Source organism: Ochotona princeps, chromosome 21 (genome assembly GCF_030435755.1).
Source record: "Ochotona princeps isolate mOchPri1 chromosome 21, mOchPri1.hap1, whole genome shotgun sequence".
In the NCBI taxonomy this organism is placed as follows: domain Eukaryota; kingdom Metazoa; phylum Chordata; class Mammalia; order Lagomorpha; family Ochotonidae; genus Ochotona; species Ochotona princeps.
In genome coordinates, this window is record NC_080852.1 from 5,073,436 (window position 1) to 5,215,401 (window position 141,966).

Sequence of the window (141,966 nt, forward strand, 5' to 3'; positions counted from 1 at the left end):
ACTTTCTGATAAAAAAAAAATTGTCCAAAGGATCCTGAAGAGCAGTCGCTTCAAGGTAACTAAGGGTCACGTTGTCAAGGAAACAGGGACTTTGTCACTCAGTCTCCTGCCAGTGCCTTTTCAGAATGAGTTCTCAGTGAAGTCACAGCAAGAGACTGGTCTCCCGTGGTATTGATAGCCCCAGAGGCTGTGGTACCTCAGCTTGCAGGTGTCAGTTTTGGAGGCAAAGAACCTGGAAACCAGCTGGTTCATTTGCATATCAGCACGCAGTCCAGCTGATTGACAAACTTTGGCTCACTTTCAGCTTCAGTTACAAGAGAAGGTTGAAAATGCAGTTAGTGGGCCTGGTGCTGTAGCCTAGTGGCTTAAAGTCCTCGCCTTGAATACGCTGGGATCCCATATGAGCGCTGGTTTGTATCTCCACAGCCCCGCTTCCCATCCAGCTCCCTGCCTGTGGCCTGGGAAAGCAGTCCAGGGACCCTGCACCTGCGTGGGAGACCTGGAGGAAGTTCCTGGCTCCTGGCTTGGGATTGGCGCAGCACTGGCCTTTGCGGTCACTTGAGGAGTGAATTAACAGACGGAAGATCTTCCTCTCTGTCCTCCTCTCTGTGTATCTGATTTTGCAATAAAAATAAATAAATCTTAAAAGAATAAACAAAGAGAAATATTTAAAAAGCAATGCTCAGTTTGTATAAATCTTTTCACAGTTACAAGTTTAACGTTTTGGTATTTAATTTAACATTATTTAACATTTAAATTTAACAACTTTAACATTCATGGCATAGTATGTATAGAACAATTTGTATACAAACCTGACAGATTAAATTCCCCTCAGATTATAGTATTTCCAAAATTGACCAGATTACGGGCTTTAAGCTACAATCGTGAGGGTGAATCTAATTCTGTCAAGCACTTCACACACATGACAAAACATTTTCACACACAAAATTCTCCGGAGTATCTAAGTGCCTCTTATGCATTTAGTAAGTCACACTTTAAATCCTCCATGTTGCCACTGAGCCGTAGTGTTAAAACCACCTTCAGCAACGCAAGTCGCTGTCCCGCAGCGATGGACTTGGTGCGCGGAGTCAATAATAATGTGAGAGGAGTTAGACTGGGTAGTAGGCAGTTAGGGTCATCTGGGTCTCCAAGTCATTTTTTTTTTTTAAAGATTTATTTTATTTTTATTACAAAGTCAGATATACTGAGAGGAGGAGAGACAGAGAGGAAGTGGAGCTGCTGGGATTAGAACCAGCGGCCATATGGGATCAAGGCGAGGACCTTAGCCACTAGGCCACACCGCCAAGCCCTCCAAGTCATTTTTTTCTCAAATATAAAGGGACATTTTCCCCACCACGTCTTGTATTCACCAGAGCACCTCTCTCCCAAGACAAGTGCATATGTTATCAGGAACATACTTCCCCAAGAGGCAAGGGCGACATTAACATTTCTATTCCCACCTGAAGCCTCAGCCCGATTCAGTCTCCAGCCATTGCCAAAGGGGAGGGCTTCTGACTGGCCTCTTTATCATTAGAAAGGGACCAAGAAAGTTGGCTTGAGACACCTTTCTGGCCTTTTGACCCAAGGCCAGGTACCATGGAAACCAGGAATTTTCTTTGTTTATGGAGAAACATCTTCGAGGGGAATGTTTGTAAGCTGCTTTCCCCACCATTAATACGGGTTTTTTCTTACTTTTCCTCCTGCCACGATGCCAGAGGATCTCAAGGCCCCCTCCCATCACTAGGATGGGAGTCTCCTTTCTCAACTTTTTCTAATAAATCTTGCTTTAAAACTAAACTGTGTCCGCAAGAAAATTCTTCTTTCCTGCCAGACAAGAATTGAGGTTGCTGCCGTGTTCGGGTTCAAAAAAACCCTACAACAATAACACGCGTGGACTCTGGCTGATGGTCAAAAGTCGAAGTTTATTAGTGGCATCAGATTTTAGACACTGAGGGTCATATGGGATAAGGGAGGAGGTATTGAGCTTTTCAACAAAACCCATCAACTGTTTCTATACTTTTGTTTGGAACTCCTTTTGTCTTGTGTATTCCACCTAGTGCGCTCATTCACATACCGTCCACTCAACTGTTCTTATACAAATGATATCCAGTCAGGTATACAAGAGCTAGCCATTCAGTTTTTTTCATGCAAATAGTATCCAATCAACTGTAATCCTGTGCTTGTTCACCTTCTAGGGTCACAATGTCCTTCTGCAAACACAGATATACCATATGCATGTTGGTTCAAGTCCCAGCTGTATCACCTTATTTTGAGAAGATTTATTTATTTATTTATTTACTTGAAAAACAGAGTTACAGAGAGGAAGATGCAGGGCCAAGTCTCCCAAGGGTTAACTCTACAGCTTAGCTTGTTTCTCAAGAGATGTAGCAGGGCGTACAATCCTGGCATGACACATTTAGCCCCTGCTTAACAGCAAGTTCCTGCTTCCTATTTGTCGAGTTATGTCTCCGAGGGATTTTAGGGCGGCCACTTGAGGATTGGATAAACACTGGGAGGAGCTAGGCAGAGTATAAAAGGCAGCCTGGAGCTTCAACAATCGGCATTCAGCATTTTCCTAGTGCGAGTTGTCTTAACCTTAGTCCCTCCGCTCGGCTTGGGTACACGGTGACGTCCGCATTGCTGACATCAGGAGTTCCTGCCGAAACCAGGAGAGGTCATCCGGGGAGGCTGGTCAGCTGATTAAGGTAAGTGGGGCGTATTGTAAGCCTTTCCTTGACAGTTAGGAGACGGAGATTTTTTTTTTTTATAAAATATAGTTAGGTCTTGGCGATTAATTTATCCTGCGAAAAGGACGATAAAATGGGTTCAGCCGTCTCCCAGAATAAATTAGTCACGGAGCTTAAAGAACTTCTACATCAACAGGGGACGCCAGTTAAAATTACGACAATTAGAAAATTTGTCAAAGCCATTCAGTCTAGTAGCCCTTGGTTTATTGTTTCAGGCAGTTTGAGTATCGCTGATTGGGAACAGGTTAAGGCCGATTTACGTTTCTGCCGACGAAAAGACCCAGATAATTTCTCCATTGCCACCTTTTCTTTATGGCGCTTAGTCCGTGATTCATTATTTACCGATAAAGCGAAAGTTAAGAAACAATTTGGAGAAGTGCAGACTACTTTTGAAGAAATCCAGGGAAGGGAGGTTCTACGGTCCCTGGAAGCCTCGGCCGCCCCGAGTGAGGCCTCTTCCTCGGATGAGAGTGAGGAAGGAGATGAGGAGGTTTCCTTAAACCAGGATGTTAGGGACATTACAAGGAAATTAAAGAAGGCAGAAATAGGTGAAAGTTCCTCTGCCAAATCGTCCAGTTCATGGCCGCGGCCACCATATGTCCCTGATTATGTAATCCTCACCATTGTTCCTGAGCAGGAAGCAGGTCCTCCGCCCAACAATTACCCCCACGAGACCGCGGAGTGACGGCCCAATGATCAGCCGGTGGGGTGGGCGGGGTTTGATGCTTCCCCGCAATTGAGGTCCCCCTTGCCGGCAGCATCAGCCGCTTCAATTTAAAGACCTCAAAAATGTAAAGCAGGCCGTTAAAGATTGTGGCACTCAGGCGCCCTTTACTCTTGCACTCCTAGAATCCTTTTTGAGTTTGAATCTTACTCCTAGTGATTCCTAGTGATTGGTTCAATGGTGGTGACTTTCTCTTATGGAGAGGGGACTTTCAAGATAGGTGTAGATTTTTTGCTAAGCAGAACGCGGCCGGGGACATGCAGATCAAAACCTTGAAATGCTTACTTGGACCTTTTGAGGGCATCCGACAACAAATTAATTATGATCTAGGAGTTTATACACAGATAGCAAATGCAGCCCTTGGAGCCTGGAAGACCTTACCTAATGCTAATACAGGAGACCAGCTTTCCAAGCTCTTGCAAGGACCTACAGAACCTTTTAAAGAATTTGTGGAGTGTCTTATGCAGGTTGCTACCAAGATCTTTGGAGCCGGCTATGCCAGTAATTATACATATAGCCTTTGAGAACACTAATAAATATTGCCAGGATACCCTCCGGTCCCACAGAGATAAGTCCCTACATGATTATCTTAAAATTTTCAGACATAGATTCCACCCATACCCTCGAGCAAGTGATAGCAGCCGCTTTTCAACACTCGGCCCCACCCTAGGGCGCATCCTTAAGCCTGTTTCGGTGGGGACAGCCTGGACGTTTTTTTTTTTAAGACATTGCCTTTTTTTTTTTTTAAGATTTTCTTTTATTACAAAGTCAGATATACAGAGAGGAGGAGAGACAGACAGGAAGATCTTCCGTCTGATGATTCACTCCCCAAGTGAGCCACAATGGGCCGGTGCTGCGCCGATCCAAAGCCGGGAACCTGGAACCTCCTCCAGGTCTCCCACGTGGGTGCAGGGTCCCAAATCCTTGGGTCATCCTCGACTGCTTTCCCAGGCCACAAGCAGGGAGCTGGATGGGAAGTGGAGCTGCTGGGATTAGAACTGGGGCTTTCAAGGTGAGGACTTTAGCCGCTTTAGCCGGCGGGCCCAGCCTGGACATTTTAAACTAGTGTCCCAATATCCCCCGACTGGGAAGGCCACCCCTACAATCCTTGCCGACCCCAGATATTTGTCCAAGATGCCGTAAAGGCTATCATTGGAGCAGTGACTGTAGTTCCAGATATGATGCCCAGGGCAATCCCTTGTCGAGAAAAGGGGCCAGGGAGCCACTCCACACCCCACCCCACCCCCCACCTCAGGTGTATGGAGCTCAGCAGACACCTGTAGCTTCTGGAACATTGCTTATACTCCTTTCAGAGTCCCTCTGCCATGGCAAGGAACACCGACATTTCAACCCTCCTCAGAGTAACACCAGGTAGCGCAGGACTGGACCTCTGTGCTGCCTCTGGAGAGGTATTGATCCTGCTCCTGGGGCCCCAACGGATAAAAACAGGGGTCAGGGGTCCCTTGCCTAAGGCCCCTTACCTTGAGCTTAATCCTAAGAAGAAGCGGTGCTTTTATGCATGGAATCAGAGTACTCCCAGGAACTAGATTTACCAGCTGATCTTGATCCCCAAGGTTCCAACCGGCAACCCCATTTATAAAAGAGATAGACAAGGAGGGTTTGGCGATTCCGGCTCCTTGGCATGTTGGGTCTCTGACATGCAAACCCAACCCACCTTGCAGTTAGAGATAGAAGGGAGAAAATTCACAGGATTACTTGATACCGGGGCCGATAGTACAGTTATATCCCAGGCACTGTGGCCAAGCTCCTGGCTGTTAGAGGCCACCCCAACCGTTCTCCAAGGGATGGGAACTTCTCAGCCACAGAAAAGCGCCAGGTTGTTAAGGTGGAAGCATCAGAAAGGGCTTTCAGGAGTTTTCCAGCCATATGTTTTACCACATTCTTATCAACCTGTGGGGATGAGATTTGTTGAATGCCATGAATGTTGTATTGACCTCAGCCTGTGCCAAATAATGCTTAATAGAAAAGGATATTTTTCTGGAAAAGGTTTGGGCAGATATCTTCAAGGTGACCGCCAACCGGTCTGTGATAAAAAGATTGAAGTTCGTGTCCCAGGGGATAGAATAGGGTTAGGACATTTTTTTTAACAGCAGCCAATGTAGAGCAGCCTCGTTAGTTAGTGGAACCCATTAAAATAACACGGAAACAGATGAACTGGGTTGAACAATGGCCCCTTTCAAGCAAAAAAAATTAAGAGGCTTCAATTGAATTAGTAAAGGAGCAGCTTGAGGCTGGACATATTGTTCCGTCTACCTCTCCCTGGAACACCCCAATTTTTGTTATTAAAAAGAAAAATAATAACTGGAGGCTTTTGCAAGATCTACGCGCAGTAAATGCCGTCGTGGCCCCTATGGGGGCCACACAACCTGGTTTGCCATCTCCTGTGGGAATATCTAAAGATTGGCATAAGCTTGTGTTAGATTTAAAAGACTGCTTTTTCTCCATTCCCTTGCAACCGGAAGATGCTCTGCGTTTTGCCCTTACCTTACCGTCCATCAGTCATTGGGTCGTGCTCCCTCAGGGAATGAACAGCCCTACCATTTGTCAGCTCTATGTGGATAAGGCCTTAAAAAGAATTAGATCCTAATTTCCAAATATTTAATTAATCCACTATATGGATGATGTTTTGATCATGGCTGAAACCCGTTCCATTCTATCCTCGGCAATGCAATGCATTTATCAAGCTTTAGCCACAGCCGGGTTGATTGTTGTCCCGGATAAAATTCAGATGGATTTTCCTTATAAGTATTTGGGCTATCAACTTTTGCCAACTGGCATCACCCCTCAAAATTTGACCATCAGATTAAGTGATGTGAAGAGCTTGAATGATCTGCAGAGTTTGTTGGGTGATATTAATTGGATCTGACCGATTTTGCATATTTCCACTGGGCAACTCAAGCCCCTTTTTGATATTTTTAAAGGTGATCCAGAGTCTTCCTCACCCAGTCAGTTGCCCAAAGAAGTCAGGGAAAGTCTACAGTTAGTCCAGCAGGCCATTCGTGCTCATGTTAGCTATGTGGATTATAAGGCACCAATATGGTTGTTGGTCTTTCCTTCCAATCACGCACCTATAGCAGTGTTTTGGCAGACTGGACCTATATATTGGATCCACTCTGCAGCATCCACTGGGCAAATTATTCAATCCTATCCCACTGTTTTAGCTCTGCTGTATAAGGCATGTAAGATCAGCCTGCAGATTCTTGGAAAATATCTTGATTTCATCTCCGTTCCCTATGATTCCCAACAGGTGGTATAGCTGCAGAATAATATTGATGATTGGTCTGTCTTTTGTGCCACAGTTTTTTCTCAGTTAATTAATCATTATCCTTCCCATTCCTTGGTACAGTTTTTCAAAAGATGTCTGGTTGTTTTTCCCAAAATAATTAGACAACAACCCGTATTAAGGAGGCCTTGTGGTTTTTACCGATGGATCAGCTAGAGGCTAGGCTGCTATAGTTTCTGGACATGAAGAACAGGCTGTTTCCATCTCCCACGAATCAACTCAAGCCGCCGAAATAGCTGCTGTTCTTTTGGCCCTTCAAATTTATCATAATGAACCCCTGAATCTATACACAGACAGCTGTTACATGGCTCATGTCATTTTACCTTTAGAAACCGCAGCCTGTGTAGCCCCGGCCTCCTCAGTTTATTTGCTTCAGGGGGATGTGGCCGAGCATTGCAGCTCGCCCCGTTCCCTACTGGCATCCTCCATCTACGTGTTCAGTTTTTCGACTGTCACTAATGATGTAGCTCCTGCAGAGCGCCATTGGCTACGCTCTGCTAATGAGAATAAAGGCCAAGTAAAATGGAAAGATCCGGCCACAAACAAATGGCGGGGACCAGATCCAGTACTAACATGGGGGCGAGGCTCCGTTTGTGTTTTTCCTCAGGATGAGAGAGGACTCACACGACAAATCCCCTTGGATCCAACTCTGCATGATCCCACTCCTAATGAATGTTCTTGCAGGATAAAAGCCGTTGGGAGGAGGAGACCCTGGCAGCAGTGGTGTGACTTCCTGGCACCGTGTCGGTGGGAAAGGCAGATCTCCAGCTGCTCCCTGATTTACCATCATATATGTGTTACCCCCATGAAATGGCATTAACTTGGCAACATGGATGTAAAAGGAATGGAGCGGAGTCTTGGCCTTGGGGCTGGTGGTCATAGCCATGATTGGAGTACTGTTTCCTCTTCTGCAGCCTACGCAGGCAACAAGCCCGGGAGCAGGTCATCATTTGACAAGCCATGATGGCCTTGGCCGTGGAAAACCCTAGCGCTCAAGTCTGGTTGAGCATGATGCGTGATGGGCAGCCAGAGACGGGTAAGATCTGGCAGAGTTGATGACAAACCTAAGACAGGGATCCCGTGTGCCTCGGGCGGGGCTCCCCATGACGGGTAAGGCGTCAACTGACTGCTGGACAACCTAAGACAGGCGTCCATTAAAAAAACCAAAAGGGGACATGCAGGGCCAAGTCTCCCAAGGGTTAACTCTACAGCTTAGCTTGCTTCTCAAGAGGTGTAACAGGACGGCAATCTTGGCATGACACATTTAGCCCCTGGCTTAACCGCAAGTTCCTGCTTCCTATTTGCCAAGTTATGTCCCCAAGGGATTTTAGGGTGGCCACTTGAGGATTGGATAAATACTGGGAGGAACTAGGCAGAGTATAAAAGGCAGCCTGGAGTTTCAATAAACGGCATTCAGCATTTTCCTTACACGAATGACCTAGTGTGTGTTGTCTTCTTTTTAACCCTAGTCCCTCTGCTCGGGTTGGGGTGCACGGTGACGTGGGTGTTGCCAACAAGAACAGATTTTTTTTTTTTTAATTGGAAAGTTAGATCTACAGAGAGGAGGAGAGACAGAAGATCTTCCATCTGATGATCCATTCCCCAAGCGGCCGCAATGGCTGGAGCTGAGACAATCCAAAGCCAGGAGCGGGAGCTTCTTTTGGGTCTCCCAGGCAGGTGCAGGGTCCCAAGGCTTTGTGCCATCCTCTATTGTCTTCCCAGGCCAGAAGCAAGGAGCTGGATGGGAAGTGAGGCTGCTGGGATTATAATCGGTGCCCATATGGGATCCCGGGGCATGGCAAGGTGAGAACTTTAGCCACTAGGCCACTGCACCGGGCCCATACACTTCAGCAGCTGGAGTTAGGCCAGTCAGAAACTTCATCCTGTCTCCCATATGAGTACAGGAGCCCATGTACTTGGATAATCTTCCTCTGCTTTTCCAGGCACATTACCAGAGAGTTGGATTGCGACTGGTGCCCATATGGGATGCTATAGGCAGCAGCTCTGTGCTATGTCATAGTGGTGGCTCTCCACTATACCCCCATGGCATCGTTCTACTTCTGATCTAGTTCCCTGCTAATGGTCTGAGAAAAGCAGCAAAGGATGGGCCAAGTGCGTGGTGTCCTGACACCCATGTGGGAGACCTGGAAGAAGGTTCTGGCTCCTGGCTTTGGCCTGGCTCAGCCCTGGTCATTTCAGTCACCTGGCGAGTGAATTAGCAGATGGAAGCTACTCTCCCATTCTAATTTTCAAATAAAATAAGTTTTTTAAATCATAGTAAATCAGGACTGTTTACCAGATGAAACATCTTGCTGCCAGTTGAAGTATAGGCCAAACAGCACATCATTTCTAGAACTTCCTATATAGACATAATTCACAAGTTCTCTGCTATGCTTTGAATGTGATTTGGCCCCTGAATTCATACATGCATTTAAGTGCTGTAGCTTTTCATTAATGGTATCAAAAATGTAGAAGCCTATAATTGAATTATGGTGTTTTATTAAGGGCTTTTGGAAGGTGATTGAATTAGGTTGTTAGCAGGGAGGCCCCATGATGGATTCCTGGTGGCTTCATAACCATAAACAGATTTAGACCTGTGTGCTCCCTGTGTCTGGCTCTGGGATACCCCGCAGCACTGCCTGACTCTGCTAGCAAGAAGGCTGTTAGCAGCGGCGGAACCCATGAGGATGGCCTGATCTTGTACTGTGGGCCTCCAGGATACACAGCTTTCCTTTAATAACACAGGCTACCTTGTGTATTTCATTATAACAATAAAAGAAAGCTGACTGGTACCAGTACATTCCCCTACAACATGGGCTTACTGTATTTCCAAGTCTGCCAAGGGAGCAGACTTCACATCTCAAGCCCTTCCGGTTGGAGTCCAATAGAGGTGATGGGCTTGGCTTGGGTTTTGGATCTTGGTTGGAGAAAAGCTAGCTGGCCAACACTTCTCCGTCTTGGCTGGTTTTTCACTCTCACTGGGTTTGTTTCAGCCACTGCCCTGCCTCTGCCCCTTGTTCCTGGTGTTACCCCCAGCCCAGGAGGAGCACAGAGCATCAGGTAAGCATCTGCTGGGACATGCAAATAGTCTCTCAATTGCCTGATTTGCACTGCCTGACTTTTGTTGTCAAAGAAAACATGAATGCAGTATAAAGCCACATGGCTATTTTCTGAACTTGTTGCTTTTCTGCAGCACACCTCATTTTGTTTGCTCCTTTTTCTCTTATGTTTTGAGAGGTAGAGAGAGCTCCTGTCTGCTGATTCACTCCCCTAAAGGCATACAAATTCACAATGTTCAGAACTTTTCTGGCCTAAAGCCAAGAGCCAGGAACCCAATCCAAGACTCCAATGTGAGTGACTGGAGCTGAAATTACTTGCAGCATACCTGCTGCCTCTAAAGGTCTACCTTTTCTTTCTTTTTTTTAATTAAGATACATTTTTTAAAGATTTATTTATTTTATTGGAAAGGCAGATGTACAGAGGAGGAGAGACAGAGAGGAAGATCTTCTGTCTCATGATTCACTCCCCAAGTGGCTGCAATGGCTGGAGCTGTGCCAATCCGAAGCCAGGAGCCAGGAACTTCCTCCAGCTCTCCCATGCGGGTGCAGGGTCTCAAGGCTTTGGATTGTCCTTGACTTCCTTCTCAGGTCACGGGCAGGGAGCTGGATGGGAGGTGGGGCCACTGGGATTAGAACCAGCGCCCATATGGGATCCTGGTGCGTGTGAGGGGAGGACTTTAACTACTATGCTATCGCGCCAGGCCCATGGGTCTACCTTTTCAAGAACTAGAGTCTAGAGCCAGAGGGGGATATTGAACCTAGGTACTCTGTCTTGACGTATAAGCATCTTGTTTTAGACAAGCAGAGAAAACACACACACACACACACACACACACACACACAGATCTTTCATTCATTGCTTCACTCCCCAAATGGCCAAAATATCCAAAACTGTGCTGATATAAAGATAGGAGCCAGGAGCTTTTCCGGGGTCTCCTTTTTCTGGGTGCAGAGGCCCAAGGACTTGGCCCATCCTTTGCTGCTTTCCCAGCCCGTAATCAGGGAGCTGGAGTAGCTGGAATTAGAACTAGCGCCTGTAGGGGTTGCTGGCACTGCAGGTGGAGAATCAGCTTGCAAGCCACTGTGCTGGCCTTCCACTGAGTATTATTTCTTGTGGAACACAATAGTGAGCTAAAGCAAGAGTTGTGACTACATTTCCTCTTTTTTAAATCCTCTTGCCAACATTAATATGCATACTGCATATTTCCCCAATTTTTTAAGTCACATTGTACAGCCTTTCTGATACAGAAATGTGCATGCACTTAGTTGCTGGAACCCCTCTCCTTTTTGCAATTGCATTATCTTTCTAAATTAAAACCCTTGCATGTGTCCATTGGCTGTTGTTCTGGGTTTATTCAATAATCACCACACTACTGGGATCCAGGGTTGATGGGGTTGGAGCCAGAAAACTATAAAGCAGATATTGCTGGGCCCTGCGGCGTGGCCTAGCGGCTAAAGTCCTCGCCTTGAACGCACCAGGATCCCATATGGGCGCCGGTTCTAATCCCGGCAGCTCCACTTCCCATCCAGCTCCCTGCTTGTGGCCTGGGAAAGCAGCTGAGGACGGCCCAATGCATTGGGACCCTGCACCCGCGTGGGAGACCCAGAAGAGGTTCCAGGTTCCCAGCTTCGGATCGGCGCGCACTGGCCCGTTGCAGCTCACAGAAGATCTTACTCTCTGTCTCTCCTCCTCTGTATATCTGGCTGTAATAAAATGAATAAATCTTAAAAAAAAGCAGATATTGCTTATTACCTCTTACAACATCCAAGTTCAATGTAATGCTTCATACATGAGGCCTAAATATAGTCCATTATCAATGCAGATCGTTCGTGTTACTTTACAGACCCAATTGCACTTTGAACTTTGTCTCTGCATGTCTAATGTTCTGGCGCTCTGGGGTGGCAGCGAGAGGACAGTCCAGATCCCCCTCACTGTCACCTCGGCTCATGGACAGCATTGCTCTGACAAGCACGTGTGTTCTCACTCATGGGCTCTGTTCTAGACCCTGGGATCACCACCAGTGTGGGCATTCAGCTCCAGAGCCATTGACATAACACAGAGCGCTCTCACCCAAGTTAGGTCTACAGTGTCCTTGCTGTGCTGTGTGTTCCACCGTGTTAGGGGTCTTTGAGAGTCCAAGTAAGATGGCATGTTATGGTGAATAATGACCTGTGCCGACAGTACTAACTGGGCTAAGCAGTGTGCTAAATCTGTACTGGTGAAGTGATGTGTAGGCACTGTCAGGTCGAAGATGATTTCAAGTACATGGGATAGGGGTGGGCTGTGGGTGAGATGCTCACACTCTGTATTGGAGTACCAATTTGAGTCTCAGCTATTCCACTTCTAACCCAGCTTCCTGCTAATGAATCCTAATGATGGCTGAAGTCTTTGGGTCCCTCTACTCCTGGGAGGCCTACAAAGAGCTCTAGGATCCCGACCTCTTTGGATGGTCCAGCGTTGCCTGTTGTGGCCATTTGGGAAGTGAAACAGTATAAATGATTCTATCTCAGTGTGTCTGTGTCACTTTGCTTACACACACACACACACACACACACTCGCACCATTTTAGAAAAGATTTGCTCTTAAAAGAAAGGTATCCCAACTGTAGGCAATTGCCTAGGTTGTCTTGTACCCAAGGCAAATGTTCACTGCTAGGAGAAAAGCAACCATGAACTGATGGATATTCTGGGCCTGTGTAGTGACAATATGTGTGAACTATACCAATGTGCAATCATAGTTGCATATCCTATTCTATTTTTTTTTAAGATTTATTTATTTTATTACAAAGTCAGATATACAGAGAGGAGAAGAGACAGAGAGGAAGATCTTCTGTCCGATGATTCACTCCCCAAGTGAGCTGCAACGGGCCAGTACGCACCGATCCAAAGCCGGGAACCTGGAACCTCTTCCAGGTCTCCCACGCGGGTGCAGTGTCCCAATGCATTGGGTCATCCTCAACTGCTTTCCCAGGCCACAAGCAAGGAGCTGGATGGGAAGTGGAGCTGCCGGGATTAGAACCTGCACCCATATGGGATCCCGGGGTGTTCAAGGCGAGGACTTTAGCCACTAGGCCACACCGCCGGGCCCTCTATTTTTCTTTTTTAAACACTATGTGGGAAAGGCAGGGAATGCCTGGCTGGATACCCCACCCTGGCACCCCAGGTGGGAAGGGAGTCTGAGGACCTACAGCAGTGGGAGCAGTTGAGGGCATGTTGGATAGGGGAGAAATGGCTTCTGGGATATTCCATGAATTGGACCACTGTACTCACAGGCAGACAGGCAGCTGAGGTTTAATGGGCATGTCTGGGTCAGGCCAAGGCACCTGCCCACAGAGCAGTCCTGGGCTGAACTAAATAGCATTGCCCACCACCCACTGCTGCATGCAAAAGCTAGGGCTGGAGGTATGCCAGGCTGGGCTGGGCCGCAGTACCCACCCACAAATGTCAGAGCAGGATATGGGACATTTCAGGCTGGGACACAGTACTTACCAGAATGCATGAGAGCTAGATCTGGGGGGAGATTGTAGGGAACTGCTGGGCTTGCCTCTGTGGGACTACAGCAGTCATGTATTTGCATGGAGAGCAGGGGATGGTGATGGGCCAAGCCAGATTGAACTACAGAATGCACCTGACAAGAATCCACCTGAGGGCCCAGCGTGGCAGCCTAGTGGTTAAAGTCCTTGCCATGCATGTGCCAGGATCCCATATGGGCACCGGTTCTAATCCCAGCAGCCCCACTTTCCATCCAGCTCCCTGCTTGTGGCCTGAGAAGACAGTAGAGGACGGCCCAAAGCCTTGGGACCCTGCACCCGCATGGGAGACCCAGAAGAGGCTTCTGGCTCCTGGTTTTGGATTGGCTAAGCTCCAGCCATTGAGGAAACGTGGGGAGTCAATCAGAGGACAGAAGATCTTCCTCTGTCTCTCCTCCTCTCTGTATATCTGACTTTCAATAAAAATAAATCTTAAAAAAAACCCCACCTGACCGTCATGGGAGCTGGGTTGGGATGAGGCTGGATGGGACCAAGCTGTAGGAACCCACCACGTTCTGCACAGGCCAGAACCAAGAAAAGGCCATGCCAAGGAGAATCACTGTCCCCATCAGTTAACGTGGGAGCCAGGCTGAAAACAGACCTGCTGGGGAAACTTGAACTCCACTACCGGGCCACAGCTCCTCCTGGGGAGTACAAGAGACTGGGCTGGGGGCTGGGCAAGGTTGAGCAAGACTGCAATACTCATCAGCATTTGCGTGGGTTGCATGTGGGGCCCGGCAAGCTGGGCCAGGCCACAGCACCCACCGACAAGCATGAGAAACAGGACAGGACTTGGGCCACATCTGGCTGGGCTAGGCTACAACACCTGCAAAAAGTAACCGGGTTGTAGTACCTACTGCTGAATGCCACGACTGTGGACAGGCCATCTCCGACTGGGCCGCAGCACCTGCTGGCACGTATAACACCCAGGGCTGGGAGTGAGCCTACTAGGGGAACTCAGGACTCCCCTATTGGGTTGCAGCTTTTACAAATGAGCTTGAAAGCTGGGTCTGAGTGCAGGCCAGACTGGGTTAGGTTGCCACATCCACTGATCTGAAAGCCAGAATGAATGCGGGCCAGTTGGGTTAGATTGCAGCACCAGCAGGCAAACGCCAGGACTGGGTGCAAGTCATGTCAGGCAATACCCTTGGCAGATCCAAATTCCAGGCTGGGAGCATGCCTTGCAGGGAAATTGTGGGTCCTCTGCTGCTAGGCTGCACTTCCTGCTGGTGAGCATGACAGCTAGGGCTAGGGGCAGGCCAGGCTGTACAAAGCTGCAGCACTTCAGCATATCTGGGAGCCAGGTCTGGGGTGGGTTGGGCTACCACATACCGGTGGATGCAGCTTGGTCAGTTCCACCCCTGCCCTGTATCTCATGTGAACTGATGGGTGCTGTAGGCCACTCCAGTCCAGCCACCCAACAGACCCACTCCTCACCAATGCCCGCAGTACTACAGCCTAGTTGGAACAATGCCCAATAATCCCAGACCAGGTCTACTCCAAGCCTGTTTTTGCATGTGCCAGCCTCTACTGCAGCCTAGCCTGGCCCACATACCATCCTACTCTCATGCAAACCCATGGGCACAGCTCCTGTACTCCGCAATCTGATGCTGAGACCTACTCCATTTCCCTCTTGCCAGCTGATTCCTAATTAGGATAGGGCAAATAGGAGTGTTGGGAAGACAGGGAGGCTAGAAGAGGAATGGAGCTACTGACTTGCTATCCTTGTTAGCATCCTGGGCCCCACCCCAGCGGCAACCCCACTATGCCTTGTAGAGGTTGCAGCTCCTTCCTTAGAGGTCGTCCTTCTGAGCCTGCTGGGACACAGCACTGCCCTTGACATCTGGTTCCCACTTTGGTAACACTTTTCCTTTGGCTTTGGGGGTTCGGATATCTCAATTTCCTCATTTTCTCAATCCTAATCCTGGTAGCTGCTTCTACTTTCTCTTTTTGCCTGCTTGTCCAACTTCTTTTATTCAAATGTTGAGAATTGTTTTCTTGAATGAACCATGGTCGATGTTATACTGGCATGGATAGACAAAAAAAACCAAAACCAAACCAAAACAAAAACCAAGACCCTGAAACATTATATTACAGGATTGCTACAGGTGTCTTTGGCCTTGATCACAATGTTGGTAGGAAAATGCATGTATGGGCCCGGCGGCATAGCCTAGCGGCTAAAAGTCCTCGCCTTGAGAGCTCCCCTTGATCCCATATGGGCGCCGGTTCTGATTCCCGGCAGCCCCACTTCCCATCCAGCTCCCTGCTTGTGGCCTGGGAAAGCAGTTGAGGACGGCCCAATGCCTTGGGACCCTGCACCCGCGTGGGAGACCTGGAAGAGGTTCCTGGTTCCCGGCATCGGATTGGCGCGTACCGGCACGCTGCGGCTCACTTGGGGAGTGAATCATCGGACGGAAGATCTTCCTCTCTGTCTCTCCTCTCTGTATATCCGGCTTTCCAATAACAATAAAATCTTTAAAAAAAAAAAAAAAGAAAAAGAAAACGAATATAGGTTGAGCAAGTCACATCTGAAAACCTAAAACCCAAGTGTTCCAAATTACACAATTTTTGAGCACAATATGACGCAAGTGTGGAAAATTCCACATCACAAAACTTTGCCCATAAAATTATTAGAAATATCACATATGCTATCTTAACACAATATGAAGATGTATACAAATACCTATTCTCAAACTATCTAATTATGCATATGTAAGCTGGTTTCCAAAACTGAAAAAAATAAAATCTGAATGGTTTTTCTGTGTGTGTACGTGTAATCTTTAGTCTATATTTTCTGACATTTCCTTAAATTAGAGTGACAGAAAAACAAACACTGGAGCATAAAGGAGAATCAGAAAATGTTCGAATGGCACAATAAAATAAGCAGTATTTTACAGAAAACAAAACTTTAATTACAGGTCTTAACATTAACTTTTAATACAAAAATACTTTCAACTGATAGTAAAGAACATTAGTGACTTAAAGACAAAAACTTATTGCTACACAAAATAGTTCTATATACAACTTACAGGTTTTATTATTTTTAAAAGGAGTTACTTATTAATTTGAAAAGACAGAATTAACTAGGGAGAGCCAGCAAGACAGATGTTACGTCTGCTGTTTCACACCCCAGGGCTGGGGCAGGCCAAAGGCAGAGGAGCCAAGAGTCTCAGCCAAGTCTCCCACACGGCCAGCAGCGGACCAAGGACTTGGGCCATCTTTTGCTGTTTTCCCAGGCCATTAGCATGGAACTGATTCAGAAGTGGAGCAATTAGGATATGACAATTTTAAAGCTCTTTGGCACTTAATTTTATAGTTAAAGGGCATAATAACTATTTGCCTCAGTAAGGTACTATTTTTACCATATACATAGTTTCAAAACCATCACAACTTTCTTTATCCTGATAAACAGCAAAACTGTGCAAATATTCTGAAATGTTATGCAATACAAAGATAATATAAGGATACAGATAAAATTTTGCACACAATGTTTAGTACAAACATTCCTGATTAAATGAAGCATGTATCAGGTTCACACAAAAAAGCCCCACAAAATTAGTTACTTAAAAAAATATATAGATTGGTGACAGAATAGAATTTTTTGGATTAAAATTGGTAATTTTGCAAATTCACATTTTATAGTCTAAATTTAAAATGAAGTTTTAAAATAAACTTGGTTTTGGGGCCTGGCGGCGTGGCCTAGCGGCTAAAGTCCTCGCCTTGAAAGCCCCGGGATCCCATATGGGCGCCGGTTCTAATCCCGGCAGCTCCACTTCCCATCCAGCTCCCTGCTTGTGGCCTGGGAAAGCAGTCGAGGACGGCCCAATGCCTTGGGACCCTGCACCCGTGTGGGAGACCCGGAAGAGGTTCCAGGTTCCCGGCTTCGGATCGGCGCGCATCGGCCCGTTGCGGCTCACTTGGGGAGTGAATCATCGGACGGAAGATCTTCCTCTCTGTCTCTCCTCCTCTGTGTATATCTGGCTGTAATAAAATGAATAAATCTTTAAAAAAAATAAAATAAAATAAAATAAACTTGGTTTTGCCATTGTTTTTACTTTTAGTGAGCTTACAGTTATTGTGTAGATTAACAAATAAAATCAACAGCCCTATTTATAATATGTACTTATTCTTCTTCACTGTTGAGAAAACTAAAATCTGACAGACTATATTTCAGTCAGAACACACTTTGAAAAAACCCACTATATGTTTTGATTTCTCTGGGTGCTAAAACTTCCTAAAATTACATTAGTACTTCACAAGCAGGAGCCTGTTCTGAACCAAACCTGCAGTTAATTAACTCCTCCCTTGCCTGTAAGAAAGGTTTTCATTTCCAGATGGTTTCTATACCAATAAAACAAAAACAAAAACAAAAAACTTGGTGATTCAATTTGTTATAACAAACCCTGCTAAGCTTGTGCTTTTCAATGACCCTACAGATTTTCATCAGACATGGAACTTGAGCTGCTTAGCTCAGAGCCCAGCTCACTGAATTCACCTGAGTCCCACTCAGTACTAGACTCACTTGGTATATCATCCTCTTCAGTGAGGAAACCATGACCAGGTTCAAGGCAGCAAGGATAGACACGAGCTGACAGGCAAAAAAAGTACGAGTCAAACTGTAAGAGCCCTAACGGAGTGTTTATATTGATCCAACAGTCCTCCCTAGGATCATATTCATATACTGTCACTCGGTTCTTTTTCCATTTTAGGTTGTGTGAGGTGATAAGCAACAATTTTTGGCCATGGTTGACAATCCTATAGTTGTTGGTCTCTGCCACTAAGGGAATATTACTTATCTGCCTCCACTGGGCTCTGAATGGGTTGTAGACCTTCATGACTGGTATGTCACAGATACAATAGATCTCATCATTGAAGACACACGCCTCATGAAAGTTGTTGCACTTAAGAGAAAGACACTTAAGCCACACGTTGTGGCTAGGATCATAAGAGTACATGCGTCTATTGTTGAGGGCATAGAGACAGTTCTGAATTACTACTAGATCGAATGACATAAAAGAATGAGGCGTGGCAGCCACCAATACCCACTGGTTCTTCCGAACACTGTAGCACTCCACTTTCTTCAACTTAACACCAGTAATAGGGTCTCGCCCACCCAAAACGTAAAGATAGCCATCGAGATATGCTATATTCATGCCCTCACGACACAGCAAGCGGTCTGGAAGTTGCTGCCAACTATTCTGGGCTGGTTTGTACACCCAGAGGTCTTTCCAGGACTGGGTAGCTAGATAGATATCATGGTCTGGAGAGACACAAACAGCAAAGGTGCTGACAGCCCCATTGCGTACCAGGCAAGTTAAAGGGGAGGACACTTTGTAAATATCCCCAGTGTATGGGTCACAGCAGATAAAGGGGTCTTTGGGACGGCCAAAGAAGAGCACCATCTCCCTCACACACATACCCAGCCTCTGGGGGTTATTTTCTCCTGCAAACATCACAGAACTGCTGGCAAAGTCTGGCACTGGCAGCAAAGACCTGCACAACATGTTACTCTGGCGTGTCTGCAGGACCCCTTCTATAATGTCCTGGCAATACTTCTTCACTATAGGCTCGGTCAGCAGCCCTTCCAGGTAATCCTGCTCATCTTCGGTGAACAGTGTCCAGCGGACACACCTGAAGATTTCGGGAGCATGGGGACCCCGTTCTTCAGGGACAGCCTCCATCCACTGCAGGGCCACCTGGCTCACCATCTGCTCACTCTCTATATTCAGACTATCGAGGCACAGGATGGCTAGGAGCTGGGCCAGGGTCAGATCGGCTAGAGACTCCTCCCGAACAGAACCCATCTGGCTGAGCTGCTTAAAGTGATGTGCTATGAAGGCCTGGGCCTGACAGCGCAGCTGGACATGGCCAAAAGCATCAGCAAATTTAAAGATGGCTGTGCAGTTGGCCAAGTTGAGACGGCGGGCTAAGAAAGAGGCACAGGCTTCCCGCACATACTCCAGCTGCAGCATGTCAGAGGCAGCGTACAGGGGCTGCACGTTGGCCTCATTCAGGGACACACGCCCCGTGTAACAGTAATTGAGCAGCACCTCGAAGGAATCGGGGTCCAAGTCATGGATGGTCACACTGGTCTGCTTGCTCTCATGCATGGCACCCGTGAACATGCTCCGGAAATAGGGGCAGGTGGCTGCCAGCACATTGCGGTTGCACAGGAACTGGCGCCCCAGGCCGGGCCCGCTGCCAGGTGTCAGCACCTCGATGGTCACATCACACAGCAGCTGTGAGTCCTGGAACGACTTGAGCTGTGCCAGCATGGCGGCAGAATGGCCCGAGTCCTTCAACTCTTCGGGGCCCCTGAAAAAGGCGGAAACTGTGCACCTGCGAAGCTTCCTGTGCCGTTTCCCGCTGTGCGAGCGGGTGGGGAGGCCGGCACGCGCAGCGTTCTCCTCAGACTGCATGGTGGAGACGGAGTGCTGAGGAGGGAGAGAGTGAAGGAAGGGGAGAGAGAGGTGGGCCGGGAGGGGAGGAGAGGGTAGAAAAGGGGAGAGAGTGAGTTTGCATGGACGCCACGTGGACTTCTCCTTACTCTTCCTCCCTTGCTGATGCCAGAGACTAAGGGTCTCCCCAAGAGACTGAGGCACAGGGTCCCCCCACAATTCCGCCCCTTGCTGGCGTCCACAGAGCCCGACTCACCCCCGGGCCTCTTTTCCGGCCTCTGCTTTCCCTCACAGGGGCGGCTGACTGGAGTCCCAGACCACGAAGGCCTAGCCGCTGCACACACTCACACACGCAGGCGCCCACTCCCGCCCCCAGCAGGCTCTGCGTGCCATGAGGCGGCAGGGCACCCCTCGCCCCAGGCGCGCACTGGGTCCCTGCAAGGATGGATCACCAGCGGCTCCTAGTGGACTGAGTGTCCGCAGAGGAGCTTGCGGGGACCGTGAGGGCGCTCTTGACTGTTAGGGCGGCAGTTTCGGTTTCGGTGCACGGTAGTGGGACTACTTCTCACAGTACTAAAACAATTAAAGAATAGGGAAACACCACTTCTGGGGTATTTGGGAGCAAGGAATCCAGTGTCCAAGAGCATGCTTAGGGGAAGGGGTAATTGAATAAATCAAATACATTTTAAAAATGTCAAGCCTGGCGCCATGGCTGAAAGGCTAAAAAGGCTAAATCTTCCCCTTGCAAGCACTGGGATCCCATATGGGCACGTTTGTGTCTGGCCGCTCCACTTCCCATCCAGCTTCCAGCTTGCGGCTTGGGAAAGCAGTCGAGGACGGCCCAAAGCTTTGGGACCCTGCACCCGCGTGGGAGACCCGGAAGAGGTTCCTGGTTCCCGGCTTCGGATCGGCGCGCACCGGCCCGTTGCGGCTCACTTGGGGAGTGAAACATCGGATGGAAGATCTTCCTCTCTGTCTCTCCTCCTCTCTGTATATCCGGCTTTCCAATAATAAATCTTCAAAAAAATTAAAAAAAAAAAATTTAAAAATTTTTATTGGAAAGGCGTATCAGATTTGTGGAGAGAATAAGAGAAAGAGTATCTGCCATCTGCTAGTTCACTGTCCAAATGGCCACAGCCGCTGGGATTGAGCCTATCCAAAGCCAGAAGTCAGGAGCTTCTTCCGGGTCTGCCATGCAGGTGCAGAGTCCCAAGGCTCTGGGCCGTCCTTGACTGCTTTCCCAAGCCGCAAGCTGGAAGCTGGATGGGAAGTGGAGCTGCCAGGACCAGAACTGGCGCCCATATGGGATCCCAGGGCATTCAAGGCCAGGACTTTTGCCGCTAGGCCACACCGCCGGGCCCAAAATTTTTAAATCTTAAAAATAAAATTGGGGGAGGGAGCAAGATGGGCTTAGTGGCTAAAATCCTTGCCTTGCACACGCCGGAATCTCATATGGGCACTGGTTATAGTGTCCCAGTTGCTCCACTTCCCATATGTCTCCCTGCTGGTGAGACAGAGAGGAAGATCTGTTCGCTGGTTTACTCCCCAAGTGGCCACAACACTCAGAGCTGAGCTGATTCGAAGCCAGGAGTCAGGAACTTCTTCCAGGTCTCCCATGTGGGTGCAGGGTCCCAATGCTTTGGACCATCCTCAACTGCTTTCGCAGGCCACAAGCAGGGAACTGGATGGGAAGCAGTGTTGTGGGCTGAGTTAATTAGCGCTCGTTAAGTTGAGCAATAACAGGAAATGGGCTTGCAGCTAAAACACCTGGCCTAATTGGACTCATTGGCATCCTATTGTTTGGCTGAAGGACTTGGGAAAAAGAGTATTAAAGAAGTAATGAAGGGAGGCTTGAGAGAGACTTCCACCATCACTGGTCTCCTGCCGGTGCTTCATCCCCAGACCCTCTCCCTGTCCACCTTACTGGCTCTGCTGACTGGAGCAAAGCAGTGCTGCTGGGATTAGAACCAGCACCCATATGGGATCCTGGCACATGCAAGCCGAGGACTTTAGCCACTAGGCCACCGCACTGGGTTCTAAAATTTCTTTCAGTCATTTGAAAGGCAGAAGGTGGCAGAAAAAGCATAGATAGACCTAGAGACCATCTTCCTTCTGATTTATTCCCCAGATGGCTGCAAGGGCCAAGCAGAGCCAGAGGGCCAAGCAGAGCCAGAGGGCTGGAGCTGCACCCAGGTCTCTCCTATCTGCTGGTGACGACCCGAGCAAGCCTCCCAAGAAGGCGACTTAACTGCTGTGTCAGACACCTGTCCTAACTTTTTTTTTTTTTTTTTTTTTTTTAACTATTTGCGAGGTGGCAGGGTCGGGGTGGGAGATAAAGGAATGCACAAGCTCCCATCCATGCTTGACTTGCCAGATGCCTGCAATACATGAGGAGATGAGTCCTGGCAGGCCTGAAGCCAAGAGCTGGTGACACAACCCAGATCTCCCATATAGGAGGCAATAAGTAATGCAACCATTGGAGTCATTGCCACTCAGCACTGCCTCCCAGGGTCTGCAATAGCAGGAAGCTGGAGTCAGGAGCCAAAGCTGGGAAGCAAACCCAGGCATCTGAGTGGGCTCTGAGTGTCCTAACTGAAGTCTGAGCCACTAGACAAAATATCCCCTATCCCCAAGAGTAATAGATTAGAAACTTATTGCAAATTAAACAGCTTCCTACTTGTTTGACAAAAGCCATTATGAAATATGGAAAACAGCTGAATGTACAATATTTCTTCATTGTACTAGAGCAGCTTAGACCTGCTAACAAACGTGCCTGGACTTAGGACGCCAGCTCTCAGAATAGCTAGAGCATAGCTTCTGTTGGCCTCTGCTTGAAGGCTGCCCGCGCAGGCTCGCCGGCCTTTAGTGGCTCACCCCACCTTAAACAGCACTGCCTGGGAGAATTTCCAGATCTTGAGCAGAAAGTTCTGCCTCACTGTACTTTTCTATTTTTAATCCTAAGGAGTCAGGTAGACTAATTCTGGCTCAAGGGTAGATTTGGAACTAATGAGAAGTGCTTGCCTTACTCAGTTGGAGGGGCCCTCCTTTGGAAAGAAAGAGAACTAGTATGAACGGAAAATGAGTGGAGGGCTTGGGAAGGGGAAGGGAGAAGCATGGAAGCTTCTACTCCATGGGAATCATAGCGAAGACCCCTCTGTTCTGCCCCCTTTTCTAAGCACAGGTCATGTCATGCTGCTCTTCACCACTGCTAGATCTTTCCTTGTCCGAGAGCCTAACGCACTCAGTCACTCCCCTGGACGTGCTCTTGCCCGTCAGCACGTCTCCCAAAGAATGGTGCCAATGACAGCAACCTCTGTGAGGGAAAGCAAAAAGCTGACTGAGGGGACCCCAGAGTTTAAATCCATGCTCTCCTGAATTTTGCAGGATTTTTTTTGGCTGAATGCAGGACCGTAACTACAAAAAAAAAAAAAAAAAAAAAAAAAAAAATTATGTATTTGAAGCCAGAGACATAGATACAGAGAGAGAGAGAGAAAGAACCGTATCCACTGATTCACTCCCTAAATCTGGGTCGCCCATGTGGATGCAGGGGCCCAAGCACTTGGGTATCCTCTACTGCTTTCCCAGGTGTATTAGCAGGGAGCTGGATGGGAAGAGGAACAGCTGGAACTTGAACTGGCACTCATATAGGATGCTGACACCACAGGAAGTGACTTGACCTGCTGTGTCACAACACTGACCCCTCGACTACATATTTAAATACATTCAATCACATATCATACGAATGTGTCTGGAACTGAACATGAACTTGCTGCGATGACAATCAGACATTATGCCACATGTTTCTAAACATCAGAGGTGATATGCTGCTTCCTAGACTGGCTCACCAGTCCCGCACACCTCATTCCACACTTCCACTGTTCCTGCATTACACCTAAATGCAGAGGTTAACCATTACCCCAATTACAACTGCCATATTTATTGCCAACCATTAATGACCTCCCTCAGGTTTGTCATCTGGAGCAGGGAGATGTGCTTTCATTCATTCAATTATTAAACTGTGAAGGACCTACTGGATTCAAAGACAAAAAAGCGCAAATATTTGCATAATGTGACTAGGTCTGGAACTGAGTGGGAGTGAGCTGGGCTGCCAGGACCTGAGGGCCAGGAGGAAGGGAAGGGTAGGAGTGGAAAAGTACTGAGCACTGAGTCAGAGACAAAGTGTCTGTCATCCTCCCCAGGTAAGTTGGTTCTCACCTGAGGCAACTCCCAGGTGAGCTCCCAGCCTGGAGGTGCCTCGGCTAGGTTAGCACCTGTGCTGAGGAGCCGCTCGAGTGGGAGGGGTGGAGAATCTGAGCCTTAGCCTGCAACTCCCTCTGCATACTGCGGTGTGTCTGCTGTGAGATGGGTAAGAAATTCAGGACCCATCTCCCCTTGCTTAACAGCATGCTTCCCTTAGCTGCCTGTCACACTAACAGTCTACTGGAGTCATTCATCTACCCGTTGCATAGTAACTTGGTATCCCACAAAAGTTGTCTTCACTAAAAATCTAAGTCCTCTTTTATCTTTCCAAGAGAAGAATGTAAGAAAGGAGACAGGGACGGGGGTGATGAGAGACCTTCGATGTAGTCACTCCTCATATGGTTATGACAGAAAGGGCTGGGCCAGGCAAAAGCCAGGAGCCAAAAACACCATCTGCTCCATCTGGGCCTCCCTCATAAGTGCCTGGAGCCCAAGCACTTTGCCCGTCTTCTGCTGCTTTCTCAGGCACACCAGGATGCTGGATCGGAAGCAGAGCAGCTGGGACTGGACTGTGAGATCAACACGCTTACTCGGAATTCAACTTTTGCTTACGGTGCCGGCCCCTGCTGAGATGTCTTTTTAGGTTCCCTGATAAAACCAGACAGAACCGGGTGTTGCCAAGATTATGACTGGAATTTGTGCAGATGATTTCAGAGTCACCCTACGGTTCACTGTTATTTCAAACAACACCCCCTCAATGATGGTTCAGCTACCACTTTGGAACATGTAACTGTAAACATGTAGAAGCATGATCTGCTAAAGTGCGTATTTCAAAGACTCTTCACTTTTTCTCTTCATCCCATATAGCACCTAGTGTCACCCACTTACCCAAACTCCATACACTACCAAACCTTTTTGAACAGAGATTGATTTGGAATTTTCTCCCACTCCCTTGGCATCCTGTCAAAAATTTTTCTCTTTCTCAGACGATACAGTTCCTGGTATTTGGGTTTTGGGGTGAACCCACTGATAGCTGTGCTATAGGTCCAAAATGGGAGGGGGACTCGCCTCAGCCAATCCTTGTGAGACCTGCTGGACTGTCTGATCCAATTTCAAAAACCACACATGGAACTGTGGCCTGGAGCCAGACTCCGCAGATCAGGGTTAAAATAGAGCAGGAGAGGTAGGCATTCGGCCCAGTGGAGTTGATGCCCGCATCTCAGTGTGTCTGGGCTTGGTTCCTGCTTCCAGAGCCTGACTTCAGTTTCCTAATTCAGGCCCTGGCAGGCGGAGGCCATGGCTCAAGTAGCTGGGCTCCTGCCACCTGTGTGGGAGACCTGAACTGATTTCCTGGTTCCTGGCACCATTCAGGGCTGTTGTGGGTATTTGAGGAGTGAACCAGCTGTTGATACTTTTTTTTCCTGCTTCTCAAATCAGTAACTTTTTGTAAGTTATACACACACATACGGCTTCTCAACCTCAGCATTTTCACATTCTAGATGGGATGATTTCGTTAGAGGAAGCTGTCCTGTGCATTGTGGGTTGGTTAGCAATACCCCCCAGGTTCTACACTCTAGATAACACCACACCCCACAAACTGTGACAACCAAAGTTGTCTCCAGACATTTCCAAGTCCTCCTGGGGTGGGGGCAAATTCCCCAGTTGAGAACTATACAAACAAGAGCACAGGGGTCCTCTGAAGCACCCTCTTACAATGCTGCCATCCTGCAGACTGGAGCTCTGGCCCAAGCCCCGGCTACTCTGCTTCCAATCCACGCTCCTACTACCGTGCTGGGAAAGCAGTAGATGGCCCGAGTACGTGGGCCCCTGCACGACAGCATGGGCGATCCAGATAGGGCTGCAGGCTTTTGACTGCAGCCTGACTCAGCCTTGGCTCTTGTGGGTATCTGGGAAGTCCAGGGGATGGAAGATTTCTGTTCTCCCTCTTTCTCTCTAGAACCCTGCCTTTCAAATAAAATAAGGCTTTTTAAAAATGGGCCACAAGCCAAGCATTGTCTCAAGACACAGGAAAAGACTAGCCAGAATTGTGCAGGGAACACACCAGCAGAGACTGACAGCCTGAAGCAGTCGAGAGAATGTCCAGGGGAGCTCGCAGGGAAACACGACTGAGGATGCAGGTAGGAGAGTGAGGAGCCTGGTGACCTTTGTGCCTGGTGACCTCTGCAGAGCAGCCCACGCAGGAGGCTGCAGGGAGCTGAGGAATGACACGGTGACGAGGAGCACGACCTTGCAAGGAGACTGGACAAGGTGGCCACGAGAAGGGCTGCCAGGTCAACACACAATTATGAGAGAAGGTGCGTATTTATGGATTGAGCTAGGGGAACGCATGGTCAGTAGAGACGGACGGAGGGTAGACACACTCTAAGGCAAGTACTGATGAGTGAGGACCAGGGGAGCTCTGTCAGCGAGGAGTGCAGGACACAAAAGGGAGAACACAGTTTCAGAACAGGTGTCTCAGTGCACCAGACAGACAGCTGATAATGCCTCAGGTCCCTGGGTTTCTGCCACCTCTTGGGGATACCTGGAAGGAGTTTCTGGTTCCTGGCTCCAGCCTGGCTCAGCCCCAGCTATTTGCAGACATTTACGAAGTGGAAAAGCAGATGGAAAATCTCTTTCTATTTCTCTCTCTCCATCTTTCAAATACTAAAAAAAACAACAGAGCAGAGAAGATGAGCATTTGGCTCAGCAATCAGGCTGCTGTTTCGCATGGAGGTGCCTGAGTGAAGTGTCCCCATTCCAATCTCCTTCTCGGGGCACAGTGGAGGTGGGGGAGGAAGGTGTAGGGTGTAGGTCTCTGTCACCTATCTGGGAGACCCAGATTGAGTTTCTGGCTTGTGATTTCAGCCTGGCACATCACTGGCACAATCCAGTGGGTGGGAGATGTCTCTGCTTCGCTGCCTTTCCAACAGACAAAATAATGACATAGAGGAAGAAAAATAAGCACAGGGGAAGGTGTTACATGTGACCACAGTGTATGTTCTAGTATTGGCCAAATGGAAGGCAATGAGGACAGGGAGCATTTGGAAAACCGATAACAGAGAGGAAAGGGGTAAGCAGCGCTAAGTCAAAACGCTGCTGGGCAGCACTGCAGTCGAGACAAGGGGAAGCAGCAATCAGCTGAAGAGCACCTACTGTGCACAAGTCCTTTACACAGTCCTTCTCGAAATTACTTTGGGAAGTTGGTGTTATGGCTGCTACTTCCCAGAAAAGCAAGGAAGACAGGTTAAAAATAAAATAAAAACAAAAAAAAGGATGTCCCAGCAGGTGGCATCCTCGTACCTGGGGCCCAAGTTGGTGTGACTCCTAATGTCTTGAATGTCTGGTCCGAGGCAGGTTTCTGCTGCTGCAACTTCTGCAAGAATTAAGGTGGGGAACAGGTGTGTATCAGTATACCTTGCGTTATGATAATGAAATACCTGAGGCTGGGTAGCTTATAAAAAAAAAATAAGCTGACTGTGCTCACAGTGCTGGAGGCTAAGTGACCAGACGGCGTGGTGCCTGGCTCTGGCAAGGACCCCACCTACCCACCCACATCGCATCTTGCTGGATGGTAGCAGAATGTGTGTGCGCGCAGGGAGAGATCACCTGGAGACACAGGATGACAACACAGGGTGAGACCAGAACGCAGAGCAACTGGGGAGTGGCTAGGTTTGCTAACTGGAGAGAAAAGCGGGGTGTAGGGAGGGAGGGAGCTCTCCCATTCAAGGAGAGTCCTTACACATCCACATGGCCAGACCTGAGCCAGGCTGAAGGTGGGAGCCAGAGGCTAGCACCATGGAACAGAGAGCTTAGCTGCCGCCACAACTCTGCCACCCTATGTGGGTGCTGGTTCCAATCCTAGCTGCCCCAGTTCCTACCCAGCTCCAAGCTAATGAGCCTGCAAAAGCAGCAAAAAAAAAAAAAAAAAAAAAAAAAAAAAAGGAGTGTTTCTGCCCCAGCCACCCTTGCGGAGCATGGAGTTCAGCCTGGCCAAAACCTGGCTATTTTGTGAATCAGCAGTTGATGATCTCTATCTTTCTCTGTAACTGCCTTTCAAATAAATTCGAAAAAATTAAAAATAAATAAATGAAATATTTTAAGAAATTGGGAGCCAGGAGCCCAGCCCAGGTCTTCCACATGGGTGGCAGAGACCCGACTACCTGTGCCATGCCCAGCTGCCTCCCAGGGTCTGCATGACCTGAACCCTGACACTACTGATCAGGTCAGCACGCTAACCTCCAGGCCTAACACGAAACCCCACTTGTTCTCCTGAGAATGAAGCAGGGATCCCACCAGAACAACCTCAATCTCGTCCAAGGCAAGTGCCCTCAACGACCAAACCAACTCCCAGCAGGTCCTACCGCTTTTTCCACATCTATTTTTTTAATGAATATAGTATTTGTACTTACTTATGGGTATGTCTTTATAAACATGCATATAAGGCGCAGTGATGTAATCAGGCTAATTAGCATTTCCATGTTCTCACGTGCACATCATTTCTATGTGTCAAGAACTTTCACACTCTTTGATCCCAGGCCAAATGCTATCATAGGCATTTCGGGAGCCAATAAGCAAACAGGAGCCCTCTATTTGTCTTTCAAAATATAAATATATATATTTTAAAGATTTGCTTTTATTTTTATTGGAAAGTCAGATAGACAGAGAGGAGGAGGAGGAGACATAGAAGATCTTCCATCCGATGATTGACTCCCCAAGCTGCCGCAATGGCCAGAGCTGAACTTATCTGAAGCCAGGAGCCAGGAACTTCCTCCAAGTCTCCCACCTGGGTGCAGGGTCCCAAGGCTTTAGGCCGTCCTTGACTGCTTTCCCAGGCCACAAGGAGGGAGCTGGATGGGAAGTGGAGCTGCTGAGATCCCAGCAAAGTAAGGAAATTTGCCACTAGGCTACTGCACCGGGCCTGAATATATATATATATAAAGATTTATTTCGGGCCCGGCGGCATGGCCGAGCGGCTAAAGTCCTCGCGTTGAACGCCCCGGATATAAAGATTTATTTCGGGCCCAGCGGCATGGCCGAGCGGCTAAAGTCCTCGCATTGAATGCCCCGGGATCCCATATGGGGCACCGGTTCTAATCCCAGCAGCTCCACTTTCCATCCAGCTCCTTGCTTGTGGCCTGGGGAAGCAGTAGAGAACGGCCCAAATCCTTAGGATCCTACACCTGTTTGAAAGCCATGGAAGAAGCTCCTGGCTTAGAATCAGCTCAGCTCTGGCCATTGCAGCCATGTGGGGAATGAACCAGTGGATGGAAGATCTTTCTTTCAGTCTCTCTTCTCTATAAATGTGATCTGCCTTTCCAATAAAAGTAAATAAATTTTAAAACAACAAAAAAAAGTAAAGCAAGAAACAGGTGTCTGCTTAAGCTGTCCCCTGTGACACCACAATCCTTAAACGCTGTTTAGAATTCTGGCTGCTCTGCTTCCTGTCCAGCTCCCTGCATCTGGGAACAGTGGAAGATGGTTCATGCTGCTGGGACCCCGCCACGTAGCTGGGAGAGCCTGGTGGAGTTCTAGGCTCATGGCTTTAGCCTGGCCCAGTATGGATGCTAAGATCATTTAGGAAATGAAAACAAGAGACAGAAGATCTCTGTTTCTTCTTTCTGTAGCTCTGTCTTTCAAACAAATCTTTTTTTTTTTTTTAAAGATTTATTCATTTTATTACAGCCAGATATACAGAGGAGGAGAGACAGAGAGGAAGATCCTCCGTCCGATGATTCACTCCCCAAGTGAGCCGCAACAGGCCGGTGTGCGCCGATCCGAAGCCGGGAACCTGGAGCCTCTTCTGGGTCCTCCCACGCGGGTGCAGTGTCCCAATGCATTGGGCCGTCCTCGACTGCTTTCCCAGGCCACAAGCAGGGAGCTGGATGGGAAGTGGAGCTGCCGGGATTAGAACCGGCGCCCATTTGGGATCCCGGGGTGTTCAAGGCGAGGACTTTAGCCGCTAGGCCTCGCCGCCGGGCCCTCAAATAAATCTTTTTTAAAAAAGAAAAATCTTAGAAAAAAAAGAGAGAAGTAAAAAAATCCCAGTGAATTCAAAATTCAGGTGAATCAGTATTTTGAAGTTCAGTTTTCTTCCACATCCTGAGCTATTCTGGGGCAATTGTGTTCAGTAGGTGTCACAGGGGTCTCTCAGCCCTCTCCCTGCTCCCAAGGTCAACGGGTACTTATTTACTCAGAGAGGTCTGTGCTGTGGCTCCGGATATTCAGTACACCTTCCTGTCCCTGTGGCTGCCTTGGCAGTGGCGACGACTTGACAGCTGTGGAGGAAGGAAAGAGGAGGTCAGTGAAGTTACAGGGTCATCAGCCACCAGATCCCTCAGGCCGTAGGGCGTGGGAAGGCAGGACTTCAGGGCCTGGAAGGTTCAGGCAGGTCTCAGGCCCCACTCTGTTGTCCCTTCCCCATGGTCCCCAGCCCCACCTCTTTCTGCACCAAGCACCCAGAGCAAGTTCCATTAACCTTGGAACAAAACTTAGATTGTTTTTGGAAAAATCTGGTCTTATTCTAGATCTTTATTTTGTACAGGATACTTTAAAAAAAATCCATGGAAAATGGTATTAAAACATTAAGTTCAGGGACAGGAATGTGGTGCAGCATTGAAGTCACTGCCTGGGACATCTACATCCCGTAACTGAATACCAGACTAGAGTTCTGGCTGCACTGCTTTGGGTCAGCTTTCCGTTAACATGCACCTAGGAGGGAGCAGAGGATGGCTCCTGCAACATACGTGGAAAATAAGAATACAGTTCCCAGGGTCCAGTGCAGGAGCCTAGTGGCTAAATCCTTGCCTGACACACGCCGGGTCGGGATCCCATATGGGCGCCGGTTCTAATCCCTGTGGTCCTGCTTCCCATCCAGCTCCCTGCTTGTAGCCTGGGAAAGCAGTCGAGGACAGCCCAAAGCCTTGGGACACTGCACCCGTGTGGGAGACCCGGAAGAGCTCCTGGCTCCAGATTGGCTGAGCTCCACCTGTTGTGGCCACTTGGGGAGTGAATCAGCAGACACAAGATCTTCCCCTCTGTCTCTCCTTCTCTCTGTATATCTGACTTTCCAATAAAAATAAATAAATCTTAAAAAATAAATAGTAGTTCCCAGATCCTGGCTTCGTCACAGCTTGGTCCTGGTCATCTGGAACACTTTCTCTATCTCTGCTTTTCAAATAAGTAAAGCAATTTTTAAAAGATAAGTTTATTTTAATGAAAAACACTTTTGTAGTCCATGTGTGGTCTTTTTCATAATACATATTTTTCATGAACTTTGAACATTTCATATATATAGATATACACTTTAAAAGTTTCTGCACTAAATTTATCTTAGATTCCATTTTCCACAAACTTTAAAAATATGTATATATTTGAAAGGCAGTTAGAGAAGGAGAGGCAGAGAGATCTTCTGTACTTCTGGTTATTTTCCCCGATGGCCATTAACAGCCAGAGATGGACCAGGCTAAAGTCAGGAGCTTAAAACTCTACCCTGGTCTCTCACTTGAGCAGCAGGGGCCCAAACACTTGGACCATCTTCTGCTGGTGTTCCAGACGCATTAGCAGGGAGCTGGATCCGAAGTTTGAGAAGACATAAGCCAGGGCTCACACGAGATGCAGTGGCTTCAACGCTGTCCCCTGCCAGAACTTTGTGAAATCCCCTTACTGGCCCCCTTCCCCGGCAACATTTTTTTTTTTCCTGGTGGTAGACCACATAGTCCCAAATAATTTGAGAAGGTTTTACCCCAAAATAAGACTGGCTAAACCACAAATCATTGCTGAACAAATCCATCCTTTATTATTTTTCTTTTGCACTTCAATCACCATTGTTCTTAGATAAGCAGACGACAGAGAGAGCTTTCTTTCAGCCATTGATTCACTCCCCACAAGCCCGCTACATACGGCCAGGCCTGGGTCAGGCCAAAGGCCAAAGCCGGAAGCAGAAAGGCCAGGTACAAGGAAGAACTACAATGACTGGAGCTATCACTGCAGCCGGGAGGCTTGGAAGCTGGAGTCAGGTATCAGAGGCTGAACCCAGGCACTCCAATGTGGGACAAGGGTATCTCAATTAGCATCTCAACCACTAGGCTAAATGCCTACTTAAAGCCCTTTTTATCCCTTTAAATAAAATTAAGAACACCCTGTAGCTGGCAACGTCTTTACTAATCATTTGCAAATCCATTTAAAAATCAGTTTCTTCAATTACCTGCTAACATTTGCATACTTTTTACATTTGGTAGGAAGATATTAAACTCAGGTTTAAAGCTATCACAGCACAATACAAAGATTTATGGAATAACGGAATTAAAAGGTAAGTTTATGTTGGTACAAACAATTCTTTGCTTTTAAAGATTAATTCTTTTGGGCCCGGCGGCGTGGCGTAGCGGCTAAGGTCCTCGCCTTGAACGCCCCGGGATCCCATATGGGCGCCGGTTCTATTCCCGGCAGCTCCACTTCCCATCCAGCTCCCTGCTTGTGGCCTGGGAAAGCAGTCGAGGACAGCCCAGTGCATTGGGACACTGCACCCACGTGGGAGACCCGGAAGAGGTTCCTGGTTCCCGGCTTCGGATCTGCGCACACCGGCCCCTTGCGGCTCACTTGGGGAGTGAATCATCGGACGGAAGATCTTCCTCTCTGTCTCTCCTCCTCTGTGTATATCTGACTTTGTAATAAAATAAATCTTTAAAAAAAAAATTAATTCTTTTTTTTTTCAAAAAAAGCAGATTTTACAGAAAGAAAAGGAGAGACAGAGTTCTTTCATCTGCTGGTTTACTCCCCAAATGGTCACAATTGCCAGAGCTGAGCTCATCTGAAGCGGGGAGCCAGGAGCTTCTTATGGGCTTCCCACATGGGTACAGGGTCCCAAGGCCCAGGGCATCCTCTACTGATTTCCCTGGCCATAAGCAGACAGCTGGATTGGAAGTGCAGCAGCGAGGACAAGAACCAGTGCCCATATGGGACGCTGGCACTTTGGTACACTGGCACTTTGGTCCACTGTCACGGCACCAGCCCCGGTATAAACAATTCTGAAATCCATGCAGCTTTTTCACAGAGCATATTTTTTATACACTTGGCCCAGGAAATTTAAGCATAAGTAAATATACTCTGGCCCAGCTGGATTTTATGTCCAAGGGTTCCCAACATCCTGGTATGGGAGCTTGAGACTCCTTCCAGGTTACTTTCACATCACAAAAATAAGGAAAGTGTTCTCTTTTGACCTCTGCTTTGGTTTGAACTTGTTTCCCCACAATTTCATGCATTGGAAACCTAATCCTTTAATTCGTATGTTAATTGAATTAGTCTGGAAGGAGCAGGTTCTGGAAGGAGTAGGGGTTTGGGGGAAGAGAAATTAGGCAATGGGAAAATGAAGAGAGTTGAATATACAACTGACTCCATAGATTGCAGAATATCACTGCTAGGTTAATACTCAGCTGAACCAAAGTCATTACGAGTTTCAGGCTCACAGAAATGTTGGGGATCTATTATACAGAACTGAGGCCTTGCAGCTTACAGTTTAATAGGATGGAGGTGGCACCAATCATACATGTATGATTTCATTGTCTCCAGGAAATGTGTGAGAAACATGGACTGGTCCCTGGATGGCAGAAGCTTCTAAAGCCTGTACTCCAAGGGCATCTCAGGGAGAGACTGGTGTAAGGTTACACTCAGCCCAGGACCATCAATCATATTAACCCTTTCCTCAGTGCCAAGTAATGGCCTGGGAGATTTTTCTAGAGTAGGGGAAAAAAAAATCTGTACTTTCATAGTGGAAAGAAATGGGAAATAGAAATAACCCTGTGTGGATGACTGTTCCCACTGAAACAAAGGATTTTTTTTTAATTTAAAAAATATATTCATTTCAAAGACAGAGATAGAGACAAGGTGAGAACTTCCCATCCGATGAATTATTCCCCAAATACCTGCAACAGCCCAGGCTAGGTGAAGCCAAGGCCAGAAGCCTGGAACTCGAGCTGGGTCTCCCACACGGGTGGCAGGGTCCCAGGCAGGACCATCACTGCTGCCTCTGAGGTGACAATTAAGCTGGAATCGGGAGTCTGCATGGGACCCAGGCCCACACAGGATGCATCACCAGCACCTTAACCACTATGCTGAACACCTGGTTTTGCAAGGGCTCCTGGAATAGACTGTGGCTGTGGGGCCAGGCTGTTTGTTGACACTGAAATGCAGAGCATTTGTTGGGACCCACATGCCTGACTTAGTGAAAAGCTGCGGCACTAAGCTGACTTCAGTTACTACATAAGTGACCCTGGCAGCTCCGGCCAGCTGGTGGACAGGAGGGTTGGATCTGATATTCCCCCTAACTCTGTAAGGCCTCTTAGCTGAGAAATAAGTGCTCATTATTATGTATAAATGTTAAAGAAGTATTGCAATGCAACAAAGCTCCTGTCCTTGATTTTGAACTGTTTGCTCAGGTTGCCTTAGCAAAGTTTCACAGACTGGGCGCTTCAGCAAGACATGCAACTTCTTATGGTGCTGGGGGCCAAATCCAAGACCATGCGGACAGGGTCATCTGTTCTCCCGGTACCTCCTGCCTGGGTCCCCACAGGATCTCCTCTCTCACTACACTCCTTCTTGGATTGGAGTACACCCATTATTTTCCACATGTACTTAAGAATGGGCATGCTTCTATGATTTACAGGAGTTCACAGTCAGTATGTCTTGACCTTAGAGAATGCGATTAGATTTCAAAATAACTCGGGAAGCCAGAGAGAGCAAGAAAATGGTCCAGCAATTTTGCTCGGTTAGATCTTAATTTATTCCAGAGGGGGCCGAGGAGAGGAGACTCCCAGGTTACTAAGCACACAAACTCTATCCTGAGTATCCTCTGAGTGCCACCACTGGCTTCTCTGGCATCTGCCAGCCCTGCTTGTGGCCTCCTGGGGATGGGGGAGTGGGGGATGGGCTGTCAGAAAAGTTTCGTGAGCTAGAGTCAGAGAACCCGTAGGGGATTACCAAAATTCCTGTGGTTTCTGGGGTCTCTCAAGCAGACTGGTGTGCTGACATGCTTGTGAAGAGCTTTCTTCCAGAGAACTGTCATCAATCCATGAGAGTTGCATTACCCATTGCAAACAGCCGATTTCAGCACTCAACAATAGATGGATATTTTGTAAGCACTTAATTATGTGCAGTATGCTTGCTGGTCACTTGAGACTACGCTAGTGTGCAAGTGACCAGCGACTGTTTTAAGATTTGTTTTTTCTTTTTAATTGGAAAGGCAGATATACAGAAAGGAGGAGAGACAGAAAGTTCTTCCATCCAATGATTCACTCTCCAAGCAGCCGCGATGGACAGAGCTGCACCAATCCAAAGCCAGGAGCCCAGAGCCTCTTCTGGGTCTCCCACACAGATGCAGGGTCCCTAGGCTTTGGGCCATCCTCGACCGCTTTCCCAGGCCACGGGAAGGGAGCTGGATGGGAAGCAGGGCTGCCGGGATTAGAACTAGTGCCTACATGGGATCCCAGTGCATGCAAGGCGAGGACTTTTGCCACTAGGCTACCACGCCTGGCCCTGGATCACCCATTTTTTTCCATTCACATTCATTTTACTTGAAAGGCAGAAAGACAAGAGACAGTGACAGAGAAAGGGCTTTTTATTAGCTGGTTCATCCAACCCCAGCCAAGGCTGCACCAGGCCCCAGCTGGGAGCCTGAAATTCAACTTGGGTCTCTCAGGGCGCATGCTAGCAGGAAACTGGAATCAGGAGGTTAACCCAGATTCCATCTCAGGGCCGTGATGTGGGACCAGGCAGTCACCGTGCTCATTTGTGGCAACCTCCTGTCAAAACCAAGACCATTTTACAACTGAGGAAACTGGCCAAAAAACCAAACCAAAACAAAAAACGGCTGTCTGTGAGTTTCAACTCCAAACAGCAAAAAACAAGGCCAATAATTTAACCTGGGACTATCTGGCAGGCTCCAAGTTTCACCCTGGTATTAGCCACACTGCTCTGCCTTAAGTTATTTGTCTGATGAAGTCAAGTCCTCGGCCCAGCGTGGTAGCCTAGCAGCTAAAGCCCTTGCCTTGCACGTGCCAAGATCCTATACGGGCACCAATTCTAATCCCGGCAGCCCTGCTTCCCATCCAACTCCCTGCTTGTGGCCTGGGAAAGCAGTCGAGGACGGCCCAATGCATTGGGACCCTGCACCCGCGTGGGAGACCCGGAAGAAGCTCTGGGCTCCTGCCTTCAGATCGGCACAGCTCCAGCCGTTGCAGCTGCTTGGGGAGTGAACCACTGGACGGAAGAACTTTCTCTCTCTCTTCCTCTCTGTATATCTTTCCAATAAAAAATAAATAAATCTTAAAAGCGTGTTTTGCTGCAAACACAGTGGGCTGGTCCAACTTTAAATCTTTGTCCACTGGGTAGGATTCATTCACCTGCTACTATAGTTCTAATGACTTCATGACTACTTGAAAATTTACCTGCCTCAAGATAAACGTCTTTTCGTTGAGCTGTTTACCTGGCATCTATTTGCGGAGTGAACCAGCGGATGGAAGAGCTTTGTGTCTCTCCTTCACTCTGTAAATCTGACTTGCCAAGAAAAAATACACAAACTTCTTTTAAAAAAGAAAAGACCTAAGGAAGTTTCCAGATGGGGGTCACAGGCCGGAGACAGACCACTCCTCAGTTTCCTGGGTGTTGGAAGGGCTCTGCAGGGAATGCTCAACGACCGAATGAATGAACCTCAGTGTTCTCCGAAGCACCATGGCACCACGACCAGGAATGGAGGGACGGCAGCAGGCCACTGGCCCCAGTGGCCACCAGGGACACGCAGGTGCCACTTTCTGGTCCCTGGAGCGAGACAACGAGCGCCTCCCGTCGGACCTGCCTTCCTCCTTGCCCCTGCGTGGCTTTCTCGGCCCCGGTACCCCACGCTCGAGGTTCCTCCACAAAAGCCAAGTGCTCAGGGAAGCCCAGGTGGCCAGAGGAGGGTCCCACGACCACTGGCCTCCGTCCGCGTCCATCCGACGCCGGGGCCCGAGTGGCGCGGGCGGCTGGACTGAGCCGCTCAGGGAGCCGGCGTCTGGCTCAGGCAGGGCCTCGTGCTTGTTTGTGCCACGGGCCTCGGGGGTCCACAGGGGCATTCATTAGTCACTGGTGGGGTTCGACGCACCGCCACTACAGCGTCGGGTTTTGGGATGAGAGAGAGAGAGGGCTCGGTGCAGCCGCACTCGCCCTCGTGCTCCGCCGGCCGCCGCCGCGTGCGCCCCGGGGCTGCAGAGGGGGCCGTTCCCGCCCGTCCGTCCATCCGCCCGCCCGCGGCCCTCACGGCGAGGACGCCTCGCTCCACGTGCCGGCGGCTCCGAGGCGTCACCTCAGCCCCGCGTGTCCGCCCGCTGCCCCGAGCGCCAGCCACCACCGTGCCCACCTGCCTCTCACGTCCACGCCGTCCTCGCTCCTTTCCTCAGCCCCGGTCCAGCACCGAGCGTGACCGCGGCGCGAGGAGCTGAGGGCGGGACGCGGCCAGAGCGCGGCGAGGCGCACGAGGCTGAGCGGCGTTCGCGGCCGGCCTGGGGGCGGGGCCGGGCTCGGCTCGCCAAAGGGGCGGAGCTCCAGGTGGGGCCGGGCTCGGCTCGCTGAGGGGGCGGAGTTCCTGACAGGCCGGGCTCGGCTCGCTGAGGGAACGGAGCTCCGGACGGGGCGGGCTCGGCTCGCCAAAGGGGCGGTGCTACGGAGTGGCCGGGCTCGGCTCGCTGAGGGAACGGAGCTCCTGACAGGCCGGGCTCGGCTCGCTGAGGGGGCGGGCGGGGGCGGAGCTCCAGATGGGGCGGGCTCGGCTCGCTGAGGGGGCGGAGTTCCTGACAGGCCTGGCTCGGCTCGCTGAGGGGGCTGGCGGGGGCGGAGCTCCAGATGGGGCGGGCTCGGCTCGCTGAAGGGGCGGACTCGGCTCTGCGGGCTGCGGTGGAGCTAGCCTCTCAGTCTGCAGCCAGGAGGCGGGGCCGAGGGCAGGGCCAGGCTCTGAGCCCCGTCACGGGGCGGGGCTCAGCAGAGCTCTCCCCTGATTGGCCTTCAGGGCGCGCCCACCTCGGGCCGATTTTGGCGCGCGCGGGGAGAGGGTCGGGGCGGGGCCCGGCACAGGGGTGGGGCGGGGCCTGGCGGGGCGCGAGGAGAGGGCCGGGGCGGGGCCTGGCCTGGCGGGGCGGGGCCGCGCCGTGACGCTGCCCCCTCCGGCTGCGGCCGGCTGTGGTGGCTCTTCTTGGCCAGCGGCGGCCGCGGAGCGGGGGGCGGCGGGAGCGCGCGGAGCGCGTGCCGAACCTGGTGTCCGGTGCGAGGGGTCCCCGTTCCCGGGCCCGCGGAGGAGGAGGGCTGGAGGTGGCGGGGCCCGAGGAGGCCGCGATGAGGCGCGGCAGTGAGGACGAGGCGGCACCCGCGGGGGACCCCTGGGCGGAGTGCTTCGAGGCGGCCGTGCAGCTGGCCCTGCGCGCGGGACAGGTGAGCGGCCGGCCGGGCGGCAGGCCACGCCCCCGCGGGGTGCTTGGTCCCGGGGTGACGGAGCCCTGGGCTCGGGCCGAGCCGCTGGGGCGTGACCGGGGGCGGCAGCCCTGGCTAGTTCTAGTTCTAGTAAAGCCTTCCCTTTCCCGCGCGCCCCGGGCGCCGCGTGCCCGCCGTGATCCTGCCCCCCCTAAGGACCCCCGGGTGGGACTCGGGGAGCTGCTCTGGAGCCGACCTCGAAGCCGTGCGTGCCTCAGGCTCTCCAGTGGGTGCAGCGGATCTGCCGGGGAGGTGGGAGGACGGTGGTTCTCTCCCCCCGCGCGCCCCGTGTGCCCGCTGTGACCCTTCCCCCCAGGACCCCCGGGTGGGACTCTTGGTCCGACCCCGAAGCCGTGCGTGCCTCAGGCTGTCCAGTGGGTGCAGTGGATCTGCCGGGGAGAGGTGGGAAGACGGTCGTGGCCATGGTGGTCTCCCCCCCCCCCCGTGCGTTCCGGGGCCCCAAACGTGGCCCCGAGTGGCGCTGGTCTCAGTGTTAGGGAGGATCTTGTTGCACTGCCCCGGAAGTGTGGAAAACCGAGCCAGAGGGGCTTAGGAGCGGAGTGAGCCTCTCCTCTTCTGATGTCTTGACTGGGCGCCCCGCGTGGAGTTTCGGTTCTTTAAGATCTTTAGTTGTGTTCTGGAGACGGAGGTGCAGAGCCAGTGGCATGGGTCCGGTGGGCCTTTTGCTGCCAGCCGCGTGGTGCTCGCCTTGCCCACGCAGCAGGACGCACGCCGTGGAGAGTGGTGCCGCTGGAACCCCCCTGGTGGCACCGCCTTTCCCGCCGGCTGGACACAGGACCCAGCCCTCCTGGCAGCTCTGCAGGCCCGCTCGCCCTTCCCCCTGCCTCCCCTCCTCGCTTCCCCTCCCCGGCCAGCATCATCCGGATGTTCACCAACTTTGACGTCCCACCATAAAACTGTTGCTGCTGCTGCTGTTTCCCCTTAAGGCTTTGCCGAGAAGCCAGCTTAGGATTCAGATACTGCTGGGTAAACCCGGCTGATTCAGCCTAGATCCTTGAAAAGTTTTTTTTTTTTTTTAAGAACTCTACAAAAGAGTTAGTGTTCAGACAGAACTTGTGACGAGGCACAGTTCTAAGGGGCTTCTGTGTCTTCACCTATTAACAAGATAATTTCTGTTTTTGCAATTGCCCAACATGGGGAAAGTGCTTTTTTTTTTTTTTTTAAGGCGAAGGGGAGGGGCGAAGTAAAGATTCAGCCTGGAGGAGCTGGGACAGGAAGCCCTGGGCAGTGGGCCGCCCTCTGGGTCCTTTGGTGAGGCAGTGGCTAGAATAGACAACAACCACACAAGGGCAGCATTGCAACCTGTGCTTCACCCGGTGCTGACAGCTGGAGGGGGACAACTAATTGGTGTGACTCCCCCACCCCTTTTTGTTCTCTTGTCGTTTTTGGCTTAGCTTCAGCACAGGTATGGAACAGCCCCCCTCCTCCTGGTCCCCCATGCTCTGCTGTTTTATCATCAGCCACCCTCAGCTGCTCCTGGGTCTGTTCTACAGCAAGTTGGGGGAGCAGAGGCGGGGGGGCCTCCCAAGAGATCCGGGTCTGCTCCCCATATCTCAGAGCCTGGCTGCAGGCCAGACAGTCCAACACAATCTGCCAGCACCCACCTGGGGTGCCGCCCTCCCCACAGGGCCTCCTGTTCCTGCAGCTGCTGCCCTTCCAGTCCCAGCCAGGCTCCCCAGTGCAGGAGCCTCCTCTCTGATTGGTTAGTCTGGGGGGAACCAGAGCTCCAAAGCTGCCCTAATCACCATTGCTGCAAACAGCAGTGTTGGCTGAACTGTGTGTTTGTCATGTTGTGTGTGTGTTTACGCTGGAGAGGCAGATTTACAGAGGAGACAGATCTTCTATCTGCTGGTTTACTCCCCCAAGTGACAGGGGCAGTCAGAGCTGAGCCAGTCTGGAACCAGGAGCCAGAAGCCTCTTCCAGGTGTCCCATATGGATACAGGGTCCCAAGGCTTTGGGCCGACCTCTACTGGAGCTGGAAGGGAAGTGGAGCAGCCTGGACATGAAGCTGAGCCCGTTTGGAGTGCCAGTGTTTGCAAGGAGAGGATTAACCAATTGAGCCACTGTTCCAGACCCTGCAGGATGGTCTCTTATAAGGCCTCGCTTTTTTTTTTAAAGATTTATTTTATTTTTATTACAAAGTCAGATATACAGAGAGGAGAAAAGACAGAAAGGAAGATCTTCCGTCCGATGATTCACTCCCCAAGTGAGCACAATGGCCAGTGCTGTGCTGATCAGGAGCCAGGAACCAGAAACCTCCTCCAGGTCTCCCACGCGGGTGCAGGGTCCCAAGGCTTTGGGCCATCCTCGACTGCCTTCCCAGGCCACAAGCAGGGAGCTGGATGGGAAGTGCAGCTGCCAGGATTAGAACTGGCGCCCATATGGGATCCCGGCGCGTTCAAGGCGAGGACTTTAGCTGCTAGGCCACGCTGCTGGGCCCAAGGGCTCGCTTTTTTAACTTGCTTGTGGGCAGGGTTCCAGCTTATACTGGGCCTGAAGATTATTACTTAACGCCAATTTAGAGGTCCCTGTTTGAGAAAATTGAAGTTCAGAGTTAGATACCGAAGTTATTTATGCAGAAAGAGAGCAATAACAACTGTAAACTATTTTTTTCACCTTTATTTTATTTTTTTAAAATTCTTTTTAAAAGATTCATTCATTTTATTACAGCCAGATATACACAGAGGAGGAGAGACAGAGAGGAAGATCTTCCGTCCGATGATTCACTAAGTGAGCCGCAACGGGCCAGTGCACGCCGATCCGAAGCCGGGAACCTGGAACCTCTTCTGGGTCTCCCACGTGGGTGCAGGGTCCCAAGGCTTTGGGCCGTCCTCAACTGCTTTCCCAGGCCACAAGCAGGGAGCTGGATGGGAAGTGGAGCTGCTGGGATTAGAACCGGCGCCCATATGGGATCCCGGGGCTTTCAAGGCGAGGACTTTAGCCGCTAGGCCACGCCGCCAGGCCCTCACCTTTATTTTAAAGGCAGACAGAGATCTCCTATCTGTTGGTTCACCCCTAAATGCCTGTAACAGCTGGGACTAGGCCACGCTGACAGGAGCCTAGAACTCAGTAACTGCGCCATCACTGTTGCCTCCCTGTGTGTGCCTTCGCAGGAAGCTGCAATCAGAAGTGGAGCCAGGATTAGAATCCTAGCACTCTAGTACTGGATGCCGGCATCTTAACGGCTATACCAGATGACCATCCTTCAGTTTTCGTTTATGTATAAAGGTATCTCAAAAAACTCATGGGAAAGGTAAAGCATTGTTTTGGGGACTGACACGATGGCTCAATTTGTTAAATCTCCACCTGCAAGCGCCAGCTCCCGTGGGCACCGGTTCAGGTCCCAGCCGCTCCACTTCCCATCCAGCTCCCTGCTTAGGGCCTGGGAAGGCAGTAGAGAATGGACCTTGTGCCCACTTCTAGGCCCAGAGGAGGCTTCTGGCTTCAGACCAGCTAAGCTCGGGCCATTGTGGCCATTTGAGGGAATGGACCAGCAGAGGGAGGATCTTCCTGTCTGTCTCTACATCCATCTGCCTTTTTAGTTGAAAGGAAGGAAGGAAGAAATAAATTATTATGATGCAGAAATATTTTGAAACTCATATATACATGTGGTCTTTAAATGTTGGTAGAAAATGGATATTATTAAGAACCACATGAATTTCAAGTCCAAAAATAAAGTTATCTTTCAAAAATGATTTATTAAAGAGATCTCCCAGCCATTGATTTACAGCCTCCCTCCCTTAATACCTACAATAGCTGGGTCAGCAGTGGACCAGGACTGAATTCTGGGGTCGAGAACTCAAATTGTTCTCCAACATGGAAGGAATACAGTGACTGGAGCCCACACGTCTTGCCTTCCAGGGTCTTTGTTAGCAGGAAGCTGGGATCAGGGGCTGCCGACACCCAACAGAGGTCACAGAAGGACCCAGGGTCAGACCTACAGTCCCAGGAGCTGGCTTTTGGAGTTGCAACCCGAGGGCACTTTGTTAGAGCTCTTTGCAGGGAGTGGGAGCTGGAGCATTTAGGCCTGAGCCTCATCGGGTATTCATCTGGGTTTACTTGCAGCACCATGTCAGGACAGAGCAGAAAAACAAAAACCCACTCCCTGCTCCTCCAAGTGGGTTTGTTGTCCTATTAGTGCTGACGGGCGAGCCCTTTGTCCACCCAGACCTGGCTGTTCTGCATTTGCCTGCGCTTTCCCTGGCCTGTGTTTGCCAAAACCCCCTTTCCAGGGCCCAGCCCCAGCCCCTTCCTTCATACACTTGCAGCCGGAGGGGCCCCGTTCCCAGGTGTCTTGCCGCATCTTTCACTCACCCTACTGTGGGCTCTCAATGTTTGCTCTCCTCTGCGAGCCTCCGACTTCCTAGAGCAGAAGCTGCCTTGACCCCATGCGATCTACTTCTTTGTCCTGCTTCCCAAAGCCACCTCTCTCTCTCTCTCTGTGTGTTTTTAAAAAAGATATAGTTTATGTATTTGAAAGGCACAGTTAGAAAGGGAGAGAAAGATCTCTGATCTGCTGGCTCATTCCTCAAATGGCTGTCATAGCCAGGGTTAGGCCAATGAAGTCTGGAGCTTTTTTGTGATCTGCCGTGTGGTTGCAGGGGTCCAAACATGTGAATCATCCTCCACTGCTTTCCAGTTAGCAGAGAGCTGGGATTGGGAGTAGAGCAGCCGGAGTGGGCGCCTCCTGCTGGTGCCCATGTGGGAGCAGTGGGGTGGCTCTGCCTCAGCGGTGTTTCTGATTTATGATTTTCATTGCATTCACCCAGGAACTAAGCAAGTGAAGTCTTGTAAGAGGACTGTGGTGAGGCACAGCTCCACCCTGTCTGGTACTCCCCACCCCCTCGTCTGTCCCTAAGGGCTCCATTTTCAGCTTCCCAGTTACACCCACTTTACCAAGTTTATTCCCTTGGTCTTCCTGTCTACAGTGGGATGGTGGTGGAATTGCTGGTTGAGCTAGGCAGTAATGTTGGGCAACATGCTGTTATCTTTGCGCAATTTGAATTTTCCTGGAATTTTTTTTTTTTTAAAGGTTTGATTTTGCTTTGACATGCAGAGATGGTGGAGAGAAACAAGTGCTAGCGGTATCTGGGTGTGGGTCAAGTGAAGCTGGGAGCTAGGACTATCATGTGGGAGGAATACTGTTGGTTGGACCATCGTGCGCTGCCTTTCTGGGTCCGCAGTCGCAGGAAGCTGGAGTTGGGAGCCGGAGCCAGGCATCAAATCAAGCCTTCATTTTTTTTTTTAAAGATTTATTTATTTTTATTGCAAAGTCAGATATATAGAGAGAAGGAAAAAACAGAAAGAAAGATCTTCTGTCCAATGATTCACTCCCCAAGTGACCGCAACGGCCGGTGTTGCGCTGATCCTAAGCCAGGAGCCTGGAGCCTCTTCCGGGTCTCCCACGTGGGTGCAGGGTCCCAAAGCTTTGGGCCGTCCTCGACTGCTTTCCCAGGCCACAAGCAGGGAGCTGAATGGGAAACAGGGCCGCTGGGACTAGAACCAGGAGCCCATATGGGATCCCGGCACGTTCAATGCGAGGACGTTAGCCGCTAGGCCAACGCACCGGGCCCTAAATCAAGCCTTCTAATGTAGGTATTTTAACCACCAGGCCAATTACCCAGCCTTCATTTACTTCTTTTTTTTTTTTTTTTTTTTTTTTTTTTGTAATTGGAAAGGCAGATATATAGAAAGGAGGAGAGACAGAGAGGAAGATTTCCCGTCCAATGATTCACTCCCCAAGTGGCTGCTGTGGCCAGAGCAGAGCTGATCTGAAGCCAGGAGCCCAGAGCCTCTTCCGGGTCTCCCACACGGGTACAGGGTCCCAAGGCTTTGGGTCATTCTCAACTGCTTTCTCAGACCACAGGCAGGAAGCTGAATGGGAAGCGGAGCTTCCGGGACACAAACTGGTGCACAAGTGGGATCCCGGCGTGTGCAAGGCGAGGACTTTAGCCACTAGGCTACTGCACCAGGACCCATTTACTTATTTCATCTGCCTTATGTTTTATATGTCTGTTTGTCAGAACTTGTAACTGTCTCAGTATATCGATGTCCTCGTGTTGGCCACAGCAAGGATGTTCCTCCCTGGTTAGTTGGCATCAGAAAGGCTGGCTAGGCGAGGGGTTGTGGAAGCCAGTCCACAAGATCCATAGCCGTACTGGCTGTGCACAAACTGCTGCAGTGTAATGTGTTGTGTGAATATGTCGCTGTCCGTTCAACTCTTGAGGAAGCTGTGACGTCCAGTTCCGGGAAGTTCACAGGCAAACTTCATCAGTGCTGAGTGGGGTTTTTTTTTTTTGCCCTTTTTGGCTTTGTGTGCATACGTGTTGGGGGATGCATGATATATTAGGATGGAATTGGAGATTGTTTTCTGAAATGGAGTGTCAGTTCTGCCTCAGCCTCACCCACCCCCTAGCGGCTGTCTGAGGGTCCCCCTCACTTCACATCCTCCCTACACCTGCTGTGGCCTGTCTCCCAGTTTAGCTCTTCTGATGGGTTCATCATGATGGTGTTCCATTGTGGTCTGGAGCTGTGTGTCCCAGGTGACTAGTGGACATGGCTTTTTTGCATGTGCGTTGGCCTCTTTGGTATTTTCTGTTTGCTTTTGAAGTGGTGACACTAAAACCTTGATTAGAAATGTATTCATTTGCTCCTTGAGTCCGCGCTGAACGGCCCTGGGGAAACATTTGCCTTGGGTGTGAGGCCCTGTGGGACCAACAGGTGGCCACACTGGTTGCCCTCGCACCCTGCAGAGTACAGAAGTGGATAGGATAGGACTCTGATAGTGAACTTGGGGTGCGGTGAAGACAGTGGTTACAGAGATCTTTCCAGGAAGGCTGGGCTGACAGGATTGCTGTTGGATTGGCTGCAGGGTGTGAGAGAAGGGAGCTGGGCATGACTGCGAGGATTTGAGCCTGAAAAACTGGTTGCATGGATTTGCCTTTTGGGAGGACAGGTTTGGAGGTGGGAGCCAAGTGTTTTGTCCTGGGCATGTTAAGCTTAAAGTCCTGGTAGCTTTCTGAGTTGGAAATGTTGTCTTTGGATCCAGAGTGGAGGGCGGGGATGCAAATGAAGGAGTCGCCGGCATTGGGTGACCCTGTGCAGGAGAGCGGGCAGGTTCCTACACTGGTGGACTTCTCTGAGGCTGGTCCCAGTGCGGACCCTGGGCTTGCTGGTTGAGACTCCATAAGGCTGTGAGGTGGGAGTGTGCCCTTGGCAGGGAAGGACTTTCAGCTAGCTACACCCCTGCCTGGGCTTAGTGCACCTGCCTCTGGAGGAAACGAACAGGTGGGCGGTGGCTGCCCTTTCTCCACACGTTCCCGAAGTCCACTATCTACCCAGACCTTCCCTGGCCCCCACCCTCAGTCAGCCTCAGTTCAGCTCCTTAGAGTAGGGTCAGCCTGCGCAGACTCTTCCACCAACTTTTTTTTTTTCTAAAGATTCATTTTATTTTTGTTGTAAAGTGAGGTATACAGAGAGGAGAGAAAGGAAGATCTTCCGTCCATTGATTCACTCCCCAAGCAACAGGAGCTATGCTGATCCGCAGCCAGGAGCCTAGAGCCTCTTCCGGGTCTCCCACACTGGTGTAGGGTCCCAAGGCTTTGGGTTGTCCTCGACTGCTTTCTCAGGCCACAAGCAGGGAGCTGGATGGAAAGTGGAGCCGCCGGGATAGAACCGGCGTCCATATGGGATCCCAGTGTGTGCAAGGCGAGGATGTTAGCCGTTAAACTACCGCACCAGGCCCTAACCAACTTTAAAAATGCTAGCAAACACAGAATAGGAGTAGGAACAGCTGGCAGGCTCAGGCAGCTGCTCCTCCTGGGGGTGTGGTCCCCAGATGTCTGGGGACCCGTGCTCCTGACCCTGCTTGAGGTGCCAGCTGTCCTTTTTGTTATGAAACACTGTGAGAACAGCTATGTGTTTCTTAACACCCACATTGCTAACAAAAGCTACTCCAGAAAAATGCCTGTTTCCCAGAGGTGATTGAACCTGCAGCCCAGCCCTTGGCACAATAGGAGGTCAGTGAAGTGGCTTCCACCTGCCACCTCCCTGCAGTGAAGTGTTTTCATCTCCCCACCCCACCCCCCACTAACCCACCTTTTGAAAAAGATTTTATTTATAGTTTTATTAGAAAGGCAGCATTACAGAGAGAAGGAAAGACAATCCCCCATGCACTGGTTCACTTCCCAAATGGCCAGGCTGGTTCAAAGCCAGGAACCTGGAGCTTCCTCTGTGTCTCTCAGAGGGATGCAGGGGCTCAAGCACTTGGAGTATCTTCCGCTACTTTCCCAGGCTCATTAGCAGGGAGCTGCATTGGAAGTGAAACAACCAGGATATGAGCTGACGCTCATTTGGGATGCCGGCTCCATGGGAAGGGCTTAGCCCTGGCATCATCTCCCTAGTGCCTTGGTTAATGAGAGGCTGTGGTTACATTCTCCTAACCCGCTGGGGAGACAAAGTTAACCTGTGTGACCCTTCACTTGTCAACCAGAAGGGTGTGTGGGCTGGTTGATGCCAGGGACCAGAGGCAGGCAAAAACACTTAGCCAGAAGATGGAAATGGTGCTAGTGCCTTCCAGGGCTCCTTTTCCCCCAGGGCTGCAGGGCTGGGTGGGGAAGCTGAAAGACTTGGAGAAGGAAAGCTTTGGGAGTTCCCGATTCCAGGTCCCCTCCCCTCTCTCTTCTGGCTTCACTGGGCTGGAACCCAAGGCTGGCCTGGGCAGGAGCTTCTTTCCCCTGTGGGAGTTGAGGGAGGAATTCAGCTGAGGGAAGGCGTTGCGTCTCTGAAACTCAGGATCTGCAGTCCCAGCCGCCACCCTCTCCTGCGGTGTGCGTGGCAGGACCCCAACGTGGGCCACCCTGCACCAGGGGCTCGCCTGCTGGTGCAGAGATGGAAACCCCGCAGTATGTCAGGGAGGAGGGTGAGGTGTTACCCCAGGGCTGGGGGGGTGGGCCAGTGCCCTTCAGAGCAAGCAGGCACTGCTGTCTTTTAAAAGGAAAGGGCCAGAGAGGCAGTCCCATGGAATGAGGCACATGACGAGCCTAATGAGTGGGGAAGAGAAGAGAAATGTATGTATCACCCAAGGGACTGGATCTTAAGCTGGAAGAGAGGATCAGGCTGCTGAGCAGGAGTTGGGGCACACAAAGGCCCCCCCAAGTTGAGACTGACCGAGGAGATGGATTTGAGGCGGGCTCAGGAAGTCAAAGGAGAGCTTGGAATGAAGAATGCAGCTTGTGGCTTGGGACTGGCGGTAGCTTTATTAGCTGCAGAGAGAACTGTGGACCTCAGAGAGGCAGGGTTAAAAATCCTCCACTTAGGGCTCAGGCAGCAGAACACTGGCGGATAGCCCTTTCCCAGTACTCGGCTGTGGCAGGGCCTCGGGCAGCTTTTTTTAAAAAAAAAAATTTTTTTTAAGATTTATTTTTGTTATTGGAAAGTCAGATATACAGAGAGGAAGATCTTCTGTTCAATGATTCACTCCCCAAGTGGCCGCAATGCCTGAAGCTGTCCCAATCCAAAGCCAGGTGCCTGGAGCATCTTCCGGGTCCTCCATGTGGGTGCAGGACCCCAAGGCTTTAAGCCATCCTTGACTGACCTCCCAGGCCACAAGCAGGGAGCTAGATGGGAAGTGGAGCAGCCAGGACACGAACTGGCACCCACATGGGATCCCAGCATGTGCAAGGCGAGCATTTAGCCACTGAGCCATGGCACCAGGCCCTCGGGTGACTCTTGAAACTTTTTTTTTTTTTAAAGATTTATTTTATTTTTATTACAAAGTCAGATATACTGAGAGGAGGAGATAGAGAGGAAGTGGAGCTGCCGGGATTAGAACCAGCGGCCATATGGGATCAAGGCGAGGACGTTAGCCACTAGGCCATGCTGCCGAGCCTGACTCTTGAAACTTCTTTCTGCCTCTGTTTCCTCCTCATCATCAGGAGAATCATTCTCCCAGGAATACTGCTTCAAGGAGACCCATGGTGCACATCTGATGGTGGAGCCAGGAGACACGGGATGCAGCTGCCACTTAGGTATAGAACATCACCAGGTTTGCACTGAGTGTGGTGAGGGCTGACAGTGCTACCTCAGAGGAGTGTTAGAGCTGGGGGTGCTGGGAGTTGAGAAAGTTTATCCTTAAGGTATAAGGAGATAGCTATGAAAGTAGGGGTAAGATGCGAGCCAAGACAACCCCTGTCCCATGAGCTCCAGAGGGACCAGAGCCCTGGGAGCCGCCTCAGCTGTGGCTGGTTCCTCCCCTTCTCTCCCGCCAGGATGTTGTGTAGTAATTTGTCACGTATTAACAGCTACATGCAGCTGGCCCTTTTGCCAGGTGACACCACGTGAGAACCGTGCCCATACCTGGGTACCTGATGGACTCTGAGGGTTTATTGATTGTCACGTGGGTCAGTCAGAACTCGGCAAGGACAGAGCCACAGAAGGCTGCAAGTCTGGTTTCTGACCACAGGAAGCCCAAGCTCTGGCTCAAAGGCCAGGTACATAAAGGAGGTTCGTTACCTGGAAGCTGGGTCAGGAGCGTGCAGCAGCTGGCACCAGAACTGGGCACTTTGACATGGAGTGTAGACTTCCCAAGCAGCAGCTTCATCTCTGTGCCACAGTGCCTGCTCCAGGTCGGTCTTTTTGTTCTGTTGGGCCTTCAACTGACTGAATAAGGTACACACCTCAGGGAGGGCAGACTTGTTCACTGTACCAATTAAAATGCTGATCTCTCCCCAAAGTGTCTCACAGAAACAACGACGGTGGTATGTGACCAAGTACCTGGGCACCCAGTCAGATCAACACAAGGGTTTCTGTAGGAACAGCACTCGTCCGGGACCCAAACCCATGTAGTGTTCCGCCAGTTTGCTCAAAGGCCTGCTGGAAAGCTTGCTGCTCGCTGTTCTCGGGCCCGCTGTTCCATGAGTGCACAGGGTTGGGGTCCCATGTCAATCAGTATGAGTGATCATAAAGATGGGGGCGGGCTGTCATGTACGAGGACAGGGCCCTGGGTTGTATCCATGAACATCTGGGTGTCTCTGATCCTGGCGTGGGCAGTGTTCCTTCTTTTTTTTTTTTTTGTTTTAAAAATTGATTTGTTTTTATTGAAAAGTCAGATATACAGAGAGGAGGAGAAAGAGAGAGGAAGAGCTTCTGTCCGCTAATTCGTGGCCACAACAGCTGATCTGAAGCCAGGAGCCTGGAGCTAGCTTTGGGCAGTCCTCAACGGCTTTCCCAGGCCACAAGCAGGGAGCTGGATGGGAAGTGGGGCAGCTGGGATTCAAACCAGCACCCATATGGGATTCCAGTGCGTGCAAGGCGAGGACTTTAGTCACTAGGCCACCGCGTCAAGCGCTAGTGTTGCTTTCTTACAGGGTGGAACTTCAGGCTTTGCTATCAAGGGCACATGTTTTGTGTATTAACCATTAATAGAATATGACTGGAGGCAGAGACCCAACCCAGGAGGTCTGTGAAGTACACACTTAGCAAGTAGCTGAAAAACACTCATTAAAAACAACACATTCTCACTCGTTGCTGGCTGAATGAAAACAGTTAGGTGCTCCAAGACCAAGGGAAAATAAGCATGAGAAGACTCAAGGAGCTGGTGTCCCATGTGTGTACCAGTTCCTATCCCAACTGTTCTTCCTGCTGATGGCTTGGGAAAGTAGTGGAGGATGACCATAAGCCTTGGGACCCTGCACTCATGTCACAGAACCAGATGGAGCTCCTGACCGTTGCAGCCACTTAGGGAATGAACCAGCAGGTGGATGATCTCTTGCGTCATGTTTATCCCTCTGTCTCTGTAACTCTGACTTTTGGGTAAATAAGTAAATCATTAAAAAAAAAAAAAAGATTTATTTATTTTTACTGCAAAGTCAGATACACAGAGAGGAAGATCTTCCATCCGATGATTCACTCCTCAAGTGACCACAACGGCTGGTGCTGCTCCAATCCGAAGCCAGGAGCCAGGAACTTCCTCCAAGTCTCCCACGCGGGTGCAGGGTCCCAAGGCTTTGGGCCATCCTCAACTGCTTTCCCAGGCCACGAGCAGGGAGCTGGATGGGAAGCAGGGTTGCTGGGGTTAGAACCGGCGCCCATAAGGAGTCCTGGTGTGTTCAAGGCCAGGATTTCATCTGCTAGGTCTCCATGCCAGGCCCAAGTAAATCCTTTTTTTAAAAAAGGAAATCCCAATCTATACGAAATTGTACAACATAATTCAAGAATTCAAAATTTAAATATATATATATATATAAAGATATATATATCTCTTAAAAAAAATGTCAGACCAGAAGTTGAGCAACTGGAACTCAGAGTCACACCCATATGAGATACCAGTAGCTGAGGTGGAGGCTGAACCTACTATGTCATGGTGCTGGCACTGGAAAATAGCAGTTTTAAAAGAAATTTTTTTGAGCCTGAAGCTTATTGTTCAAGTTCATAAACTGAAGTGTTCGGTGTCTATAACTTAGAAATGTGTTGTGTTTTATACTGTAGACAATGAACAATTGAAATGTTTTCCGAGGAACAGAATGTGCGTTCCCACCCTCTGGTTCATTTTCCAACTGCCCACAGTGGCTGGGGCTGAGACAGGCCTGGGACCAGAAGTTAGGAACTCAGGTGAGGCCTCCCGCATAGGTGGCGACAACCCAACTGTGAGAGCCATTGCTGCTGCCCCCTAGGGTCTGCGTTAGCAGGAAGTGGAAGCCAGAGCCAGAGGCAGGGTGAAACTCCAGCACCCTAACGTGGCACGTGGTCATCTTAGCCTGCACTCTAACCACTGGACCACATGCTAGCTCCTCAACAGGGCTTAACATCCTCTAAGGACTTTTGAATGGCATGTTTGTTGGTACACTGTGTAGCTTGAACTACAGCTGTTAAATAACAAAGAGTCACAACTGAAGGGAAAAAGGGACGTCAGCGGCTAACTTTCTGCCTTGGAAGTGGGCTGCTAAGAGTCTTTGTTTGTTTGTTTTGTTGTTGTTGTTAAAACATTTCGAGAGGCATGGGCCCCGCGGCGTGGCCTAGCGGCTAAAAGTCCTCGCCTTGAAAGCCCCGGGATCCCATATGGGCGCCGGTTCTAATCCCGGCAGCTCCACTTCCCATCCAGCTCCCTGCTTGTGGCCTGGGAAAGCAGTCGAGGACCGCCCAAAGCCTTGGGGAACCTGCACCCGTGTGGGAGACCTGGAAGAGGTTCCTGGTTCCCAGCATCAGATCGGCGTGCACTGGCCCGTTGCAGCTCACTTGGGGAGTGAAACATCGGATGGAAGATCTTCCTCTCTGTCTCTCCTCCTCTATGTATATCCGGCTTTCCAATAATAATAAAAATCTTAAAAAAAAAAAAAAAAACATTTCGCGAGGCAGAAAAAAGTCAGAGGTAGAGGCAGACACAGGTCACTCCCTCATCTGCTGGTTCATTCCCCAGATGCTTACGATGGCCAGAGCCAAAGCAGAATCCAGGCCCACAGCGGGAGCGGCAGGGACCCCATCACAGGAGCCAGTTGCTGTTTCTCTCAGGGTCTGAGTCGGCAGGAAGCTGACAGTTGGCAGTTGGAGCCAGAGTCAGGAATTGACCCCAGGCGCTCTGATGTGGGAGGTTCGCATCCCAAGCTGCATCTCAGCCTCTGAACCTGAAGGCACCTAGGGCCAGACTGATTGAAAAACAGTAGGTTGAAAAAAACACGTCACCAATATCACTTTCTCATCACCTTTCCTCTCACTCTAGGAACACTTATGAATTAAACTTTTCATAACTTAATATTTTAGCATTCTGTTTGAGACTGATATATTGTGTGGATGACAGTTTTTTGGTTCTTTTTTGACGAAAGTTACTGAATTTTATCAAATACACATTCTCACAGAAAACTACTTAGCATGGTCCCAGTGTGGTAGCCTAGTGGCTAAAATTCTCACCTTGCACGCACCAGGATCCCATATGGACACTAGTTCTAATCCCAGCAGCCCCACTTCCCATCCAGCTCCCTGCCTGTGGCCTGAGAAAGCAGTTGAAAATGACCCAAAGCCTTGGGACCCTGCACCTGTGTGGGAGACCTGGAAGAGGCTTCTGGCTCCTGGCTTCAGATCGGTTTGGCTCCAGCCGTTGGCAGCCACTTGGGGAGTGAATCATCAGACAGAAGATCTTCCTTTCTGTCTCTCCTCTCTGTATATCTGACTTTCCAACAACAATAGTAATAAAAGAAACTACTTGGCATGATAAAGGTCTTTGTGTATGTACAGGTTAATTTGAATATATGAATATATTTTAAAGATTTATTTTCATTGGAAATGAAGATTTATAGAGAGAGAAGAAATGGAAAGATCTTTCATCTGCTGATTCACTCCCCAAATGACTGCAATGTCCAGAGCTGAGCTGACTCTAAGACAGGAGCCAGGGTCCCAAGGCTTATGGCCGTCCTCTACTGCTTTCCCAGGCTATGAGCAGGGAACTGGATGGGAAGTGGAGCAGCTGGGACATGAAGAAGCATGCTTATGGGATGTCGATGTTCATGGGGTAGGGGGACGATTAGGCAATTGAGCCATTGTACCAGGTCCCAGTTTGTGTATTTTTTAAAAAAAAATTGATTTATTTTCATTTGAAAGGCAGAGTTCCAGAAAAAAAAAAAAAGAGAGAGAGAGACAAATACACAGAGATCTTCCATCTGCTGGTTCACTCCCCAAATGCCCGCAATGACTGAAGCTGGGATGGTCTAGAGCCAGGAGCCAGGAGCCAGGAGCTTTTCTTTCTGGTCTCCCACATGGGCATAGGGGCCCAAGTACATGGGATAGCCTCCATTGCTTTCCCAGGTGGCATTCGCAGGGGAACCAGGTTGTAAGTGGAATAGCTGGAACACAAATTGGCCCCTCCATTTTTTATCTTAAGGCCTTGCTTTTTTGTTTTGTTTTGTTTTGTTTTGTGTTTTTTGAAAGAACCACAGAGAGAGGGAAGGTTTACTCTCCAAATAGCCACTAGTCAGAGCTGGGCAGGTCGGAAGCTTAGAGCCAGGAGCTTCTTCCCAATCTCCTACCTGTATAGCTGCAGGGGCCCAGTGCCTTGGGCCATCCTCTGCTGCTTGCCCAGGCAATGAGCCTGAAGCTGGGTCAGAAGTGGAGCAGCCAGGACTTGAGCTGGCACCCATATGTGATGCCAATAGTGCAGGTGAAGAATTAACTTGTTTAGCCACTGTCTGGCCCCATCTAATCTTTCATTATAGTATTTCTGTTGTGGAGACTTTCCATGCAAAAAGAAGATGACCTTGGTTCTTGTCTCACATGAAAGAAGATTTTAAAGCAATTTCAGCCAGCAAAGCAACATTTATTAAAGATAGAAACCTGCATTTTCAAGAAAGACCCTGCATTTTAGATTCTTAAAACAAATGTCTTATTCCTTAGAGGCTACTGTTGTTACTGAGGACATCGGGGATCCTAGAGCCCATGTGGGATTTTAATTCAGGCCTGCTCAGTTTGAAAATGTAGCTTAGTTTATCTTCTGGCCTCCCTATTCATGTTATGAAACTGGTGGGGGGAGGCCGGCCTGTGGCAGTCAGACTAAGCCCCTGCCTGAAGCACTGACATCCCATGTAGGTACAGGTTCGAGTTCCAGCTGCTCCACTTCTGATCCGGCTCACTGTGAATGCACCCGGGATGTAGCAGGGGATGGCCTAGGTACTTATGCCCCTGCACCCATATGGGAGACAGAGAAGAAGCTCCTGACTTCTGGCTTTGGACCATTCTGGCTCCAGCTGTTGCAGCCATTTTGGGGAGTGAACTAGCAGATGGAAGATTTATTCTCTTACTCTCTCCTTCCCTCTCTCTCTCTTTCTTGCTCTCTCAGCTCTGTTGGGTCAGACTTCAGCCTATAGGTAAGCACTGTTAGAATGAGCCCCTGGCCCAGGCACCAGGAACAGAGGGTCCTGCAGCCGATCAAGAAGAAAGGCTGGGTTCCTGCCCCAAGAAGCCCCCCGGCCAGTGGCCTGGTATGATCAGATAATGTGCACTGCTAGCAACTCACCTAGGAGAAGGCTCTGCAAGTGTGCTGGAGTGGAGGGATGCCCCTTACAAAGGTGAGAAAGTGTGTTTCCAGGATTCCCAAGGGGTGTTAAGCCTAGCATGGTGGTGACGACGACACCAGTGCCACCCAGGCTGGGTATAGGGGGTCCGGCACACAAGAGGTGGTGAGAAGGGCCCGAGGGGGAAGCCGGGAGGTGGGGCAAAGGAGCTTTGAGGGTGTGTTTATAGGGGATGCCTGCTGCACCACTGGGGGGCACCGGCGCGAAGAGGAAAGAGGCACCTCCCCAGTAACATGTCAGTGCAAATAGAACTACTTTCTCAAGCCCCATGACTGGACACCCTGTTTCCTTTGAATACCTGTGGCTCACCTGGTTCCTGGCTGGCACTCCTACATGCCAGCAGATGGCCATTGCCCAGGCAGACCATGTGGCCTTACAACGCTGGCTCCTCCCACACTGGACTCCTGTGGGTTCTGTTTCTAGAGCAGCCTGCCGGGTGGAGAATACCACTGGGGTTGGAAAGGTTTCACAAGGCTCTTACCGAACTCCTCCCCAACCATCGTCCACTGTGAGCATGGGGTGTAGCAACTGGGGACCCCACCTCTGCTCAGATGGTCTTGGAGAGCCTCTGTGGGCAGCCTCTGCATTCTATACTCAGCTGGGAGAGGTGGACCCAGGGACAGTGGCGACAAAGTCCCTTACTCGGGAGTGTGGGGAGTCCTTGTGTCTACAGGGATCACGTGGGAGGAGAACCCTGGGCCACTGGCAGGAGTGAGTCTATTTGACTGGGGTGCCATGGTCGTGGTGGCAGAGGGCCGGGAAGGACACGTTCTGGCCAGGTGGCTGGCTCGGCTCACTTCACAGAGATGGGTAACAGAAGCACAAGAGGTTGGCTTTGACGGAGGCCCAGGGAGGCAGTGGCTCTGCTTCCTGGTGTCGCGCAGGGTCTCGGGGTCCTCTCTCTGGTCTGTATCACAGTGTGACACTCCTGTGGCCAGAGTAAGGACACCGAGTGATAAGAGTGGAAATACCCCTTTGAGGGCGTAACTCAGAAGTGGCCGTGTCTCTTCTACTCACATTGCCTGTGTAGCGCTTGGGCCCGGTTCACTCCCAGTTGCAGGAGATGGAGGGTGTGAAGGTGGCTCTGACTTGCCCACATAAGGAAAGGGAGATTAGATTTGGGGGAACACATCAAGAGAGTTCTTCCATGCCGCCTGCAGGAGTGTCTTAAACTGTTTTCTGTTGCTGTCACAGCCTTTTTTTTTTTTTTTTTTTTTTTATTACAGCAGATATACACAGAGGAGGAGAGACAGAGAGGAAGATCCTCCATCCGACGACTCACTCCCCAAGTGAGCCGCAACGGGCCGATCCGAAGCCGGGAACCTGGAACCTCCTCAGGGCCCGCCACGCGGGTGCAGTGTCCCAAAGCTTTGGGCCGTCCTCGACTGCTTTCCCAGGCCACAAGCAGGGAGCTGGATGGGAAGTGGAGCTGCCGGGATCAGAATCGGCGTCCACATGGGATCCCGGGGCTCTCAAGGCGAGGACCCCAGCCACTAGGCCACGCCGCGGGGCCCGCTGTCACAGCCTTTTAAGAGTTGATGTGGCTGGGCCCGGCGGCGTGGCCTAGCGGCTAAAGTCCTCGCCTTGAAAGCCCCGGGATCCCATATGGGCGCCGGTTCTAATCCCGGCAGCTCCACTTCCCATCCAGCTCCCTGCTTGTGGCCTGGGAAAGCAGTTGAGGATGGCCCAATGCTTTGGGACCCTGCACCCGTGTGGGAGACCTGGAAGAGGTTCCAGGTTCCCAGCATCGGACTGGCGTGTACTGGCCCGTTGCGGCTCACTTGGGGAGTGAATCATCGGATGGAAGATCTTCCTCTCTGTCTCTCCTCCTCTCTGTATATCCGGCTTTCCAATAACAATAAAATCTTTGAAAAAAAAAAAAGAGTTGATGTGGCTGGTGGTCCTAGAGGCTGGGAGGCTCAAGGACATGGCTCTCATATCTGATGAGGGCCTCAGGTTGCACGACAGCCTGGCAGGGCCATCACGTGGTGGGCCAGCAGGTGTACCAGCTCAGGCCCCTCTTCCTCTTACAAAGCCCCATGTGCCATCATGGGGCCCCACCATCAGGGCTTCCCATAGATACCACCCTTCTGAACTTGGAGCGCACACAGTCGAATTGGAGCGAGGGATTTTGACGTTATCCTCGTGATAAAATAGCATGTGATTAAGTGCTGTGTGTCACTCAGCAAGGTGGCACATGCTAAGTTTGAAGTCCTTCAAGGGCTCGGCAGCCTCAATGATTCTAGTCTCTGGAGGGCACCGAGCACCCATTTGGGTGAAATTCAAAGGCTTGACAAATGCCCGTGTGGCAGGATTTGAGGGTGAGTTCTGGTAGCAATGGGAAGCCGGTGGGTGGTTTTTGTGGTAGACAACCTGCTCTGACCTAAAACCCTCAGTTCAGCTCCCACAGAGGCAACAAGGTACAGGGATGGGGTTGGTGACCTTTGTGCCTGCTGCCTGCAGAGGGGCCTAGCACATGTGCAGGACAGAGAGTGCAATGGAGCTGCACAGAGGAGGTCCTAGGACATGCCAGACATCGTTTCAGAGTGGAGATCCTGGCTGCCAAGGGCGAGTATCCTTGTTCCCTGTGAGCCCCCGGCCCCGCCAGGTGAGAGCCTGCTGTTGCTGCTGGCCTCCGGCATCTGTGTCCCCACAGAGCTTGTCAGAAATGTGGTTCCCAGGCCTCCACTTCAGCAAGACCCCAAAGCATTGGGGGCTGTATCCTCTGTGGGGCTGCATCCGGTGCCAGGAGGTTTTTTTTTTTGTTCCCTGGCTACACACTGATGCACACACTTCACACTTGACCCACACACTGCATTCCCATGCCCACACAACGTGGCAGCTCGGGCCCACATGGCCCATCTGGACCAGCTCAACATTTAGCATCCCTGCAGGATGGGCAGGTGTTGTGTGAGCCAGTGCCTTGGAGTTCAAGGCACTCACAGAGAGTCTCACCGGGGAGAGGTTGTGTATGCAAGTTGGTTTGGGAAGAAAAATCCAGCAGTGGTGAGCAGCATGTCATGGTCTCAGGCAGCAGGGAGGGGAATGGGATGGCCCGTGGTGAACGTCCGGTTCGTGTCTGTTCTGTGCTCTGGTTTTTAGTGTGATCCTTCTGTAATGTGTGTCTGTTATTTTTACCACCGAGGTTTAAATTAGAAACCTGACAAAGCCAGCATGGCTCAGGGCAGCAAGGAGCTGGAGGGGCCTCTGAATCTCAGGGTTTTCCCCAGCCCCGTCCCCTACCCACTGCAGGGTGGCAGTGGGCCCTGGCTGGCTAGAAGCAGGCATCTGGTAAGTGTCCATCAGAAGCCTGCAGGGTGTGGGCCACTAGGCATCAGGGGTGGATAGCTGAGCAGTTGGTGGTACTTTTATTTTTTCCTCCTATTTTCACTTTTATGATACAAGTAGGCTTTGGGATTTCTCCTACCCCTTCCCCATATTCCCTTCCCCCAACTTACTTCCTCATATTATCACAATAGTATAGTATTTCATAGGGAATCATAAGTCCATCATTCTGTTATAGTGTGTCCTGACATTGCTGATACAGACAATTCCAGACAGTCCAGCATCCTGTTGTTAAGATATATACAACAGGGCCCGGCGGCGTGGCCTAGCAGCTAAAGTCCTCGCCTTGAATGCCCCGGGATCCCATATGGGTGCTTGTTCTAATCCCGGCAGCTCCACTTCCCATCCAGCTCCCTGCTTGTGGCCTGGGAAAGCAGTCGAGGATGGCCCAATGCATTGGGACCCTGCACCCGTGTGGTTCCTGGCTCCTGGCTCCTGGCTCCAGATCGGCTCACTTGGGGAGTGAATCATCGGATGGAAGATCGTCCTGTCTGTCTCTCCTCCTCTCTGTATATCCGGCTTTCCAATAATAATAAATCTTAAAAAAAAAAAGATATATACAACAGTTTCAATGGCAGTCCATCTCTGATTTGGAAGTAGGGATGCCTACTGCATTGTGTCTTCACAGCTGGACATAACAGTCTCTATTACGCAGTCCTATACATCCCCTTCAATGAGAAGCCATGAAAATCAACAACAGGCATAAAGATAAAAGATTTCCAGCACCATGGAGTTAAGTAACATGCCACTGAATAACTTTTGTATCGATGAGGAAATGAAAAAGAAAACACAAAAGCTTCTTGGAGAAAATGATGCTACTGTATGATCCATGAGTCAGTGAAGAATTCAATAAGAGCAAAACTATTTTGAAGAAATGAAAATAAACACAATATCAAAACCCATGGGTTGCAGCAAAAACAGTATTGAAAGGGTTATTGATCTTATAATTTTCATTAAGGTTGTCTTATATCAGAGAGGTACTTTCTAAAGACAGGATCTTGAGGATAGCTGCTGAATTAGGAAATACTTTAAGTTCTTATTCAGATGTCCTGGCTTTGTGAAGTCATTGCCACAGGCAGAAGTGGGCTGTGAGCGGGAGTGGTGTTATTTTCCAGTCCACACTGGTCCTTCCTGCAGCATCCTAGAAGAGAGGGATGGGCAACTATCCACCCCTTCCTCACATGGGTCTTGGGGGTTCCCAGAACCGTACTTAGCAGGCAGGTGGTGCTGCCCCGTCCTCCTCTACCAGTGACCAGCCTCACTTGTGGCCCTGGGCACACTAAGGCCTTGGGCTCCCAGCAGCAATCCAGGGCAACCTCAGGGGTCTGGGTTGGTTCTGTCTGGTGTGTCTGTATAGACATTGCTAGACTGGGTTCAGGATCAGCTCCTGTCCCAGATGGTTTGTGAAATACAGAGGAATAAGGAAAGAAGCTTTGGCCGCACACCCGAATTCACACATTCCAGTTCCTGGAACTGTGGGGAGAAGAGGTTAGCAAAAAAACCCCTTTTTTATTGTTACCTTTTTATTTTTTAATGTTGTTGAAGTAATTGAATGCATATCCATGTGGGTTTCTGATTAGCTTGGGGAAGACTCCTTGCTGTCAGATTTTATTAGTACCTGGGCATGAAGAAATCAATCATTTGATATCACCTTAGAATCCCTGTGGGGAAGAGTGTTCTAAGGGTTCTGCTATGGTGGTCTTGAAATTTTTGAGAAACTGGCTTGATAATTGGCTTTACTGCACCAGGGTTGAGAAAATCTTTGTAGGGCCTATTGGCTGACCAGGTCTACTGCAGTAGACCACAAATCTAGTCATTTGCTGCAAAGCCTGGGTCAGAAGAGTTGTTTAACCTGTTCTGTCTTCCATCTTATGATGAGATACTCCACATCCTCTGTTGGCTTAGATGAGCTGGCTGTCATGTCTTTCATGTATATAATAGAGAACTGGGTATGTTCTCTATCACACTAGTGCCAGCATATGATGAGGCTCAGTCTCAATACTTAAACTCCAAGCTTGAACCATATATCTTGTGATTTTCCCTGAGGTCAGAGTTTGAGTACAGTGACCTAGTTGGGGAGTGCCTCAACTCCCTTGGAATGCCCTCAAATTTAACTCTTGTGTAACAGCTAGTGCAACAGCCAACGCACATACCGGTGGATGCAGCTGCCTGGCTAGTTTCACTCCCAGCTCCATCTCCCACACAAACTGGCAGATCCTATGACCTAGCCCAGCCCATTCCCAGATCTAGCCCACATACTTGCCAGCGGATGCTGCAGCTTTTTCCAACCTGACTCACCCCCTGCCCTGACTCTTGTGTTTACCAACAGGAGTTACAGCCTATCTCCAAAGAGCCCCCACAATGCCTGTTCTCAGACCTGGGTCTTGCACTTGCCAGACATTGCTATTGTCTAGCTTGACATGACCCACCCCTAGACCCAGCACTTGCCAACAGGTGCTTATGGCCTAGCCCAGCCCAGTCCACCCCCAGACCCGGAACTCATGCTCACCAGTGGGAGCAGTGGCCTAGCAGAGGAGTTCCCAAAGTTGCCCTACCAGGGGCATGGTCTACCCTGAATCTCAACACTTGCCAGCGGTTGCTGCCGCATAGCCCAGCCTGGCTTACGCTGAGCTCCAGTTCTCATGTGAACTTCCAACCTGGCGTATACCCCATCCTGGCTCTCGTTGTACCAGCGGGTGCTGTGGGCTGGTACAGTCCAGCCTGTCCCCAGACCCAGCCCACATGTATGCCGATGGATGCTGCAGCCTTGCCTGCCCTGGCCTTCCTCCAGCCCCGGCTCTTGTGTTCAACAGCAGGAATGACACAGTGTCTTATTTTGAGCAGTTTCTACAGATGTGGTTTCACGCTCTTCCAAAACCACCGTTCTTTTCCTCCAGAGGAAAGTCATTCACAGCTAGGGCAAATTGACTGGAAACAGTTAGCCTGTCTTGTGGAAAGACTACTACAACAGGAGCCGTGGGTGTGGCAGTGAGCGCGGGTGGGGGCACCATGAGGCCCAGCCCCTGCCAGCTGCTGGAAGAGTCTGCCTGTCCGTGGGAGTCATGGTGGCAAGCTGAACTGTCTACTTTGCTTGCAGATCATCAGGAAGGCACTAACGGAAGAAAAGCGCGTGTCCACAAAGACCTCGGCTGCTGATCTGGTAACAGAAACAGACCACCTAGTGGAAGACCTCATCATTTCGGAGTTGCGAGAGCGCTTTCCATCGCACAGGTAGGTTTACCCCTCAGGGAGCACAATCCGGTGAAAGCCACCATTCTCTGGAAGAGGACAGGGCCTTCTTCAGAGGCCTGGCCACTTGTTGGCCCAGGGCAGACCCTGGGAAGCAGACAGACCCTGGTTCCATCAGCAGGTGTATAAGCAGGGAGCTGGGTAGGAAGTAGAATAGCTGGGATTTGAATGAATGCCCGTATGGAATGCTGGCGCCATAGGCAGAAGCTTAACTTGCTCACTACAGTGCCAGCCCCTACAGCATCTCTTAAAAATATTGGGGTCCCAAAGCTCTGTACTCACTCTTGTAGTCATGGGTACAGATTATGGAAGCTGACAAGCCTATACGTATGTGGTCTAGTGTGGCAGACATATGTAAGGCACCTACCCCTCACCCATTGGGTGCTCACAAGACTCAGCGCAGAGTGCTTCTGAGTGCCTATGGGAATAAGGAACAAGCAGGTGTGGGAGCACTCACCTCCCTCATCCCCTCATCAAGTGAGATTTATAGAGAGACAGAGAGAAAGACTGTCCATCCGTTGGTTCACTCCCCAAGTGGCCACAGTGACTAGAGCTGAGCCAGTCTTAAGCCGGAAGCTAGGAGCCTCCTCCTGGTCTCCCACGTGGGTGCAGGGTCTCAGGGCTTTGGACTGACCTCTACTGCTTTCCTAGGCCACAAGCAGGAAGCTGGATGGGAAGTGGAGCAGCCAGGATATGAACCAGTGCCCATATGGGATCCCAGCACATGCAAGGCGAGAACTTCAGCCACTAGGCTACTGCGCTGGGCCCATGCTCTCCATTCTTACATGAGGGTCAACAACTGAGGTAGCCCAAGTCGGTGCTCCAAATTCAGGCCACATGTCTATGTGATTTTCCTTGAAGTTGGGGATCCAGTGCAGTGGTCTATTAGGGGAGCCCCTAAGAAACCTCACCTGGGGGAGGGGCTCCTCAGACCTTTACCTTGCCAGCTGGTGCAGGGTCAGGCTTAGTCCACCCCAAGCACCAGCCAATGCACATAGTGAGTGCAGCTGCCTGGTCAGTTCCACCCCTAGACCTGGGTCTCATATACACCAGTGGGTAGTGCAGCCCAGTCCAGCTTAGCCCACCCACAGACCCAGCCCCTGAACCTTCAGGTGACCCCCAAATAAGTACCATCTGACCTGCTCCCACCCCGTTTTTGTGTATGCCAGCAGGTATTGTTGGGGTGACCCCCTACAAACCCCCTACTATGCACATTCCAAGCTCCAATGCTCACATGTGGCAGCAGGTGCTGTAGCCTAGTCCAGCCTGGCCCATCTCTATCCTTGACATTTGCCATTGGTTGTGCAGCCTAGACAGGTCTCTTTAGCTTTTTAAAACAAGTTTTAGGGCATGGCTAATGGAGCGCCACGCTGGCTTCCACAGCGGCCAGTAGACCTGGGTATTCATGCATGTGCTTGGGTCCCAGGCAGGCAGGGGGTTAGGGTCCCAGACTAGCATGCTGCCATGTGTACTGTGTATGCTCTTGGGTCCCAGGGAAGCTAGCAGGGCTCCAGGCCAGCATGCCACCCTTCTGGAAGACCAGGCTAGAGAATACTGGGCTGGGGAGCCCATGCTCTTATGGGCACAAGGGTTGTGGATCCCTCAGAGAAAGGGAAATGAGGATGTGTGGGAGGGGAGACAGCTGAGGGAGTATGTCATAGGTACCGACCAGACAACAGTACAAGCAAGGGGGCCAAGACCCCCATGGTTTAGAAGAGGGAAACTGGAGGACCTTTCTGGGTCAAATTCTCCTGCCAAGATGGGAGACCTGAACTAGTTAGCATCAAACACTACCCACCAGCATACAATCTCCAGCGTGTGTGTAGGGTAAAGCAGGTGATGGGCTGAACTGGACCACATACTGGCTGGCACATGCTAGAGTCAGGTCTGGGGTCATCCTGGGTGAGGTTTTGTGGGGGAGTTCCCAAACTGGACTACAGGACTCAAAGCTCCAGCCACAGGGAGGATCATAGGATTTGTTGTCCGACTCTGGAGTTTGTGTGTGTGTCAAGACTGGGACTCCTTAATTGCTGATGCCTGTGCAGTTGATAGCATGCCCAGGTGGATATGGTATGGGGGACAAAATGGCCAACTCATTTGGGCCTGCAGAGGATGGCAAGTGCCATGTCAGAAGATATGAGCCATGTCAGAAGATGTGGGTTGGATAGCTCTCCTGGCTGAGCTTTGGCAGCCAGTGTCTGGGTGAGTGAATGCCCTGCCAACAGACCTTGGAAGGATTCTCTCAACTTTGGAGCAATGAGACTAACAGTATCTCAGACCAGAAGAACTATTCAGACAGACCAACAATACCCTCAGAACATTCTTCTCCACATTAGGGTTTCTAAGATGACATTAACTGGACATCCCCCCGTCCCTGGATACTAATGTAGTTTGGCAGATGGAAACAAACTCCTTTCCCCACCAGATGCAGAGAAAAGGAAAACTGGAAACCTTTGTCCCACCCACCTTCCTCCATGCCTCAGCCCTCTCCACCCTTATCAGTAGTCTTCATGGGCTTGCGCCCTTGTCCACTCTATAAACAGCATCAAAAATGTAAAAAAATGTTAAAACAAAATAGAATGTAAAACGATCATAAATGAATAAGTAAACCTGTCTTAGGAGCCTGGCATGATCCCTCATTTGGCTAACACTCTATGTGCAAATGTCAGGATCCCATATAGGTACCAGTTTGTGTCCCAGCTGCTCCACTTCCCATCCAGCAGCCTGCTTGTGGCCTGGGAAAGCATCAGAGGAAAGTTAATTATGCTTCCATGTCACAGAATTGTACTCTAAGAGTGCTTTTACTCCTACTTAATACCTTAGAGCTGCTTCTGACAGAGGGAGGTTTATTTCCAGCAGCAGTTGTTGAAGGTTCGCAGGCCACCACTGGGCTGGCTTGGTGTTTGATGTGAATAGGTGCATGGTGAGCTAGGGAGAATGCTGCTCTTCCATCTCGAACACCTGTCTCCCTGTAAACCGTCACAACCCAGTCCAGGGCTCCACCCTAGCAAACCTGATCCAGCCTGTCACTTCTCAAAGGCCTCTCCTTCAGAGAGAACCCTTGGAGCAAGCCCCTGCCCTAATCTGTTCACTGTTAACCTCAGACTCTGGGGTTTTTAACACCTGCAGGGTTTGGAACACCCAGTGCTGTTCCATCTGTAGCAGTAGCAAGCCAGCCCTGCCTGAGTTCTGTATCAACTGTGCTGGTCTGGAGGTTCCTATGTGAACTGTCATGTGGCTATGATGAAAGCAAGGGCTGGGTGCCCAAGTGGCTCTGGTGGAGAGGCTTTAAGGTCAGCTTGACACTGGCACAGTGACATGAATAGCTCTCTGGCGTGTATCAGCCAGGTCCCCTGGACGAAAGCCCTGTGTGGTTGAGCTGGAACCTTGAGGGTTGATGAAGTCATGTGGTACAGGCCCCACAGCGGCATCAGCACTATGTGGGCAGAGGAGGAGACAGCTGGGCCAGCAGGCTTGCCATGTTCTGAGACAGCGTCAGGTCTACAGCACCTGCCAGTGCTGTGCTCTTGGCCTTGTCTGTCTCCAGTGTTGTTTATAAATAGTCCAGCTAAGGTGTTTTGACATAGCTGCAGCAAGCAGACCAAGAGAGGTAGATGACAGTTAAGTGGGTGAATTTGCATATTTACCATCGCATACAGGTGAGTACAGGTGTGCCTGCCTCTCCTGCAGCCTGATGGGTACCAGGTCAGCTAGGCACCACAGGCCTTCAGAAAGCTGGGACCAAGAGTGATGGGCCCTAAGGAGGGTGTACATTGTACTCCCCTAGAGCTCCTGCTGGTCCGTGCCAGGCCTCCAGGTGGGAGTCACATGTACCCACCTGTTCTGCACTCTGTGACTGAGGACATCTGAGTCCTTACCATGACCTGGAGGCTCTGGCTGCTTGAAGCAGCTGCAGGCTCTTACCATCTGCTGCTTCCTGTGCTCTGAGAGCCAATGCTGGATGTGAGTGAAAGCAAGGTGTTGAAGCTCAATTGGCTTCAAAATGCAAATTAAACAAAATAACATTTTAAAAGATATTTATTTTATTGTTTAAAATGCAGAGACAGGGGCCAGTGAGGTGACATGGCAGGCTAATCCTCTGCCTGTAAGTGCCGGCTGGCATCCCGTATGGGCATTGGTTTGAGCCCTGGCTGTTTTATTTCCAATCCAGCTCCCTACTTGTGGCCTGGGAGAGCAGTGGAGGATGGTTTAGGTCCTTGGGCCTCTGCATGCACGTGAGAGACCTAGGAGAAGCTCTTAGCTTCCAGTGTTTGATCAGCTCAGCTCCAGCTATTGTGACCATGTGGGGAGTGAACCAGCAGGTGGAAGATCTTTCTGTCTCTCCTCTCTGTAAAAATATGCCTTTCAAATAAGTAAATAAACATGGCATAGAGAGAGAGATTTTCTGGAAGCTTATTCCTTGAAAGGCTGAGGCTGTACCAGACCAAAGCCAGAAGCCAGGAACTCTATTCATTTTTCCCATATGGATGGCAGAGACCCAAGCACATTAGCAGGATGCTAGATCAGAAGTGGAGTAGCTGGAACTCACCAGTGCTCTGACACGCGATTCTGGTGTTGTAAAGTGGCAATCTGGAATGAGGGGAAAAAAATTGCATGCCTATTGTAAAGGTTAGTTGTGATTTTCTACTTTAACTTAAGATGTCCTTGGGCCTGGTGGCGTGGCCTAGCGGCTAAAGTCCTCGCCTTGAACGCACCGGGATCCCATATGGGCGCTGGTTCTAATCCCGGCAGCTCCACTTCCCATCCAGCTCCCTGCTTGTGGCCTGGGAAGGCAGTAGAGGACGGCCCAATGCATTGGGACCCTGCACCCGCGTGGGAGACCCGGAAGAGGTTCCAGGTTCCTGGCTTTGGATCAGCGCGCACCGGCCCATTGCGGCTCACTTGGGGAGTGAATCATCGGACGGAAGATCTTCCTCTCTGTCTCTCCTCCTCTCAGTGTATCTGACTTTGTAATAAAAAAAATATATATATATATATATTTGTCTAATGGAAGATTAAAGAGGATAAAGGCTCTGCTTCCTTAGAAGCATCTGGTAGCCCTCAGCCAACATGTTCTAAGGACATTCTTTTTCTTTTTTTTTTTTAAAGATTTATTTATTTTCATTACAAAGTCAGATATACAGAGAGGAGGAGAGACAGAGAGGAAGTGGAGCTGCCGGGATTAGAACCAGCAGCCATATGGGATCAAGGCGAGGACCTTAGCCACTAGGCCACACCGCCAAGCCCGACAAATATTTTTTAAGCGTTTTATTTCGTAGAGAGATAGAACTTTCATTCACTGATTTGATGGCCTCCACCATGGCTAGTGCGCAGGCAGGTTGAAGCCTAGAACCAGGAGCTTCCTCTGGGTCTCTCATGTGGCTGCAGGAGCCCAAGCATTTGGGCCATCTTTTGCTGCTTTCCCAGGCCATTAGCAGAGAGCAGGATTGGAAGTGGAACAGCCAGGACAGAAACTAATGCCCATATGGGATACTGGTACTTCAGGCAGTGACTTGACTCACTACACCATAACAAAGCCTCCCATAAAACAGTATTAATGACCTCCAGGTCATCCCCAGTGCCCCAGCATCTACCCCCTAACCTGCCATTAAAGTAAAACAGTACCAAGAGGCTGGGTTTTTTGACAGGTGGGATCTTTGGAGCATGCTGCTGACAACAACCACACAAGCTTGGCTTAGTGCTGGTCCCAGTCCTGTCACATGCCAGCACTGTTTTCATTGGATACGTTAGAGTCAGATCCAAGCACAGGTGCTTTGAAAGTGTCCCTGGCATCGTGGCCCCGTCGTGAAGTAAACCGTGCCAGGTCCCTGTTCCCCAGCAGCTGTGTCCGGGACTGTCCTGGCCAGCTCAGATGGTAAGAAGTGGCAGCCTGAACTGTGTGGCCTGTCCCGCTGCCTGTGCTGCCCTTGTTGGAGCTCACAGAGGTACCCAGCGTCCTGCGGTGTGCCCGGCACAGAGCTGCATCTGTTTATGTATGAGTCAAACAACGTCACCCAGGGCCTTGGTGGATAGAAAGCACGCTTACACTGCCACGTCCAGCTTCACATCTGCTCTCAGGCTTTGCCGGACCTGGACAGCTGCCTGCAGAGCAGCCACTGGGGACAGAGCAATAGTTTGTGAAGATAGACTAACACCAAGCTCCTTCATGGAGCTCCGACACTGTCCTAACCTTCCTGTCCCAGAGTAAACAGACTTAAGTGGCCACAGGGAAAGTCCCCAGGGCACTTGGCTGTCAAAGTGACAAGGAGGCTTTGTTGCAGCTGTTCAGAGAAAAGGGAAGTAGTTAAATAAACTGTGCAGCAAAGTGCATCGCTCTCTCTGGTCACACACTCCCACCCTGAACCCCAGCTGCTCTTTTCCTATCTGTTTCCATGGACTTGTGGAATGTTCTTTGAGCTCTCTGAAGAATTGTTTCTGTGTGTGTGTGTTTTAATAACTTTCATATTGATGTTATATAGCTGTTCCAATACTTTTTATGAAAGAATCACTATTTTATACTTGCATCTGTGCAGAGTAGGGTTTGTGGAGTGAACTCTCCTCTCTGTAGAGAGCCATAGAATGTTTCCTCCTGTTCCGTAGATGTCAGCTTCCTGCTGGAAGGAAGTCAGGTTGAAGTGAATGAAAGCGCTGCCTCCCTCATCACACACCAGTATTTTCAATGCTTCAAAAGCCTGGAGACCATCCACGTTGCTGTTTACCCTCCACGCACCCTGCCCTGCATGCCCTCCAGCCTCCCGAGGGGCAGGTAGGCTGATAAGCAGGACAGCCAAGTGGTGGGCAAAGCACAAGCCAGGGGTGGGAAACTCCAGGACATGAACATGTAACCACTAAGCAGTTCCTGCGGTTCCAGGAGGGTGTTTGGCTTAGCAGCTGAGACGACTGTGTTCTACCCTGGAGCACCCAGGTTTGATACCCCACTATGGTGCCTGAGCCCAGCATCTTGCTGATACAGACTCTAGAAGGCAGCAGTGACTGTCCAGGTAGTTGGCTCCTTGTCCCTCATGGGGGAGATGTGCATGGCCTTCTGCAGGCATTTGGGGAGTAAACCACTGGACGGATCCCCCCTCTCTCCCTCCTGTATCTCTTCTCTATCTCTCTCTGTTTTTCTGCCTCTCAGGTTAAAAAAAAAAATCCCAGGAGCCAGTGTTGTGGTACATGGGTTAAGCCACCGCTGGTGATACCGGCATCATGTATGAGCACAGTTTGTATCCCAGCTGTTCCACTTTCCTGTCCAGCTCCCTGCTGATGCTCCTAGGAAGGCAGTACAAGATAGTCCTGCTGCTTTGGCTCCTACTACCCATGTGGGAGGACCCGGGTAGTACTGCAGGCTCCTGGCTTCAGCTTGGCCTAGACCTGACCTTGCAACCACTTGGGGAGTGAACCAGCAGATGGAAAATCCCTCTCTGTGCCTATGTCTCTCTCTGTGTAACACTTTCAAATAAATGTGTTTTTTAAAAAAGGTTTATTGGGCCCGGCGGGGTGGCCTAGCGGCTAAAGTCCTCACCTTGAACGCCCCGGGATCCCATATGGGCGCCGGTTCTGGTCCCGGCAGCTCCACTTCCCATCCAGCTCCCTGCCTGTGGCCTGGGAAAGCAGTCGAGGACGACCCAATGCATTGGGACACTGCACCCGTGTGGGAGACCCGGAAGAGGTTCCAGGTTCCTGGCTTTGGATTGGCGGAGCTCTGGCCATTGTGGCCACTTGGGGAGTGAATCAGCGGATGCAAGATCTTCCTCTCTGTCTCTCCTCCTATCTGATATCTGACTTTCCAATAAAAATAAATAAACCTTTTTTTTTAAATATTTATTCATTTTTATTGGAAAGTCGGATATACAGAGAGGAGGAGAGACAGAGAGGAAGATCTTCCATCCGATGTTTCACTCCCCAAGTGAGCTGCAACGGGCCAGTGCGCGCTGATCCGAAGCCAGGAGGCCGGAGCCCCCTCTGGGTCTCCCATGTGACTGCCTGGTCCCAAGGCCTTGGTCCATCCTTGACTGCCTTCCCAGGCCACAAGCAGGGAGCTGGAAGGGAGATGAGGCTGTGGGGATTAGAACAGGTGCCCATATGGGATCCCAGCACATGAGAGGTGAGGCCCTTAGCTGCTTGGCTACAGCACCTGGCCCCAAATCAATGTTTTTAATAAATAAATGTTTTTCAAGTCCAGGGTTCAGTGACACTCTCTTGAGTCATTTCCATGGAAAATATCATACGTATTAGAAACTTGAGCAGGAGCGTTGTAGTTGCTGCTGGGAAAAACAACTTTTCACCAAACCCACTGTCGGGGCCGCTCTGCCCACCCTGGCGCTCCCTGACACGTGTGGCCACAAATGCAGGAGCCCTGTGTATTGGGACTTGGCTTCTTAGGTGTTAATGACTGCTGGCACGTTCTTTCTTCCTCTTCCAGGGCTGTTAAGCACGCCCTCGCTGACTCTCCAGTTTTCTGCTTGAAATTGGGTTTATGAAGGAAAGGAATCCCACGTTCCTCACGTTTCCTGGGACGTTGTCCTTGCACAGGAGTTGCTTGCCTCCCTCGCTCACCTCGGTGGTGTTTGCACACTGCCTCCATGACCTTGCTCCCAGTTTCGGCCTTGGCACTGGCTCCTGCTATGTGTATTTTCAGGGTGTGAACCATTCTCTGAGCAGAATGCAAGCCATTTCAGGGGAGGGAAACCTCACAGCCACCAAAGGACACGCTACGAACAAGTTGAGTTCTTGGCATGTTTGGCTTAGAGACATAGCCAAACTGGCACCCCAGGAAGTCATGGGCTCACAGTACTTGCCTTGCTGTCATGGTCCCCACCACATCTTTCTCCTGCCGTTCATTCTATCTGAACTGGTCTAGGCAAAACCAGCCACTGAGCAGGACCCTGGCCAGCTTGCCTGGTTGCGTGAGCAGAGGCAGTGCCAGGACTATGAGGAGGAAGGCGGCTACTTGAGGGTGCACGTTCAGACAGAGAAATGGGCTCCTGTGTCCCAAGGGTCCTCTACCTTCTCTGCCTAGAGACCATGAGCTCCCGGGGCCAGCCCTGGCTATCCAGGCTCTCCAAGCAATGGCGTCTTAAATCACACCTCCCCAAGTCACAGTGTTCACTTTCCATTGCCTAGCAGGCCCTCCCGCAACACGGATGTCACAGCCCGTGCACAGAGTGACAGCCCCAGACATCGCAGGGCACAAATCTCCTGTGTGCATGGAGGAGGGGCGTCCAAGTGCACATGGGGCACTTTGGCCTGGGACGGCATTGTTGCCCGGCAGAAGTGGGCCCTGCCCATACTGCCCATGGAGTAGCCACCAGCGCCCTGTGAACATCTGGGAAATATGGCCAGCGAGACTTGGGAACTGAAATCTTCATACTTGAATCCGTCTAGGCATAAGCAGTGGGCGCACAGTTACGGAAGGGCTCTGTTTGATCTTCTCGTCTTATCAGGACTTTTCACCCTTGTCATCTGCCAGCTGCTTGGTATCATATCTCATGGTGGAGACTGTGGCCTGCCCTGCCTGGGTGCTTCCCCACGGCACAGGCATCCTGTCTTGTTTTTTTACTCCTTGTCCCTTGTTGGTAAAAACACACACACACACACACAACTGCTGCACACATCTCCCTGTAGTGTAGCTATGGATGTGTTGCAAAGCCCTTTAGCAAGATGCTGTGCTTATCTCCCAAACCCACGTGTGCTCAGTGCCTGCCTGGGACAGGACCTGCGCTAAGGCCCCTTCACACACCTGGAAGGATGCTGGGTCTGCCCTGAGCCCTGCTCTGTGAACCATATACAGCCTTCAGTCTCCAGCTGGCCACCCTCGCTGTGTGCTGAGAAGGAGGGAGAACCAGAGGGTGAAGTCAGGAGCCTCCCCAGGCTTTATTTTTTGTGTGTGTTTATTTGCTTTTAGGTTTATTTACTTATTCAAAATGTTCACTCCCCAGCTGGTCACAACAGGCTGGGTTCAACCAAGCCCAAAGCCAGAAGTGCAGGAGCATCTCCCAGGCAGGTGGCAGGGGCCCAAGCACTTAGGCTGTCATCTGCTACCTTCCCAGGCATAGCTTAGCAAGAAGCTACTTTGGCAGTAGAGCAGCCAGGGTTCAAACTGGCACTGCAGATGGATATACCAGTATTGCAAGCCAGGGTTTATGCTACTATGCCATAGTACCGACCCCAAGGCTTGCACCGGTGTGCCTGATGCAGTGTATGGAAGAAGCCAGCGTCCCCTGTGGTGCAGGTGGGGCTTGAGGTGCTGTCTTACCCAGGTTCCTGACGGGTAGATGATGTAAAGATGGCTACAGAGAGTACAGGAGCCTCAGGCCTGGAATAGAGCGAGGAGGCCACTCGGGCCAGCAGGAACCCTCACCAGCACTCAGAGGGTGTCATCGTTACCTGACTGTGCTCTCCATGCCACCCCCCACTTTACCTGGAAGGGAAGCCAGAGACAGGGCAGTGAGGGCTTCCTGGGGGAAACAGGAACCAACGGCTCCCATCCAGCTTTGGTCACCTGTGTCTGCAATTCCATGGAGGTGTTGGCTGCAGGGAACATTTAGGCCGCTGGTGCCCCGGGTCATCGGACATTATCCATCACTCCTCTCCCAGATTCCTTTGTGATGTCATTGGCCCCTGTCCAGGGCTAGGAATACATCAGAGTTTAACCTTGCTCCCTAAGACCTGCCCCGTACCTTCGCTGTGTCATGCGCACCTCCCCCGCCCTCCACCCGCTCCAAGCTTGGGATGCCTCTTCCCAAACTTGGGTCCTGCAGTTTGACTGAGAAACCACCAGCAAACCTCTGCCCTCGGCCTGTTTTTCTCCCTCCCAGGACTGGAAGCAGTTTCGAGCCCAGTGAGTGACACCCCCAGTGCGTTTTCTCAGGCCCCGTTTCTTCCGCCACAGGTTCATTGCAGAGGAGGCTGCAGCCTCTGGGGCCAAGTGCGTGCTCACCCACAGTCCAACCTGGATCATCGATCCCATCGATGGCACCTGTAACTTCGTGCACAGGTGAGTGGAGGTGGGAAGCCCTTCCAAGGCAGAGTCCTGTCTGCTCTCCTGTATGCTTTGGCTAATCTAAAAGAGCATTTGTAGGGCATGTGTGCACAGCTAGCCAAGCCTGGGAACAGGGTTAAGAGGTGTGGCCTGTGCCAACCAGTGACTGCCAGGGCCCCAAGGGCAGACAGAGGGCAGTGCCAGCGAGACCCAGAGCTGCTACCCTCAGGGACAAACCTCAGTTCCAGAGAGCAGGAAGTTTAGGGAGGACAAGAAGAAGCATCAGGGAGGTGACAGGGAGGAATGCACAGGAAGGTCCCTGACCACAGGCTGGGGCTGAAAGTGATTCTCCCACCTGAGCGTACCTGGCAGCTCTGCAGGGAGTTCCTGGCCCCAGGTCTTGCCTGTGCTACGGGAGGTGATGGAATGGAGCCATCTGACACCGGCAGCCCTGTGACCAGAGCATCACACCCTCCCTGATACCCTCACCAGGGTGTTCTCCAAGTGGAGCAGCGTCATGTGGGGAGGGCCATGTGTCCATCTGTGGGTTTCCACTGACTCTGGGGGCTCCAGAACCACTGTTTACAACACACTCTCATGGAGGCCTCAGGATCCCAGGGCAGAGTGAGAGCAGCTTGGGAGAAGAGTTTTAGGTAGAAAATAGACATAGGGGCTGACACCAAGCTGTGGGGGGACACATGCGTGTGTGGGCAGCAGCAGGGCCCAAGCTTAGTGTTCCCGCCCACCCCCGGCAGGTGGGGTGTGCTCACATGACACTTCTTCTGCCTTTCTCAGACCCTGGCTTTGGCACGCCTCCTACCTGCTTTTAAGCCCCATCACTGTCCCAGAAAGGAGAGATTGTCTTGAAGGCCTTGAACACCCATGCGGTCACCAAATAGAACCCCAGGCATACGGACAAAAACCGAGTGTCGGCTGTGGCTCACTCTGCTCTGGCTGCATTGGCTGGCTCCGGCAGCAGGGGCAGGGCTGGGCTAGGGTTGCGAAAGGTGGCCTGCATGGGGAGACTGCAGCCTCTGAGAGCCTCCCCTGAACCTCTTGGACTGGCTCCCTGGGAGGGCTATGGGCCGTAGGGGCCCTGAGAACCGCCAAGTCCCCTTATTGAAGTCATTCCCCATTGGTCTTGGGATGATCATCACTGAACTGCATCCATCTTCCATGGCTCTCGGATGCTGTTTTTCTTTTGAGGTCCACTGTTGCCACAAGGCCAGAGAAGTCTATCTCGGAAGCAGTGAATGACACCGTGGAAAGTTGCATTGTTTTGTTTTTAATAAAACAGGCCAGCCAAAGCACACCGAGGCCCCTATGTTCCTCCCAGGAGGCCCCACACAGCCAGGAGGTTGTCAGGCACCAACCCTTCTGTTTCCTTACAGATTCCCCACTGTGGCTGTCAGCATTGGATTCGCTGTGCACCAAGAGGTATGCGGTCTTCCCATCCTGCTCCCTCCCTACCTGTCTTCACCATGACTAGGGAGTGCACGGAGACATTCTTCCAAGTCTGCAAACTATGAATGAGCCTGGAGCAGTGTGTGTGTGTGTGTGTGTGTGTGTGTGTGTGTGGTTGGGGACGAGCTCGGGGCACTGCCCTGGAGGGAGACCTTTCCAGCAGATGGTCCCAGTCAGACTCCAGCTGACCCCTAGAGCGTGTGATCCTGTCACAAAGGAAAAAGAATTCCTATTTTGGGAGAACCTTTTGCATCCCGATATTCTGTTGATTCTGGGTCTCCCTCAGGCTGGGCGTGGGAGAATGGACCTCTTTGAGGATTCCCTGGAGACCTCCTAAGCCAGGCGCTGTCCCAGGACCTGCCCCAGAAGGAAGGGCTGGGGCAGTCACTTCTTTGTAGTTGTTACAGTGTTATGGAAACAGGGCTGGGGTGTCCAGGCATCCTATAGGGAAGCACCTGCACATCCTAGTACTTGGTTCCTATCAAGGACACTGAAAGCAATTTGAATCCATCCCAAAATTGAGCACAGGTAAGAATGTTAACTTTGACATATGGGGAAAATAGTTAGCTCTTCACTATTGTTTCGCTATTGTTTCACTGTTGTTTTGCTATTAGACATTGCCGCCAAGACTATTGTGCACAGGACACAACCACCAGGTGGGCAGTAAGGGGGCAGGAAAAGCTGGTCAGAGGGCTGGGGCCACCTTCTCAGCAGCCTATGTTTGTCCCTTATTCCTAGCAACTGAACGCAGGAGCTCTTGGCTTAAAATGGTGCCCCACTTGGGGGTGCCATGTATGTCTTGTCCCGCCTACCCCAGGTACAGGGCCAGGACATTTCCCTTTGCCTTCTCTTGTTCTGGGGATCCCACCAGACTCTCAGAAGCCATTTAGGTCTAGGGTTGACCCAGATTTGGGAATCCTGGGAAAGCTAGGGTCATGGGAGTGAGAGAAGGAATAAGTACTGCCAGAACGCCACGAACTCTCAGTCAGTAAGTGTGAGCCGAATGACCCCTTGTCTTCCCCTCCCCTCTCCCCATTCCAGAAGTTGGGAGTGTACATTCTAGAGCCGTTCAGTTCACCCCAGGGCCAGCCAAGGCTTTGGGAAAGCACTGACCTGGGTCATTACATTTTCCATACAGGTGAGCACTTGGCTCAGTGCTGGGTCCCGAGTGGTGGGAAGTAGGCAGGGACTGGTGATGGAGACACATGGGCCAGGGGCTATGCCTTGTCTCATACCAACCTCTTCCATTTGCACCTTGCTGTCACAAGACCCTGATCCGTACCGTGAGGCTACTGGAGACACTGTGATCTCTTGGGGACGAGGCCCTCCACGGGGAGCCATGTCTGTTTGTCTTTTCCTGAGCTGGCCTTGGGTTTCCTGATGCCATCTGAATTCTTCACATATCAGCAGTCTAGAGGTTTCTTAGGGGGTTGTATTAGTCACAAGTAGCCCTTTTCCTGCAGCTGTAAGTTTTTTTTTTTTTTCAGGCCATTTTCTAAAAAGATGTGTTTACTTTTATTTGACAGGAAGATTTTACAGTTCACTCCCAAGTTAGGTATAACAGCCAGAGCTGAACTGATCTAAAACTGGGAGCCAGCTTCTTTCTGCGTCTCCCATGCAGGTGCAGCGTCCCGAGGCTTTGGGCCGTCCTCTGCTGCTTTCTCAGGCTGTAAGCAGGGTACCAGATCAGAAGTGGAGCAGCTGGGACACAAACTGATGACCATATGTGATACCAATGCACAGAGCAAGCAGAGAATCAGCTCACTGCACCACCACGTCAGCCCTACAGGCCATTCTAAAGAATTGAGCTTTTTTCAGTAACTTTTGGTTAGTGATGCTCTATTATTATATGAACTTTAAAATAGTCTTTTTTTGTTTGTTTTTAGTTTTTAGGTTTGTTTTAGACATTCCGTTTATTGGAAAGCCAGAATTATTTAGAGACCTCTTCTGTCTGCTGATTCATTCCCCCAAATGACTGCAATATCTGGGGCAGGGCCAGGCCAAAGCCAGGAAGCTGAAATTCCATCAAGGTCTCCCACATGAGTGACAGGACCCCAAGCATTTGGGCCATCTTCAGTTACTTTCCCTGGTGCATTAGCAGAGAGCTGGATTGTAAGTGAAGCAGACAGGTCTAGAACCCATGCTCGTGTGGGATACTGGTGTCACAGGCAACGACAACGTGCTATAAGCACAACACCAGCCCCCAGTGTTTCTATAAGTTTAAAACACTCATACAAAAGAAATTTTGCTTCCCCATCTAGGTCTAGTGTGGAATCTAGACTGATGTTTTTCCCTTCTTGGAAGACAGTCTCTATCCCATTACCTGTGTGCCAGTCTCGTCACCAGGAGTGGGCTTCCCTTTGAGCTGCCGTATTGTCCGCGTCACATGAGTTATGTACGTTTGTGTTCTGTCCTGCCCCCTGCAGCTGGAATTCGGGGTGATTTACCACTGCACAGAGGAGCGGCTGTACACAGGCCAGAGGGGCCGGGGCGCCTTCTGCAACGGTCAGCGGCTGCAGGTCTCCGGAGAGACAGGTGGGCTGCATGCAACCCCTCTCTGCCCCATTGCACGTGAAGTGGTTGGAAAAGGCCAGCAGCCATCCTCATATGGGATGGCAGGAAACCTCCTCAGGATTTCGTCTCTTGGTAGGGGCACAGTAGCCCTGATGAACTGAAACTAGGCCGGTTCTGCATGGTAAAGTTTCTGATGATGTAGTTTGGCACTCACGTTCTCCATCATGGAGTTACTATTTGGTCTTGGGGGTGGGGGCCGTGCCTGGGTGAGCAGTTCACAGCCAAGGGCAGTCAATGGCGTGCAGAGCCTCCACGTCCACTTCTGTGGTGCTGATGTCTGTCACCTGGCTTGCTGTGTGTGGACAGACACAAGCGGGACCATAAAAACAGTGTTCCCACTCACCTGAGACCTGCCGCCACAATCCTGGCTTGCCTTTGTTTTCCAGAAAACAGATGCTCAGGGACATCCAGTGGCCTTGAGGAAGAGGCTGCTGTTACACTCAGGCCACCTGTAACCCACGGAGCACCTGTTAGCAACATACCAGCTGGGGCTTCCATGACTCTGCTGGCCTTGCTCCCATGTAGGCTGATCTTATTGCATGTGGGCACAGAAGAATGCCCGACGGAAGTAGGAAAAAGCCCAGACCAGAGGCAGCTGGAGGTAGAGGCTTTAAATAAAGGCTCTCTACAGTAGCAGCCTGGCCTGGCTCAGAAGGCAGAAAACACAGCCCCTGTTCCTGGCCACGGTCAAGTGCCCATCCTCACCCCCAGGTCCTCCCTTTGGGGTCAGGGACTGCAGTCTAAAGTTGCCAACACTCCCTCTGATTGCCCAGCTGCCTGGCTTCTTGCCTCCCCTCCGGGACCCTTTTTAGCAGCTCTAATTTTTAAGGAAATCTGTATTTATTGATTGTAGAAACACAGTGATAGAGAGAGCTTCTGTTTTCCAGTACACACCCCATCCTCCAGATGTTCATGACAGCTGGACAGGTGCTGCAAGTCAGGAGCCAGAGACTCAGTCCGTCTCCCATGCTGGTGGCAGGAACTTATGGCTGCTGCATTAGCAGGAAGCTGGAGCCCACAGCCAGAGCCAGGGTTCTGACCCAGTTGCTCTAATGTGAGGTCCTAATCAGTGGCTTAACCGTGAAGCCAAGTGCACAGCCCCTCACCGCTGTTTATTTTACTTGAATGTCAGAGTGTTGGAGAGAAAGAGAGAGAATATCTTCCATCCACTGGGTCACTCCCCAAATGGATGCATGGCAGGAGCTATCAGGAGCCAGGAGCTTCTTCCTGATCTCCCACATGGGTACAGGGGACCAAGTACTTGATCTTTCCTGTGCTGCTTTCCAGGCCATAAGTGGGGAGCTGATTTGGAAGTGGAGCAGCCAGGATTCAAACTGGTGCCTATATGGAATGCTGACCCTACAAGTGAAGGATTCGCATGCTATGCCACCTCTCCACCACGCCCTGCCCTCCAGCCTGTCTTTAAGATTCCTTTATAATCTTAAATTGGAGCTTTGTTCATCAGTTCCATTTTTCTGCCATTTCTTCTCCCTGTTTGTCGCGTTGCTAACCTCAGCAGTGCCAAAGGAGTGGGTCCTGCTGTGGGATAGATGGGACTGGGGGAGACGAAGAGACGGTTGTCATGAGACTGTGACAGCCCCACACGGGCCCATGCAGAGAGGGGAGGACTAGCGGGAGGCTGTGGAGGGGGCCGGCAGGACAGACCTGCCGGTCAGCACCTCAGGTTAACGACATGCTGGTCCTGGCTTCTCATTCCCCTGGAGTGTTGTTGTTGGGCTGCGTGAAGAATGGGATTAATTCCAGCCACGTCTACCAAGAGGTCCCCACTGAAGCCTAATTGTGTAAGCCGCATGGGGAAGCATGGTACTCAAATCCTCAGCCCTAACCCAAAACCCAGAAGGCTCCAGAATCCGAAGCTTGGCGAGCACTAAATGACACCAAGTCTGGAATCCACACCTGACCCACACACACATTAAAAATACTGCATGAAACTGCCTTCTGCCTGTGTACATACAGGAAACATATGTGGACTTCATGTTTAGACGTGGGTCCCCTGCCCAAGGTAGGTCATTTTGAGTACATATTCTAAAACCTAAAACAAAATTTCAAAGTTGACCTATTTCTAGTCCCAGAGCTAGGAGATATTCAGCTTGTATAGATCTCTGGACTCTTCTACAAAAAACATTATTTTTCATTCACAGTTGTCTATTTTTTTTTTTTTAATAAAATAGGCTCAAGTCTCTGAATCCTGGGTATGTATTGCTCCCAGGTCAGTCTGTTGCCAGACCTGTCCAGTGTACAGAAAATGAAATAAATTACATTTTTCTCTTTCTTGTTTTTTAAAGACTTATTTATTTTTATTAGAAAGGCAGATTTACAGAGGGAAGGAGATACAGAAAGAAAGATCTTCCATCCACTGGTTCACTCCCCAAGTAGCCGCAATGGCCAGAGCTAAGCTGATCCAGAGCCAGGACCTTCTTCCCTGTCTCCTATGCAGACACAGGGTCTCAAGGCTTTGGGCCATCCTCTACTGTTTTCCCAGGCCACAAGCAGGGAGCTGGATGGAAAATAGAGCAGCTGGGACACAGCCCAGTACTCATATGGATCCCAGTAGATGCAAGGCCAGGATTTTAGCTACTATGCTACCACACCAGGGTTCACATTTTTCAATATACAGTTTGTGAGAAACAAAAATAATTTATTTTGCTGTTAAGAAGTTTTGAAATTCGGGTCCAGCACTATGGCTCAGTAACTAAATCCTCATCTTGCAACTGGTAGGATCCCATATGGGTGCTAATTCATGTCCTGGCAGCCCTGCTTCCCATCCAGCTCCCTGCTTGTGGCCTAGGAAAGCAGTCGAGGACACCCAGAGCCTTGGGACCCTGCACCCATGTGGGAGACCTGGAGGAAGCTCCTGGTTCCTGGCTTCAGATTGACTCAATTCCAGCCATTGCGGCCACTTGGGGAGTAAAACAGCGGATGAAAGATCTTTGTCTCTCCTTCTCTTTATAAATTTGCCTTTCTAATAAAATAAATAAACCTAAAATTTTTTGAAATTCGTGCATATGAGAAATCCTCAAAAAGTCTGTGGAAATGTGCATTATGAAAAATTATGGATAGATTTCAAAACTTTGGTACTATAATTCCGTTTGTCCCTCCTTCAAATTCAGCTTCCTGCTGATGCTTCCTGGTAGCCAGTAGGTAACAACTCAAGTACTGGACCCTGCCTCCCTCTTGGGAGACTCGGATGGAGTTGTAGCCTGGCCCAGCTCTGACTGTTGCAGGGTATGGGGAGTCACCCAGCAGAAGGAAGATCTGTCACTCTGCCTTTCAAGTGAAGGGTAGAAACAAATTTTAGAAAAGAGGCCAACTGTGTGGCACAGTAGGGAAGCCATAGCTTGAGGCACCTGCTGGTCATATTAGGGTATTGTTTCTGACCCAACCTCCTGCTAATGTGTCTGGCAGGCAGCATTTGGTGGCCCACGTCCTTAAGTTCCTGCCACCCACCTGGGACCCCAATGGAATTCCTTTCTCCTGGTTTAAGCCTGGTCCAGTTCTGGCTATTGTGGTCATTTGATGAGTAATAGAGGAAAGATGGGTCTCTGTATCAGTGTCACTCTAGCTTGGGAGCTTCCGCCTCTTCTAAGATAGATACCCTTTTGTGAGACAACTGGCTAGTTTCTCCATGGGTCACATCTTCCCTCTATGGTCATCCCACTTCAGATGCTTTGTAATATATGTGTGTGAGTAGAGCCTTTCCAGGCCATGCACTCACCCTACAGCCGTCATTTAGTGTGTTTCCCTGAGCTAGATAGTGAATACCATGAATCCTGACGCAGTGTTTCTCCAATTGTTTCAATTATATGAGAAGCATTCTCTAATACAACAGCCTCAGGTGGTTTTGTTGTTGTTGTTTTATTTTATTCTTAGGACAAGTCCATTTATACTCCTGAAAAAAAAAATTTGCTAAAGGCTGCAAAGGAGTTACATCTGCTGATAGTTAAGTATTATAAATTTAAGAAGTCTCTGAAGTAGTTACGTCTGTTTTAGAATGAAGATGTTGCATTTTAACATGAATGATTTTATGAAAAAAGAGCTGTATTTCTTTTTTTTTTTTTTAAGATTTATTTATTTTCATTACAAAGTCAGATATACAGAGGAGGAAAGACAGAGAGGAAGATTTTCCGTCTGATGATTCACTCCCCAAGTGACCGCAACGGCCAGTGCTGCGCTGATCTGAAGCCAGGAACCAGGAACCTCTTCCGGGTCTCCCAAACGGGTGCAGGGTCCCCAAGCATTGGAACATCCTCGGCTGCTTTCCCAGGCCACAAGCAGGGAGCTGGATGGGAAGTGGAGCTGCTGGGATTAGAACCGGCATCCATATGGGATCCTGGCGCGATCAAGGCGAGGACTTTAGCCACTTGGCCATGCCGCCCGGCCCAGTATTTCTAAAGCAGAGCAAAATTTAATGAGGGGGAATCCCATTGTTTTATCTGTTTTTCAAGTCCCATGATGCCTGGCTTACTGGAGGACAGATCTGCTTCTGTTGTAATTACAGCATTGTGCATCTGTGTATCCCATCTGTTGTAAGACAGCATTTTCATGAAAGTATAAAAAAACTCTGGCCTCACAGATCCTGTCATTGAGAAAAGGAGTGCTTGAACTGTCTTCAGATCATGGAGGTTGTTGTTATTTGACATTAAACCAAAGCCCAGAGCTCAGCAAGTAGTGGTTTCTGTTTTGGTTGTTCGTCATTGAGATCTCACTGGTGTTGAGAACCAGTTCACAGTTGTTTCAACTAGAACGCAGTTCTTAAGATACGTACCGAAAATGTAAAGAACCTGGATTGTCCTTCTGAGTTACTCCAGTGTCTTTTCAGCTTAAAACTTGGAGGCACTTCTTCCTTCAGAGGGTGTCAAGGTGCTGCTGTTAAATAAATCCTACTCATTCACGATTCAAGATCACATACGTGGTGTATCAAATTTTTAAATCTCTCATAGCACATCAACAAAATGATTAGGAAAACGGGCCACCACAGCCAAAGGTGTTACAGGAACACACATGGGCCTGACAGAGCAGCAAAGAGTGGTTTTTGTGCAGGAAACAGTCCTACTAAATGACATGGAAAAAGTAGTTGAAAATATCCAGTATAGAAGAAATGCAGAATTCTGACACCGCGTTGCCACTTGGTATGTGTTGTGTTGTAGGATAGCAAAACCAAGTGAGGAATGTTGACACTCAAGATAGTCAAGGCCCTATAATTCAGAATGCCTCTAGTTTCTGATTTAATTGAAAGATAAACAGCCAGCAAACTATTTCACCTCTTAAAATCATTTACCCTTAAAAAGGGGTGGGGGGTAAGATGGGGTGATAAGATGGGCCTCCTTCCTTCTTAAAACTATCTGTAGGCCTACAAAATGCTTATGTTTGCGAAACAGTTGATGAGCATGTGTCTTGTGCAAGAAGGGAGCCAGGGACCACTGATGTATCATGATCATCAGACTCGGCCTGTCTGCTTCATCGGCGGTTGTACTCTCACTTTCAGTTTCTCTTTAGCTTCTTGGGGAGCTGCCTCGGTCGGCTCCCCTTTGCTCCTGTCTTCCCCGAGCTTGCACTTTTCTGTCCGATGACTTCTCCTTCCTGGCTGCCTTCTCAGGCTTCACTCCCACTCTTGCAGGAGCAGGTCCAGTCAACAGCCATACCGTTCTTCTCTTGGGCGCTTCCTTCACTGTCTGTTGGACAAAATTAACCTTCCTCCTGGGCATACTGGCAGCAGGGAGGATGTGTGCCAGTTGTGGCTTGGGCTGCCTGATGGCTGCTGCTTCTCACCCCTTGAGCTGCTGTGATCAGTCGCCAACGAGTGGTTTCTTAATGATGGATTGTAGTGTGGGCAGCAATAACAGAACAGTGGTGCTTGTGGTGTTTGGTGGCACTGGGGCCATCTTACACATTGATCACTTGGATGATTCTATAACCTTACACATTGGTCATTTGGTGAATGGGTTCACTGAGATTTCAAAGTTGGCACACTTCATTATAAAATACTAATATGGGCATGGGGGAGTGTTTAGTCCACTGGATCGGAGTACCAGGGTTTGCATCTCAGCTCTACACCTGATTCCAGCTTCCTGCTGGTGTTCACCCTAGGAGGCAGCGGTGGTGATTTGAGTACATGGGTCCCTGATACTCACATGGGACTCCTGGCTCCCAACTTCAGCCTGGCCGAAACCCTGGCCATCGCAGGCATTTGAGGAGTGCACCTGTGCATAGGAACTCTCTGCCTGTTTGTTTGTTTGTAAGATTTATTTAGTTATATTTGAAAGACAGAGTGGCAGAGAGAAGGAGAGATCTTCCAACTAATGGTTCGTTCCGGAAGTGCCCACAAGAGCTGGTTGGGCCAGATTGAAGCCAGGAGCCTGGAACTCCATCTGGGTCTCATGTGGAAGAACTTGTGTGCTTGAACCATTATCATCCCGAGCTTCCTAGGTACATCAGCAGGGAGATCAAGCAGGTGGCCGGGATGTGGGTACGCTCAGATATGGGATGTCAGCATCCCAGTGCCAACCTAGGCCCGGCTCCACGGTGCCAGCCCCCTGCCTGATTTCTTTAGGGTATATCTCAGAGTTATTTCTTGCAAGTCACATTTCCCAAGATACATGGTGTGTTTCTTCAGTACACCTTTCTTCACGTCTTTTTTATTTCAAGTTACATATTTTTTTAGGTCTCTGTGTCAAAATTCTGTTGTAGCCGTTTTGCTCTTCTAGAAAATATGTGTGTAGAGTCTTCTCTGCTTAGCTTCACTTCTTCTTATATCCTTTTTACCTTTTACATAGACTAGTTGATGCTTTTAGTATTTTTTATCCACTTTTTTTTTTATTTGAAAGAGTTACAGACAGAAGGAGAGACCAAGAGAGAAGTCTTCCATCTGCTGGTTCACTCACAAAATGGCCACATGGCCAGAGCTAAGGCAATCTGAAGCCAAGAGCTTGCTCTGGCTCTGAAACTGGAGTGCAGGGGCCCTCAGATTTGAGCCTTCTGCTGTCTTCCCAGGCCACAAGCAGTGAGCTAGCCAAAAGTAGAGCAACCAGGACCCAGATGGGTTACCGGCACTGCTGACAGAGAATTAGCTTGCTGTGCTTCATTGTGCCGTCCCCAGATTATTTGTTTGTAAAAGATTCACTTATCGGACTGACAACTGTAGCATAATAGGCTGAGCTTCCACCTGTATTGCCAGCGTCTCATAGGGGCACTGGCTTAGGTTCAGTTGCTCTACTTCCAATCCAGCTCCCTGTTTATGGCGTGGGAAAGCAGCAGAGAATGACGTGGGCCCCTTGACCCATGTGGGAGACCCTGAAGAAGATCCTGGCTTTGGATCAGCTCAGCACTAGTCATTGCGGCTATTCGGGGAGTGAGCCAGTGGATGGAAGATCTTCTGGCTCTGTCTTCGCTTACCTCTGTAACTCTGACTTAGGTAGAAGTCAGAGTTAAGATGGAAGAAGATTTATTTACTTGAGAATCAGAGTTAGAAAGAGGGAGAGATGTTTTACAGCTGCTGATCCACTCCCCAGGTGGCCTCAATGGCCTGAGTTAGGCCAGGACAAAGCTGGGCCAGCAGCTTTCGGCAGCTCTCCCGCATGGGTGACAGGGGCCCAGGGGCTTTAGCCATCATCTTCTGCTGCTTTTTCCACGCCATTAGCAGGGAGTTGGATCAGAAATAGAGTAGCTGTAACTTTAATTGGCACCCATATGGTAGCATTACCCACTCTGCTACATTGCCAACCCTGATTCTTCTAATTTTTTTATTTAAAGATTTTTTTTTATTTTTATTGGCAAGCCAAATTTACAGAGAGAAGGAGAGACAGAGATAAAGATGTTCTTTCTGGTGATTCATTCCCCTAGTGGCCACAATGGCCAGAGATAAGCTGATCTGAAGCCAGGAGCCTCTTCCAGGTCTCCCACGTGGGTGCAGGGTCCCAAGGCTTTGGGTTGTCCTCTACTGCTTCCCCAGGCCACAAGCAGGGAGCTGGATGGGAAGTGGAACAGCAGGGACAGGAACCGGCGCCCATATGGGATCCTGGTAGATGCAAGACCAGGATTTAGGCTGTTGCTCTGGGCCCCTCGAGACAGGTTTTTTGTTTGTTTGTTTGTTTTTAAAATTATTTTATGATCTACTTCCACAGGCTCTGTGATTTTTTCTTACCCCTCCCCAAATCTTCTGCCCCCCATATTATTACAATTATATAGTCCTTCATAAACTGTCACAAGTCCATTATTCTGTTGTTTAGTGTATCCTAACATTGCATGTATGAGAATGGCAGAGTCCAGCATCCTATTGTCAAGATGTATACAACAGTTTCAATGGAAGTTCATCTTTGATTTGCAATTAGAGATGCATACTGTATTGTACCTTCACATCTGGATTTGAAAATACCTATTACACAGTTACTATACATCCCCTTAAATGAAAAGCCACAAGACTCAATCAAGCACAGGAGGAAAAATAGAAATTTTCAACGCCATGAAAAAATCTCCTTCCTATGCACAATTTCTTGTAAAGTGTTCTGTGTACTCATTCTGTGTTCCTTTATAATTGTTATCTTTTCTGAAATGTTAATTTTTTTGTTTTCACCTTTAATTTTTAAAATTTATTTATTTGAAACGCAGAATCACAGAGAAAGAGATGTTCCAGCCACTGGTTCACTCCTTAAATAACCACAATAGCCAGGGTTGGGTCAGGCTGAAGCCAGGAACCCGGAGCTTCATTCGAATCCTCCAAGTGGGTACAGAAGCCCTTGTACTTACGCTTCCTTCTGCTGTTTTCCCAGGTACATGCACAGGGTGCTAGATCAGAATTGGAGCAGCTGGGACTCAAACTGGTATCTGTATGGGATGGCAGCATCACAGATGGTGGCTCAACTTGCTGTGCCACAATGCCAGATCCTGGTTTTTTAGTTGTTGTTTTGCTTTGTTTTTTTCATGGATTTATATCTGAGGCTTCTGCTACTGGTGTTTTGTATTCATATCTTTTTGGAATTCACGTATTCAGATGTTACTCTGCTACTGTTCCTTTCATATATATATATATATATGAGTATTGTGTTTGAGATTCACCCAGGATTCTTTTTAGTGACTTGTTGAAGTTAGTGTTCCTGAACTTTTGAGACTGTGGGGGTTGGCTGTTTTTATGACTTCGTGGCTCATGAGCTCCCTCTTCTGTTGCTTTGTGTAATATTGTTTAAAAATTGACCTTCCCCCTTGGCTGTTTTGGGACCTGTTGTCACCAGTTCCAGAGCCTTCTCCTTCTGTCTGGGGCCTCTGGAATTCACTCCTGTATGTTTGTACTCAACCATGGCCCTGCTCTAAGAGGGCTGGCCCTGACAGGTCCACCAGGGGCAGTCATGGGTCTTGCAGTCTCCACCGCCATGAGATGTCCCAACCCCATGTTGACCTTGGGAGCTGCTGTGAGCAAACCCGCTGCACACAGGCCCATGGTATCCACTGGGTGGCTGCTGTGGTGACCTTGAGGTTCCCAGGTTTTCAGAACCCTGCCCTCCTTTTCCCACATAGATTCTGTACCTCGGGGTCTTGTTGCTGGAGGTTGGCCACAGTCACTACACACTAGCAGGAAGCTGGAAGTGGACGGGGAGCCGAGACTCTCTCCACGGCACCCCGGAATGAGATTTGGGTGTGGCCTCTTCACTGATGCACCAAGCACCTGCCCCATTTGTTTGTTTAATAATTATGATGCTAAAGTCAAGTAGCAAAAATGAACCATTTGGGGGTGAACACATCGGTGGTCGTCAGTACAGTCACAACTGCTGCCTGTGTCAAGTTCCAAAACACGCACATCACCCAGAATAAAACCCTGCGCTCAAAACCAGCTGCTCTCACAACCCTCTCCCTACATCCTTTGAAACCATAGCTGTCTTTTTTTTTTTTTTTTTGAAGATTTATTATTATTGGAAAGCCGGATATACAGAGAGGAGAAGAGACAGAGAGGAAGATCTTCCATCCGATGTTTCACTCCCCAAGTGAGCCGCAACGGGCCGGTGCGCGCCGATCCAAAGCCGGGAACCAGGAACCTCTTCCAGGTCTCCCACGCGGGTGCAGGGTCCCAAAGCTTTGGGCCGTCCTCGACTGCTTTCCCAGGCCACAAGCAGGGAGCTGGATGGGAAGTGGAGCTGCCGGGATTAGAACCGGCGCCCATATGGGATCCCGGTGCGTTCAAGGCGAGGACTTTAGCCGCTAGGCCACGCCGCCGGGCCCTGTCCTTTTTTTAAAAAAAATGTGTTTATTTTTATTGGAAAGGCACATTTACAGAGAGAAGGGGATACAGCGAGAGATCTTTCATCTACTAGTTCACTTCCCAAGTGGCCACGACAGCCAGAGCTGAGCCAATCTGCAGCCAGGAGCCAGGAGCTTCTTCTGGGTCTCACATGTGAGTGCAGGGGCCCAAGACTTTCCTAGAAAATGTATCTTCTACTGCTTTCCCAGGCCACAGACAGGGAGCTGGATGGGAAATGGAGCAACCAGAGCATGAACCAATGCCCCTGTGAGATCATGGTGGTTGACAGAGGATTAGCCAACAGAGCCATTGTGCCAGGCCCAGCACATCTGTTCTAGAATACTGACCTTCCTAAGTTCCATGAGGCTGACTTTTATTTCCACACAAGTAACTCTCAGTGGTTTATAAGAAGCCTGAAAGAATGAGGACACGTTTTTAAGTGTGTGGGTGTGGCACAGGTGCTGCTCGTTCTATAAAGCCCATGTGTGCTCCATGGTTGTCTTCTCTCTGTGTATATTTGAATACATGCAAATGATTTTCATCTCTGAACTTCAGTCGTCAGAGTTCTCCTAAGACAGTGCCACTCTTTGAGCATCTAACAACATCGTTCCCCCGGAACAATCTGTCAGAAGTCAGACTGGTTTTCTCCTAAAAACTGTGTGCTCAAAGAACCTACAGAAACACCCTACCTACAGTCTACCATTAAAGATTTATTATACTCATAAAACATGATGAAGTCCTCCATCAGAATGTTATTTGTTTTTATTTATTTGAGAGATAAATAGGGAGAGAGGGAGAGAGCTTATCATTGGCTCACTTCTCGTGCTCACACTGACCAGTGCTGGGCTGACCAAATCCAGGAACTGTTGAGTGCTAAGTCTTGCACTTGGCTCTCAGGAACCCAATCACATGAGCCATCGCTTGCTACCTCCCAGAGTCTATGTTAGCAAGAAAGTGGAGTCAGGAACCACAGCCTGCTAGCAGACCCAGGCCCGCTGACATGGAATGCAGCATGTTGACTGCTCAGCCGCTGGGTCATCTTGAAGCACAACAGTCAGTGGTACTAAGTAGTGTGACAGTGTTGTAAGGTAGTAATTAGTTAGAAGACAGTATCCTATAACCATGACCACTACCTGTTTCCAAAATGTTTATCACTGCAAGCAGGATCTCTGCCCATTAAGGCCTCTCACCACCATGAAGTCACAGAATGTTCTACATTTTTTAAAAATGTACAAGCATGTTCTCACTTGTATGTGAAAGCTTTAAAAAAAAAAAAAAAAAAGCTGACTTGGTAAAAGTGAGGAGTTAGAATGATGGTCCCTAGAGTCCAGGGAGGGCGGGAGTGGAAGGTGGGGAAGGCTAGAATGTGGATGCTATAGCAGTGACCCCAGGAGCAGATGCCAGTGCTTTGCAGCACGGTAGAATGACTGCCTGTTTGTGTACTGTGCGTTTTACAAAGAAGCAGAAGAGAGGAATTTAAAGGCCCCTAGCACACAGAAATGATCAGTGTTTACGGAGGAACTGCTAATCACCCTACTCCATCACTGCACATTGTAAACATGTCGAGTCTTCATGCTGGTCCCCACAGTAATGTCCAGTAGTCATACATCAATGAAAAATCAAGAACATTTTGGTTATACACACGCACACGCACACATACACACAGCCCTCTGGCACTTCAGATTCTGTATTCATAGATAATGGATTCAGCTGCAGGGATGTTTCAACTGCAGGTGGAGTCTGTCCCTCGCCCTGCAGGTTTCCTCAAGGCTGTGTGTGGGAGCCACTGACACCAAGGACATAAAACATCTGGTTTTCTGTGCCCGCGGGTGGGACCCTGGAGCCAGTCCTCCATGGGCAATATTAAGGAATGACTATTCCACTGGATTGAGAGCCAAAGTTCATATGGCAAATCCAGGACAAAGGACAATGAAATGCAGAAATCAAAGCACTTATGGATTAAGGAGAACAACCGTAATATGTTATTAAATAGAGAGATTACTAAATGGCACTTCTCCCGTCTTAAGGCAAAGTGCAACAGCAAGCATCTGCCCCATGTGGGGTGGCATTACTTGGACTTCCTTTCTCTCTGTGTCTCACTGTATCAGGAAAGAAATATATTTGTGAGAGTCAGAAAGAATGAGTTCACCGCACTAGACAGGGTGGGGGGCTGGGCTCAACAGTGGTGCTTGCCTGTGTCTTTAAACTCTTCTTTCTCAACATCACCAAGCAAGCCTGGTGATTGGCCCTCCCCATCCCCTGGTGGCACCCACTTGTCTATGCCCCTGTGTGTGTCACCAACATTGTTGTGGAGCTGGGCTCAGCGGAAAGATGGGCACGGAAGACTCCAGGCAATGGCGTTGTCTAACCAACCACAGCCCTGTCAGCACTCTGTGCGGCACTTGCCTTTTTAGAATAGGGAATCCAAGACAGGACAGAGCAACGGGACCCATGCCTCTAAGATGCTGTTGCTGTGGACCACCTGTGACCTCAAGGGGGGGCCTGAGCTTCTGGCCAGTGTACTGTCTGTATGAGAGCAGTGTGGTGTGCTGCTGTAGCCGTGCGGAGGAGGGGACTTGGTTGCCCTTGACACAGCCCTGGGCTACCTCATTGGACACGCCTGGGCTTCCTGTGTTGGCCCTGCTTGGCAGGGGAAGAGGGGCTGCCTCCAGCCGTCTAGGCTGGCATCTTGGGCACTTCCCTCCACACGTTCAGTCAGCCCTTACTCTGGCACAGGGTGCAGGCACTTCTTAAGTGTCTGATTAAAAGCCACTGCTTATCTTCCCATGGATACTGTCCAGCTTCCTGGTTCCTCCTTCCTGGTAGGAATCTCCATGTCTCCTTTCCTGTCTTCCCAGGACACCAGGAAATGCCCTGGAGATAAAGATCTCATTTTTGATGTTCCCTGTAGGGCAAATCACTGTGTACAGGGATCCTGTTGGGGACTCACGACTGGTTCAGGAGCTCTCAGATTCTGGTGGGACCAAGGCAGGGGATGGGAAGTGATCTGGAGTGTGACTTGGAGAATTATACCAAACTCTATCTACATTCTGGATAGGCATTTGGTCTCAGCTTAAAACATTAATTGGGGTGATTGGTCAACACCAAGCTTGTGGCACTGGCCCCGCATCAAATGCTGGTTTGAATCCCAGCTGCTATACATCTGATCCAACTCCTTGGTAACATGCCTGGGAAAGCAGCAGCAGTTGGCTCCTGTCACGCATGTGGGAGACCCAGATGAAGTTCAAGGTTCTTGGGTTCAGCTTGGCCCATCCCCAACCCTTGCAGCCGGAAGCTCTCTGTCTCTCTCTTTATCCCTCTCTCTCTCTCTCTCTATTACTCTGCCTTTTAAGTAAATAAAAATGATTTTTTATTATTTATTTGAAAAGCAGAGAGACCAAGAGATCATCCATCTGCTTGCTCATTCCCCAGATGGCCGCAATAACCAAGGTTGGGACAGGCCAAAGCCAGGAGTCAAGAGCTGCTTCCAGGCCTGCCATGTTGTTGGCAGAATCCCAAGCACTGGGACCATGCTTTGCTGTTTTTCTCAGGCCATTAGCAGAGAGCTGAATTGGAAGTGGAGCAGCCAGGACTCAGCTGGTGCCCACATGGGATGCTATCTCTGGACCCAAAATGAATCTTTTTAAAGAAATGATTTCTTTTTATTTGAAAGGCAGAGTTACAAAGGAGAGAGATTAAAATCTTCCATCTACTAGTTCACTCCCCAGATGGCCACAATGGCTGGTTCGCGTGATTCTCAACCCATGTGAGACCATCCAAAAGTCACTTCCGGGTCTCTCACATGGGTGCAGAGGCCCAAGGACTTGAGCCAGCTTTTGCTCCTTTCTCAGTCCCTAAGCAGGGATCAGAAGTGAAGCAGTCAGGACACAAACTGGCACTCATCTGGGATGCCAATGACACAGGGAAAGGTTTAGCTTACTACCCTGTGGCTCCAGCCCCCAAAATTAATCTTAAAAAAAAAAAACAAGATCTTGGTGTCCTACACTGAGTACTTGGGTCTGATCCCTGACCTCAGCTCTCGACTCCACTTCCTGCTGATGCTCACCCGAGGAGGCAAGCGTGATGGTCCCAGGAGTGGACTCCCTGCCACCCATGTTGGAGACCTGGCTTGCAATTCCAGTCACCAGTTTTGTCCGGGTCCAGTCCTGGCTATCGCCAGCATTTGGAGAGTCAGCCCACAGACAGGAACTCACTCACTCTTGTCTCTTTCAGCTTCTGCTTCTGTCTTTTTCATCCTGCGAAAAGTACACATATAGAGTTACCATGTGAATATGCTTTTGAAAATCTCAGCATGACTGCACACACCTCTGCAGAAAAAGGTCTCTATCATAGCAAGTTATAGCAAGGATGGAAGGCGATCGTCTGTAGGGGCCTGCAGTGGCTCTGGGTCGGAGGGCGTGCAATGTTGAAGAGTGAGCTGTGGGTCGCAGAAGATGTGTGTGCTGTACTGTCGAAAGAGCAAGTCACGATGACCTGTAGAGCTAGTGTTCTTTTTGCTTATTTTCACTCACATGGTAGGTGGGGCTGGTGTGTTTTGGTTCATGTATGGGTAGGAATTGGAGTTGGGGAAGCCAGTTGGGATAGGATGGGAGAAGGCTCTGCTTCACTTGCTGCTCCCCCCACAGACAGTGCACCCCCTCCCATGATTTTTCTGACTAAAGTCACAGGCAGGCCATCCAGTTTCTGCTTTTCACTCTCTTTGAATAGTGGTTTTAGGTTCACTGCACAACTGAACAGAAGATCCAGAAAGAGCTCGCAGCCCCACTTGCACAGCGCCCCCTGTTGGGGGTCCATTTGTTACAGCCAGGGGACCTACATTAACACTGGACGTCACGCGTGCCCCCACTTGGCATTGTCCAATCTATAGGCTTAGGCGGGTGTACGATGATATGGCAACACCACCACAGCTTTATACAGAAGGGGTGAGACGGTGTTTGCTGCTCGACCCTCCCCACTCCCAGCTCATAGTCCACTGTCGAATGCCATCACCCCCACAGCGCACCATCCACCCAGCATACAAAGGCCACCCAGAGCAGTTGCTTAGCAGTAAAACTTCAGGTTGTTGCATGAAAGTGAGTGTTCAGCTCCTTGGATGACTCCCAAGGAGTGTGCTGCCAGCATACATGGTGAGGCTGTTTGGTCTTGAGAAAGACTTGCGTTCCCAGCAGTTCCAGTTGCCCCATCAGTGTTCTGACAGGTGTACAATGGGGTCTCACGAAAGCGTTAATCTGCGTGTCCCCAGACATGTGGGACAGGACCTGGGGGTGGATATGAAGGCCAACTCAGATGTGGGGCACCGGCATCTTAACTGCTAGACCAAACACCTGCCCGTCTCCACCAGGTTTTTAATTTAATAAGCACTCCCCAAATACTAATGTATTATCTTCCAAAGGAGCACTTTTAGCTATAATATTCACAATCCAGAGTTAACAAACCACTATAGGTAGTAACAGATGGCTATCCCAGCCAATAGAATTCCCCGACTCTCAAAAAGTCCTCCCATAGATGTAAAGCCCCAGGAAGCTAACAAGCCAGAGCCTCTGCTTCCTGGTTCATTGCACGCTGTGGTAAAGAGAAACAGTGTTTTCAGGGACCATTGGACAGCTGCTGGACCTGGGCCTGAGTCTGGCCCTGCGAGGGACCTTTTTTTATTTTGGATTTTTGTTGTTGTTGTTGTTGCTGTTGTTCTTTTCCTGGAAAAATACCATCTCAGTTTTGTGGCCAAGTGCAAGTAGATCCACCCCATGGGTGCCCACGGCCATGGCCGGGAACGTCGGTGTGCTGGCTGGCGGTACCGGAGGAGGAACAGGTGCAGTGGGCATAAGGCCCTGGAGTGACTCTGACCCCCTGCAGGCAGCTGGTGCTGGTGCAGAGCTGGGTGTCTTCCAAGAAGGATCTCAGGTATAAGCCTGAGGCTCTGACCAGTAAAAGAAAACAGATGCCGTTATCAGAATGACTGAGGCAGGCCTGCCCCCACACTGTGGGCAAACCCCGTGGTTCCTTGAGCACACCTGCTGGGCTCTGGTGCCTGCACAGAGCCCATTCCACTGGGGCGAGTGTCAAGGCAAGGACACCTAGCCGTTAATCCTTCTCCCTGAGTCAATCACAGGAGCAGAGGCCTGTGTACGTCCTCCACGCCCACCACCCGAACCTGCTACCAGCCCCAGAAGTGTCACCACCCTGACACGCAGAGGGGCTCTCTATACCCTGGTGCCAGCCCTACATATGAGGCCACCAAGGCCTGCCTTCTAATCATGGTCAAACCATGAGAATCAGGGTAATTCCCAGCAGGCTGTAATTGTTAAAAAGCTACCAAATTCTACCAAGGTCTTTGTGGTAGCAGCATGAGGGGACAGGAGAAGCGTGAAGTCTGAGAGGGGTGGGAACAGCGAAGTCAACCTGAAGGGCTTTGCATTAGAAATCATTCCAACTGGGGGTAGGGGGTTTGCTGTCGAGTGAGAAGCACACCTTGGGCATTTGGCAACGGGAACTTCCCTCTGTTGCAGATCTCTCCAAGGCTTTGGTTCTGACAGAGATCGGCCCCCGGCGGGACCCTGCCACCCTGAAGTTATTCCTGAGCAATATGGAGCGGCTGCTGCACGCCAGGGCCCACGGGTAAGGAACCCAAGCTCTTGATGCGGCCTGCTTCTTCTCGGCGACGCCAGGGGGCGCCAGGAGACCGGTGGAGTCCCGCTTGCCTTCCCACCCTCGTTCTGGAAGAATCCAAGTTAGGATCTTGAGCCCTCTGCCCGGGAGTGCCGCAGCTCCTTCGGGTCCCGCCCCAGTTGACCTGGCTTGCAAACCTTCGTTCCCTGGCCACTCCAGGATAATGCCTGTGGAATTTCCGCACCAGCCCCCAGGACCTTTCTGCAGGGCAGGGTATAGAAGTCCTGGCAAGGGGCACAGCCCCCACCCTGCATTCTGTATCCTGAGCCTGCTGGTGCAAGCCCTACCCAGCTAGGGCACGAGGAGGGTGAAGGCAGGCACACTTCACATTAGGACCTGGCTCGGCTTCCACCCTCACTGGTCCTTCGCTCTCCCGCAGGGTCCGAGTGATCGGAAGCTCCACCTTGGCACTCTGCCACCTGGCCGCCGGGGCTGCTGATGCCTATTACCAGTTTGGGCTGCACTGCTGGGACCTGGCTGCCGCCACAGTCATCATCAGGGAAGCAGGTGGCATCGTAATGGACACTTCAGGTGAGTTCTGAGCCCCAGCCACCCTCACCACGTGGGGGCCATGTGGATGGGATATTCCCTGGCATCCCCGCACACACACACACTGAATACCCCCTGCCTCACAGCTCTACTGCTGACAGCATGTACAGAGAAGGCAGTGGTCAGCAGGGCTTAGCCAGCTGGCAGCGTATCCACTTCACATTACACATCCCTGGCCCTTTGTTGAAGACTCCTGCATGCATCTGGGTCCCACAGGACCCTGAAATCAAGCCCCTGCCTCCTAAGCCCTAGGCACAGGACCAGCCCAGCTGGCTTTAAGGAGAGTGTATCGAGGAAGTAGCTGCCTCCTGCTCCAAGGCCGGGAACTGGGCTTCCAGGAGGCCAAGTGAGCCGTGGGCATGTCTATGGTCCCTGGTGTGGCTGCTTCGCCTTAACAGACCGTCCTTGTCACATCCAGGAATAGTAAAGACTGAGCAGATCCTTCAGGCACTTTGTCCTCTCCTAGCTTTGAACCCAGAACTTAGCTGTGGGGACCCTGTGGCTTCTTCTTTTTTATGATTTACTTATTTGAAAGGCGTAGGGACCAAGAGACAGAGAGAAAGAGAATTATCTTCCATCCACTGGGTCACTCCCCAAATGGCTGAGCTGCCGGGGGTGAGCCATGCCAAAGCCAGGAGCCAGGAGTCACCTAACAGTTAAGATGGCCAGGAGCCTGGAATTCCACCCAGATTTCTCATATGGGTGGCCAGGGCCCAAATACTTGGGTTGTTCCCTCCTGCTTTTGGAAGCCCATTAACAGGGATCTGGAGCTCAAAGCAGCACTCCAGTGTGGGCTCTGGCATTGCAAACAGTGGCTTCTAGCCTGCTGTGCCACAGTGCTAGCCTTTTTCATTTTTTAAATGATTTGAGATGCAGAGAGAGAATGTGTGCGTGAGCTCCATCTGCTGGCTTACCCCCTGGCTGCCCACAACAATCAGGACTGGGCCAGGCCAATTTAGGTCTCCATGTGGGTGGCAGGAACTCAACTACTTCAGCCATTGCCTACTGCCTCCCAAGGTTTCCGGGAAGCTGGCATCAGAGTGGAGGCGGGGACTCAGGCCCAGATGCTCCGGAGTGGGATGTGGCCATCTTAACTGTTAGGCTAGGTGCCTATTCTATGTGACTCACTTCTAACTCTGGAGTATTTGCAGTAGGTCTTTGGTGATATGATGTCTACTTCCCATTCCGCTTTCTCCTTTGAAAGACCTTCATTGAGGTGCCAGAAATGTATTCAAGTAAAGAGGTATCCATGTCAGGTGTGGAAGCCAGCGTCACGTTAACAATACATCCTTCTCCGCACAAACACCTTGAGGCCCTGTCTCCAGGCACAGCAGCAGTCCTGCCCAGTGCACTCCAGGATGCTGCGGCTTTGTTGCCTCCCCACTGGGCGCAGGTGGGGAACCCCGGGACCTGCTGGTGACAGCCTGCCTTCCCTGGGTGCAGTGTAACCTGACCCCATCCCATTCACACCCATCCTGTGAATTTCCCCAGTCATGACCCTCCCCCATACAGCACAGGCCTGAAGCCTCGCCCTCTGTACAGCCCTGGGCATTTGGCCACACTGCCCTCTGCTCTCAAGACCACCTGTCAGGGACAGATCTGGGACATGCATGATTCCCACATGTGCTGGAAGTTGTCATACAAGATGGTTCCAGCCCAATGCAATAACCGAGCTGTTCACTTTCCCCTGTGTTCCCAGGTGGACCTCTCGACCTCATGTCCTGCAGAGTGGTCGCCGCCGGCACCCGGGAGATGGCAACGCTTATAGCTCAGGCCTTACAGACTATCCACTATGGGCGGGATGATGAGAAGTGACAGGTCACCGCCAACATGGAGCAATATGGCTGGAGGATGAGGACATGGCCTTATGGGGACTACAGGGCTCTGGGGACAGGGTCTGGTGGCCTGGGCTCTGGCCAGGCATCTCATCTACTGACCCTGGCTTCTCTCACCTATGTCTTTTGTCACTGGGATCTGGTGGTTGGCCAGGTCCTCACTCTGATCTGACACAGCAGCCATCTTCAGGTCGGTCCCCGTCCTCCTGTCCCTCACAGGGGACATACAGTGGCCTCACAGCGCTGATTCCCTCCCAGGCACATCTCAGGTAATAACGCTTTGGAACTGCTGGTAAAGCCGAGTATTCCCAGGCCTTCCCCTGGTGCTTCGGATTGCAATAAACAGACACAAAGGCACATGCTTGTTTGTGCCTCCGTGTGTGTCACCAGCGTAGCTGCAGATCTTGGCTCAGTGTGGGAAAACCCCTGGTGACAATATTGTCCAGCCAACCAACCTTGGCCCTTGGTCAGTGCTCTGCACAGCACTTGCCGGTAAGGACTGGAAGAATTGACAATCCAAGATGGGGACAGAGGGCTGCACTACTCGGAGATGCTGCTCCTGTGGGTAGATTGGGAGAAGGAGGTGTCCCCTCCCTCTGGAGCTCACCGTCCCTTCTCTCCGGGAGGTGGACTCTTGCATGACAGGGTTCTGCCGAGGTGTAGAGCGAATTGCTGTCCTGCCTTGAGCTAGGGCATTGAGGAGGAGGTTGGTCTCAAGATTGAAGTACTCTTCACTTCCTAGCCTGCCAGCAGCAAGTACCCAGCTGTGCCCCCTTAGAGGCCCAGCCACAGGGGGCTCAGGCACCTCAGCATCTGCTGCTCTAGGGGAGACCCCTGAGGACCTGCTCAAAGCAGACACCACCACCCAATAACAACAGTTCTGCAGGAACTTCTTCAGGGAATAAAATCCTCAAATGCCTTAAGGCCCTTAAGTTGTTTTGGGGGGTAAATTTGGTATCCAAAGGGAAGAATTTTCTTTTCTGGTCTCAGTGGGGTGCAGGTGAGTACTGAGGGCTGTATTGGAGCAGTGGGCTGGAGGGGGGAGGGGGGGCCTGTGCAGGGAAGATGGGGGACTCATCCTTGCACCTGATAACCACAGGAGCCTGGAAGATGGCATGCGAGCCACAGTGTTGGGGTCAAGCGGGACCGTATCTTTGATTCTGTATAGGAAACCCCTTGAAGCAGGGAAAGAAGCAGGGAACGGGGTGTGTCTTGGTGATAGTAGGTGTGAAGAAAAGGTGTCACGGCTGGAAGTTGGCAGGGGTCGGCTTCAGGGTGTCTGGGGCCGTTCTGCCTCCTCCCACCAGTTGTGCTGTGTGCCACCCTGCAGTAGCCAAGTGACTGCCAGAGGGAATCAGGGACCTCAGGGCCAACTGTGGCTACCCTCTCTCCCACATCAGATGCCAGCCCCTGAGCTACAGAGCTGCCTCTCCACCAGGCCTCATGGGCACTGGGTATAGACCTGGCAGGTGCCTGGCATATAGCCAGTTCTCAGTAGCTCTGAGCTCTTCACCTGCTTCGAGTACTTTGTGCCAGTCCTGGCTCTGTCAGGGCCCCCGAAGCAGGTGCTTGACAGACACTGCATGGAGAGAGGGCTCAGCAGCAGCTAGCAGTAGAGCATCATTTGTGTGAGTTCTGTTCGTGCCAAGAGAACATCAGGATGCCAGGAAAGGCACTGTGTTGCCCCCTAACCCCAGCAAACTGGCACCTGCCCATGCACGGACTTCTCTGCCACCAAGCCAAGTCCCAGCCCAGCCACCGCTGTGCGTCGCAGACAACCCGCAACTGCACCAGGTTCTGCTTGGTGAGTATTGATTTGCTAGGTTCCTTGTGGTTTTGTTTGTTTGTTTTTCATTAGGGGGAGTTTAGGACTGGACCAGAATGAAGTCAAGAGCTGAGAAACTCAATCCGAGTCTCCCACCTGGGAAGCAGGAGCCCTAGTGTCTGAGTCATCCTCGCTACTTCAGGGTCCACACTGGCAGGAAGCCAGAACCACTGGGCCAAATGCCCGAGCTGGGGTAGCGTGAGTGCCATGAGTGCTGTTACTGCTCTTCAAGGATCCCAAAGAGGCGCTCCCGGAGCAGCGCCACCCATCCCTGCGACTACAGTGCACCATACACATGGGAGTTTTGTCACATGTGACCATCACGCGGACATCCATAAGTAATGCCTATGCTTCCAGTGAAATGCATGTGTGTGTGTCCGCAACACAGATATGCATTACAGCAGTCCGTTATAAGCTATGTGTGAGGATCCAGCACAATAGCCCAATGGCTAAATCCTGGCCTTGCATACCCAGGATCCCATATAGGCACTAGTTGATGTCCTGGCTGCTCCACTTCCCTTCCAGCTCCCTGCTTGTGGCCTAGGAAGGCAGTCAAGGATGCCCAAAAGGCCCGGGGACCCTGCACCTGTGTGGGAAACCTGGAAGAAACTCCTGACTACTGCCTTCAGACTGGCTCAGCTCCAGCCATTGCAGCCTCTTGGGAAGTGAACCAGTAGGTGGAAGATCTTTAAACACACACACATACACACACACATATGACCATTACGGGCTCATGGGGATGTAGGGGTGCAGACTTGCAGGGGGCCTAGCGAATGGTGCCAGCTGAGGCATGCATGGACCAAGGGGCTCACACCAAGGCGATTGGAACAAGCCTGGGGATTGCGCCATGTAGTTGGTCCCAGGAGGGTGGGCAGGGGAAAGTAGAGCCCCAGGTTGGCATGCTGGCCTGGTGGGCTGGTGGACCTGGCTTGGGGAATTTTGAATGGGCTTGGAACTTGAGTGGGTGGAGGAGTAAGTTCTCAGGCCAGCACACATGCCAGGAGCTTGAGAACCTAGTGGGTGGGCAGGGCTCCAGGCCAGCACACCACCACACTGGAAGATTGCGCTTTGAATACTAGGCTAGGAAACCCATGCATTCCCAGGTACAAGGACTGTGGATTGCCCAGGGAAGCAGTAAGGTTTGTGGGAGGGAGGACGGCTGAGGGGGTATGTTACAGGTGAAGATTGACTCCTGAGGGACTTCTGTCAACAAGGGCATTGTACTTGCATTTAATTGAAGGGGCAGAGACCAAGTGGCTTGGAGGGCAGAACTGGAGGACCTAAAGGTCAGATCAGCCCACATGGGAGACCTGAGCTGGGCTAGTTAGCATTGGTCACTGATAACCACTCACTGGCACACACTAAAACTAGGGCTGGGGGCCTACTTGGCAGAGCTAGATCACAGTACCTACCAGTCAGAGTTGGAACAGGGGATGGTAGGCTGGGTCATGACACCAACACGGGAGAGAATCAGGTCTGGGATCAGATAATGTGGACCCACCCCTGTAAAACTGCAGTTTCCACTGGTTTGCTTAAGAGCTGGGGTGGTGGGGCCCGGCGGCGTGGCCTAGCGGCTAAAGTCCTCGCCTTGAATGCCCCAGGATCCCATATGGGCGCCGGTTCTAATCCCGGCAGCTCCACTTCCCATCCAGCTCCCTGCTTGTGGCCTGGGAAAGCAGTTGAGGACGGCCCAATGCTTTGGGACCCTGCATCCGCGTGGGAGACCCGGAAGAGGTTCCAGGTTCCCGGCTTCGGATCCGCGCAGCACCGGCCCATTGCGGCTCACTTGGGGAGTGAATCATTGGAGGGAAGATCTTCCTCTCTTTATGTCTGACTTTGTAATGAAATAAATAAATCTTTAAAAAAAAAAAAAAAAAAGAGCTGGGGTGGTGGGCCCAGTGCAACGGCGTAGTGGTTAAGATCCTCGCCTTGAACACACCGGGATCCCATATGGGTGCTGTTTCTTTTTTTTTTTTTTTTTTTTTTTTAATTTTAAGATTTATTTATTTTTATTACAAAGTTAGATATACAGGGAGGAAGATCTTCCGTCTGATGATTCACTCCCCAAGTGAGCCGCAACGGCCAGTGCTGCGCTGATCTGAAGCCAGGAACCAGGAACCTCTTGCGGGTCTCCCAAACGGGTGCAGGGTCCCCAAGCATTGGAACATCCTCGACTGCTTTCCCAGGCCACAAGCAGGGAGCTGGATGGGAAGTGGAGCTGCCGGGATTAGAACCGGCGCCCATATGGGATCCCGGGGCATTCAAGGCGAGGACTTTAGCTGCTAGGCCATGCCGCTGGGCCCGAGAATTTCTATACTGAGTCTCTGAGACAGTGCCAAGGTGGCCCTATGGCCCTGCCCTTGACTGGGAGGCAGCGCCTGGTCCTTGCCTGCCACAGACCCCACCTGGACACACGAGACCACATCTGCAGACCCCCTGGGGCTTGGGGAGGTGGACACATCCCCTGAGATAGCCATGAGCACACACACACACACCAGGTGTGGACAATTTGTTTTTATTTTATTTATTTTTTGGTTTTCTACAATGGGAAGTGAGTCAGCACCCTGGACACACACTCTGTTTCCATCAGCAGGTGCCTGCATAGCTAGGGTTATTTTTGTTTTTCATCTTTGTTAAGAACACAGATAGTATTGGGACTGAGAGCATCCATTAGCACAACAATCAAGTCAGCATCTGAGGCTCTCAGGCTCCCCAGGTCTCATGGTGCCCTCCCTGCATGACCATTCTTCATGGAAGCCAGCCAGCTTGGACCACACTCACCACGTTGACACCACGACAACATAACCAGTACAACACAAGCAACCTTGCTTGCTGATGAGCATGATGGCTGGCTAGTAGTGTTGGGAGCCTGGCCTGGGAAGAGTTACAGAGCTGCTGGACTAACTGTTTTTTCCCCAGACCTTAATAAGCAGCAGATATCTGGAAACAGTACCTATCTGCCCAGTAGCCTCCAGGCAGCTGGCTGCCAGCTACGGGTATGGGTCAGTCCCATCCCACAGGTGAAAGGGTGTTTGATTGTGTCCCTGCTGTCTCTATTAGTTTGGACCTTCACCCGTGAGGGGGTTTCGCTCTCCTATGCATGTCAGCTACCCCCGAACCACACTGGGGGTTATGCGCTACACCTCGAGACTCTGCAGCGCCTCAAGGTACTTCTTTGCCCAGCGCGCCCGCCCCCTGCTGCCCGACTCGGTGAAGTGCACAGTGCGCGAAGCCAGCCGCCCCGGGGTCGGCGCCCTTCCCAAAACCACTTGAGCTCAGTTTATTAGCCCCTATTGGGCACGTGAGATGGCTTGTCCCTGTAGGACAGGAACAGTCAGTCGCGGTGATACCCCGCATCCACAGTTTTGTGCACCTGGGATTCCAGGAGTTATGGCAGAGCAAGCGGGGGATAGCCTAAAAGTGTCAGCCAGACCACGACAACAGCATATCCAACTGTTGAAGTGCAGTTAATGCAGAGTTTAATCACATTTTTTTTTAGTTTTATTATTTTTATTACAGCCAGATAAACAGAGAGGAGGAGAGACAGAGAGGAAGATCTTCCGTCCTATGATTCAGTCCCCAAGTGAGCCGCAACAGGCCGGTGCGCGCCGACCCGATGCCGGGAACCAGGAACCTCTTCCGGGTCTCCCACATGGGTGCAGTGTCCCAACGCATTGGGTCGTCCTTGACTGCTTTCCCAGGCCACAAGCAGGGAGCTGGAAGGGAAGTGGAGCTGCCGGGATTAGAACCGGCGCCCATATGGGATCCCGGGGCGTTCAAGGCGAGGACTTTAGCCGCTAGGCCATGCCGCAGGGCCCCACATTTTTGACAACGTGTTTTGTTTTTCACAGCTAAACAATGACCTTGTGAGAGGCAGCCGGTCGGTCTTGCTTGGACTCAGAATGATTCTTCAGGACCTGAAAAACGGAGGGCCTAGCAGAGACACAGCTTCTGTCTACCAAGGACCTCGGATCTACAGAGCTGGTCCAGCATGAGAAGAAAGCATCTGAGTGCCATTTGTTATTGCCAGGCCCCAGGGCTGGATGGAAAGATTAGTCCCTGGCCCTGCCAGAAGGGAGTTGGGGGGAGGGGAAAGGGATGCCGTGGGGATGTGCACGTCCCATCCTGTCCTTTGGGAATAGGGATTTCAAAGCTCAGTCCCAGCTGCCTAGGGTTATTCACTGTGCATATGACAGTCTGAGTTTCGTACTCGCTAACGGCCGTGCAAAGCACCCTTCTGGTACAATGAAACTGTAACTTTGCACCAAGGCGTTGTGGGTGTGCCAAAATGACATGGCTTCAAGCCTTACAGAATGCGCACGCTGGCCAACTACATTTTCACCTCAGTTACTGCTATGGGGGAGCTGTGGAAGACGATCCACAGGCAAGCACAGGATGTGAGCCGAGGGACGGGGCAAGGGAGGAGGGAGAGAGAAGCAGGTGAGAGCCAAGGCAGCCATGGCTCTGGGCTGCGGTGACCAAGCAGCTGGGGCGCTCCCCGGGTTTCTGGTCGGGGAGTGCTGTGTTTGCTGACACCTGGCGGCTGCCGTGAGTACTCACCTTTCTCTTGGGGTTTCCTGGCCCACCTCCTGTGAGGGCCACAGCAAGGGTTCTTTGAGGAGCCAAGAGGGCCAGGAGTCAGCCTGTTGTGTAAGAGAACTGGGGTGCTTCAGAGCCGCGCCTGTGTTGCCAGGGTTCTATCCCTGGGCGCAAACAAGAAGTGACCTTTGCTGTCTTTTGGCTTGCGGCAGCCTCCAGCTGTGTTTGTACACTGCCTTGGCAGGCATACAGCTTGGCCTGTGCCGATCCTGGGTGCTGGCTAGCCCAGGGTTCTGCCGGCACTCGGAGGCACGGGCATCGTTCTGAGGTCAAGGTCAGTACACAAGAAACAAAATGACGGCAGAATGGTCTACCTGGGCTGCCCTGGCTTTCGAGACAGATGATAGATGGATAGATAGATAGATAGATAGATAGATAGATAGATAGATAGATAGATAGATAGTCTCCTCCCAGTGGCAAGTCTAGTGCACACTGGTGGGTCCTTGGCCAGCCTGACTCAGTCTACCTCTTGTCCTGACTGGCCCACACCCATTCCGGTTCTTACTATTAGGTGCTATAGCCCAGCCACATCAGCTCTCACATAGTTCAGTAGGAGCAGAGACTTAGCCCAGCTGATGCTACATCTATCCTGGCTCTCATGCTGGAGTCTAGCCCAGTCTGGCACACCATAGACCCAGTCCACACCCATGCTGAGAGAAACTGCAGCCATGTCCAACCCAGATCGCCACCCCCATTCTGGCTCTCATGCTTACCAGTTGGAACCACAACCCAGCTGGGGCATCCCCTTAACCTCCCAACCAAGCCTGTTCCTTGATGTTCCATGTGCCAGCAGTGGTTGCTATGACCCACTATGGCACAGCCCATCCCCCATCTTGACCTTTGCCACTGGATGCCATGGCTTGGCTTGTCCCAGCCCGCCCCCAGTCTCAACTTTCACTGGCAGGTGCTGCATCCCAGCCCTGCCCAATATGTTCCCATTGCTGGCTCATGTAAACCAGTAAGTGTGATAGCTTGGTTGGGAGGCCAGGTTATGGTCCCTGTTGGCATATGTGTAGTGGCAGGCCAGCATGGACCAGTCGGTAACACCCACTGACAGATCCAAGAACCAGAAGCCAGGAGCCAGAAGCTTCTTCCCGGGCTCCCACATGGGTCCCAAGGCCCCAGGCCGTCCTTGACTGCCTTCCCAAGCCACAAGCAGGGAGCTGGAATGGGAAGCGGGGCCGCCGGGACCAGAACTGACGCCCATATGGGATCCCAGTGGGTGTGTGCAATACAACTCCAGCCCCCAGATCTCTCCTTACAACTTGGGCAGCTAAAGAGAAACATTGTTAAAACTGAGTTTTAATACCCAGTAAGAGGAGAGCCTTTGTTTTCCTTGTATTTGTAGCACTATTTTATGGATCATTCCATCTCATCGCAGTACCAAGAAAACGTCAGAAACTGCCAACTTAATAGAAAAAAAATGAAGGGATTCAGGAAGACAATACGCACATATTTCTTAAGAAAGAATAGGGATTGATATTGTGGCACAGCACATTAAGCTGTTGCTTGTGACGCTGTCATTCGCTATCCATGAGCCTCAGCTGCTCTACTTCCCATCTAACGTCCTGCTAATGAGCCTGGGAAAGCATCACAAGACCATCCAAGGGCTTGGGCCCCTGCCACCCACATGGGAGACCAGGATGAAGCTCCTGGCTCCTGGCTTCAGCCTGACCTAAGCCTGGCTACTGTGGCCATTTGGGGATGAACTTCTCTCTGTCTCTCTAGCAATTAATTCTGTCTTCAAATTAAAAAGAAAAATATAAGAATCAAGTGGAAAGGGCCACACATTTAGTGCTGGAGTTTAGAAGCACTGGGATGCTTGCACACCTTATCAGAGGGTCTGGCTTCAAGTCCTGGCTCTGCTTCCAAGTGCAGTTTCCCACTAACGCTCACCCTGGGGAACAACCGGTGAGGGCTCACCTACTTGGCTCTTTGGTATTTGGGGAGTAAATCACCAGATGGAAGTCTCTCTGTCTACCTCTCTGCCTTTCTGGTGGTATAAAATAAATGCATTAAAAACTGTTTTAGGGCCCGGTGGCGTGGCCTAGCGGCTAAAGTCCTCGCCTTGAACGCCCCGGGAACCCATATGGGCGCCGGTTCTAATCCCGGCAGCTCCACTTCCCATCCAGCTCCCTGCTTGTGGCCTGGGAAAGCAGTTGAGGACGGCCCAATGCATTGGGACACTGCACCCGGGTGGGAGACCCGGAAGAGGTTCCAGGTTCCCGGCATCGGATCGGCGCGCATCGGCCCGTTGCGGCTCACTTGGGGAGTGAATCATCGGACGGAAGATCTTCCTCTCTGTCTCTCCTCCTCTCTGTATATCCGGCTTTCCAATAATAATAAAATCTTTATAAAAAAAAAAACTGTTTTAAAATAACCAAGTTTGTGGACTGGGAAAGCAGTTGAGGATGACCCAAAGCTTTGGGACCCTGCACCCATGTAGGAGACCTGGAAGAAGCTTCTGGCTCCTGGCTCTAGGCTTTAGATTGGCTCAGCTCAGGCTGTTGCAGCCATCTGGGGAATGAAGCAGCAGATGGAAGATCTTTCTGTCTCTCCTTTTCTCTGTAAATCTGATCTGCCTTTCCAATAAAAGCAAATAAATCTTTTAAATAAATAAATAAATAAATATTTTTTAAAAGAATAACCAAGTGGAGATTATTTAGACTGCAGTCAGTTTCTTCTGTTTTGTTTTGTTTGTTTTTTATTTGAAAAGTCAGATATACTGATGCGTGCAAGGCAAGGATTTTAGCCACTAGACTGCCGCACCGGGCCCAAAGTTTTTTTTTTTTTATGAAAGCTTCCTTTAGAGTGCAGCGATTGAATGCCATTTGGATGCCCGATGTGTGCTTCCTGAGCCAATCCACCTAATAGCCTGTTACCACTGTAACATAATTCCTCCTGGAATATCAAAATCGCCTCCTGTCCACACAAGTCCCCTCTGTGTGGTCAGAGCTTGGCCTGCTGGATCTAAGGAGGCAAGGCCAACCCCAAGAACATCCCCATTACATAAACATGCTGCATGGGGGCCTCAGACACGCACAGCAGGGTGTGCTCCCAGAATGTCCTTAAACACAGAGGAGCCACGATGCCTGCTGCCCCCGCTGCAGCCCGAAGCATCTGCTCTCTGTTCATTCCTTCAAGGCAAGGAAGCATGCAAGGGGAAGACGGAAGAACAACAAGGACCAAGCCAGGGCCACCCAACCCCAGCAGGGCCAGAGCAGGAACCCCAGGGAGGCCAGAGGCCCAAGCACAGGGCCTGACTAAGACACTGGGGAGAAGTGGAAGACCATCTCAAGAAAGACCAGGAGCAGCTGCGGTGAAGCCGTCGAAGGTTCGAGCTGCTGGATCTGTCACCTCGCACCTCTGGCTCCAGTCCCCATCCTGCCCAAGGCTGACGGAGCTTACGGACCATCGGCTCAGAAGCTGCACGCCTGCATTTGCTGTCGCCAGTGGCCAGCGGAGATGCTCTGGAGCCAAAGTGCTGAGCATTTTTTGCACGTGTGTGATTCTGGTGCCTGCCTGCCTTTGCACTCTGCGTTCTCAGTAGCAGCCAGAGTACAAATGGTACTGCAAACGTGGAAGGTTTTTTCCAAAAGGCAAAAGGTGCTGCCACGGTTTGGCTGCAGCTTGTTCTCCAAGGGTCAGCACGCTGGAAGCCCGATGCCAGGGCAATGATGTGGATGGATGGTTGGGTCTTCGGGGGCGCCGTCCTAGGAAGGGATGGGTATAGATGTGTGGGAACTCAGAGGGCTGTTTTTTTTGTTTGTTTGTTTTTAAGATTTATTTATTTTATTGGAAAGGCAGATGTACAGAGAGGAGGAGAGACAGAGAGGAAGATCTTCCATCTGATGATTCACTCCCCAGGTGGCCACAACAGCCGGAGCTGAGCCAATCTGAAGCCAGGAGCCAGGAGTGTCTTATTGGTCTCCCACATCAGTGCAGGGTCCCAAGGCTTTGGGCCAACCTCGGCTGCTTTCCCAGGCCACAGGCAGGGAGCTGGATGGGAAGTGGAGCTGCGGGGATTAGAACTGGCACCCAGATGGGATCCCGGTGCGTTCAAGGCGAGGGCCTTAACCATTACACTATCAAGAGAGCTGTTTTAAAAGAGCAAGAGTCCACCAGAGTCTTTCTGCTGGCTGCCTCCCTGCCTCACTGCCACAATGTGGTGGTGATCCAGCCAAGAGGGTCCTCGGCAGAGCCAAATGATGAAGCTGCCCCAAAACTGAGAGCCGAGTCGGCATCTTCCCTAACGTGCCCACAACCTCCCATGTGTTGAAGGAAAGTACAGCCAGCGGCTGTTATCATTAGTCTAGCAGTGACATCACCGAGAGGGGAAGGAGGGCACTATAGAGCTCTCTCAGCCAGGTGCACAGCTGGGGAAGGGGCCAGGAGGGCCTGCAGAACCTGCAGAACCTGCAGACGTGGGAGGAGCAAGAGCCCAGGCAGCAGGCAGGGGGCAGCACTCAGGAGCCACGAAGGGGAACACACAAAGCCAAGGAGGTACTAGCCCCTCATATAACGGCACAGTATGGGCAGGCTTCTTCTGCGCATGTTCCTGGAAACTGTAGAAATCTCTAAGTCATTACAATGCCTAATGCAATGTTAATGCTTTGTAAACGATTGCCACGCTCTATTGTCTAGGGAATAATCATAAGAAAAGATCTACATACGCTCAGGGCAGATGGATTTATTTTAAATGTTTTAAAGATTTACTTATTTGCAACAGCAAAAGGAAGAGAGAGAGGAGGAAATCTTCCATCTTCTGCTTCATTCCCCAAATGGCCACAATGAAGGGAGGTGGGCCAGGCTGGAGCCAGGAACCCAGAGCTATGCGTCTCCATGTGGGTACACACCTGGACCATCATCTACTGCCTTCCAAGGTGCATTAACATGGGGCTGGGCTGGAAGCCAGGAAGCTGGGACTTGACCTGGCAACCCTACATGGGATGCTAGTACCAAAAAAAGCCCCTTAACTTGCTCTGCCACAATGCCAGCAACTAGGATTTTTAAAAAATATTATTCCTTTTCTTTGGTTAAGATTTATTTATTTTTATCGGAAAGACAGGTTTACAGAGAGAAGGAGATACAGAGAGAAAGTTGTTCCATCAGCTGGTTTAATCCCCAAGTGGCCACAACAGCCAGAGCTGAGTCAATCCAAAGCTAGAGACCAGGAGCTTCCTCCAGGTCTCCCACGCGGCTGCAGGATCCCAAGGCCCTGGGCTGTCTTCCACTGCTTCCCCAGGCCACCAGCAGGGAGCTGGATGGGAAGTGGAGCAGCCGGGACAGGAACTGGCATCCATATGGAACCCCAGCACGTGCAAGGCAAGGCTGTTAGACACAAGGCTACTATAGTAGGCCCCAGAATATTTTTGATCCATGGCTGGTTCAATCCACCAAGACAAAACCCACACACACAGAGGCATCTATATGTATTCAAAATGCAATAATTACACTCCAGGAAAGCACCATGTAGACAGGATGCACTTACAAGAATGCTTCATAAATTACCATTCATGCTGAGGAACAGCTGGATAGCAGTATGTGCAGCAGGAGGGCATTGCAACCGTAGCATGTCATATGCGGGCTGCAAGATAACCGGGCAGCCATGACAATACACAGGCCGGTCAGTGTGTACTGAGATAGGAAGAGGAGGTGAACGTGCATTTTTCAGACCACGATGGATAATACACTATCATCTACGTAAAAGAGCCACACAAAGCGACACACAACATCTGTAGACAACTGCATGCAAACGGCCAAGGAGGTCGGCTGGTAAGAGCTCAGCCTCGGGGACCACGGTCTCAGAGTTTGTCTCTTTGCACAATGTATTAATGTTAAATAGAGACAAGGAGTTAAAGCGCTCTCAAAATTTGTCTAGACGATCAGAACGCTTCTCCCACATAGGCCAGGGCTGGTGTCCACGGAAGTATTGCTGTTGATGTCAACCCAGCTTGTTGCAGAAGGCGCCTCTGCGGTGCCCTCCTCCCCAGTTGGGAAAGGCCTGGGACCTGCCTCAAACACAGGCTTCTTTGGGCACTTTCTCTAAAGCCAACAGAAAAGAACATCGCCTCTGTTCCTGTATTTAGGAAGAAAATAAACATCCAAGCCCAGCAACAGCAACCAACAACACAAGTGTGGGGAACAGTAGCGGGGCTGTATCCTCAGAGCTGGGCAAGGCCTGGACCAGGGCCTCCCCACTGAGCCAGCTTCCCAGCCTGGGGCATGGCGGATCTCTCAGAGCATTAGCAAGAGGGGGACTTGCTACAACCATCTTTTGAAGGGAACAGACTACAGCCTTTGTTAAATACTTCAGGGATCTGGAATCCCAGTGGCTTAAAAGCTACTGCATGGAGTGGGTTTTATCCATATCAATGGCGGTTGCTCAACACAGGCTCTTTGAGAAATCCTAAACACCTTCTTTTTTTTTTTTTTTTAAAGATTTATTTATTTTTATTGGAAAGGCAGATGCACATAGAGGAGGAAAGACAGAGAGGAACATCTTCCGTCTGATGGTTCACTCACCAAGTGGCTGCAACAGCTGGTGTTGCGCCGATCTGGAGCCAGGAGCCAGGAGCCAGGAGCTTCTTATGGGTCTCCCACACGGGTGTAGGGTCCCAAGGCTTTGGGCCATCCTCGACTGCTTTCCCAAGCCACAAGCAGGGAGCTGGATGGGAAGTGGAGCTGCGGGGATTAGAACTGGCACCCATATGAGATTCCGGTGCTTCAAGGCGAGGGCCTTAACTGCTACGCTATCGCGCCAAGCCCTAAACACCTTCCTATCCATTCCAGAATTAAAAGACGTGGTTTTTTTTCCCAAATATTAAGATTTTATTTACAAAAATTTCTTATACAGAAAGTGAAAATGTTGTTACGGTCTCACTGTAACTGGTAGCCATAAACAGCTGAAACCCACCACAGCCATCCCCGCTACAGCAAGATTTACACAAACCAATTTGGTTGGGGTGAATGCCCAGGCTTAGTGGCAGACTGCCAAAGGTCACTGCCTGGAGGAAGCTGGGATGTCACAGGAGCTAGCCATTGGCTCTTTCTGTGGGTGGGTGTCCCGGAGTTTGTATCAGAGCTACATTTTTCTTTTTCATAAACAGCTCCCCAATCCATGAACGGTCCGACAGTGAACAGCTCTGTCTCCGCAGGTTCCCTGGGTTCTTCTTCACCCTCTCCTTCATTGTCCAGTCCTCTCTTCTTCGCCTTTCCTGCTTCCTTGACCTTCACCCTCTTCTCCACCCTCTTCATCTTCAACGTCTCCATCAGGTCCAAATTCTTCCTCCTCACCGTCCTCAAGCTCTGCCTCCACTCCATCTGCACTTCCATCATCTTCTTCATCCCCGTCTGATTCAGGGGCTTCTGGGTCTTCCCAGGGGTAGCCAACTAGGTGGGTCAGCTCACAGCGACCTCACAGTTAAAGAGTTCCAGGCTTTGACACACTCCAACTGCCTCACGGGCTCCAAGAGGCTGCCATCTCTACTTAACTCCACCCATGTGTAGATGGGTCAGAAGACCTCCAGACCATCAAAGATTCTATTCTCGCTGAGCTTCCTCTATATAGGTAGCTTGGGGAGGGCTGCAACTGAAACCAAGCCTATATGTATTATACGAAGAAATTCCAAGTTCACAAATTTAGCTCTTAAGCTGTTAATGCTTCCATCTTTTGATTTGAAATTGTCCAAGACAAGTTCCCAAGAAATTGCCAGGGTCTGATTCCTCAACTCCAGGCAGATTCTCCTGTTCATGCTCCCCTCCAACGTCCTCTTCAAACTTAACTTTCCCAGGGGGGGAGGGGAACGGAGGGAGGAGCAGGAGGTCAGTCCCAACCTGCAGCAAAGGGAAAAGAAAGAGGCTCTGTCTGTGGCCCAGGTGGTAGGCGTGGGGCACGCAGGCAAGCAGAGCCCCCAGAGCCAACTGACTTATGGGAGCTGAGCAGAGAGGTGCTCTGGATTTTCACTGAGTTAGAGAAACAAGTGTCTAGACTGAGGGCTTCTGGGCACGTTGCCTGACTGCCTTCACCACTTGCGACTTTTGCTCCACAAATGCCCAATGCTGGGGGACTCACACTTCAAGTCAGGCAATGGCTAAGCTCAGGTGCATTTTCAACTTGTGTTCTGAATTAGCCCCCATGCCAACTCAGACACACTGGGAAACCTGTCCAGGGTCTCTCCAAATCCTTGCAAACCAGAGGCTCAGTAGCCTTGACACCTGGCCTGTCTCATGACTTGGCTAATGCCCAACCCATAGCCTGGGACCCTTCAGGTCCCAACTTCCTCTCCCCTAATTGCCACACGTATGGTCATTAAGAGATCAGACATTGAAAGGGGAATTTTAGTCTATCACAGACAGAGTTCTTCAATTTTGTGGAAGTTCACGTTAGATATATGCCGTTATCCAACCTGAGCGCCAAGGCACAGTAGTATAAGCAAGGGTTTTGGTTCCAAAAGCAATAGCACTCTATATCAGAATGACTGGAAATAAAGAGGTAGGGGTAGGGGAAGGGAGGGCTAAAGCCTGCCCTGCATGCCTGCTGGCGATGGGTGGGACTCTCCCTCACACCCGTGTTCTCCAGCCATGCCAGGCCTCTGCCCCTTTTTGGCATGCTGACACCTCCCTGCGCACAGGCACCCACCAAAAGGCATGAGGAATTCGGACAGCCTCGCCTGTTCTTCCGAGCTGGACCCAGACACCCATCAGCTGAAGAAAGACGACTGCACGTGATATTGTCACACAATGGAATTCTAGTTGGCCAAGAAAAGGAACCATTCATATGACACATAACAGTTTGAATGAGTGGCCCACACATAATGAGGCACGTATGAAGTTAGGTACAGAAGGGAACATCCACCTTGTATATCACTTGATTTACAAGTGACCACCCTCTGAGTCTGACAGCTCTGGAGGCCCCAGGAGCTGAAAAGGTGCCCGACACCTGTTACTGAATAATTGGCAGTTGGTGTGTGAAACTCCTGGGTAATCCCAGACGGATACACCTGAATGGCTGAGGTGCTGGACTAGCCTGGGGCATTTTTCTTTGATAAGGAATGTGTGCAGGTGTGTGGAGAGCTTCCGTGTGTGTGCACACACACACACATGCATGTGTATGTTTAAGATTCACTTTTGGTACATCTTGTTTACTTATTTGAAAGGCAGAGAAAGAACGTTCCATATACTGCTTCACTCCCCACATGGCCTGGGCTGGTCCAGGGTAAAACCAAGAGCCTAGAACTCCATTTCTGTCTCCCACACGGGTACCAGGGGCCCAAGGACTTGGGCCATCAGCTACTATTTTCCTAGGCACATTAAAAAGGAGCTGTATAGGAAGTGGGGCAGCTGAAATTTTACCGGTGCTTTGATGGGATGCAACGCTACTACCACGGGGGGGCCCCACAGCACCAGCACCCCACAGTTAACGTCTTAAGGCTGCAGCGAGTCCCTCCCCCGCCCCCCCAGCTCTGGGCAGAAACGGGCTTTCCAACTCAACATTCCAGTGAATCCTGCAGGCTTGCAGTGGGGCCCCTGGGGGGTGGGGGGAGGAGTGGGAAGAATACCTTGTTTGTTTTCAAATTGAGACGGAAGGATGCAGAGTGGGGAAGAGGGGGGCGTCCACCGGGACCATCAGGCTAGCTGAAACCAGCAATACGCGGTGGAGCTCCAGCTTGGGAAGTAGGTAACAGTTCAGTGCAGGAAGTTCAGTCTCCGCCCCCGAACGTTTACACCTTACAGGGTGAGGACTAGCGGACTGCTCATCCGGTACCGGCTCTGAAGACCTATATGCGTCAGTGTTCTGCTGGACCCCCAGGAACTTCCCGCCTCCTACACCGGGCTGACACCGGCCCGCGGGCATCTCCTCCTATGGGGCCCGGGTTTTCTGGGCATGGCGAGAAGTGCCCGAGATCCCCAGGGACTGGGAGCCCGTGTCAGGAAAACCCCAGGTCTTTGCGAGGCACCTTGCTCTCAGCCAGACGCTGGGAGCGCCGGGGTTCAAACCAACACGTCGGCTCTTGCACAGCCAAAGCGATGCCCTCGGGGATTGGAGTTGTCCCCAGTCGCCCAACCTCCAAACGCGCAATACACACGCAGGCTGACAAGTGGAACAGCCGGGGTTCGAGGGTTCTTGGTCCAGTTCTGTGCAGCCAAGTCTCTCCAAGGGACGGCAATCCCCGCCCCTTCGAGCGGGTCAACCTAGGATCACCGCGGGCTCCCAAAGCGCAAAAGCCCAAAGCGCAAAGCCGAGGTTCTGGCCTGGCTGGCGGCGGGCAGGCCGAACCGGGGCGGGACGGGACTGGGCGGGGCCGGCGGCAGCGCTTTAAATGGAGGCGCGGGCGGGCACAGACTGCGCGCCCAGGCTGCGAGGAGGTCCCGCGCCATGGAGGTCGCCCGCGACTACGCCGGAGTCCTCTTCAGGCAAGTGCCGCGCTCCCGGACTCCGGGCAGCGCCCACGCACCCCACATACCTGTCCTCTATTTCCTGCCTTTTCCTGCGTCTAGCGTCCCCCTTACGCCCTCAAAGCCCCGCGACCGAGTTCCCAATTCCCTGAGAACTTGCTGCGCCCCCGCTCTCCCGTGTGCCCCGCGGCCCGGATCCCACGCACGCACTCAGCACCCAGATCCCACGCGTGCACCCACGCCCGCCGGCCAGCGCCAGCCCCGCGCCGTCCACAGGTGCCCAGGTGTGGTTCTCCCGAGGTGCGTGGGCGTCCGCGGAGCCAGGTGGCGGTGATGAGGGAGGGAGTGACCACCTCTAGTGCCACTGTCACGGCCGCTTGTGCAAGCCAGGATCCCATCTCAGGAAGGCTGATCCCGTTTGCAGACGCGGCAGAGCTTCCTCTGGTCCTTGGGTCGTGAGCTGAGCTGGGGGCAATCTCAGGTCCTGACCCCTCCTGCTGTGCCCACCCAGCTTTCTAAGGTGAGGTTTGGTGCTGGCTAGGGGGTAGGAGGGGGTGCAGTACGCCTCCCCCTCGCCTCATCTAAACCCAGTAACGCTGCCCAGGGAGGGACCAGAGGCCACAGACCTTGCCTAGGCTCTAATGGCCTGGTGGCGCCACATTCATTTTTCTCCTCTGGGTAATTTTCATATCCAGACAGACCCAAACCAATACTGGTAAAATCCTTAAGGTGGGCCAGGGGTTGTGGCTGTATGGATATAAGGTGCAGGGGAAGGCAGAGGGAAGTCGTGTTTCTCCGAAAATTACCAGAGCTCTTCGGCACGGATGACCCGCCCTGGGTGGGCTCAAAGGTGCAGGTTCTCAGCTGCCAGGGTCCTGAAAAGAGGAAAAATCAGGTAACAGAACCAGTGGTGGTTCCAGGCTTCTGAGCTATAGGAAATCCTCAAGGTTAGAAAAATCGACTGTGGACATGGAAAGGGGGAGATTTGTGGAGCCCATGCCTTGCAGGGCGATACTTCCCGACCACTGAGTTGGATCCACTGAGTTGATCCCCAAATGTTCCCAGTATTTAGGGCTGGGTGAGGTAGAATCCAGAGGCTTGGAACTCTGTACAGGGCTTTCTAGGGGTGACAGGAACCTTGAGCCTCGCTGTGTTGTCTCCCAGGGTCTGCATTAGCAGGAAGCTGGAATTGGGAGCCATAACCAGATATGGAACATGGGGTACAAACTCTTAACCACTTGGTAAAATGCCAGCAGCTCTACTGGCATCTTAGAAAGGCAGGGTCCTGGGTCCTTCTGTCTTGCTTCCTCTCTCCAGCTGCTCCAACCACGCAGCATCACTCCCATGCAGCAGGGTTGTAGCCTTCCAGACCTTTCTGAGGAAGGTGCCCTCACCTGCTCTCTGCATCCTTCCTGCACCTCAAAGCAGGGCTGGTGCTGTCCAGAGCACACTGACCAGTCACAGGTTTGCCCAGCTCGGGGGGGGGGGGGGAAGGGATAACTCCCCAGACTCTACCATGGCTCGGGAGGGGGGGTGCTCCCCAGGGCCAAATGTCCAGTAGAAGTGGCTGGCCTGTGTGGTACTGGCAGATGAAAATGCGATGAGATGGCCACTCTTTCCCCAGTCACACGCCTAGTGTGGCCAGTCCTGGACGTGGCTGACCGTCGATTAGCCACAAAACTGCTGTTGCCGTTCTCTAGGGAAACCAAAAAAACAAGGCAAAAAAATATAAATAAATAAGATCAAAAAGAATTGTGCTTCCAGACACAAGCTCCAGATTCCAGTCGGAGTTTCTGGAATCTATTTCCAGACTCAGGTGTCAATCCTGTCTGGGGATATAAGACTTCGTCTTTGCTGCTTCCTCAGGAACCTGTTGGGGCTCAAGGGTCAAAGGCAGTACAGGAGACCATTTGGTAGTTCTAGGGTCCCTGGCTGCTGTCTCCTCACTCTCTCCTTACTAACCACCGGCTATCCTGTGCCGTCACTCTTGTGTGTGGTCAACAGCTGCATTGTTCCGAGAATCGATCAGAACACACATTGGACAAACAAAAAGCAGACTTCTCAGCACTTAGAAAGTCATTAACTGGCCATTGGTCTAACAGCTGTCCTGCCCAGAGCCAAGTCCCTGGACGCCCAAGGACTGCCCCAGAGGTGTTCATCACCATGGACACAGTCACCTTTGTCCCAGTGACTGGCTGATGGCCCTCTGGCGGCGTCATGGGGCTGATCGTATATGCTGTGCTTTGGGCACAGTAGCTGCTTCTGTCACCGTCCTCACGATCTTTGCTTTAATTAGGAACCCCAGGCTTTGTACAGCTGCTGTTTCCGTACAAATTTGAGCCATCTTCTGGGTTAATAGGGTAAGGAATTGGGTTTTCTGCTTTTTTTGAATCTCAGCTCTGATTTTAGGAGCATTTCAGTGGCTTTCTGACCATAGGCTATGCCCTCTTTTGATATGGAGTGTTTTTGAGAGCTTGGTGAGGATGCTTCCCTGAGCTAGACTGGTCCTTGTTACAGTAGGCCCATGTGCAATACAGAAGTGTCCTAACCTTGTGTGGGATGGTGGGGCACTGTGGCCAGCTGGGCTGCTCCTCCAACTGACTGCAGAGAAGAAATTCACATTGTACTTGAAGGTGGCTTTTTTTGTGATCCGTGGGGGTTCAGTTTGTGCAAGTGGAGACAAGCTCATGTCCATTCACTGTCACTGTGTGTCTTCCCGCTTGGTGCCACACACTCTGCCTGCTGTCCTCAGGCAGAAAGCAACACAAAGACCCCACTGTCTGCCCTCCCTCCTGGGAGACAGGCAGCGTCACGGCTTGCTGGAGTGTTCCGTGAAGTTGGGACGCTGCTCCTGGTTTGTGGCCTCGCTGTATGCACTCTTTCCTTATTCGTTTCCCTCTGGCCGAGCTGTTTTCCTTCCTGTTTCATAGGATTGTCTGTCCCCACGTTCACAGGAACTCGGCAGCACCCGTCACTCCGTGTGACAGCTCTGAGAACAGGACCCGAAGCCCTCTCAGTGACAACACATGAAGGCCCTGCAAAAACTCCGTGGATGACTGAAGCCGAAAGATACTGATTCTAGTGCCCAAATATGAAACACAAAATCCACATAGCTTTTGCTCAGCGTGTATTTTCCCCCAGTTTTTTAGAAACTTGTGCCTGGGTTTTGAATGACTTTGTGTCAAACTTAAAAAAAAAAATAGATTCGTTCTATTATTTTTGTTTGAAAGGCAGGGCTACCCACGTAGAGAAAGAGAGAGAGACAGAGAGAGAGGGCTCTTCCACCCACTGGTTTGCTCCCCAAATGGCTACCACTGGCAGAAGTAGGCTGATCGGAAGTCAGGAGACAAAGCTTTCTCTGGGTCTGCCACGTGGGTGCAGGGCTGAGGGAATTGGGCCATCCTTTGCTGCTTTCCCACGCACGTTAAGAGGGAGTTGGTTTGGAAGTGAAGCAGCTGGGACTTGAACCAGTACCCATATGGGATGCCAACACCACAGGCAGAGGCCCAGCCGAGTACACCACTATGCTCGTCTCCAGAATATACACTGATGTCCATTTTCATGAATTCTCATTCTCACGTGGAGCAGAAAACAGCAACGCACCATGGGCATTTTGCTAGTGGCTGGTGTTTATAAGTCATCCTGTCTATACAGAGGGTTAGAAGTGAATTGTATTAACATTCTGTTCAGTTAACTCCTAGTTTGCGATCACTTAGCTGGAACAAAGGAATTGGGCAGTAGTTTTCAGATAGGCCTGGTGTGCCTAGAGGATCAGTTAGCCCTTTGTTTTAGTACATACGAGGTAGTCTTGACCTTACGGAACTGCACCCGTCAGTCACACCCCATATCCCTTGGTGCAGTGCTTGGTTTCATGTTCATGTCTTCCGTGTGGCTTCCGTGTACTGCATGGCTGCCTCTCCAGCAGGAATCCGGTTCTCGGTTAGGCAATACCACAGGCAGGAGAAACAATAGGTCATGTGTCTTTTTTATAATCAGTGATGACTATCTGGAAGGCGAGGCAGGGAGGACGGGAGTGATTGCCAGTGCTTACCCTGGGAGAGTGAAGAGGCAGCAGGACTCGGTTAATCATCTGTGTTAGGTCACTGGGACATCGGTCCTTGGGAAGGGGTCCAATGAGGAGGTGGTGGGGCCACCACCGGCTAGGTCAGAGCTGCCCTCTTGGCCATCAGAGGCTGGAGCTAACATTCAAAAACACGACTACTTCATTTTCTGATGTCATCGTAGTCCCTTACCTAGAAAACAGATAGTGTGCCATGGTGGACGAAGAGCTGTGTGAGAGTAGATGGCGTTACCTCACTTGGAAGGCTCTGGAAGGCCTCATACATGGTGGCAGTGACTGCTTGCTTTGGAGGAGAAGAGAGGCTCCTGTTGGTGAAGTCCAGCATTCCCCCAAATTGAGGAAGACCTCACGTGGTTGGGCCGACACCGTGCTAAGAAAGCAAGCGCTGCTTCAAGCACTTGCTAACCTTAGTAACTTCTCTACTTCCGTAAGACTTCTCTTATAAGCTGTCAGGCAGGCACAGGTGTTTAGCGGGGCTGTCATGTTCGTCTCTCCTCCGCACAGGGACCTCAGCAGCTGCTTTCCTGCTGTGATTGGGTCGGAGACAAGCCCAGGTTCTCAGTGTGCCTGTTCCACAGGGCCACCAGGGACGAGAGCGGGGTTGACATGTCCCAAGCATTGGCTGAGCAGCCTGCGCACAGCATTGCCCCACATTGTGTAACCGAGCAGCCTGGTACAACACCCTAGAATCTAGGCAAAGGTTCAGCAACTGGGCCAGTCCCACGGCTGCCTCAGGCACTACCAGGGCTCCCAGCTTGTTCTGATGGGTGGCCCCCGGAGGGACCCCCTAACCTCACACATGCCGGTTACCGTCGCCTGTCTGGAAGCACTGTGCATGACTGCATACAAGTGGGAAGGTCTGGACGCTGCGAGCTGTAGCGTACTTTCAGCCCTAGGAGAGCTCCTCTGGGTTTCGCAGAGGCATTGATGGCTTGGGACTTGACGTTAAGATGGATAACACTGGACCCACTAAAACCAGCAACAACTGTAATAATAATATTAGTATTAGTCCTGGCTTTGAAATGACCTAAGGTCATGGCCTGTCTCCTTTACTACCTGGATGGCCTTGAGAAGCCTCTGTGAGCCTCAAGTGTTCACATCTGTGAAATGGGACAACACTTTAGCTTAAGGATATGGTGCTCATTGTCTTGGTCCCAGCAAGTGTTCACACTCAAGTGGTTCCAGGGTGATGTTGGATCAATATACTTCAGACGAAATTCTTGTTAACAGCTTGGGTAGCGATTCTGGAATATCATTTTTTTCCCTTTAAGTGTAGGGACAAGTCACAGACAAACTACATACAAAGAACCTCCTACTACTGGCAAGTTTTTTGAGAGCCAATCCATTACTGTGTGTATGGAATCACTTGTGCAAAGTTACTGAATTTTCACTGGAGTCACTGCAAATTAGAGACAATGCCATTTAGAACCCAGGTGCGTCATACTAAAGCTAGACCTTACAGGGTCTGAGACAAAGAAACCTTATCCACAAGGAATGCCAATCAAGTTGGGAATTAAAACATAGATGACAGAAAGGGGGGTGGGGGTGACTTCCGGCCGCCGGGGGAAGTATTTCTTCAGGTTCATCTAGATGGCTCAGGGAGACATGATATATGAGACCTGGCTGCATAAGGCAGAAAGGTCCCTGACCCCAAAACATCCTGAGATTCATAGACGTGACTGAGTATGATTTGCAGGGCAAGGGTGGGGGTGTACTTACAGACGGACGTACTATCTCGGGCAGTCAAAAGGTGTTCACTTGCCACAACAGACAGAGGTAGCCTGTGGCCAGAGTGTACCCGGATCTTCTCAAGAAATAAGCTAAGCTAAGGGGGTTGGTAGGCTGCCTTACCAATTTGATTTATCCCACAGGCTTGGCATGATCAGTAGGGGCCCCCTGGTGGACAGGACTGTGATCACACCCAGATGAGTCCAGTTAGTGCAAATTGGATCCCTACCCTGGGCAAAGTTACGAATGTTCAGTATCGGCAATGAACCTTCCTACAAAGATTATCCCCAAAACAATGAAGCCCTTTGTTTCATCTCTTGAAGATACCTGTATGAGTATTCATCCAATGACCACTGTCTGAGCACCAGGAACGGGTGGGTGCTGGCACAGGTGCTGGTCCCAGGGAGGACCACATGAGGGAATGAAAAGGGCTCCTGTGGGACACACATGTGGTAGTGCCCAGCAATGATGAATGCCTGAGACCTTGCTCCCTTGGTTGGCATGTCCACAATCGTTGGCATCATGCTCAATGGGTCTCCAAAAGCCTGGGCTGCCTCCTACACTTGATCTTAGACAAAAGGCCAAGAAGCGATTGGGCTGCCTCCTGAGGCCAGCAGCCAGGCGCCTCTTTCCCTCGGGGAAATTATTTTCCAATGAACTTCATGCTCTTTGGGGTTAGAAGCCTGCAGCAGTGTGTCAGAGGCCGTTGTGGGCTTCTTGCTGTCAGAAGCTCTGCATACTTGCCTGTCTGAGTTCTTGGCACTCAGCGGCTGTGTCACCACTTGGGCTATGATGGCTGCTACGGGGACTGAACTGAGCTCTGTCCCAGCCTGGCTCGGGACAGCCTCCTGCCCCGAGACCCCTCCTCTGTGAACTGTCCGCAGGGAACCTGAGCCTGTTCACACACACACGTGTGTGTGTTAGACAACTAAAGCTTCCTGTTGACAATTCACATTTATCCACATTTTATGATTATTATTATTTTTTGTGGAGAACCAAAATGAAATAAGCAAGAGCTGTTGATTTTTTTTCCCAAGAAAACTGTCTTATTTTGATTTTGCCATGATTAGTTTCCTGTATTAATGTTAATGTTCCTTTTAAAAAATTATTTTTTTATTGGAAAGGCAGATCTACAGAGAGGAGAGACAGAAAGATCTGTCTGATGGTTTACTCCCCAAGTGACTGCAACATCTAGAACCGACCCGAAACCAGGAGCCAGGAGCCTCTCTCGGGTCTCCTGTGCAGGTGCAGGATCCCAAGGCTTTGGGCCATCCTTGACCGCTTTCCCTGAGCACAAGCAGGGAGCTGGATGGGAAGTGAAGCAGCCAGGATACGAATCAACCCCCATATGGAATTCCAGCGGATGCAAGGAGCATTTAACCACTAGGCTATTGCGCCGGGTCCATTAATGTTCTTTTTCTAAGGAATGTTCCATTTCTTCTGTATTTATTTGAGAAGCAGATACAGACAGCTGCAGTGACAGCTGCCCTCTGCTCCTCAAATGTCTGCGATGGCCAGGGGTGGGCGAGGCCAAAGCCGAGTGCCAGGAATTCCATCTGCGTCTCCCACGTGGGGTAACAAGGACGCAAAGGTTTGAACTGTCGCCTGCCGCCTCCTGGAGTTTGCACACAGGCAGCCGGTCAGGGATCGAGCCCAGGTTCTCCAATGTGAGACCAGATAGTCCTAACAGCGTCTTACCTGCTCTGATGCATTTTTGAATCATCGAACCTTCTACAACGGATACAGATCTACCTTGATTAGCATCTGTGACCCAGTTCTTAGAAAAAGGGAAAGTTAAGATTCTTGATTGACGTCCCCTTTGTTACAGACATGGATGATTCATTACCCACTTTCGTAGATGAAAAGAATGACCCATCCCGGATGAGCCCCCCACCCCAAAAAGAAAAGAGTGACCCTGCATGTGTGATGTGCTAAGCACCTTAGCCTACTTAGTGTATCACCCGTAATGTTAACTCCCGGGAAGGCATGCACGGGCTGCAAAGGGCATGTGACAGGAGCCCAGGGTTCTTTCCCTTCGAGCGATTCCAGGAGCAGAGAGGACAGAGCTTCTCTTGTGCTTGGCTTATCCCAAGTTCATCTCAGCAACTCAGCTGATTGCAGGAGTGGCCAGTGTCCGGCTCTATAGTCATCTGGCTCAGTGTGCATACAGGCACCTGTTTGTACATTTGCGTGCGTACTTCCTTGCCTCTCCTAACTGGAAGAAATTATTTTTGTGGATTTTTTTTTAAGCTCTAGAACCCATCCACGATTGTGAGGATTGTAACTGTGATTTACTGTTGAAGTTTGATGCCCTTACCTTTCCTTCTCTAACGGTTTCAAGGACCCTGAATATTCTGGTTTGAGATAAAGATGGGTTTGTGTTTTAATTCAGTGTGATTTCTTCGTGTGTGTGTATGTGTGTGTGTGATCTGTAACTGACATAGATGGTGCTAAGCTGCATACAAGAGATTTACAAGTTCATGAAAAACAGCATGAACAGATCACAGGTGTGGGGACCGGAGCTGAAGCATTGCAAATTAAGCCTCTGTCTGCAGTGCCGGCATCCCATATGGGCACTGGTTCAAGTCCTGGCTACTCTACTCTGATCCTGCGCCTTACTAACATGCCTGAAAAAGCAACGGAAGATGGCCCCAAGTACTCGGATCCCTGCACCCATGTGGGAAACCTAGGAGATCCTGGCTCCTGGCTTCACCTTGGCCCAGCGCTGCCTGTCAAATAAAGGAGATGAAATGCTGTTTTCAAGTGATATCAGAGATGGTATGTCTTCTGTCTCCGTGTACAGGCCCCTGACGTTCGTGGGATCACAGACAAAGAAGGTACTCCTCACGCCCCTCATGCATTCAGCCCGGCCCTTCCGGGTCTCCAACCACGACCGCAGCAGCCGGCGCGGGGTGATGGCCAGCAGCCTGAAGGAGCTCATCAGCAAGGTACTCTCAGCCCCCGGGTGTGGCCAGTCAGCTTTGGGTTACGGACACCCCGATGGAGTGGGCCTGGATCTAGAACGGCGCCCTGGCCCACCCGGTGAGGAGGCGTCCTAGACACCCAATGAAGGGTGACTCAGACAGCTGGCGCCCCCAGAGGGAAGCAGCGGGTGGCAGTGAGCAGTGGCAGGGCCACGGGGAGCCCTTGAGGCTGAGGCGCCTCCGCCCATCCCCTGGGCAGGATGCCACCTGTCGTCATCCAAGTATGGATGAGGTCAGAGTGCTGCAGGGAGAGCCTTTCTCGTGGCTCTTCAGGAGATAGGCCCTTTAAAAATCTTAGCTTCTCTCTGCCTCTTTTTTTCTCCATGACTCTGCCTGTCAAATAGGTGAATCTTTTTTTTTTTTATTTATTTAATCTTCACTTCTCTTTGAGTATAGACTGCCTAGAATTTATAATTCAGGTTTAACGTGGGAGGCCATTTTGGTCTCGCAGGCTACCACTTACAATAGGCTTCGGTGAGTGTCTAGGGTCCACGGCCAGTTCCAACTTGCAGTGCTACATTGCCGACGACAAGGCCCCTGGGAGGCTGGTGGTGGCTTGAGGGATTGGGCCCCTGCCACCCATCTGAGTCCACAGCTTCTGGCCTTGGCCTAGCCCCAGCTGTTGCTCCTGACTCAACGTGTTGTTGCTGTGGTCCTTGGGAGGCAGTGGTGATGGCTGAGATGGTCTGGGTGCTGCCATCCAGGTGGGAAGCCTGGATCCAGTTTCTGGATCTACTTCTAGCCATTTCTTGGGAGTGAATCAATGAATGAAAGCTCTCTCTCTCTCTCTCTCATGCATGTTGTATACATTTTTAAAAATGAGTGATTATTTTTACTTGGAATTCAGAGTTAAAGAGAGAAGAGATAGGCCTTCCATGTACTGGCTCATTCCCCAAATGGCTTCAATGAGCAGAGTTGGCCTGGTCCAAAATTGGGCTCTGGCAGCTTCTTCTGGGCCTTCCCTGTGGGTGGTACAGGGGCTGAAAGACTTGAGCCCTCCTCCACTGCTTTCCCAGGTCAGAAGCAGAGAGCTGGGTCAAAAGTATTGCAGGATTACAGTATTGTAGTTGGGAGTGGACCTGACACCCCATATGGGATGCCAATGCCACAGAGAGAATTAGCTTGCTATACTACTACACCGGCCCTGCATTTTGTATAAGTTTTATGCAAGTCAGCCAGCGCTTCGGACAATGGCAGCTTAAGTCACTGAGGGGTCCAGTGGGAACACGTCCCCTCAGCCCATGTCTCTGTCGCACTGCGAGTCTAGACCCTGGAAGCCCTGGTCATCACCACTGGCCTGGTGACCCTCGTGCTGGAGGAAGATGGCACCGTGGTGGACACGGAGGAGTTCTTCCAGACCCTCGGGGACAACACGCACTTCATGATCTTGGAGAAGGGACAGAAGTGGACGCCGGTAAGAACTAGCATTGTTCCCAGTGGCCACTGCACCCTTGCTCAGTGCTCGGCTGGTACCGCAGCTACTCACCATCAAAGGCATCTTTGTGAGTGTTTCCAGGAACCATGCTATCTCCACGAACTTGAGCCAAATGGCTGTAGACAAAGGATTCTGAGGAACTAGGTGTTAGCTAGGAAGTAGCCACAGGTGCCGTGAGAGCCTCATGGTGCCAAACAAGACTTACATGGTCGGTGAAGGGAGGTGGGACATGGACACCTGTGTGTGAGTACAGGGACTTAGGAAAGCAGAGAGGCATAGATGGCTTCTATGGCAAGTGTCAGTGCTGGTTGGAGTCCTGGCTACTCCACTGTCAGGAGGTGGATGAAAGGGCGCCCACACGATCAGCTTCAAGAGATTCGTGGAAAATGGAATTAAAAGAAAAGCTTGTTTGGGCACAAAAAAAGTTTTGAACCTGGTGTTGAAGCTTTCCATGTTGGTTCGAAGCCCTTGATACCTTATGGTGATGTTACTGCCATCTAGTGGACAGATGCCAGAGGTGCTGTTGACTTTCTTGACATAGACGGCCCCAGACCACACACCTGTCACACCACAGGCCGGTGGTGTCAGGTTTGAGAGGCTGTAAGTGATAGATGTATGTTTTGATGAGTGGCTAGTTTCCTAAATGAATGAAGGATGTTTTTACGCTTTTGCGAATCTCCCCAAAGCCCAGGTGAACAGCAGCCACACTGTCCCCTCGGCTTCCCTGTCTGACCTCCTGTCATGGCTCCTCTCCTGGGGTGCCTCCAGGCAGCCTGTCCCGCCACAGCCCTGGACCTGGGAGGAGCACGAGGGCATCCGCAGCCTTGCCAGAGGACAGGCTACTCCTACTCGCCGAGCAGTGGCTGACAAGGGGCTGGGGACTGGGTGGAGCCCGGAGGGATGCCAGCAGCATCCTGTCTGCTGATCTGTCTTGCAGGTGGAGTACATCTCTTTTCCCAGGATGATGTTGTGAGTCCAGCCACTGATCATCTAAAAAATACGAATTCACTAGATTATGCTATACGAAACTATTGCTTGTGAGAACAGAAAGAGTAAATTACCTTTTAGTGATTATTAAAAAAAAATAGCATCAACCCTTCACTTCCCTAAAAGAGTCTCTAGACCCCTAGGTGTCTCACATTTCGCCAGCCTCTGTGTTAAGCCATTTGTAGGCCATTCACAAGAATACGCATTAGCAGCACCACGTGTGAGACACACGTACACTGGGTCTGGCACAGTGGCGTAGTAGATGAAGCCTCTACCTTGCATGCACTGGCTTCCCATATGGGCTCTGTTTACGACTCGGCTGCTCCACCTCTGAGACAGGTCTCTGCTAACCTGGGAAAGCAGTGGGGGATGGCCCAAGCCTTTGGGACCCTGCATCCATGTGGCCACGGTGGCTGTGTACGTATCTGGGGCAGGTAGACATGTTACTCAGATGGCGAGCAGCTTGGCTCTTAGGGCAGTCTGATGGTAGCACAGTGTGAATTGAGGAAGTTGGGGATCCCAACCCTGCAGGTTCCTGACATGTGTCCCCACTGTTGCTGTTACAGGGCAAGTACCTTCCAGCTTGCCAGCAGCCCAAGAAATCGGGAATAGCCCGGGTCACCTTCGACTTGTACAAGCTCAGCCCCAAGGACTTCATCGGCTGCCTCAACGTGAAGGCCACCATGTATGAGATGTACTCTGTGTCCTATGACATCCGCTGCACGGGGTTGAAGGCCGTGCTGAGGTACCAAGCCACCTGGGAAGGCGGGAGGGGAGGAAGGGCCAACTTCAGGAATCAGAAACCGCTGCAGGGCAGGCACAGGTAGCTCCTCCCCAAGCTGGCGCCTCTGCGCCCAAGGCCCAAGCGACAGGATCTCCGGCCGTCCTTGGGGGCATCTGTCTTAAAGTTGTTCCACTCTTAGGTCCCAGGCTGGTTTCAGAAAGCAGAAAGTCTTAAGCCAAAACCTGTTTGCTTTTGCTCTGGTGGCTGTTTCAGTGGAAATGCAACCTGCACAAATGTCAACAACCTCCATTGGCCTTGCAAGTTACCTGGCGGGAAACCTGGGAGAGGAGCAACTGACAATGAATGAGGCTACTGGCAAAATTTATTTCCAGGGTTCCAGTTTTTATACACTCAGCAAAACCCTAGTTCAGACACAAGTCTAACTCAAGTCACGTATGGAAGCAGGAGTTCAAGGAAAGCTAACAGGTGCCTTGATCAAAGCACTATTGAAATGGGGATTTGAGAAGGACCACTCTCTGTCCTTGGTTAGCTGGCTAGATGGAGCACAGATGTTCACCCTGTATCAAGGAAAGCCGGAAGACACTTCCCAGGATGCACTGGGGGCAAGGGGCACTTGGAGTGAGGAGCCCTTCGCCTCCTGTTCCTGGAGCCTCTTCTCAACAGGAACTCACAGACACCTGTCACCCCAGCTTATCTTGTTGGATGCATTCCGACACCTAATGACCATGGAGGAGGACCAAGTTGCAGTTGAGGGCAGGAGCTGTGTATTTAAAAACCTTCATTCTACAGCATGGGCGGGAATGGCAAAACACGCATCACAGCCAGCAGGCTCCTGATCCTCCACGCACGCCCTCGCACACCCTTCTTACTAGTGTGGACTTCAGTCACGCTGCAGCGAGGCCAGGGCACGCTCCGTCTCCCCCGAAGGCCGGGGGACTACCACCCCAAAGGTTGGGCCTGACATGTGACTGCACACCCTTAACGGTAGAGAGTACAAGGAAGACCATGTCCCCCTCCGTGCCCTGAATAAATTCAGGGCAATTTGAAAATGAGAAGGTTGCTTCCCAATGCACTGTGGTTGGTGCCATGCTCCCCTGCTTGTAGGCTCCTGGTAAATTCACCTGGCTCCTTTTGTGAGCTGATTTTCAGTAGAGAGATGGCTGGAGGCAGATGGGGCAGGAAGGCTTAGAGACTCATTGGTGGCCCTTGCCCTGCTCCCCGCACGGCCTGGGGCTGGGGCTGCCTGCTGTTCTTAGGGACAGCTAGTTCCCTCTTTCTGCTGATTGGATAAGGGCAATTCTGTGCTGGCCCCACACAGTGCCGGAGGGGACAGGCCCGCCCTGCCCCACCCCAACCCCCAGGTTCCACCTGCGGCCATGTCAGGCCCCTGAGCCACGGTCACTATCAGAGGTTAGAATCTCCATATTCCCACAGGAGTAACTTTGTGCCGAGCTGGGAGAAAATAGGTCCTGAAGCAGGCCAGGAGAATGGCAATGTGGAACAGTCCTGCTACTGGGCTCGCTCTGGCCCCGCTGTCGGCGCTGCGCCTCTGGGAGCCTAACACGTCCACGTCTCACTCTTGCAGGAGCCTGCTGCGGTTCCTGTCCTACACCACCCAGGTGACCGGCCAGTTCCTCATCTACATGGGCTCCTACATGCTCCGCCTGCTGGGTGAGACGGAAGAGCCGCTGGCTCGGAAGGCCCACTCCAGGGGCCGCTTCAACTGCGGATAAGCGCGCGGGTGCGGAGATGGAGTAGCTCCTCCCGCCTGCTGGTCCTGGAAGATGCGTGTCATGTAGTCCCACCCCCCACGTGCCTCAAGAGCTGCCCGGGGCTGGGGCCAGGTGAAGGAAGAGCGCCAGGTGGTCTGAGATGAGGCTACAGCCTGGAAGGGAAGGCGGGGGAGGGGGCCCCTCTTGGGGGTCACGGCAAGGGACTAGGCGGCAGCTGCGTCAGGCTTGTTGGGTTTCTTCTCACCTGCTCCAATAAATCTGTGCCGAGGATCACTGCACCTTGTGTAATACTCCCAGCATCTCCACCTCCTCCTAAAATGGCCAACACGTGCCCCGCTGTGGCATAGCAAGTAAAGCCGCACATGGCACCCCATGTAGGTGCCTGCTCGTGTCCTGGATGACCCACATCCCACCCAGCTCCCTGCTAATGCATCTGGAAGAGAAGCAGAGAGTGACCTAATGGCTTGGGTCTCTGCCCCCACTTGGGAGACCCATAGGAAGCTCCTGGCTTTGGCCTGGCACATCCCCAACGCTTTGGGAAGTGAGCCAGCAGATAAAACATGTCTCCGTTTCTAACTCTGTTTCTCAAATAAATTAAAATCTGAACAAGCATGTAAAAGCAAACTCCTAGAACTCTTCTGTTGGCAGGTGCAGAGGCTGTAATATATGTGTTGCTACTTGGTGTTACAAAAAAAGAACAGTGTGTGTGTGTGTGTGTGTGTGTGTGTGTGTGTTTGTCCTTAAAGGCAGTCGAAGGAATCTTAAGGTACAAGGTACTAATGGTCTGTGAGCAGCCACTTTTTCTTTAAAAGAAAAAGATTTATTTGTTTTTATTGGGAAGTCAGATATACGGAGAGGGAGATCTTTTGTATTGATTTGAAAGGTAGACATGGAGAAAGCCAAGATCCCTCTAGCCTGCTCACTCCTCAAATGCCCGCATTGGCCACGGCTGGGCCAGACCAAAGCCAGGTGATGGGAACCCACTGCAGGGACCCTCTCACTTAAGCCATTAGCAGGAGTCTGTGATCGGGAGCAGAGGCCGGACCCAAACCCAGAAACTCCAGGGTGGGACCTGGGTATCCTAAAACTGGGTGAAACACCTGCCACTACCTTAAGCTTGGCCCGTGCCGGGAGTTCCCGACGTGGCCAGGAGAGGGAGCTCTGTCCCAGGGCGGAGCTCTCAGATACTTCTGTGGGGCGTCTGTCCCCAGTTAGACCCGACCTGCAGGAGTGGGGTTCCACCCCACCAGCCCCTGCAACAGAGATCTCTGTTTTACATCCCATTGCCTCATGGCTGTGCCCTGGGCCACAGCCTGTCCTGAAATCGCAGTGGCCTGGAAGCTGGCTCTGTCAAGCTGGGCCACACACCATAGCCTGGAGGAGGGAAGAGTACGCCCCATTGCAAAGGAGTCCCAGGTTCAATTCCCAGCTCTGGCTCCAGACTGCAGCAGCCTGCCCCTGTGGAGACTTGGAGAAGCAGCAGAGATGCACTTTTGCCTGGCACCCTCGGGATAGCCACCTGCTAGCCCCCAGCTCTGAACCTCCAGTCACTGTTGGCATTTGTTGGAGTGAATCAGATGGTGGAAGCTCTCTTTTCTGTTTCTCTGTGTGGGCATCTCTGTCTCTCAAATCTATAATTATTTTGTAAGAGGCTTTTTTCTCCCAATAAATGTCCCAAAGCCCGTTCCCTTTCCTAGCCGCCAGCTGCAGCTAAGTACAAAGACACCTGCAGCCGCTGGAGAAGAAGAAACCCCCCTCTCCTGCAACCCCATCCCCACCCAGGGGCCCCGGTGTCCGAGAGTTTGACTCCAAACGGAAGGAACGGGCGTCCAAGGGACCTTCCTGAAAACCCTGCCTTCTGTGGGTTTATCCAGTGAGCAACCGCTGCGCGGCCCCTTCCCCCGGGGCTGCTTTGCAGCTGGCCCCCTCTGGCGCCTGGTCCGGTTTCCTGTCTAGGGCGCTGGTCCCCACCCCCGCCCCGGGCTAAGTCACCGTGTTGGTGACAAGCAGGGTAGGACCGTGGCCCCAGGGAGGGAAGGTCGACCACCCTCCATTGTGGCCAGTCAGAACCCTGGACCAGGCATCGGATTGCTCCCTGCTGCGGTGCCTCCCCTGCCCCTGGCCTTGCGTCACTTCCCAGGAACTGGGAAGTGGCTGCCTGACTTCCAAAAAAGGAATTTTCACTCCGGTGTTGCCTGATCCTGTTGACTCAGCCGCAGCTCTGGCTCGGCGGGCCTCACACCAGCCCTGGACCTTCTCACTGAAATCCAGACGGTGGGAAGACAGGGTCTGTGGCCGAGAAAAAGTGAGAACTCTTGGCTCTGGCTGCCTCCTCTGCATCCCAAGTTCTGGGGCACCACAGGGAGCTAGGGAACCCCTGAGCGAGCAGAGGCCTATCTTCTGCTGTCTCCAGGACCCCCGTTTACTGGGGTGACCAAGGGTGGAGCAGCATCTGGGACAGAGTCCTCCAGGTAGGCCTCCGGGGAGGGGAGAGGGAGCTGTGCGGACCCAGGTGTGGCGCCTGCACCGGAGCGGATGGTACAGTCATCAAAGGCTTCCTTTGTCCCGGCCCAGTCCAACCTACCCCAGTTACTGAAAGGGCTGAGACAGGTGTGGCCTGCTCCCGCCCCTTACTTGGCTGGTCTGGCTTTAGCCACTAGCTCAGAGAGGCTCTTTGTGGCTGGTGTGTCTAGGTCGGGCGGCAGTGGGTGCTGCAGGTTTTTGTATCCAGGCTGGTAGCCACATCCTTGCAGGCGGGTTTGGTGTCATGTCCAAGGATTGCTGTGTCATAGGTCGCTGGTGGGGCTAGCACAAGGGGGAGCAGTTCCAAGGTGCTCCCTTAGGAAGTGCTCCTTGGGGTTTGTAAAACACCACCGAGGCCTGCACACCACCTTATCCAGGTGCACAAACACAGCTTCGTGCCTGTCAGGGCACAACCCACCGACACAAACAGGTGCTGGCAGGTGTCAGGGAGCACCTGCTGCTGTGAGCACTGGCAGAATGTAGACCTGGCGTGCACTGAGAACGTTAGAGCAGAGAAGGGCAGGGCAGGGTAGGATGAATTGGATGGGAGAGGATAGCACAGGACAGAATAGGATAAGATAGGGTAGGATAATGTAGGATAGTCAGGTTAGGATGGAGTAGAATGGGATAGGGTAGGGATAGAATGAAATGGAAAGTTGAGTATCCTGAAAGCCATTGCTTTATGGCCGAGACAGACCCTGGCTGAAATCACACCGCTGGCACCCTCCTCTCGTCCAGTCTCTTTCCTCATCTGGGCAGTCTAGACCCAGCTTAGGTGGCTCAGGAATTCCATTCCCAGACAGATCTTCTTGGCACAGATTTGAAAGTGGAACCAGTGGAGGACTTGATCTGCCAGCTGCTCATTTCCTTCCGGCCCCGCCTTTTTCCTTAACCTTAACTTAGCACTTCTCACCTACGTTTACAGCTGGGGGTGTGACGGCACGTTTGTTTCATTCACAATTTGGGGCACAGATTATTTTTCTTACCAAAGAGCCTAGTAACCTCAGTTATTTAACACACTGACAATTCTCGTCTCTAAGCAAGCGCGCGTGACTTCTCCATGGTCTGTCTGAGTTGCTGGGATCACTCCTCTTCAATGCTGGGACTGTTAATAAGGAAAATAAGGGTGACTTTAGCACATGTGCTGAGATCCCACACCAGTCAGTCAGAGAATAGAGATGTTTATGAGGCGACTGACAGGTGGGTAGTGCATATATGATGGATACGCTGGACAAAGGGTCGGTCACAGCAAAAATTTCATTATGCCGTTAAGGACCCCAAGCAATTTAACTTGCGTGAATTGCTTTTTGTAATTTTCCATGTACTATTTTGGAATGCAAATGCCAGGAGTTTCTTCTGGGTCTTACACATGGGTGTAAGGTCCCAAGGCTTTGGGTCATCCTCTACTGACTTCCTGCGCCACAAGTACAGAGCTAGATGGAAAGTGGAGCTGCCAGGATTAGAATTGGTGTCCATATGGGATCCCGGCACATCCAAGACAAGACTTTAGCCACCAGGTTACCACATTGTGCTTGGCTCAGAGGTTTTAAGATATCTAATCACTTTGGTGAATTTGCCATTTTTTATAACTGAAATTTTTTTGCTTATAAAACTAGAGTGCTAGTATCTCTAGTAGATCATACTTCATAATTCCCAAATCTTCACAAAACATTTTCTTTTCTCTGCCTGAAAGTACCAGCATCCCGTATGGGATGTCCGTTCATGTCCCAGGTGCTCAGCTTCCCATCCAGCTCCCTGCTTGTGGCCTTGGAAAGAAGCAGAGGACGGCCCAAAGCCTTGGGACCCTGCAGCCACATGGGAGACCCAGAAGAAGCTCCTGGCTCCTGGCTTCGGATTGGCTCAGCTCTGGCCATTGCAGCCACTTGGGGAGTGATCCAGCACATGGAAGATCTTTCTGTCTCTCTGCTCTATAAATCTGCCTTTCGAATAGAAATATAGAAATCTTTAAAAAAAAAACTACACACACACATTGAGGTATCAGTTCCAGGAGAATGGTGGGTTTTTTCCCCCTATCGATCCTTTACAGTTACCTGTGGTTAGATTAAAGAGTAAAAATTAAGTGTAATAAAGTGTTCAATTATTTCAAGCTCCTAGATCATGAAACATGGCCAAGAGATATATGTGAAGCTCCATGGCTTGACAATAAGAATTAACTGGGCCCAGCGTGGTGGTCTAGCGGCTATAGTCCTCGCCTTGAACGCCCCGGGATCCCATCTGGGCGCTGGTTCTAATCCCGGCAGCTCCACTTCCCATCCAGCTCCCTGCTTGTGGCCTGGGAAAGCAGTGGAGAACGGCCCAAAGATTTGGGACCCTGCACCCGCATGGGAGACCCGGAAGAGGTTCCTGGTTCCCTGCTTTGGATTGGCGCAGCACCGGCCGTTGCGGCTCACTTGGGGAGTGAATCATCGGACGGAAGATCTTCCTGTCTCTGTCTCTCCTCCTCTCTGTATATCTGACTTTGTAATAAAAATAAATCTTAAAAAAAAAAAAAAGAATTAACTGGGTGAGAGCAACTAATTAAAGGTGATATTCCAACAAAGTGTTTGCAGCGCATGGTTAGTAACAGAGATGTTGGAACAAAGCTCAGGCAGGGAGGGGCATGCACTTGGGTTCACAGTTAAGCCACTGATTAGGGGCCCACATTTCATCTCCAAGTGCCCGTGTTGAAGACTGGGCTCCATCTCCCTGCTAGCGCAGGTCATGGTAGACAGCTCAAGGTACTGGGTCCTGCCACCCACATCAGCCTAGTCCAGCTCCAGTTGCTGTGGAAGCAAACTAGGGGGATGACTAGCAGGTGGGATGGGGGTGCACTTTCAAATAGAAAAAAATGAAGTGAACATGGAACAGCTTCCTCCTTGCTGCTCTTGGAGGAAAGCAACCCGAAGGTGCCTGGGTGATGCTAAGGCCCTTCCTCCTGATAGAGCCAGTAGGTCTCCAGGGTGCTGGAGGAGGACTGTGTGACCACCCCAGGTGTCGGCTTTGGCAAATAGGCAGACCCACCTGAGCCTGGACACACACTTCTGCTGGAGCTGCAGAGTGAGACCTGGAACAGGTACAAGTCCAACCTGTGGCCGGAGGACCTGTGGCCTGGGGCAGAGCCACCAGCTGAGTGGGTGGCCCCAGACACAGAACAGCATCTGTCCTCTGTGCTCCAATGACTGGAGCCGCGTCACCGTGCAGGTCCAGTAGCAAGCACAGCTCCCAGACCCGGAGCCCACTGCTTATCCCGGTGGTCCTGAGTGGTTTTGGATAACATCACTGCCAAGAGCTGTAGCGTGGCCAACATCCCCACATCACACTTCCTGTCTTAGTAAGCGAGACGAGTGTACCCTTCTTAGAAGAACAGTCTGTGGTTTTTGGGTAAAATTGACTGTGAGGCCTATAGCACAGGTTGATCCAGACAGCTCTCATGTCTCTTAAAGCCCCCAAGAGAGACCAACTCATAGGCCAGAATAAATGACGCACAGGAAAAACAAAGTGGTCATGAAGGCGGGGCCTCTTGTTCTGCTCATCCGCGTCAAGAGGGGAGCAGTACAGGAGGAGCCGCTGAGGTTAGCAGGCAGAATCATTGGGCCTTGGGCGGAGGAGGGGCTGCTCCTGGCCTTGCACCTGCAGCTGCCCCAGCTGTCTCAGGCACTCCGTGACCCTGGTGGTGGTAGGTGGTATTGGGAGGGCCAGTGGCAGAGTTCTACCTACCTACACACACACACACACACACACACACACACACCCCAACTCTTCCATCTGTTGGCTCACTCCCTAGAGTTGAGCCAATCCGGAGCCAAGAACCAGGAGCCTCCTCTGGGTACCAGTTCATATCCCAGCTGTTATTCCACTTCTGATCCAACTCCCTGGCCTGGGATAGCAGAGGCTGATGGCCCACATCTTTGGGAACCCTGCACCCACTTGGGAGATCCAGGGGAAGCTCCTGGCTCCTGGCTTCACAATAGGCTCAGCTTCAGCCATGTGGCCATTTGGGGAATGAAGCTGCAAATGGAAGATCTTTCTCTTCTCTTCCTCAATTCAGCATTTCAAATAAAGATCAATAAATCTTAGAAAACAACCAACATTTTTGGGTCTGGCACAGTAGCCTAGAGGATAAAGTCCTCACCTTGCATGTGCTGGGATCCCAAATGGGCACCAGTTCACGTCCTGGCTACTCCTCTTCCCATCCAACTCCCTGCCTGTGGCCGGGAAAAGCAGTAGAGGACGGCCCAAAGCCTTGGGATGCTGTACCTGTGTGGGAGACCTGGAAGAAGCTCCTGACTCCTGGCTTTGGACTGACTCAGCTCTGCCCATTGTGGCCACTTGGGCAGTAAATCAGCAGATGGGAGCTCTTTCTGTCTCTCCTCAGTGAATCTGATTTTCCAATAAAAATTAATACTTTTAAAATATTTTATTGGAGCTGCATTGGGGTATAGTGAGTAAAGCTGCCATCCCAGCATCCCATATGGGTATCAGTTTGAGTTCTGCTGCTTCACTTCCTGTTTAGCGCCCTTCTAGTGTGCCTGGGAAAGCAGTGAAAGGTAACCCAGGAGCTTTTGCCCCTGCGTTTGCCCACATGAGAGACCTGGCTGGAGTTCCCGGCTCTTCAAAGCAGCCCAGCATCTGAGGCCACTTACTGAGTGAATCAGTAGAGGGGACATTCTCTTTGTCCCTCCCTCTGTCTAATTCTAACAATAAATAAATCTTTAAGAGATTTTGTTTGGAAAGAAGCTGTATTTATTTATTTGAAAGCCAATGAGGTAGCGAGAGAGATCTTTAATACACTGGTTCACTCCTCCAACGGCTGCAACAGCTGGGGTGAAGTCAGGAGCCAACAGCTCCACCCGTGTCTCCCACGTGGGTACAGGGGCCCATGGACTTGAACTTTTCTCTGCTGCTTTCCCAGGCGCATGCGCAGAGAGCTGGCTTGGAGGAAGATTGGAGAAATCACCACTTCAATATGGGATGCCTGTGTCGAATAGTTTTTCACTTGCTGGCTTTTCGTTTATTTGTAGTGCATCCTCCCTCCCAGAGAATTGGGAGCGAAGAAGCAAATCTTTCCTTTAAACAGACTTGGGCCTGCAGGAGCCCTGAGGAGGGCAGGTTAGGAGGTTTCTGGCCTGAAACACCCACCTGGATCCATCGGGGCCTCAAAGACCCCCGTTAGAGCCCAGAGTTTCTTGGAGGTGCATCTCAGCCAAGGCCATGGTCTGTTGACAAACAGTAGTTTGAGCAGTATTTGAATCAGCCTGGGTGAGCTGGTCCCTGCATTTGACCCACACTGCACTCCCCACCACCACCCTGCTCCTGGCCTCAGCACATTCCCAAACCTCCTCAATCAGAATGTGTTGATGGCACTCTTGGCATCCCCAGCCCCATTTCCAGCCTCGCTGAAGCCACGGTCCACAGCGGGGTGAGGCATCCTCAGCTGTCCGGGCATCACCACCTGCTATGGCCTTGCTGGCCTGTTGCTGCCTGAATCAGAAACAGACGGTCGCATAAAAATAGGCTGTGAGCTGTTGAGGGGCCAGCTCTCCAGCTGTTGTTCTGAGCGGAAGGTAGGGGAGCGTGTGCAGGAGAGCCTCGCGCTGGACCAGCCACCCCAGGGCACCTGCAGCATAGGCACTGACCCAGTCAGGGTGCCTTGGAAGGGCCTGGCCTTCATCCAAGAAACAGCTTGATGAGCCTCCCTGGCAGAATTCCCCACCCAGGACCCATGGCTCCTCCTATGCTGCTGGCCAATGCCACTGCGATTGCCAAGGGTGGCATTGCTCTGGGCCAAGTGTACAGAGCTACAGTCGTTAGTGATTTAAGGCATCGGTCCCAAATGAGTGACTCGGGCCAGTTTGCATGGCCTCTCTAACTTAGTTTCCCACTCTGTAAAAATGTGAATGGTGCCTGCTTCCCAAACAGGCTGATCCTCAAATGACAGGGCCAGCGCATGAGTTAGCGTGCAGCCCCTGTGACATGCCCTTGGGAGTTGGTCCCAAGCAGAGTTGGGTTGGGACGGGTTAAGAATGCGGGGATGTGGCTTGGCAGGGTGGGTGGGGCCGGCTGTTGGCTGAATCCCAGAGCCATCTGAGAGCCAGGGGGTGTCTGGCTGGGGACGAATTCCTAAGCTCAGTTGAGACAGCTGCAGAGGGGGTGACCGCCACCTGGAGAGGGCTAGACCCTGCAAATAGCCACCACTCAACCAGGAAAATGAAATCAGAACTTGGCCACACGTCTGCTGAGCGGGTGTGGCTTCCAAGGCATTTTCACATTCACTGTCACAGGTGGTTCTCAGCATGCCTGTTGGGTCAGGAGCCTGCCCACTCCGCTCTCCCACCCCCACCCCTGGAAACCACCACAAGCTGTGGACAGCCTGCTCTCCCAGGGACTCAGCCAAGGGCCAGACACAGAACCCTGCTCCTGCTCAGACCAGTAGGTGTGAGCAGCACTGGCATTCAGAAAATCTACTAGCTAGTCATCTGTTACCAACTGTTGACTACCTTTTCATCTTTTATCTTTTTATAGAGATTTGTGTATGCAAGGCAGAATAATAAAGAACGAGAGATCTTCCATCCTTTGGTTTACATCCCAGATGGCTGCAACAACCAAGGCTGAGCCAGGCCAAAGCCAGCATCCAGGAACTTCATCCGGGTCTTGCCTGGAGGTGCGAGTATCCAAGCACTTGGGTCAATCCTCTGCTGCCTTGGGCCACAAGCAGAGAGCTGAATAGGAAGTGGAGCAGCTGGGACACGAACCAGCACCCATATGGGATGCCGGCTGACTTTACTTGCTAAGTTACAACACTGGCTCGCATCTCCAGAATCCTTTCAGGAAAGGAAAGTCTTTCTGGGCTGTGAATGTTCCGTCCTCTCTTTCCTTCATTCCCACTTCCTCAGGGCATGCCCACAGTCAGTCATCCACTGAGCGTAGTGGACTGTACGCGGGAAGCTGAGCTGTAGCCCTGGGTATTTTATCGTCTGGTGCAGGAGCTCAACCTCCTGAATGGGCGCGCCATGGGAGGCACCTGCAGGGGCAGCCTTGGGGATACAGGAGAGTAAGGTTGCTGCAGACACCTGGGAGGTCGGAGACTTAAATTCTGTGAGGTGAGCCCATGTCCTGGGACCTGGGACCAGAAGAGAGTGTATCCATTCTAGCCTGGGGCGGGGAACTGGGGGGGGGTGGTACAGTTGAATTTATTTGTTGACTTTCTTTTTATATTTTTTGGCGGGGGTTGATTCACTTATTTGGAAGCTGACATTCCCACTTATACTTTTATTTGTGAACATGTCTTCAGTCCCCTTGGCTGAGAGGCGTTGCTTAGAGAGGCAGTGATGGGTAAGGCTGGAAAAAGAGAAGCCGATCCAATGGGCAGGAACAGCCTACCACCCAGAGCCAAAGGAAGGAGGAAGGAAGGGAAATGGTTTGAGGGCTTTTGCAGAGGAAACCAGTGGAGGTCCGCGGAGTAGATGATCGCAGGGCCTGGGGTACAAGATGAAGGTTCAGGTTGGAGTGCAGGTTGAGGGACAGAGGCACAGTGATGAAGACAGCAGGGGGTGGGACAGCAGCGGGGAGCGGCTGGGGCAGCAGAGAGAGACACCCTGGTGAAGACTCAGGTTGGAGGATCAGGCAGGCCTAGATCTCAGGAAGGAGCTGGTGCTGTGGTGTAGCGGTTGGTCCTCCACCTGTCATGCCTGCATCCCACATATGCACTGGTTTGAGTCTCTGCTGCTCCACTTCCCATCCAGCTTCCTGCTAATATACCTGGGAGAGCAGTGGAGGATGGCCCAAGTGCTTGGTCCCCTGCACCCTTGTGGGAGTGTTGGAAGAAGCTCCTGACTTTAGCCTTCCCCCAGTTCTGGCCCTTTGTGGCCATCTGGGGAGTGAACCAATGGATCTCCATCTCTTCTCTCTTTGCAAACTCTGCCTTTTAAATGAACAAAAGAAATCTTAAGGCCTGGCACAGTAGCCTAGTGGCTAGAGTCCTCACCTTGCATTTGCCAGGATTCCATACGGGTGCCAGTTAGTATCCTGGCTGCTTCATTTTCCTTCCAGCTCCCTGCTTGGGGCCTGGGGACCCTGCACTCACTTGCAAGAAACTCCTGACTCCTGGCTTCAGATCAGATCAGCTCAGCCCCAGCCGTTGCAGCTACTTGGGTTGTGAATCAGCCAATGGAAGATCTTCCTCTCTGTCTCTCTCTCTGTAAATCTGCCTGTCCAATAAAAATAAATAAATCTTTTTAAAAAAATGATAGCAATGAATCCCAGGGAAGCAAAGTTCTGTGTGTAGACAAAAGATCAAAAGTTCAGAGTCAGGTCAAACCAAATGAAATCCTTTCTGTGAATAATTGCGCAGAGCAAAGGTGACGGTACCTAATCAGTGGGCAAGTACTGGCTTATCAGGATGAGCGGTGTGTCGGCACAGGCATGCAGGTCTGCCCGCCTGCCCACAGGCATGGTGTCGGTGCCGGAGACCTGGCTCAGCCTCAGGGGAAGAGAAGGCCATTGCTGGGCTGGCATGCCCCATAGAACCCCATTTTCCTGGGCCGTGGAGTCTAGCTCAGCTGCTTTGCACACAATCTGCCTCTCGCAGCAAGGCAGGGCTGTGTCAGCCCTTCCCTGTTCCCCAGTTCTAAAGTTGGACAGTTTTGTTCCCTGGTGCAGAGGCGGCATCCTGAGAGAGGGAGCCCTCTTCCTCCTGGGCACCTGTGCGGATGGATGGCTGCTTCTTGCTCTCCCAAGCAGGATGCTGTGTCTATCCAAATACAAAAGACTGTTCGAGAGTCATGGAAGACGCCCATGATGAGAAAGCTACACGTGCGTTCAGCAAATGTTCACCAAAACAAGTGGCTTTTTGAAAAAAAAAAATTTTTTTTTTTAACTCCTCTATTGGAAGGATGAAGCTGCTGGGGGCAGGGGAATCTTCCATACTCTCGTTTGTTCTCGAAATGACTACAACAGCCAGGGCCAAGCCAAAGGCAGGAGCCAGGAGCTCCCCCCTAGTTTCTCGTGTGCAGACAAAGGTCCAAGCGCTTGGATCATCTGCTTCCTTCCCAGGAGTGTTAGTGTGGATCTGCTTCAAACTCAAACCAGCACTAGCCTGTGATATATGGATGCTGGCATTGCAGACAGCCCACTGTGCCACAAAGCCAGCCCCTACACTTGTGTATGTGTGTGTTTTAAGATTTATTTATTTTTATTGGAAAGACAGATTTACAGAGACAAGGAGAGAGAGAGAGAGAGAGAGAGAGAGAGAGAGAGAGAGAGAGAATCTTCCACCATCTGGTTCACTCCCAAATGGCTACAACAGCCAGAGCCGAACTGATCCAAAGCTAGGAACCAGGAGTTTCTTCCGGGTCTCCCACGAGGTTACAGGGTCCCAAGGCTTTGGGCCGTCCTCGACTGCTTTCTCAGGCCACAAGTAGGGAGTTGGAAGGGAAGTGGAGCAGCTGGGACACGAACTGGCGCTCATATAGGATGCTGGCTGGGAGATGAGGATTTAGCCAATGAATCATTGTGCTGGTTCCAGAAAAACTTATTTTTACCACTGTTCTCACACACACATTTGAAGTAGCTTCATGGGTCCTGAGAACATCTCTTCCAGACTGTATTCCACTGCCTTTGTTCACGGTCCTACGTCCATTCCCATCCCCTTTCCTTAGCACCCAGGTGACAAATCCCCCGAGACACTTTGGCAGCAAGCATGATGAGAACCCCTCTTCGGCTCTGCAGCATCGCTTTGAAATTTGCTTCAGTTGTTGCTAAAGCTTCCCAGAGGCTACGGTAACGCCTCAGATCATGTTCGCAGCATGGGAAGCACTCAGTATTTGTGGAAGAAGCGAGTGAATCAATCCATGAATCACTGTGAAACATTCGAAATAGCACCCTGTGCTAGAACCAGGCAGCACCTGGCCGTGCCACCATGACCTTGGTGCTTGTGCCAAGCAAGACTTTGTATTCCCAGCCCCTGCTGGGTTGGGCCCAGCTGAGCAGGCAGAACTCCACCTGCTTGCCCCTGGTCTGTGGTCCTCACTTCTCTTCCTCCTGCCCTCTATCCCTAGCCAACATATGGAACGGGGTGCTTGCCTTACTCTTTGCTGTTTCAGTTAAATAAGGTGATGGCAGTTCAAAAAGTTTGCGGAATTAGGAAAGGAAAAAGTAAATGTTCAAGGCTAGCCTTATGTGTAGTGGGTTAAGTCACTATGGCATCCCATACGGGCACAGATCTGTGTCCTGGCTGCTCCACTTCTGATCCAACTTTCTGCTAACGCACCTGGGAAATCAGCAGAGATAAGGCCCAAGTGTTCAGGACCCTGCGTCCATGTGGGAGACCAGAATGGAATTCTTGGTTCCTGGCTTTGCCTGGCCTGCCGCTGGCCATTTGCAGCCATTTGAATCGTGAACCAGTGGGTGGAAGACCAAGCTCTCTCTGTCCCCCTCTCTGAAGATCCCTCCTATTCATTTGATTTTCAGTTCAAGATGGTTGGGTTCTGCACCTGTCTGTTTCACACAGACAAGAGACCACCTCCCTGCTAGTGAGTTGAGACCCTACATCTGCTGATGATTAACTTCTTAAATGGCCACTCTGGTCTGGACTGGACCAGTCTGAAGCCAGGAGCTTCTTCTGGGTCTTTCCCACTTGGGTGCAGGGGCCCATACACTTGCGCCATCTTCTGCCCAAGCACTTGGGCCATCTTTCCCAGGTACATCAGCATGGAGCTGGATCCGAAGTAGAGCAAGCTGGTCCATGACAACACTCATGTGGGATGTTGGCACTGTAGATGGCAATTCAACCTGCTGCGTCACAGAACTGGCCCCATCCAATGCCTTTCTGGTCACAGCCCAGCTACCTGCCCCATGCTTACCTGTCGATAGCTTAATGACCCCCAGTAGACCAAGGTTGTGTCTGTCCCTTTCCATCTGAGAGGTACCTGATACAGTGTTCTGACAGGAGGCAGGGTCTCTGTGCAACTCCCACCCCAGTTGGGCTGCTCTCTCTTCTCCACCAATCCTGCTACTCCTCTCTGAAACAAAAGTCTGGCCAACTTTTTCTCAACCTTTGTAACTACACCACTTGTCCAGTGATTCCAGTGTTAGGGATCTAGTCTTAGCTCTAAATTTAAAATTTTATGTGTACATGTATTTTTGTTTTCTGTACAAAAGTGCTTGCTGAATTCTCTGACGATGCGCTTGGGAAACAATGGAAGAGGGACCAAGCAATTGGGCCCCTGCTGCCCATGACGGAGACCTAAATGGAGTTCCAGGTTTCTGGTTTTGCCTTGGCTCAGTTCTGACCATCACAGCCACTTGGGGAGTGACCCAGTGGACATCAGACATCTCTGTCTCTCTCCCTTACTCTCTGTCACTCTGCCTTTCAAAGAGGTAAAATGAATCTTGAAAAATAAATTTTGAGGAAAAGGTGGTGACTGAAGCATGGCAGCACCAGGGGTCGTAGTGGTAAATTAGACATAATCCAAATGCCCAAACATAATTAAACCATGAAGTTCCTACACCCTCCTGGCTTTTAGCAAGTGCCATATTAGCGTGAAGTCCTGTTTACAAACTGAAGTGCTTTTGAAGCGTGTTTGTGCATCAGTTGCTATGGCGCAGAGGGTTAAGTTGCTTCTTGGGATACCAGTATCCCATAACAGAGTGCCTAGGTTTGAATCCTGCCTCTTTCAGTCTGGCTCCCAGCTAATGCATGTCACGGGAGGCAGCAGATTACAGCTCAAACACTTGGATCCTTACCATCCATGGAGGAGCCCTGGATTGGGTCCCTGACTCCTGGCTTCAGCCAGCCTCATCAGATATGGGCATCTGGGGAGTAACCCAGTGGTTGGGAGTAAGTTTTCTCTCCCTCTCTCATTCTCTCTCTCTCTCTAAGTCCTGGGTGGGAGCCACAGCTCTGTGAGTGCCAGGTGCTCAAAGTTAGGGCCCCAGGGTGAAGGAGGGAGCAGGTGGGAGGGTAGAGTGCATGGCAAGGGGCCCGAGGGAAAGCAGGGATATGTGGGTTGCAGCCTAACTCCACATGCTGGTAACTGTAGAGGCAGGACTGGGGTCTTGCGGGGGCGGGGGGTCACCTACTCGTTGGGGCTCTGAGTCCTTATTTGGACTAAGAAGCGCTGAAGATTGGCTGGGTTGCAGTCGCTGTGAGATATGCTGCTTTGTGTCTAACTGTCAGACACCTGGTTCACACGTCCTTACAACAAGTGAGGATGGCAGGCCTCACTTGCTATAAACACCATGGGCTACCCTTGGGGTCACAGGGGATGTCCTGAGCTCTCACTACTTCCTGAAAAACACAACAAGTGGGGAGGTCTGGAAGCGTTGGTCAAAGGATAGAAAATTTCACTTAGCTAGGAGGTGGGAATCCCAGGGGCCTACTGTATGATATACAATTACATATAATATGCATTGTATACTATATAATTAAGTACAGTTAATAATCATGTATCATATCTTTGAAAGTTGCTAAGGGACCCAGTGTGATGGCCTAGTTTCTAAATCCTCACCTTAGATGTGCCAGGATCCCATATGGGCACCAGTTCATATCCCAGCTGGTCTGCTACCCATCTAACTCCCTGCTTGTGGCCTGGGAAAGCAGGAGAGGACAGCCCAAAGCCTTGGGACCCTGCACCTGCGTGGGAGGCCTGGAAGAAGCTCCTGGCTCCTGGCTTCGGATCGGCGCAGCTCTGGCCATCGTGGCCACTTGGGGAGTGAATCAACAGATGGAAGACCTTTCTCCCCTCCTTCCTGTATATCTGACTTTCCAATAAAAATAAATAAATCTTTAAAAAAAAAAAAAGTCAATGAGAATAGGTTGTGAGTGTTCTCAGAACAAACAAGGAAGTACTAAGGAATGTATATGTTGCTTGGTCTGATTGCGCTATTCCCCAATGTACACATATTTCAAATCATTATCACACATGATACATTTATATATAATTTTTATTCGACAATTAAAAGTAGGTAAGCACATGCTTGAAAATAAGATTCTAATATATACATGTGTGTATGTATATATATATTCCTTCATGTAAAAATGCTTTAAATGAGGGAGTGTAACGTAAGTGTAACATAAGTTAATTGGAAAAAACATAAAAAGTAGACGAAATAGGACAACAGGTTTGTGACAGTTTAGCAGGCAATTCTGTCAACCGGCTTTTGTCTGACCTCAATTAGGGCAGGTGTTGATTAGTCACAGGATGTGAGCGGGAAAGAATGTAGAGATCATTCGTGCTTACTCACTGTCCAATGAGGAAATAGATTTTATTGAAATCTAGAACTTCCGGGATGTAAGTGTAGGGGGGAGGGTGGCCTTGGGATTGTTTTCCTGTGCGGGACACAAGACCCTTCCTCCAGTGCTGTAAGGGTTTAGCAACTCCATAAAGATGGAGATCATTTCTCCCCAGGCATCTCAGATCTGTCTGGGTACCTGCTCACTTGTCTAGGAAGTATCGAAGAGGGTCTCTATT

The 141,966-nt window shown here is 50.9% G+C and overlaps 3 protein-coding genes across 3 annotated transcripts; 2 read left to right on the plus strand and 1 right to left on the minus strand.

Moving 5' to 3' along the window:
- Positions 1–17,396: 17,396 nt before the first annotated feature.
- Positions 17,397–27,339, minus strand: LOC101532845 (kelch repeat and BTB domain-containing protein 6-like). Its single transcript, XM_004581815.3, has 2 exons — positions 27,263–27,339; positions 17,397–19,798 (listed from the first exon to the last, which is right to left on the minus strand). Exon 2 carries the CDS (start codon positions 19,781–19,783, stop codon positions 17,795–17,797), a length of 1,989 nt encoding a protein of 662 aa, XP_004581872.2. The 5' UTR covers positions 19,784–19,798; positions 27,263–27,339; the 3' UTR covers positions 17,397–17,794.
- A 10,845-nt stretch (positions 27,340–38,184) lies between these two features.
- IMPA2 (inositol monophosphatase 2) lies at positions 38,185–95,816 on the plus strand. Its single transcript, XM_004581635.3, has 8 exons — positions 38,185–38,410; positions 60,969–61,102; positions 72,015–72,119; positions 73,496–73,541; positions 75,995–76,103; positions 92,916–93,024; positions 93,455–93,606; positions 95,324–95,816. The coding sequence occupies exons 1-8, from the start codon at positions 38,315–38,317 to the stop codon at positions 95,437–95,439; spliced, it is 867 nt and encodes a 288-aa protein (XP_004581692.1). The 5' UTR covers positions 38,185–38,314; the 3' UTR covers positions 95,440–95,816.
- Positions 95,817–112,174: 16,358 nt separating this feature from the next.
- Positions 112,175–125,974, plus strand: CIDEA (cell death inducing DFFA like effector a). Its single transcript, XM_004581634.2, has 5 exons — positions 112,175–112,299; positions 120,894–121,038; positions 122,342–122,488; positions 124,063–124,241; positions 125,827–125,974. The coding sequence occupies exons 1-5, from the start codon at positions 112,262–112,264 to the stop codon at positions 125,972–125,974; spliced, it is 657 nt and encodes a 218-aa protein (XP_004581691.1). The 5' UTR covers positions 112,175–112,261.
- Positions 125,975–141,966: the final 15,992 nt, after the last annotated feature.

Bases quoted from the DNA above. Each gene is read 5' to 3' on its own strand.
- IMPA2 (XM_004581635.3), top strand. From the start codon at position 38,315: ATGAGGCGCGGCAGTGAGGACGAGGCGGCACCCGCGGGGGACCCCTGG. The intron at 93,025-93,454 runs GTAAGGAACCCA...GCTCTCCCGCAG, and splicing joins CTGCACGCCAGGGCCCACGG to GGTCCGAGTGATCGGAAGCT. The intron at 93,607-95,323 runs GTGAGTTCTGAG...CTGTGTTCCCAG, and splicing joins CATCGTAATGGACACTTCAG to GTGGACCTCTCGACCTCATG.
- LOC101532845 (XM_004581815.3), bottom strand. From the start codon at position 19,783: ATGCAGTCTGAGGAGAACGCTGCGCGTGCCGGCCTCCCCACCCGCTCG.
- CIDEA (XM_004581634.2), top strand. From the start codon at position 112,262: ATGGAGGTCGCCCGCGACTACGCCGGAGTCCTCTTCAG. The intron at 121,039-122,341 runs GTACTCTCAGCC...CTGCGAGTCTAG, and splicing joins TGAAGGAGCTCATCAGCAAG to ACCCTGGAAGCCCTGGTCAT. The intron at 122,489-124,062 runs GTAAGAACTAGC...TTGCTGTTACAG, and splicing joins AGGGACAGAAGTGGACGCCG to GGCAAGTACCTTCCAGCTTG.